Genomic DNA, 137,826 nt, shown 5'->3' on the forward strand with positions numbered 1-137,826 from the left:
GTGCTTTTGTGCTCACATTTGTAGACAGGTGTATACACTCAAAACACACATTCTGATCTGATTGTTTTCAGATCTTCCTGACCACCAACGGATGTAGTCAGGCAAGCACTGTTTCTGGATATCTCACAGGTGTCGACAGATCTGGACAGTAAAACCATTTAAAGCATCATTATCCTTCCTTCTAAAATCATTGACAGCTGGCACCATGGACTTATGACATCAATATGTGTCTTAAAATAAATAAATATTATTTTGGAAGAATATCTGTCTAATAATTTGCATACAGGGAGGGACCAGGAAATCAGGTCACAATCCAAACACAGAGGGATAAGAGACACACTTTACTACCATGTGTAGAGGCATATCTGAAAACGTGGGCACAATCAGAATGTGGACAAGATCAGGACCAAGGATGCATGTTAGCGTCAGGTATTAACGAGTCTATTCAGACAGCGAGAGATTCTCCAGGAGATTCCCGTTCTTTTGGTTGATCTGAGGAGATTGTGTAAAAGCATGGCTGTATTCTTAACGCACAGAAAATGGCTACCCCTGGTGGAGAATCTCCTGTTTTTGTCCCTGATTCACCATGGATTCTTACTCCGACCAGTCTAAACTGCAGTACTGAACACCTGCGGTGCATTCCAGCTGGCTTCACACTTACAGTACTGCCTTTCATTGAGTAAAGCCTCCACATTTTTGCCAGTTAAGTGGTCTAAACCTCTAGGTAGTGATATGGTGTCAAACTGTCTTTGTTGAAATTAATAAACTGTCAAATGGAGTGCGAGAGCAGCTTTGTGCATCTCAAACAGTGTTGAGTCAGAAGCTCAATGCTATGGGAAGCACTAATCACCTTTTATCTGGGGGTGAAGATGCTTGGCACCTCAACATCAAACTGAGTGCATCCACCCAGACATAGTAAACAGAAGCAGCGTGTGGTTTCAGCCAGAGGGGAACCAATACGGCCTCTCTGGGCAACTCAGTTTGGTTCCAAACTATTAATACAGCAGTTATTCTGCTTGTTTTATACCAGTACCTTTGAGAACTGTACCTATAAGAGAAATCATAGGGTAACCTACTTTAACCAATGTATACAAAACAATATCAATATTTATGTGTTCCTAATGTTTGGTATAGTCAGTGTATATAAGCACACGAATACTCTCAGAGTAACCCACTGTGGCCTGTGTAGTCCAGCAGTTAAAGCCTCTGACCTCGGCACACATGTATGTCAGCATAGGTTAGAATCCGGCCCACTGCCCTTTGACCCCCACCCAGTCTTTACTATCTCTTCAATAAAGCAAAACAATTACAAAAATGTACCTTAAAAAAAGTAAAGAACCCACTGACCTATAATATAGATTTTTGAAGAAAGAGCCTATGCGGCAATAAGACACAACGAGGAGGAAAATCTAACTCTTTCAGGTCAATTTATTTATAAAAGATCCACTGAAGATGTGTTTAAACATACAGTGCATTTTCTAAATGACATTGTGTTTCAGGCGAGAACAAGCCGTCTATGAAGTTGAACAGCCATACATAGATGGTGAAGACCGGTTTCTCGGAATAAAGAGTAATCAGAAATACTTGGCAAATACTTTGGCATAGTTAGCGACAGTGTGTAAAAGACATTTAGCTATATATCAAAACCTCTCAGGGACCCCGCAATGTATGGCGATGACAGCTCAGCCACTACACACTCCCAGCCAGATAGATAGTGACACGAGACGACTGGAGAGTCAGCAAGCTTGGCCGAGTTAGGATGAGAAGCCGCTGGAAGTTTACTTGGCCTGCAATGACAAGAGAGATAGTTCAGTTCAATACATCTTTATTGTCCCCAAAGGGCAATTTAAGTGCAGCATAAAAGTCAGACACTAAGTTTATGCGGAGAAAATACAGTACAATATTGCTGGAGTAAAATGATAAACAGCTGTCACCTATGACAATAATTTTCCTTCTGTGGTAGCAACCTCACACTCATTCCACATGGAGGGCATCCCACCCATCCTTCTTATCCTGAGAGAGAAAAGTGTGGAAAATCATTGTCTATGGTGACATAATCAGGGAGAACAACTACAGCACACTTTTCAAGAATGCTAACATTACCCCTCTCTCTAATAAAGCCATTTGGATGTACAGGCTGGATTTAATCTCTCCCACCATAGGAATGTTTATGTAGTATTTTAAAGTAGTATATGTAACTGCAATGTGCGTTAGATTAAATTGAGCCCTATGTGTATAAACAAGGTGCATATTTCCCACCTCTGACATGACTGGCAGGTTGCCATGAGGGTGGAGCCACATGGTCCTATGTGCTTTGGTCCTCTGTCTCTGGAGCAGCTTCCTCAGTAACCTCTTGACCCTTCTATCTCTGGGGTCAGCACACTTCACCGCCTTCTTGGTGTACAGTCTGCAGCCACAACAGATAAAGAACATTCACCAAGCCAACTTTTCAAAGGAAACATACAGAACACACTATAGATATGGAGCATGGTTTCAAGAAAGCCTTCTCTGAACCAAAGCTTCAACAAAGTTGGCTAGTGAGGCATCTTTTCTTTATAGGTCTTGTTATCCTCACATCCCTGGCAATTATAGTAGAATCTGAGCCATAACAACATGACCTGGATAGATGACAATGCCTCACATCTCTGAGAGAAATATTTTCTATGTCTGCAGGTTGCTTGGAGATAGTTGGAATACTTGCATGATGGCTTGTATGCTGCAGTCTGGCCCCTCCGTCTGCACTTCAAACCTCAGCACGTCTTTGGTGCGCACATTCCCCTGGGAGTACTGCATACAGCACTGAACGTCTCTCTGCATCTGTACCCCATCACCTGAGAGAGGGAGGAAGTGAGGGGGAGAGAGACATACCCTTATGTCAGACTCGTCAAAGCACACTTACAGTATATGAAGGCTGATTGCTATTGGCTCATAAGGAGGGTTGTTATGATAGATATGAGTTCAAATAGCAAATATTTTTGTAGGAATGCAATACATTTCATTGCACTGTTCTATACAGTATAGTTGGACTATGCAAGGTTAATATGTAATGGTTGCTCTTGTTGACAGGATATGTAATATTGTCAGGAGTATTGCACACCCCCTATACACACAAGAATGCCAGAGGAATTAGCTAGATCATCCCATGTTCCCCAACAATGTACTGTTATGGCAGTGGCACTGTGACTACATGACAAACCTTTTCATTCAATCAGAGTGAGTGAACACAGTAACATTAGCCGAGATAACAGTTACCATATGCATGTCATATAAAAGCTGCTCTGAACCTTGTCATATATTATCATTGACATCATCGATCACTTTTTCCCATGAAAGTCTGAGGTATTCAGTTAGCTTGTTATTAGCATTCAAGGTTGATGTGAAATCATTGTCTTCCTGCATTCTAGCACTCTGTTTACATCCATGGCTCTCCCTGCTGCTGCTCCAGTATTGGCTCTATTCCCCTCTCCTCCCTCTCTCCTCTATCTTCATCTCCTTCGCCATCACTTCCCTGCTAAACTGGCTCCCAGCAGGGTGCATACTGCTGACGGTCTAGTGTAGGTGTTATTGTGTCTTACCTTCCACTGCGTCCAGGAGAACGACAGTCAGAGAAATAACAGTCACAGTCTGCAGCAGAAACATGGTGAGCCTGACAGGGAAGTTCTCCTCTGTATTACCTTCCCCTCTATTGCCGTGTCTCTTATATTCCTCCCTCCCTCCTGCTCACACTCACACTCTCCCTCAAACACACACACTCTCCCCCTCCCTCTCTCTCCCCTCCCTCATCCTCCAGTGCCCCACTCACTGTGTTCATTTCTGTCTTTCCCACTCTTCAAAAGGTGCTTTCCAAAGCTCTTAAAATAATTCAGATTTATGGCATTCTCTAATGCAGTCATGAAAAGTGATCTACCTTGTTGTAGGTGTGACCCACTGCTAGAGCACAATACATCAGTGGGGGCTGCTGAGGGGAGGATGGCTCATAATAATGTCTGGAACGGAGCTAATGGAATGGTATCAAACACCTGGAAACCATGTGTTTGATGTGTTGATACCATTCCACCTAATCCACTCATTACCACGAGCCCCTCCTCCCCAATTAAGGTGCCACCAAACTCCTGTGCAATACAGGGAACACCACACAGCCTGTGATACACTACTTATAAGACAAATGTTACAGTGTACTGCACAGGAGGTTGGTGGCTCCTTAATTGGGGAGGAGGGCTCGTGGTAGTGGCTGGAACAGAACAGAATCATATCAAACACAAACACATGGTTTCCATGTGTTATCTGCCATTCCATTTGTGACGTTCCAGCCATTATTATGAGCCGTCCTCCCCTCATCAGCCTCCACTGGTGTCCTGTAATACATTCATGTGGTTTTTATCCATGCAAATGACTAAGGCATCAGTAATACCGACATGGTTCAAAATACAAGAAAGTTACATGCAGCCTGCTTCCAAGACCAACCACCACCGTACGCTTGAAGGCTTTAGCTTATCTGTTGTTCAAGCATCAACAATTCACATTATTAAAGAGTGAGTTGAACCAACAGCAGCAGGGTGTGATTATCAGGAGAAAACACAAGTATTAGGTGTGTCTGCTCCTGTTATGATTTTCATTTAAACTAAATATGTTAAAAACAGATGTCAATAGTCAGACGATGACATAAAATGGCAACCAGCTCTCTACCATTAGACAGATCACAAGATTATGAGAAATATTGAAAACAGGAGCTGATCTGCCAGACGAATGTACATTATAGCTTTGATATTTCAGTCTCAACTGTGATAGACTTTGTATAGAAGCGATTCTAACATTCTCAATACAACACCTAACAACCTTGTCAAGAGGTTTGGACCTCTCTTGGTTTAATGGAAAAGGTCTTGGACTGACAAATGCAAGTCCCAGGAGGCTAACCCATGAATTTACAACCTTTGGTGTCAGAAATGGGCATCCAAAGTGTAATAGAAAAAGTTGGCAAGTGCATTACTTAATTGCCTTTAGGACCAGAGTGGGACAAGCCCCCAAATTCACAACTATAACTAAATAATAAAATGTCAAATATAAAATGGCTTATGTTAGAGGAAATGGATACAAAGTTAACGCCGGTTGGCGTTTGAGGATTGAATGACCTGGAGACCCAGAGTGGTGGCTTTGGGAAGAGACCGTTTGCTTTGGCAGGTTGGGTGTCATTAGAACCCAGCTGATGCTCCCTACGATGTCAGAAACCTCCCTTCTAACAAAGCAATGAAACTATTGCAGAATTACAGCATGTTCTCTAATGCCTTTGGTATTCAATTAAATAAACGAGGTTGAAAAAGGAAGTGGAAGGAATGCTATAAAAATATTTTATACATAAAATATACACAAAGTTAAAACTGAACAAATGAAATAAAACCCTTGTCTGAAAAACAAACAAAAAACTGGAGAAAAACAACTTTTGGACAAGAAAACCCAAATAACCTTTTGGACTGGAAAACCCAAATAACATTATTCTTTTCGTTTTGAGACCGAATACCTACTGTTTAATGTACCTTAGAATAAATGCTTCCAGTGAATACAAGGAAGTGTAAAGCTATTAACTACTGTAACGTTAAGACACTTCATATCTTGTTTTGTATTTTACAGCAGTAGCTACTGGAAATGTATTGTTCTATATAATTATGTAGTTGTACAAAGGAATAATACACACCTGGAGAGAATTCCAAATTCAATGAAGGGTCAACGTGGTAAAACACACCACCAATGAATACAGGACAAATGATGCTTTAAATCCCTGCTGAATGATGGGATTTAGGTAGTGGCATTTATTAAGATGACAAGGCCACAGTGTAATCCCTACTGTGTGCATACCTGAGCCCTGGAAGTGAAACTATGCAGTCTGTTGAGGGGTGTGGAGGGGGCAAGAATTCAACCCTTAAGAAATCAGGTTTGGAATCTTTCAGCTGCAAAAACATACCTTCCCCATTACTCCAGTCTGCTCCTGAGCCAACACACATTTTATGCATATCTTTGGGGCGATTAATAGATCATTGTAAAAGTATTCAGAAGACCACAAGTGACTGTAAATCCACCTATGAAGTCATGGACTAAACCAGTGTTCCTCTGAGGAGGTAGAGAGCCGGAGGAGGGATAAGTATGTCCTGGGGGATGTTGTAGGGCAAGGATAACTATACCTGTGGTCCAGGCCAGGGCTGTTTAACCCAAAAGAGTGTTATTAACTAGGCAAGTCAGTTAAGAACAAATTCTTATTTACAATGGCGCCTAGGAACATTGGGTTAACTGCCTTGTTCAGGGGCAGAAGGACAGATTTTGACCTTGTCAGCTCGGGGACTCGATCTAGTGTTAAGTTATGTTTCAGGGGGCATATCTTTGTCCAATTTTGAGATGCATAATTTATCAAGCACATAACATTTGGTATGGAATGTCTGGAACTGTGTGAATAAATAGGTGATTATAGTCCATTTTAGGACATGGTCTTCTCTACAACTTCCTGAAGATTGATCAGCTTTATGTCCTAATTTAATTTAAAAGGTGTTTCACAGTTCTTTATGTTCTGATCTTGTGAAAAATCCCCCAAAAGTTGGGGATGTTTTAACTTAGGGAATAGTAAACTTTAGAAAAGATAAATCAAGTCACATTCTATATATGCTCATGTGTCATTTAAAATGGGTGTAAAACACTTCTTCATGGTTACATAATGAATGATTGAATGTTCATATCTTGACATAAGTCTAGGTGGAACCATCTTACTTTATATGAGAATTTCCTTATTTATTGTGGCAAATAAAATGACATCCATCCATGCAACATGTGATGATATTTTATTATAGCCAGGGCACTAGATGTTCTATGCTGCCTGGCATTCTTCCGGTGGGAGTAGACTGGAACCCTTTGAGGCAGTCCTCAAACTAACATCTATGGGTCACACAGGATTGTATTTATATACTGTAACACTAAACCTGAACGTGTTTGGTTAAACATAGAAATCAATTATTTAAAATTATTGCAACACTCAATGGTCTTGACAGTGCTCATGTGGGGAAACAGAACACTTTTCCAAAACGGATGTGTCCATCAAAAACTGCAAAAATAAAAACATGTCAAAATGAGAAGGTAGGGGACCTTGTAATAAATAATCCTCCCAATTTTACTGGTGCTAGGAAATAAATTACAATGACATTAAATGACTGAAAGTTCTCAGAAATACTGAAAAGTAACCAAGGGATGAGTTACACCCATCAGATTTGATATATGTTTAATGAAGTGTGTAATTGTTCATTAGAAATCATTTGGGAATTAAAGATATTGTTCTGCAGCAATATAATTCATGGCAGGTGGGCTAAACTGCACTCAACCCACTATTCTGTTGATACACTAAAGCAGAACCTATTCAGGAATGCACAAGGAGCACCTAAGATGTTGTGTATTCTTTTGTCCAGCCTTGATTTCCTCCAGATACATTTAATTTGCCATAGCTCCAGACCACCAGCACAGCCACTTTCCCCGGCATGTGCGTCTGTCCTGGCGTGAGCCATCGTAATCTTCAGAAAAGCTCATATTATGCTTTTTTGATTATGGACCTGTCCTGCAGCTCAAGTCCCTCTCTCTGGCCCGATAGTTTATAGAAACAGCAAAACAAACAGGATATAATGGTATGATACGTAAATATAGTCTCTAAGCTTGGAACCTGCAGACAGAGTAATAGATATTAGGAAAGGAAATGCCCAACGTCTTACCCCTTAGTCCGCAAAATATAGACCTGGTCATTTCCTAGACCCCCTGTAAAGCATTGTGTCTGCTAGAGGTTTTAAATGATTTTAGCTGGATAGAATTTGATGTATCGTACTTTCCATTTTATTAAAATGTTAAGTCTATATTTTCCTCACATTGGAAACTGGCACAGTGTAGTTGTTGCCTAAACAGCTAGACACTACGGAACACTAAATGAAGATGGATGCATTTCTTTTGAAAATAAATTACACTTCCCAATAAAGCTTTCTTGATTAAAACGACAATTTTTAGATTTACAAACATTTGTATGATTTATTTCAACACACCTCACATTACTTACAACAAGAAAAGTCAGATTCCTTGCATACAAGACTAATTGAAGGAGGATCATCAATGATGTCAGCATATACTGTACATGTTCAGGAAGGGAACTCCTTGCAACCAGTACCAAAACCTTCTCAAATATGTAATTACCAACTCAGTGATGTCACTTCAAAAGCAAGACCGGTCTGAAACCAAGTCTGGTTTCCAAATGCCTCTGATCTTTGAACTGCCGTCTTTCTTCAGAGAGTGTCTAGGCATCTAGAGTACCTTTAAAGAGAACATAGAAAAACAAAATGTTGTCAACCATACTATACAAATCTATTATAAATATACACTACCGTTCAAAAGTTTGGGGTCACTTAGAAATGTCCTTGTTTTTGAAAGAAAAGCTTTTTTTTACCATTAAAATAACATCAAATTGATCAGAAATACAGTGTAGACATTGTTCATGTTGTAAATGACTATTGTAGCTGGAAACGGCTGATTTTTTATAGAATATCTACATAGGCGTACGGAGTTCCATTATCAGCAACCATCACTCCTGTGTTCCAATGGCAAGTTGTGTTAGCTAATCCAAGTTTATCATTTTAAAATGCTAATTGATCATCAGAAAACCCTTTTGCAATTATGTTAGCACAGCTGAAAACTGTTGTCCTGATTAAAGATGCAATAAAACTGGCCTTCTTCAGACTAGTTGAGTATCTGGAGCATCAGCATTTGTGGGTTCGATTACAGGCTCAAAACGGCCAGAAACAAAGAACTTCCTTCTGAAACTCGTCAGTCTATTCTTGTTCTGAGAAATGAAGGCTATTCCATGCTAGAAATCACAAAGAAACTGAAGATCTCGTACAATGCTCTGTACTACTCCCTTCACAGAACAGCACAAACTATCTGTAACCAGAATAAATAAAAAAACAGATGCCTCACAAGTCCTCAACTGGCAGCTTCATTAAATAGTACCCGCAAAACACCAGTCTCAACGTCAACAGTGAAGATGCGACTCCGGGATGTTGGTCTTATAGGCAGAGTTGCAAAGAAAAAGCCATATCTCAGACTGGCCAATAAACAGAAAAGATTAAGATGGGCAAAAGAACACAGACATTCGTGAGATGCAGAAAAAATGAAAAGATGCTGGAGGAGTGCTTGACACCATCTGTCAAGCATGGTGGAGGCAATGTGATGGTCTGGGTGTGCTTTGGTGGTGGTAAAGTGGGAGATTTGTACAGGGTAAATGGGATCCTGAAGAAGGAAGGCTATAACTACATTTTGCAACGCCATGGCACACCCTGTGGACGGCGCTTAATTGGAGCCAATTTCCTCCTACTTTATTATAATTTTTTTCTTTCACCTTAATTTAACCCGGTGGGCCAGTTGAGAACAAGTTCTCATTTACAACTGCGACCTGGCCAAGATAAAGCAAAGCAACAACAACAGAGTTAAACAAACGCACAGTCAATAACACAATATAGAAATCTATGTAGTGTGAACAAATGTAGAAGATTAGGGAGGTAAGGCAATAAATAGGCCATTGAGGAGATATAACTACAATTTAGCATTAACACCAGAGTGTTAGATGTGCAGATGATGATGTGCAAGTAGAGATACTGGAGTGCAAAAGAGCAAAAAGATAAATAACAATATGGGGTATATGAGGTAGTTGGGTGTGCTATTTACAGATTTACTGTAAATAGCACGCCTGTAAGCTGCTCTGACAGCTGATGCTTAAAGTTAGTGAGGGAGATATGTCTCCAGCTTCAGTGATTTTTGCAATTCGTTCCAGTCATTGGCAGCAGAGAACTGAAAGGAAAGGCAGCCAAAGGGGGTGTTGGCTTTGGGGATGACCAGTGAAATATACAGCAATCGGTTGAAGAGCATGCATTTAGTTTTACTAGGATTTAAAAGCAGTTGGAGGCCACGGAAGGAGTGTTGTATGGCATTGAAGCTCGTTTGGAGGTTTGTTAACAGTGTCCAAAGTGCCAGATGTATACAGAATTGTGTCATCTGCGTAGAGGTGGATCAGAGAATCACCAGCAGCAAGAGCAACATCATTGATATATACAGAGAAAAGAGTCTGCCCGAGAATTGAACCCTGTAGCACCCCCATAGAGACTGCCAGAGGTCCGGACAACAGGCCCTCCGATTTGACACACTGAACTCTGAGAAGTAGTTGGTGAACCAGGCGAGGCAGTCATTTGAGAAACCAAGGCTATTGAGCCTGCCGATAAGAATGCAGTGATTGACAGAGTTGAAAGCCTTGGCCAGGTCAATGAAAGCGTCTGCACAGTACTGCCTTTTATCGATGGCGGTTATGATATCGTTTAGGACCTTGACCAGCTCGGAAACCAGATTGCATAGTGGAGAAGGTACAGTGGGATTCGAAATGGTTGGTGATCTGTTTGTTAACTTGGCTTTCGAAAATTTTAGAAAGGCAGGGCAGGATGGATATAGGTCTATAACAGTGTGGGTCTAGAGCGTCTCCCCCTTTAAAGAGGGGGATGACCGCGGTAGCGTTCCAATTTTTGGGGATCTCGGATGATACGAAATAGGTTGAACAGGGGTTGCAACCATTTCGGCAGATAATTTTAGAAAGAGAGGGTCCAGATTGTCTAGCCCAGCTGATTTGTAGAGATCCAGATTTTGCAGCAGGACAATGACCCAAAGCACCGCTTCAAACTATGCAAGAACTATTTAATTTCATTGTTCTTTTCTCAACCATCTACACACAATACCCCATAATGTAACACAATATCAGGAAGGCATTCCTAATGTTTTGTACACAGTGTGATAGATACCGTCTGTGTGTGTGTGTCTATCACACCGTGTACAAAACATTGGGAACACATGCTCTTTCCATGACAAAGACTGACCAGGTGAAACCTATGATCCTTTATTGTAGATGAAGATGATGATTTAGCCTTGAGACATGAATTGTGTATGTGTGCCATTCGGAGGGTGAATGGACAAGACAAAGGTTTAGGTGCCTTTGAACAGGGTACGGTATTAGGTGCCAGGCACACTGGTTTGAGTGCTTCAAGAACTGCAACGCTGCTGGGTTTTTCACACTCAACAGCTTCCCGTGTGTATCAAGAATGGTTCACCACCCAATGACATCCAGCCAACTTGACAACTGTGGGAAGCATTGGCATCAACATGGGCCAGCATCCCTGTGGAATACTTTCAACACCTTGTAGAGTCCATGCCCTGACGAATTGAGTTTGTTCTGAGGGCAAAAGGGGGTGCAACTCAATATTAAAGTATTCCAAATGTTTTATACACTCAGTGTAATATATATATATATATAACTATATATTCACTTTGGATTGTTATTTCTTGATTTTATTATGTGTATTGTATTTGCAAGATATTCTACTGCACCTTTGGAGCTAGTAGCATAAGTATTTTGCTGCACCTGCTACAACACCTGCAAATATGTATACGTGACCCATAAACTTTTATTTGATTCATTACTGATTCAGTACAGCCAATGAATCAGGCAAATGCATCACAGCAGGATCATCCGATTACAACAAAAATCTATTAGCAATTTTATGAGGAAAAAACATGGTAGAGGTTTAGTAAAGCATGCTTGGAAGAGAACTTACCTTCCAGAAAAGCAAACTCATCTATGGCCTCGATTGCATTGTCTGTTAGTGGAAAAAACAAAAACAATAGTTAGGAACAACTAGTCAAAGGCTAGCCCAGGGGTAGGCAACCCTGTTCCTGGAGTGCCGCTGGTACTTTGATCAGTTTGGCGACTGCCTAAATTCAACACACCTGGTCTTCTAGGTCGGTTAAATCAAAAACTAGGGTTGCCTTCCCCTGGTCTAGCCTAAGTGGCCACCATTCCTGGTCCTGTAGAGTTAGGCCTATACCTGATTTAACTTACCAAGGTCTTAGTGGTGAGGAAGAACAAAAGCCTGCACACCAACTCAAATACAGTTTTTCTGTACACACGTTTGCTGTAGCCCCAGATAAACACCTGATTCCTCTTGTCAATGAATCATCAAGCCCTCAATGAGATGAGGTGTGTGTCCTACAATAAAAGTGTTTATTGTTGGTGTGCAGGCTTTTGTTCTACCTCAACACGAAGACCTCGATCAGTTGAAGCAGGTATAGGCCTAATACGTGTTTAGTACTGGGATGGAACTAAAGTCTGCAAACCCTGTGGCTCTCCAGAACCAGGGGTTGGTGACCATTACACTAAGCATATGGTATATAGGATCAATGTTTGGTCTACAACATGTCCACTTGACATTACTAACCTAAATCTTTCCTCTGCAAAGTTTTCCTCTTTCCTTGCTGGGCATACACCAGGGCATCTTTGGCAATCATCTCAACAAAGAGTTCCTGGAAGACATGAACTCAAGTTTAGTATACAGTGAGTAACATCCAGGGATGTAGTGCTGCCGGGAGCGCAAAGGAGTGGCGCTCCCCCAGTTTTCAATTTTAGAATACATGGAGGTGGTAAAACTACTTCTGGAAAATTCATTCTAATGCTTTCTAAATCAAATCATATTTAATTAGCACTAAAATTCCATGAAAAATTATAGGATGACAAACCAAATAAATATGTATAGCAGCCTAGAGGTAAATGGTGGTTTCTTCCCTGTCTTACAGTGCCTTGCGAAAGTATTCGGCCCCCTTGAACTTTGCGACCTTTTGCCACATTTCAGGCTTCAAACATAAAGATATAAAACTGTATTTTTTTGTGAAGAATCAAAAACAAGTGGGACACAATCATGAAGTGGAACGACATTTATTGGATATTTCAAACTTTTTTAACAAATCAAAAACGGAAAAATTGGGCGTGCAAAATTATTCAGCCCCCTTAAGTTGATACTTAGCGCCAACTTTTGCTGCGATTACAGCTGTAAGTCGCTTGGGGTATGTCTATCAGTTTTGCACATCGAGAGACTGAAATTTTTTCCCATTCCTCCTTGCAAAACAGCTCGAGCTCAGTGAGGTTGGATGGTGAGCATTTGTGAACAGCAGTTTTCAGTTCTTTCCACAGATTCGATTGGATTCAGGTCTTGACTTTGACTTGGCCATTCTAACACCTGGATATGTTTATTTTTGAACCATTCCATTGTAGATTTTGCTTTATGTTTTGGATCATTGTCTTGTTGGAAGACAAATCTCCGTCCCAGTCTCAGGTCTTTTGCAGACTCCATCAGGTTTTCTTCCAGAATGGTTCTGTATTTGGCTCCATCCATCTTCCCATCAATTTTAACCATCTTCCCTGTCACTGCTGAAGAAAAGCAGGCCCAAACCATGATGCTGCCACCACCATGTTTGACAGTGGGGATAGGGTGAGTTCAGGGTGATGAGCTGTGTTACTTTTACGCCAAACATAACGTTTTGCATTGTTGCCAAAAAGTTCAATTTTGGTTTCATCTGACCAGAGCACCTTCTTCCACATGTTTGGTGTGTCTCCCAGGTGGCTTGTGGCAAACTTTAAACAACACTTTTTATGGATATCTTTAAGAAATGGCTTTCTTCTTGCCACTCTTCCATAAAGGCCAGATTTGTGCAATATACGACTGATTGTTGTCCTATGGACAGAGTCTCCCACCTCAGCTGTAGATCTCTGCAGTTCATCCAGAGTGATCATGGGCCTCTTGGCTGCATCTCTGATCAGTCTTCTCCTTGTATGAGCTGAAAGTTTAGAGGGACGGCCAGGTCTTGGTAGATTTCCATTTCAATATTAATCGCTTGCACAGTGCTCCTTGGGATGTTTAAAGCTTGGGAAATCTTTTTGTATCCAAATCCGGCTTTAAACTTCTTCACAACAGTATCTCGGACCTGCCTGGTGTGTTCCTTGTTCTTCATGATGCTCTCTGCACTTTTAACGGACCTCTGAGACTATCCCAGTGCAGGTGCATTTATACGGAGACTTGATTACACACAGGTGGATTGTATTTATCATCATTAGTCATTTAGGTCAACATTGGATCATTCAGAGATCCTCACTGAACTTCTGGAGAGAGTTTGCTGCACTGAAAGTAAAGGGGCTGAATAATTTTGCACGCCCAATTTTTCAGTTTTTGATTTGTTAAAAAAGTTTGAAATATCCAATAAATGTCGTTCCACTTCATGATTGTGTCCCACTTGTTGTTGATTCTTCACAAAAAAATACAGTTTTATATCTTTATGTTTGAAGCCTGAAATGTGGCAAAAGGTCGCAAAGTTCAAGGGGGCCGAATACTTTCGCAAGGCACTGTATCTCTGGCAGTGGCTAGAATGATTAACTATAGGCTGTGTGTGTGCACTGCGGAGACCTGTAGGAGGCTTGACCACTTTGGCCAATTAGAACTCTGAAAAAAAGTCAAGTCACTGTGCGTCTGCCTTGATGTTCATAAAACTCCACGAACCCCCTCTTGTGCAGTGGAACCCAGAACAATGTGTTATCACTTGTTTACAGAGACAGCGTCCTGCCGAGGACACCCAAACCAGTAGCCACCGCAAAGCTCAAGGAGCCTGACCCTCTCTGGAAGTTGCTGAATAATTGCTTGGCTATTGGTTGAGACGTTGGTATGGTAGCTGGTATGGTATGGTAGCTTGGTATGTCAAGATGGGCAATTGGAAATGTGAATTGGGCCAAGTTGGAGGAAATAATGCAGTTACAGAAATACAGGGGTTGGAGATCGGGGTGCCTTGTGAGAATTGGGGGGTGTGAACAACGTCTAGTATTAAGGAAGTCTCAAGGTATTGCTCGCCTGAGGTAGAGTATCTCATGATAAGCTGTAGACCACACTTCTACCGAGAGTTTTCATCTATATTATTCATAGCTGTCTATTTACCACCTCAAAACGATGCTGGCACTAAGACTGCACTCAACAAGCTGTAGAAGGCCATAAGCAAACAAGAAAATGCTCATGCAGAAGCGGCGCTCCTATTGGCCGGGGACTTTAATGCAGGGAAACTTAAATCCGTTTTACGTCATTTCCATCAGCATGTCACATGTGCAACCAGAGGGGAGAAGGGAAAAAAGATTCTAGACCACCTTTACTCCACACACACACAGAGATGTATACAAAGCTCTCCCTCGCCCTCCATTTGGCAAATCTGACCATAATTCATAATTCCTGCTTAGGAGCAAAAAACTAAAGCAGGAAGTACCATATGTATACTTATTTTCCACCATAATTTGCAAATAAATTCATTAAAAAATCCTACAATGTGATTTTCTGGATTTTTCCCCCTCATTTTGTCTGTCATAGTTGAAGTGTACCTATGATGAAAATTACAGGCCTCTCATCTTTTTAAGTGGGAGAACTTGCACAATTGGTGGCTGACTAAATACTTTTTTGCCCCACTGTATATACTAGGCAGTGTCAGAGAAAGGCCCAAACTTGCATTTCACACTAAGGTGAATATCTTATATTCAGCACGTGACAAATAAAATTTGATTTGAAGTAGACAAGGATGGGAAAAGGGTGAGGAATCCTGGGAGGATTCCAGGGAGTAGTTGATTTGTGCCAGCACATAGTGATAGGCCAACAAGTAATTTATGCATTAGTAAGGTTGGCTTCTTAGCGTTCATAGCAATAGTTATCAACTGTACCGCAGTTATTGAATGTAAATCACAGAAAATAGATGTGGTGGCAGCTGGAGACATGTATTTGGGTATAAGAGATTTGACATCAAAATAGTTACAAGGTTTGTTGAGAGGTGGTGTTCCATCCTCCCAGGATCTTAGCATGGTGCAGGAGCAGATGGGGTCAAAGTAGTGGAATTGGATAGTGTATATTTAATGAGTAAAGGTGGTGTTGTCTAGGGCTATATTTCACATTCTTAGAGGAACAGGACAAATGAAGAGAATTTAATGTAGGTAGGTCGTGACTGGCCTCACACTCCAGTACAATAGGTGGCGGTGTATGCACCTAAAAGTTGAATGCGATCCACCATCCAAATCCCAAAGAAGGACTGACTTCAGCACCCAAAGACTAGCCCGATATTACTGTCGGCTATAGAGCCCCACAGTGGAGGGGTTGGGTTAATGCAGAAGACACATTTCAGTTGTACAACTGACTAGCTGTCCCCTTTTCATAATACCAATAAAACCATGCAGTCCACCATTTTTCCCATAGGGGATTTTAGAAACACTTCAAATAAGGGCTGTGTTTCATGACCAGCTGGCTAGAGCGTTTACAGACAGAGGTCGACCGATTGTGAATTTTCAACTCCGATACCGATTATTGGAAGACCAAAAAAAGGCGATACCGATTAATCGGGGGATTAAATTTTTTACAATTTGTAATAATGACAATTACAACAATACTGAATTAACACTTATTTTAACTTAATTTAATACATTAATAAAATCAATTTATCCTCAAATAAATAATGAAACGTGTTCAATTTGGTTTAAATAATGCAAAAACAAAGTGTTGGAGAAGAAAGTAAAAGTGCAATATGTGCCATGTAAGAAAGCTAACGTTTAAGTAAGTTCCTTGCTCAGATCATGAGAACATATGAAAGCTGGTCGTTCCTTTTAACATGAGTCTTCAATATTCCCAGGTAAAGAAGTTTTAGGTTGTAGTTATTATAGGAATTATAGGACTATTTCTCTATACCATTTGTATTTCATTAACCTTTGACTATTGGATGTTCTTATAGGCACTTTAGTATTGCCAGTGTAACAGTATAGCTTCCGTCTCTCTCCTCACTCCTACCTGGGCTCTAACCAGGAACACAACGACAACAGCCACCCTCGAAGCAGCGTTACCATGCAGAGCAAGGGGAACAACCACTCCAAGTCTCAGAGCGAGTGACGTTTCAAAACGCCATTAGCGCGCACCCCGCTAACTAGCTAGCCATTTCACATCAAGTTACACCAGCCTAATCTCGGGAGTTGATAGGCTTGAAGTCATAAACAGCTGCTGGCAAACGCACGAAAGTGCTGTTTGAATGAATGCTTACGAGCCTGCTGCTGCCTACCACCGCTCAGTCAGACTGCTCTATCAAATGATAGACTTAGTTATAACATGATAACCCACAGAAATACAAGCCTTAGGTCATTAATATGGTCGAATCCGGAAACGATCATCTCGAAAACAAGACGTTTATTCTTTCAGTGAAATATCGAACTGGTCCATATTTTATCTAACGGGTGGCATCCATAAGTGTAAATATTCCTGTTACATTGCACAACCTTCAATGTTATGTCATAATTACGTAAAATTCTGGCAAATTAGGCGGCCCAAACTGTTGCATATACACTGCCTCTGAGTGCAATGAACGCAAGAGAAGTGACAATTTCACCTGGTTAATATTGCCTGCTAACCTGGATTTCTTTTAGCTAAATATGCAGGTTTAAAAATATTTACTTCTGTGTATTGATTTTAAGAAAAGGCATTGATGTTTATGGTTAGGTACATATTGGAGCAACGATACGCACCGCATCGATTATATGCAACGCAGGACACGCTAGATAAACTAGTAATATCATCAACCACTTGTAGTTAACTAGTGATTATGATTGATTGATTGTTTTTTAAAAGACAAGTTTAATGCTAGCTAGCAACTTACCTTGGCTTACTGCATTCGTGTAACAGGCAGTCTCCTCGTGGAGTGCAATGAGAGGCAGGTGGTTAGAGCGTTGGACTAGTTAACTGTAAGGTTGCAAGATTGAATCCCCCGAGCTGACAAGGTAAAAATCTGTCGTTCTGCCCCTGAACGAGGCAGTTAACCCACCGTTACTAGGCCGTCATTGAAAATAAGAACGTGTTCTTAACTGACTTGCCTAGTTAAATAAAAAATAAATAAAAGGTGTTAAAAATACATTTAAAAAAAGGTAAAAAATAATAGGCCAAATCGGTGTCCAAAAATACGGCCATTCCGATTAATCGGTCGACCTCTAACCGACATATTCAATCTCTCCCTATCCCAGTCTGCTGTCCCCACTTGCTTCAAGATGTCCACTAGTGTTCCTGTACCCAAGAAAGCAAAGGTAAATATAAGGGTGTTCTTGAGCGGCTAAATGTTCTTCACCATTCGGCCATCAGATTTGCCACCAATGCTCCTTATAGGACACATCACTGCACTCTATACTCCTCTGTAAACTGGTCATCTCTGTATACCCGTCACAAGGCCCACTGGTTGATGCTTGTTTATAAAACCCTCTTAGGCCTCACTCCCCCCTATCTGAGATATCTACTGCAGCCCTCATCCTCCACATACTTGACCCGTTCTGCCAGTCACATTCTGTTAAAGGTCCCCAAAGCACACACATCCCTGGGTCGCTCCCCTTTTCGGTTCGCTGCAGCTAGTGACTGGAACAACCTGCAACAAATACTTAAACTGGACAGTATTCTCAATCTCTTCATTCAAAGACACTCTTACTGACAGTTGTGGCGGCTTTGCGTGATGTATTGTTGTCTCTCCCTTCTTGCCCTTTGTGCTGTTGTCTGTGCCCAATAATGTTTGTACCATGTTTTGTGCTGCTACCATGTTGTGTTGCTACCATGCTGTGATGCTACCATGCTGTGTTGTCATGTGTTGCTGCCTTGCTATGTTGTCGTCTTAGGTCTGTCTTTATGTAGTGTTGTCATGTGTGTTTTGTCCTATATTTATCTTTTATTTTTAATCCCAGCCCCCGTAGGAGGCCTTTTGGTAGACCGTCATTGTAAATAAGAATTTGTTCTTAACGGACTTGCCTAGTTAAATAAAAAAATGAACTAAATCACTATCGACACATAGCACCCACTTCTGTAATCATGAAGTGCTTTGAGAGGCTAGTTAAGTATAATATCACCTCCACCCACTTGAATTTACATACTGTCCCAATAGATCCAGACTACGCAATAGACATCACACTGAACACTGCCCTAAGAGGAATGTCTATGTAAGAATAATGTAATTGACTACAGCCCAGCCTTCAACACCATAGTACCTTCAAATCTCATCATTAAGCTCGGAACCCTGGGTCTGAACACCGCCCTGTGCAACTGGGTCCTGGACTTCCTGACGAGCCGCCCCCAGGTGGTGAAGGTAGGAAACAACACCTCTACTACGCTGATCCTCAACACAGGGGCCCCACAAGGGTGCATGCTCAGCCCCCTCCTATACTCCCTGTTCACCCATGACTATGTGGCCATGCACGCCTCCAATTCAATCATTAAGTTTGCAGATGACAACAGTAGTAGGCCTGATTAACAACAACGACGAGACAGCCTACAGGGAGAGGTGAAGGCCCTGGTGGAGTGGTGCCAGAAAAATTACCTCTCCCTCAATAAAACAAAGGAGCTGATGGTGGATTCAGGAGACCGCAGAGGGAGCACGCTCCCATCCACGAGACCACAGTAAAGAAGGTGAAAAGCTTCAAGTTCCTTGGCGTATACGTCAATGACAATCTGAAATGGTCCACCCACACAGACAGTGTAGTGAAGAAATTTGCCTTGGTCCCTAAGACCCTCAAACTTTCACAGATGCACCATTGAGCACAGCCTGCAAACGCTGGGCTCTCCAGATGGTGGTGCGGTCTGCCCAACATATCACCAGGGGCACACTGCCTGCCGTCCAGGACACCTGCAGCACCTGATGTCACAGTAAGGCCAAAAAGATCAAGGACATCAACCACCTGCCTGCCCACCCTGCTATCATCCAGAAATAGAGGTTAGTAAAGGTGCATCAAAGCTGCGACTGAGAGACTGAAAACAGCTTCTATCTCAAGGCCATCAGACGGTTAAATAGCCATCACTAGCAGGCCTCCACCCAGTATCCTGCACTGAACTTAATCACTGTCACTAGCCGGCTACCACCCAGTTACTCAACCCTGCACCTTAGAGGCTGCTGCACTAAGTACATAGACATGGAATCACTGGTCACTTGAATAATGTTTACATACCGTTTTACTAATTTAATATGTATATACTGTTTTCTAGTCAATGCCAATCCGACATTGCTCACCCTAATATTTTAATATTTCTTATTTCCATTATTTTCCTTTAATGTGTGTGTATTGTTGTGAATTGTTAGATACTACTACACTGTTGGAGCCATGTACAAAGAATCATTTCGCTACACTCGCAATAACAACTGCTAAATACAGTGGGGCAAAAAAGTATTTAGTCAGCCACCAATTGTGCAAGTTCTCCCACTTAAAAAGATGAGAGAGGCCTGTAATTTATCATAGGTACACTTCAACTATGACAGACAAAATGAGAAAAAAAATCCTGAAAATCACATTGTAGGATTTTTAATGAATTTATTTGCAAATGGTGGAAAATAAGTATTTGGTCAATAACAAAAGTTTCTCAATACTTTGTTATATACCCTTTGTTGGCAATGACAGAGGTCAAACGTTTTCTGTAAGTCTTCACAAGGTTTTCACACACTGTTGCTGGTATTTTGGCCCATTCCTCCATGCATATCTCCTCTAGAGCAGTGATGTTTTGGGGCTGTTGCTGGGCAACACGGACTTTCAACTCCTTCCAAAGATTTTCTATGGGGTTGAGATCTGGAGACTGGCTAGGCCACTCCAGGACCTTGAAATGCTTCTTACGAAGCCACTCCTTCGTTGCCCGGGCGGTGTGTTTGGGATCATTGTCATGCTGAAAGACCCAGTCACGTTTCATCTTCAATGCCCTTGCTGATGGTAGGCTTTGTTACTTTGGTCCCAACTCTCTGCAGGTCATTCACTAGGTCCCCCCGTGTGGTTCTGGGATTTTTGCTCACCGTTCTTGTGATCATTTTGACCCCACGGGGTGAGATCTTGCGTGGAGCCCCATATCAAGAGAGATTATCAATGGTCTTGTATGTCTTTCCTTTCCTAATAATTGCTCCCACAGTTGATTTCTTCAAACCAAGCTGCTTACCTATTGCAGATTCAGTCTTCCCAGCCTGTTGCAGGTCTACAATTTTGTTTCTGGTGTCCTTTGACAGCTCTTTGGTCTTGGCCATAGTGGAGTTTGGAGTGTGACTGTTTGAGGTTGTGGACAGGTGTCTTTTATACTGATAACAAGTTCAAACAGGTGCCATTAATACAGGTAACAAGTGGAGGACAGAGGAGCATCTTAAAGAAGAAGTTACAGGTCTGTGTGTTCCTGAAATCTTGCTTGTTTGTAGGTGACCAAATACTTATTTTCCACCATAATTTGCAAATAAATTCATTAAAAATCATACAATGTGATTTTCTGGATTTTTTCTCTCTCATTTTGTCTGTCATAGTTGAAGTGTACCTATGATGAAAATTACAGGGCTCTCATCTTTTTAAGTAGGAGAACTTGCACAATTGGTGGCTGACTAAATATTTTTTTTGCCCCACTGTATATGTATGTATGTGACCAATAAAATTGGATTTGATCTAGGCTTACCCTGGCGTGACATTTTGATAACTATGTAAATCTCTCTTGGACAAGGTGACGTATCAATATATTCGGCTCTATTAACGCTCAGATTCAAAATTGCTAATTAGTATCAAAATAGACATCATGCAAAACTACAAATCCATGCAAGCTCCACCACGTCATCGCTAACTGATCCCTTTGCTAACAGGTATTGTGTCAATTAAAAAACAAATGTGCAGAAGACAGTTCACAGAATTTTCCATTTAAAGAAATGTTGCATATCTATTCCTACATCTAGCTAAGATTATAGTTAATCCAGAGAATCTTAGTTTTACCTCAATTTGGCAGTCTTGTCCAAATTAACATTGCAGTTGTAGTTCCTTATGATAGCCACATTAGCAGCCAATTAGCATTTCATTTTTGTGAGGGTAAATACATGCAAATATATTTGTTAGGAGAGATTTACACAGCTATGAAAACGTCGCGCCAGGGTAAGCCTCCACGAAACACAGCCCATATTTTAAGTGTTTCCAAAATCCCCTATGAGAAAAATGAAAGGTGGAAAAACGATAGGAACCATTTCCCCGTTTGACCTCTAGGTTTTATGGGTATTGTGACATCCTGTGGTACTCAATTAACTAACTACAACAACAAGGTCCATAAATCAGCTGGCTAGCCAGTAGACGTTATATGGCATTAGTTCATGTTGACTGTAGGCTACCAAATATGAAAACAAACTTATCATACTGGTAGCTACTCCACGTAATAGTTTTAACTTACTGTGGCTTTAGCTATGATAAACACAGACTCTTGACTGGCGAGGGACACGTCTGGGTCGGCTTTCATCAATGCCTTGATGCGGGATAGCGGTAACTTCGCGAGACGGTTCTGGGGAGCTCCTGCAACAGGCCCAGTTTGTTGGTTGTTCTCTCCAGCCTCGTTCCCCCGTACCTCTTCCTCGCCTTCACATCGCTCTGGGTCCGACTCTGTGGGTCCCAAGGGGGCGACAGAGACTGCAACACTTTCCGCCATTCTCTTGTAGCCACATACAGTTCGTAGCTAGCATGTGCTACTTTCCTAACGTAGAAAACGTGTTCGAATTCGAGAATCACACATTCGAATGTCCCTCCCCTTTCACTCCCGCCAACTATTCCTTGTGTGTGATTGGAGAAATGGCCGACTTCACGAGGCGACGATTGCCTCGAACGGAAGCCAAACAAATTGTTCACAACTCCTCAGCGCTCCTAAACGTTGTGAAACATTGACTACAGAACGCCCACGATGCTGAATAGAAAACATGACAGATCATGACACTAATTAAGAACTCTATCATATCTGTTACATTCAATTGCCATCTCCATTTCTCTATTGCTGTAGAAATGTGAGCAAGTATTAATTGTTTGTAGCTAGACCTGTCATAAATATTGAATTTGATTGGCCTACCTTTCAATAAAATGTTCCATGTTTATCATTACATTAGATTCACGTGATATAGAAAAGTGCTCCAGCTGCGTGTCCAGAGATTTAGTGCTGCCTTGTCTATATCAGGCTCTAATGGATATTAATACACGGTGATAATAGGATTGGCAGGGTGATGCCCTGAGGTTTAGTGATGGTGAGCCACTCCATTCACACACACTGTATCATTTCTACTGCTGGACTTGAAGGATGAGGGATCCGCAACTACCAGGTAACACTTCAAACTATTATTTTGTGAGCAGTTAGTTATATGCGAAAGAGCATATAAAGTGCATATAAATAACTTTTTGGCTATTTTGTTTATTTTAGATGCAAATGTGTTCATTACGAAAATATGGGTTAACATCTAGTCTAATTGCATGTAGTCTACTTAATTAGGCCTTTAATTTGGTCCCAACAAATTTAGATAAAATACATAACATTTTCTATGAGATCAATAAGACAAAAACAGTCATTTATTATGCCCCAAAACAATATGTGTTGCCATTTCTATAGGCGTTATGAAATGGTGTATGTTACTGCAATAGTAGAATAGAATCAAACAAATTAATCCAAATGGTGGTTTTAAATTGGAATTCTGTGCAAACCTCATTGCTTTTTAGCTGGAAACTCCTGTTATTACATTAATTTCTGAATCAATGTACTGTATACGGCAACTGCAAGCACAAAACAGACAGCTAGGCAAAAATAATGGCATGTATTTGATATTAGTGTATGTTTAAAAACATTACAGGTTACAGAGAAACTATAAGGAATTGCATTGCATCAGAATATATTATCACATAAAGTTCAGGGGCACCGATCCAGTTGTAACTGATCATTGTGTTGTGTAACAGTTCAACCAGATAGCTTCAGGTAGCACAGCGAGAGAGTACAGTACTGTACTAGTGACAAAATTGGTTGAAAAATGTATTTTGATCGTTTTTTAAACCAAAAATTAATATTTTCAACGTCTTGTGCTCTCCCTATACTGAGTGTTATCTATTGCGTTTTCAGTTGTATTTTCAGAACAGAACTAACATCCTAAACTGAGCTCTGTCTAATCCTGACCTGCATTGGGAGTGTTTCCAAAGGGGAAAGCAACATCTTTGATGTGTCAGCAACCATTAAATATAAACCAGATTGAGATGACAAATATATAGAGATGAGCTAAAGCTAAATGTATAATTATATACCCTTATCACTTTTAAAATGGTTCTGTGCTCATAAAGGGATAGTTCACCCAAATTACAAAATGACACATTGGTTTCCTTACCCTGTAAGCAGTCTATAGACAAGGTATGACAGCAATCCATGTTTTGGTTTTGTTTCCTTTTCATGTTGGCCTACCAATATCAGCATTTTTCGCACATCATGTCCAAATAATCCGAAAGTATATGAAATTGATTGTGAATGGGATTTGTGACAGGGAAATTAAACCAAAGCATGGATTGGTGTCATACCTTGTCCATAGACTGATTACAGGGTAAGGAAACCAATATGTAATTCAGTAATTTGGGTGAACATTTCCTTTAAGCCTGACTTGCCTAGTTAAATAAAGATTAAATACAAATAAAAAAGCCTGATGCACCTGTTGTCTTGGGGCGTCATGACTTTAATAGTATTTTCCAGTCTATTATTTGAAGGCTACATTGGTTCATACTGTAGGCTACATTACAGAACCATGGGATTCAGTCCCATCCTATTTTTACATTTAATTCACATATTCATACTCTTTACAAGAGCAATGTCTAGGGATATCATGGATTTAACATTGTTTTAAAAAAGTGCTTCCATGCCCAATTATTACTTTTGATTCAGTTTATTTCTCAAAGCAGTGTAGGAATGCACAATACAGTTATACTGTACATAAGATTTTGTATAACGCTATAATGGCCTGCCCAGGCCCAAAATTAGATTCTCTGCTCTGACCTCATTAGACCAAGGCCTCATTGGCCAATCCTACCAACTATTATAGATGTTGGTTCTGACCTCACTGTCATATATCTCCATGACCCAACCTGACCTTATCTGTGCCCACAAAATAAATAATGTAGTGATGCTGTGTGTAAGGTCAATCCCCAACACTTTTTATGCTTGGAGCTGATGATCTTCAGTTCAAGTACAAGGCCACATATAATTTAGGGGATAGTGCTTGATGTGCCATATATTGTAATCAGCAGCATGCACACATGCCAATCACTGCCTTTTCTCCTCTTACTAGACAGTTTAGTTTATTAATACAACCGTTTTAAAAAATAAGCACACATAAAACTTGAAAAGCCATACATGCACATGAGTAAAATCCTTGAGGATAACACAATAAAGTCTGGGACTTATTTCCATTGTTAAATGCATTGCTCTTTATGTAGTTTTCCTTTCGATTTGTAAATGGTTCATTATTGATTGATTTACTGTATCTGAGGGACTAAATGATTTGTTTCGCTGGGATAAAAAAAAAACGAAACAGATCCATATATTTGACCATGGGGAGTTCTTAGAGTCAATACTGCTGTGCTATTTCCAAGTGTCGCTGTCTCCAATATGCACTAGTAAGAATAGTCAATGTCACTTAAAGCTGTTAAGATGATTATTTAGCTGGCCGGACATTCCGTTCAAGTCAACAGGAGTCTCCTGCATGGAGATTAGTGTGAGCCAATCTCATTATGACTGTCCTGCAGACTGCACATTTACCCAGAGGTAATGGTGGAGCTCCACGTCTGCAATTAAATCACCTTTTGTAACGATGACCTAAAAGAAATATTGACGGCTATTATGAATCCTTAAGGCCAGTCAGAGCATCAGCAGAGCTGTGCCCCAAGCCTCTAACAAAGAATGCCAGATAGAGAGAGTTATAATATGTGACAGTTTGAATTGATGCTCCTTTGTATCAATGCTCAATTATCAATTTTGTCCTATAGGAGCTAACAGGAATAAGAAAGACAGGTAAGTAATTTGTATCAATGCATGATAGAAGGGAGCGGTAGGATATTTAAGAAGTTGTGTGATGTTATTTTATGTGAATAGAGCTAACTGGCGAGGCCATAGAACATCTACTCACAATAGTCCCAAATCGGAATCCCTGCCATTGAACACAGGGAACCTCACCCAAATTAAAATCTCACCTGTAATTCATTTTTTTCCTTTGTGCCTTTTAGGACTCAAATCCAGACTAGCATGGCCGAAACGCAAGGACAAGGAGGATAAGAAAGCCAAGCCAAGTGAGACGAGTGTAACGCCATTGGACAAAACACCGAAAGTCCTTTCAACCCGTCCTATTATACCAGAACTGACCCCAGAACAGAGGATGAGGCAGACACCATTTGAGAGGGTGCTTTATGACATGAACCATGACCAGAGGGTAGTCAACGACCTTATACTGGGCCGGAGGATCTCCTTCTACGAGCTCAGGGGGGAAATAGGGTGTGGGAACTTCTCCCACGTTAGATTGGGTATCCATGCCCTGACTAAAGGTAAGGAGGGATTTATTTGTTTGTCATCTTTTCAGTAGTTGGTTAAATTATTAATTGGTTAATTCATTAATCTAGTAAAGCCTGACTGGTACAGTAACCAGAGTGAGAGTTGAGCAATACACTGTACCTTGTCTCCAATGATATAATCATGTGTTCCATCCATTCAGTACACCAACTGATGCCACTTTGGAAAATGTAACAAAATGGACATTACAGTTCCTACTCAATGGTTGGGACCTGGCAGTATGAAGATATAGCTCTCTAACACATTCCTACTGACTGGTTCCATCTGAGCTGACCCTGTCTCTATCCTCCCCTGCCTGCCACACAGACTCTGTCTCCAGGGGGGTATTATAACAGGGTGAATACTGATGCCAGAGGACAAGGGGTGGTCACCTGAACTAAGCATCTCCTGATCGCCTCAGATCCCCCCTCACCCCCTGTGGTGAATTCATGCTTTATACAGCTCTGTTTCATTTCTGTAGCGGGCAGTTAGAGATCCCTGCAGGGAAATAACACAGGAGAGATGGCGAGATGGGGGTGGGGAAAAGGAGAGGTCTTCATTTATCCTCACATTCTCCTCTCAGGCACATGTTTCACTGGACGTTATATAATTTGGTGAAGCTTCAAATTAAATTACACCAGTTGCCCTGTCTCATCACTCTTCCTTCTCTCCTATCATTTCTGTATTGGTTTCTCCCTCTCCCCCCCTTCTCTCTCTGGGTCTTTCTCACTCCCTCCCTCAGAGAGGGTCGCAATCAAGATTTTGGATAAGCTTCGGCTGGACAAGAAGTCTCAGTCCCTGTTTGCCACAGAGATCAGCTGTATGGAGAAGCTGTCCCACCCTAACATTGTTCGTCTCTATGAGGTGATTGAGACCACCAAGCGCCTGTACCTGGTGATGGAGTATGGTAGTGGAGGAGACCTCTACTCACGTATCACCAACCGGGGGCGTCTGTCTGACCTGGAGACCAAGCTCATCTTTGCCCAGATCATCTCTGCCATCAAACACATGGTGAGCTATAGCCAGTCAAAGCATTGAACAGTAGACGGGCACAGATGTCAATTCCACTCTGTGATTAAGGCAGCTTCCTAACTTGAGGATTGGATGCATAACTTTTGCATAAATCATGCATTGTCTATGGCTAGGATATGCCAGAATGTACCAATTATTGTAGGCTATTCTTGCTTGATTGATTCAGGGAGCACATCGTAATTTTGTAGCAACATCCAACTAACGTACCCCCACCCTACCCCTCTTTGTTATAATTTCAGCATGACAACAACATCGTCCACCGAGACCTGAAAGCAGAGAACATCTTTTACACCACCAGCTACTGCATCAAGGTGGGAGACCTTGGCTTCAGTATCGTGAGTGCTCCATCTGAAGTCCTCACCACGTTTTGTGGCTCCCCACCCTACGCCGCTCCAGAGCTCTTCAAAGACAAAGGCTACGTGGGTCGTTACGTGGACATCTGGGCCTTGGGAATCCTGCTCTACTTCATGGTCACCGCCACCATGCCTTTCCACGCCGACAACCTTGGCCGTTTGAAGCGCTGTATCATGCAGGGAGCTTACGCCTTCCCTGACTATGTACCCAACCCCTGCCAACTGGTCATAAAAGGCATGCTGAGGTCCGTGCCCGCTGACCGTGACCCCATCTCCCGGATAATGACCAGCACGTGGCTGAAGAGCATTGATTACCCTCGGGCATACGCCCCCCTGCCCCAGACACCCTTTCACCTGGCTGAAACCTCCCAGGTCCTGTGTGTGGAGGAGCAGGAGGTGAAGTCGGCCCTGTCTGATCTGGGCATCAAGGGAGTCCACCTGCAGAACAACACCTATACAGACAATCGCAGCCCCCTGACGGGGACGTACCGTATCCTCCTCCACCGTGTCCAGAAGAGGAGGTCTGTGGAGGCAGTGGGATATGCAGCCCTTTACCCTGAGGACTTTGGCAGTAAGAACGGCAGGACGACCACTGCTGTTATGGACAAGCACAACCCTACCAGTGTCTGTGTTATCCTATAGACCAGGGATTTTGCAACAGTTTTTGAACCAGGGACTGGAAAATTATGGATCTTCTCTTTGGATTAAAACAAACAATTTTGGTGGGCCACTTATAATGATATTGAACACTTCAGAAGTTAAGTTCTCCCATAACTATGAACTATCTGAGGGACCTGTCAGCAACATCTCAGGAACCAGTGCTGCTCCATGGACCTCCATGGAGGTTGAGAAATAATGCTACAGAGTCTGGCCTCCTGTATAGCCAGGCTCCACCAGAAGAGAATCACAAGACAAACACACACCACACACGCACACACACATACACACACTACACTCACGGATTTGTTGTCGCGTATTCATCGCAGTACAGATGATAGATAGATAAATAGCACCATCTTGTGCTCACATCAATTATTACATTTCAGTACTCCTAAGAAATCTGTGACAGAAAGATACAATGGTGAAAAGGTTAAGATTTCAGGGTTGTACTGTAAAGTACATTCATTATATTGCAGCTTTATGTACTAACAAGGCTACAGTAATTGACTTCAGCTTGTTGCGACGTTACATCACTCAATAGGTCTATGTTTTGTACAATTGGCTTACAGTGAGAGACGAAGGATTAATAATACTATCAGCATCTTCCAAGCCTACTTAGTCCTGTGCTTCGTCAAAATATAACTGGGGTCATGCTCGTGGAAGGACATGGCTAATTTGTCTTAGCTGTGATACAGGAAAAGTGCTTTGTTCAGATAGCAATTGTAAGGGAGTCAGGCACGAAGCACTGGCCAATGCTCTGATATTTGGATTACAATACTTAGGTTTATCCTCAAAGACTTGTATGCCTTCAACATCAATGTAAATATAACAAATATAATCTTTAGGTAAATTCACAAGCTCTATTCACAAGTACATTGAAAAATTTGTAAAACATAGATGTTTTGTGCACAGTTCTTTATTTTGGCTATTCAGTGGCTTGGAAGTGCAATGTTTTGTCTGAAGATGAATATCTTTATTATGATATAATGTAATTAAAATGCAGTAACACATTGCTTATGTAGATATTTTTGTACAGTCATTTTATAAATGCTTTACTGATATATTTTATGTGGATTAAGTATATCAGTAAAGTATTTATAAAATGTTAATAAATATTATTTGCCATTGGATGTACCCATTAATGCTCAAGATAAATGTCATTTGAATATATGCCTGAGATGAGTAAAAAAAAAAATCTTGCATTGTGTATTGCTATACCATTTAAATAATTAAAAATAAATAAAACATACACATGAAGACAAATTCATTAAAAAAATTATAATAATCAATCACCTCTTGTGAGTTCAGGGGGCATCCCTGGTGCTAGTAACAGTGGAAAGGTCTTTAGGGAAGACTGACAAGTTTATATTGTGAGTATCCCCTAAGTGCAAATCTGAGCAGCATTTGAATATCATCTGTGTACTTGAAGCACATATTTGTTAATTTTTTACATCATGGACATCACAGAACCTCAACATCTTACAGAAAATAGATACTAGAGAGTATGTTGTTCTATTATCAGTCAAAGTCAATAAAAGTATAAAACTTCCAAAGCCTTTTTAGAGGTTTTGCAGGTTCTTATGAGGTCACTCATAACGCAACCTACGCTCTCATAAAAATCAGGACGGTTGGATTGTATAAACATTAGCAGTTTCTCTGCCCCCCTTACTCAACATACATTTCCCCTGAAGCTATTACCACCTCTATGATCCAAGCAGTGATAAAACCTGTCAGCACTTTACCTTTTCTCTCATTATTGTGTGCCAGGTTCTTACAGTTTGTACATGTACCTGTTCTGTTCCTCTCCATTGATTGGCAGTCTGGCAGGGCAATATATTTTGCAATAATGAGATGAACCCCAGTCATGCCTTTGTCAATAAGGATCCGCACCTTTAAAAAAAAAAAAATTGTTGACATTTTTGCCTAAAATCACATACCCAAATCAAACTGCCTGTAGCTCAGGACCTGAAGCAAGGATATACATATGCTTGATACCATTTGAAAGGAAATACTTTGAAGTTTGTGGAAATGTTAAATTAATGTAGGAGAATATAACACATTAGATCTGGTAAAAGATAATTCAAAGAAAAAAATGTGTTTTTTTTGTAAAAAGAATGTAACCATCATCTTTGTAATGCAAGATAAAGGCCATAATGTATTATTCCAGCCCAGGCAGAATTGAGATTTTGGCCACTAGATGACAGCAGTTTATTTGCAAAGTTTTAGACTGATGCAATGAACCATTGCATTTATTTTAAAAATTTTGTATCAAGACTTCCCAAATGTACCTAATCGGTTTATTAATACATTTTGAAGTTCATAACTGTGCACTCTCCTCAAACAATAGCATGCTATTATTTCACTGTAATAGCTACTGTAAATTGGGCAGTGCAGTTAGATTAACAAGAATTTAAGCTTTCTGCCAATATCAAATATGTCTATGTCCTGGGAAGTGTTCTTGTTACTTACAACCTCATGCTAATCACATTAGCCTATGTTAGCTCAACCGTCACGCGGGGGACACACCGATCCTGTAGAGGTTTTAAGACAATCATGTGAGTACAAATTGATGGAGAGACAAACTATCAAATTATCTCCAAGCTAGTGCCTAAGTGGAGTCCTGACTTAATCACTTTGAATGAATTTTTTTTTTAGGCTATTGCTAAATATCTCTGAAACATTGCTTTGACTCTTTTCCTTTTGCTAATTCTTTAAAATGATAGGACAATAATAAATCATGTTTCTGACTGGAGCATTTTGGTGATAAGGGGTAACTAATCACATCCATTATCCAGTGTGATGTTTGGAATGGTCTGTTTGTTGTGGTTCTGGGTAGCTTTATGTCTTAGCTGAGTCAATAACCAACCTGAAGTGATGCCAAAGGTTGTTGTGTGTGTGGTTGTTACTTTAATGTATTGTCTTTCAATGAATGACACATGATTATTTCTACAGTTGAACAGTTCACTCCACTGAATATCATAATGAAGTTTTGAAAGCCTGTACTGAAGGTTTGTGGAACTTTGTGTCTACTGTGCACACTTAATTTCACAATTCCCAATTAATTTCCGCTTTACCTCAAAAGTTCTGATTGGAATGAGAGTTCGGTGTCTGCAAAAACATGTTGAGTGGATAATAATTTGAGCAAGAATGTAATAAGAAGCTAATTCTCTCTGCTTACACATAGATCATTTTCTTAGTATTTCATTCCCCCATGCACCTTTGAAAAAAAAAAACCTTCTATGTACTGAGTCACTAGTGAATATCTGCTCAAATTCAAATGTTGACCTGTTTCCTTTTGAATTGCAACAGCATACTTTCAGATGAATCACTTGTTATTCTCTTCCTCTCAAGTGAGACTGTTGAGAAATATGAGGTATGGGCCAAAAACAAGTTTATAGAAAGTTTATAGTCTCACAGTGCTCCTGGCAAATACAAAGGAGTCAGTGTTCTGGAACATGTCCATGTTCATATTGCATTGTATTGACAGTTGTATGCCTTGTTCACTGGAAGTTGGGTATGTGGTTTATAGTTCAGAAGTAGCCATTCAGATGTCTGAGATTGATTGAATACATTACTCTTGAACCCTGATAGAACATCTTTGAGTGTAATTTCGTTGTAGTAGTTCAATGGCTGTATAGCAATAGTGTTAAATCAACATTAATAAGAGGAATAGGCCACTAGTAGCGATGAAAGAGATACTGTGTGTGTCCTTGGAAAGAAAGAGGCAAACCAATTAGACAAGGTTGGATGTATGTCTCATTGTGTAGTCTCAGAGATCTTCTCATGGGAACCTTGTCCTCTGCAGCATATTGGAGCCTCCCTGTCACACTCCACTGAGGGCAGGGACAGATAGGACAGGGACAGATAGGGCAGGGACAGATGATACATAGAGATTTCTCCTGGGGCATCACACTTGCCTTAAAATGGTGACTGTAGCAAGAATGAACATGTATAAACTGCGATTGATTCTCTGCCCATCATACTGTATCACATTTCAGGTAGATATGTGGCATTACAAGTGATAAGCTTCAGAGAGCTGAAGTTCTGTGTCGGTAAATGCTGAAGGCAATGAGAGGAGTGTAAAGCTTTTTTTCAAATGAAACGTGTGCAGTATAAAGAGTTAATGTATAGATAGAGTGTAATGAGCTGGCCTTGGAATCATACAATTAAAAAGGATGAATATGTTGACAACTGTGGGAAAGACGGTTATTATGGACATCATGAAAATATATATTTCTATTAATATATATTCTTAATTAGCTTGATGTATTCCCTATTGACATATCCATTGATATTTCTGAGATGTATCAACATTTTGTACTTTATTACATTTTTTTTACAAATGGGAACTTATACAAATAATGTTTTGACATAGTAGTGATTGAAATCAAAATAGAAATTGTAGCTTTATATAAAAGTTTAGTGGTCGGGGGCCCTACAGTCAGCATGTAGTCTGCGTATAGGCAGAGGCAGCACAGCACACACACAATAATGCTAAGCTGCCAAGTGGCTCATTACTAGCAGGCACCAATCATGGTTAGTCATCTAATGCTAACAGTGAATACAGTAATACAGTATAGTTGTCTTGCTATGCTACTGGATTGCCACCTTAACAATGGAACCTCAGGTATTCTCCCAAAAGCATGTGATATAAACTCATTAAGCCAAACTATAATATAATGAGTAATATAATGATGAAGCTCACATTCTACTTACAGGATGATATGTCATATATTTGCCCACACATTTCACTTGACATATGGAAATTGGCATACACTGGTTAAAACACTCTCCAACGAAGCAGCAGCTCAACTACATCCCCTCATTCTCTTTTCTCAGGAAGCTATCGATACAAAAAGGCCATAATTAGATACTGTAAACTTGTCAAACGCAGAAGCATTTCTTAAAGGATTAGTTAAGAGTGAGAGTTGTACCTAGTTGCTTTGCTGCTTATCGACAACAGTCATCAGATTCTGTACCCACTTCTGGCTGGGATTGGCACAAACAGTCTTCCGTTTCTTCAGCATGAACCTACAGATATGAGACACGTGGTGGGATAAAAAGTGTTTGTTTTCCGTTAGACACTCAGACTCAGTATTGTTTTTTAGATTCACATTCTATGAGGAGAAAAAAAGGAAATCAAAATATGTAGAAAAATACCAGATTTCTCTGTCAAAAAGCCTTCTTGGCATCCATTGCAGGCAACTGGAGGATTTGTTCTACCTTACCAGTGTCCCAATGATAGACTGACTGTGTAGCTTTGTTGTTGTTTGGGGAGTGAGGACTTAGGGACAGAAGGTGAGGAGGTGTTCTAACACACTCACACAACAGCCTTGATGTTGCAGTCACCATCTGTTTCCTGTATCCTGTAGCTCATCACGTTCCTCTTGGTGTTCTTTTTCAGGCCAGCAACGTGCTTCAGACAGCAGTTCCCATAAGAGCCTGACAACAATCAGGGGGAAAAGGAAATGGTTGCTATTATACTCCTTTTGTGCTTACATTTCAATGTAATAAATTATAATGTAATAACATCACAGGAGGTTGGTGGCACTTTAATTGGGGAGGACAGGCTCGTGGTAGTGGCTGGTGCGGAATGAGTGGAATGGTATCAAATACATCAAACACATGGTTTGATGCCATTACATTTACTCCATTCCAGCTATTACAATGAGTTGTCCTCTCCTCAGGCGCCTCCACTGACTGACATTTCAGTTACACAGAGTTTGAAATGTGCAGTTGAAGTTGCGAAATATTACAGTGTGATAATTTTCTACGAATATTTTTTTGAGTAAATGTATTGCAGATGTGTGCAAGAGAAAACATCACCAGGACTATTCATATTCACAATTTCTAATAATGCAAACATGAGAACTACCTGTAAGTGCAGCATAAGCCATGTATATAACTATTGAAACGGTTGTGAAATCTAGTGCCAGGTGTTTCGAAACAATGTTTTGAAAGGAGCGGATCACAGAGACAAACATCAGTCTGTGTAAAATTTTCTGGTAAAAAAGATATTTGGTGCCGACAGATCTTTCTCTTCTTGACATAGTATGGACCAGTTGAAGCTTGTAAAAAAAATAAACATTATATTGAAATAACTGACTTTGTGCAGAATAATGGTCTCCATTACGAGAGGTTAATACTCAATCTGCAACAAGTTATTAGTGTACAGAATGTGGAGTGGCTATAAGTACAGTTGATTTTTCAACAATACCTTCATTACAAGAACAAATCAGGCTTTAGACTATTACATCAATTACAGGGGACATAAGCTTCATAATAATTAGTCTATAGAATGTACAATACAGTAGATTTAATGGTGCCTACCTTGAGCCATGCTGAGGTACATGCATGCCAGGAGCAGGAGAAAGAACAGAGCCTGGAACTTCATGGTGTCACTGCTTCTATGGTCCACTGTAAGAACAGGACAGGATGTAAAGCCTGAGAAACGTTCTCTTTTTAATACCACCACACTGTCAGCGGGATGTTTTCCTGACAGGGCCACCCCATTTACAATACTGGTATGTTTGTTTTCCAGACCCCAATCCTGACCTCTTGATTTCAAACACTTGGATGCGTGGAGCTGTTTTGTGCAGCTATGTTGGGTTTGGCAGAAGCTCTGATTATGTTTTAATAAAAGTTAGCATGCATTCATCAGATGAACCATAACCTCTGTCTCTTAAAACAGCTGCATCAACTTGTTTATTTTACCACTTAGAAATGCAAAAATACAGAATGCTTACAGCATAGGCTAAAAGTTAGTAAAATATGAATTAAGAGTCAGACAAGCATATAAACAAGCAATAGGTCAGCATATAAACACACAAGCCTACCAACAAAGCAGAACATGTCACAAATAACCTTCTCAAAACACAAAATCTCCTTGCAGAAATGACCTGTCTTCTCTGTCTTGTTGAGTTCCCTACTGCTTTATACAGTAGCTGCCATTTGATACCTTCTTCACCCCTCCACCAACCCTGTTATCTTAATCAGCCACACCTCCTCTCGCATGACAACTAGTAAGTACAGTATGTTTTACAATTGCTGGGAAGAGGTAGAATTTGAACAATTTGAGCATCACAATCAAATGCCACTGCAATGCTTTCCTTGGCTTAAGTCCAGTGAAAAGATGAGTGACAAACTGTTGAAGACCCTCACAAACTTCTAAAGATGCACCATTGAGAGCATGCTGTCGGGCTGTATCACCGCCTGTTACGGTAATTGAACCGTCCGCAACTGTAGGGCTCTCCAGAGGGTGGTGCGGTCATCGCAATGATTCACCAGGGGCACACTGCCTGCCCCCCAGGACATCTACAGCACCCAGTTTCACAGGAAGGCCAAGAAGATCATCAAGGACTTCAGACACCCGAGCCACAGCCTGTTCACCCCACTACCATCTAGATGGTGACAACAGTACAGATGCATCAAAGTTGGGAACAAAAGAGTGATACACAGCTTCTATCTCCAGGCCAACAGAATGTTTAATAGTCACCACTAGCCGGCCTCTGACTAGTATCCTGCCCTGAACCTTAGTCAGTATTACTAGCCAGCATCCTTGTGGAATGCTTTCGACACCTTGTAGAGTCCATGCCCCGACAAATTGAGGCTGTTTTGAGGGCAAAAGACCAGTAAATATTAGGAAGTTTGTACACTCAGTGTATACATTTACATTCCGGATTCTGACATTGCTCGTTCTGATATTTCTTGATGTCTGTCTTTTTATTTTGGGGATTTGTGTGTATTGTTTTGTAGTGTTAGGTATTACTGCACTGTTGGAGCTAGAAACATAAGCATATAGCTGCATCTGTGATAACATCTACAAAATATCTGTACTCAACCATCATCTTTATTTTTTATGTTATTATGTTTTTCAGGAGGGCTTACATTTCCCTGAGGCCCCTCATTGCTATTGGAGAAGGATCTAAGGTCCAAGGAGCCAGGCCAGCAATCAGTGCACAGGAACATAGTTTATTTTAGTAATTTATTAACTGTAAAATCAACTACATCCTTAGAATTAAGAAAATATGGACCACACGCAGAGTCCTTAATATCTTTTGTATAACAACAATGAAAACACTGTCTGGAAACCCACTGTCTGGAAACCCACTGTCTGCAAACCAACTGTCTGGAAACCCACTGTCTGCAAACCCATTGTCTGCAAACCCACTGTCTGGAAACCCACTGTCTGGAAACCCACTGTCTGCAAACCCACTGTCTGGAATCCCACTGTCTGCAAACCCACTGTCTGGAAACCGACTGTCTGGAAACCCACTGTCTGGAAACCCACTGTCTGGAAACCCACTGTCTGCAAACCCACTGTCTGGAAACCCACTGTCTGCAAACCCACTGTCTGGAAACCCACTGTCTGCAAACCCACTGTCTGGAAACCCACTGTCTGGAAACCTACTGTCTGCAAACCCACTGTCTGGAATCTCACTGTCTGCAAACCCACTGTCTGGAAACCCACTGTCTGGAAGCCCACTGTCTGCAAAACCACTGTCTGGAAACCCACTGTCTGGAAACCCACTGTCTGCAAACTCACTGTCTGGAAACCCACTGTCTGTAAACCCACTGTCTGGAAACCCACTGTCTGGAAACCCACTGTCTGGAATCCCACTGTCTGCAAACTCACTGTCTGGAAACCCACTGTCTGGAAACCCACTGTCTGCAATTGATTGAATATCAGCCTGTGAGTTTATGTAAGATTCAATACCTGGTTTTGACACAAGCAATTATGTTAAAAGTAGCATCCATTATTGTTGAAGCTATAAGAGGACGGGCTAATTTTAATTGCTGGAATAGAATACATGGAATGGAATCAAACATGTGTTTTCCATATGTTTTATGAGTTTGATACCATTCCATTAATTATATTCCAGCCATTACAATGAGCCCACCAGCCTCCTCTGATTTAACAATCCATAAGGACTGAGACAAGAAAATAATATTTAGTATGTCTTGGGTGGCAGTTGTTTTGTTGTGTTGGTCATTGCTTAGGAAGATTAATGTGCTAGGTACTTGCAAAGACATGCATAATGTTCTGAAATGTAAATGTCCCATCAGTCTGAATTTAAATGATTGCACCCTTTTAGTTTTGAGACCATTTTCCTTGTAAAAAGAAAACTCTTGCTATACTAGCCACTATGTGACATATCAGATTTGTATAGCATCCCCAAAGTCAATTGGGCAGTTGGGAAAATACTTGTACCTCCCATTTGGCAAAGTGTTATTGAGACCAGATGGTATCAGTCAACATAATACAAGTGTAAATATCTTCAAATCAACTTGAAAATGTGACTTACTTTGATACTTGTAAGATCTAATTCTCCCAGGCTTTATATCTACTTATCCTCAACTATTTGATTCTATCATCCATTTGCATCCATTGAAAAGTTAACACTTTACATATTTTGAAAGTAATGACAGATATCAAACAAACAATCATCACACTGGGAAGGAAATATGTCCTCATCCAATAATGTTGTTGGCATCCTTTGGCCAAAACATTATGCCCTAATGGCCCTTGAAACTTTAAAAGTTATGCAATATACAATTATGTAAAATGAGAGAAAAGAGATGCCCATAAATAACTAACTTCCATTTGACATATTACTCAACAGTGTTTTATGAAGAACGTTTCCAAAAGCATGGAACATGGTGTATTATTCTTTTACCCCATCTCAAACTGGCAGTAACTGGAGGCGTATGAGTTTCTGTTTATTGTGAAACCAAATGTTATGTAAAAAACTGCCAAAGAAATGATGTTGAAAATGTTGAGATAAAACGTAACGTGATTTTGTTACGCTTTTACAATAAAATATTAAATCGTCTTGACAAAACTAAAGGGGTCACAATCAAGAAAAAAAATGCCTTTACAGTCACGATTGATAGAATTCCCTGTAAGATGTACTGTACTTTAGAAGCATCAATTATTTTTCTTCTTTCACAGCAGGATAAGATATATTTAGAAATTAAGCCAGTATAGGCTACTTTTCACTTACGTGGTTGTGACCATAGAAATAAGAATGACCTTGTGTTTATTCTAAACATTTTAAACATGACAGCTGTACACAAAAATACATGTATATGTCCATTGCTTGGATAAAAAGCACATAATCATCCTGTGAAGGCTGATGAGGACTAGCCTGACAGACACGACTCGTAGCAGGATGACTTCGAGTTAGGTCGAGGAGGACAGGCCTAGGTTAGAATAATATCCTTATAGCATAGCCTAGTATTAGCCCAACCAGCCGAAAGATGGCGCTATTGCTCCTTTTACGTCGTTTCTCGTTTTACGTCAGACTTTATTAACGTATTCAACTGGTAATTTACTAGTGTCCCTAGTGGACCGTCTCGTAAATAAAACATCATCCATGCAAGCTGCAAAGGCGTCAGTTTCCTCTCTAACTCGATCTAATGGCTCGTCGGTGGGAAAAAACGGGGGAAATATGTTTACTACTGTCTTAATGAAACAACAAAAAAAGCACTATTATCAAGCACACTTGGCTCTTGTAATGATGTTTAGGCTACTGATGTTTTCGTCATTTGACCATGCATTTTGCTGACCGTGCGGCTTGGTTGGGTATTTATTTAAATGTTGTCGTTATAAAAAATTATATTATACCGGGTTTCATGACCAATGCTTTCTGTTTTATAGTTATAACAAATGCACTCCACGAATACAATTTATTCAACACTTATATATGTTTTATTTTACACATATAACCAAATAAGAGGTCCCGTGACCAAAACGTGCCCCACGCCATGGAAATCAAATGCCCGTGCATATGGGTTCATTCTGGGCGCCTGCTCTGAAGCAAATCAGCAATCTGTTCGCAAGCTAACCTGACCTGTGTTGATTTACAGTTTGCTGGTCCAATCAGAGGCCCTGGTCTGCATTTGAACGCGGCACGTGTATAACTACAATCAATTAGCAAATCGGACGTTTCCTAGTTTCGACTAATTCATCAACTGTGCCACAAAATGAGTGACAAAACCTGGCCAGATATTTTCAAGTCATAAGTCAAAGTAGAGTCACCAGGCTCCAAGTCAATGTGCTAGTTGGAACTAGGAATCTCTTAAATGTCCGATTTACTAACTGGTTGTAGTTATAGGCTACAAACGCCGTGTTCAACAATTCAGAAAGTTACAAATTTTCCAATGTTCTAGTTCCAACTATAATGTGAACTCGGCACAAGTCAAAAAGTCTCTATATCACAACCGGCCGTGATTGTGAATCCCATAGGGCGGAGCACAATTGGCTCAACGTCATCCAGATTTGGCCGGTGTAGGCCATCATTGTAAAGAAGAATGTGTTCTTATTAACTGACTTGCCTAGTTAAATAAAGGTTCAATTAAAAAAAAGAAACATCCCACAACATTGAAAGTCTTGAACGCGCCCAAGACAGCGCGTCATACAAGTCAGATGAGCCAAGTCATATGACCTATGCCAGCTAACGGAAGCAGAGGAAAACAAAGCACCACTCAGCTGCGGTAGCGTATAACGTTAATTTCATGATTAGTTAGTTGAACTAACTATTGTTAAGACGCAGCAATGTAGCAAGCTGATTTACCGTAAATTAATATGGCACATTGCTGTTGTAAGTCTGACTTTATATGGCAGCATATGTTACCTAGCTAATGCAGATGATTTGGTCAGCAGTGCTCCTCATCTGTTCCTCTTTTGCACGTTTAGAGTTCAGCAAGGCCCGTGCCCTGAAGATGGCAGATAATACATTTCTTTCAGTCTTGGTCATAACACTCTGTGTACAGTCAGTACATGTGGTGAGTTTGCCCTTGTTCAACCAACAAGCTGATTTTAATAGGTGATCATCTTGCCGCGTTCAAAATAACTGGGAAATCGGGAAGAATCGGTCATCCAACTCGGGAACTCATGCTGCGTTCGCATGTTGATCAGAACTAGGAACCTCGGAAATGTAGTTGAACGCTGCAGGTGTATAACTACAACCAGTTAGCAAGTTGGACATTTCCGAGTTTCCTAGTTCCGACAAGACGTAAGCGCTGTAAAACAACTTAACTCAAGGTCAAATCATGACGTCAGTAATCTTCAAATCGGAAAGTCGATTTGTAATTCTGATTTGTATGACCGTTCAAATAGATTATTCCCAGTCGGAGCTAGTTTTTTTTCCGAGTTCCCAGTTGTTTTGAACACGGCATGAGGCTTCTTTCTACAGCTCCAACCTGGAGATCAATGACGTAATGATTTGATCTTGTATTTTTCAAAGTTCCCAGTTTTCTTGAAGGCACCATCTGAACCAGTATCTCGGCTTGAGAAGAAGAAAAATAGGACAAAATCTCCTCTGGCGCCCAGGATCTTGCAATTCAAAATGACATTAACCAGCTCTGCAAACGTTATAGTCAAATTGTAATTCTCATTATTGCCGAATAGCTTACAACAGTTGTTAACTTTATCGTGAAATTCTTACTTGCGAGCCCTTCAACAACAATGCAGGGTTAAAAGTAAGAAAAGATGAGCAAATAACAAAAGGGAAACTGTAATAAAATAACCATAACAAGGCTATAAAAAGAGTACCGGTACTGAGTCAATATGCAGGGGTACGAGGTAATATGTACATGTATGTAGGTGTAAAAGTCACGAGGCAATCAGGAAAAGGTCTAAATAAAATCAATGATCTTTCGGGATACTGTGCTGCTGGATCAGCCAGCCTGTGAGTGGCAGTAATGAGTGAATTTATTGGAGGTGCTGAAGGTGTATTTGGCGCATGCGTACTTGGTCAAAAAACATTTTTATTTATACCTTTTTTGGATGTGCATACTGTGTGTACCGTGTGCAACGGCAGTAATGGCTATAGTTGTTTTGTGAAACTCAATATTTTGGTGAGTACCATTATGACGTTTGCAAAACTTGTTAATGGGACTTTTGCCGCATTCAAAACAACTGGGAACTTGGAATTCTACAACCTCAAGACAACTTGGAAGTGGGAAAAATAGTTTTGAACAGTCATTCAACTCGGAATTCCAAGTCGGGAACTCGGGCCTCTTTCTAGAGCGCCAACCTGAAGATCACTGATGTCATGATTTGACAGTTTTTTTTAACGAATTCCCAGTTGTCTTGAAAGCACCATCAGTATTGAAGGACCCTGGTCGTCAGAGGAGATCTAGTCATATTCATCGTCTCCTCAAGCCCAAGTACTGTTTTAGGAATAATCAATTTTGCTAAACAGCCCTATCTGAAAACTGCAATATCATATTCCTTCAACAGATGGGAGTGTATCCCTGTCTGCTCCAGCCACTGTAAATCTGGAGGTCAAAGGTTCAGCCAATATCACCATAACACCTAGGTAACCTTTCTTATATCTGGGCATCTATTGCCAGTTTGTATCAGTATTCTATGTATGTCTATTTGTTGTGATGTGTTATAATGTTATAATGCAGTGTTTATTTATTTTTGCAGCTCTCCTCTTAATGTGTCCGCACTTATTTCTTTTAACTTCACTGACTCCTCTGCAAATGTTACCTCGATACTTCAACTGCCTCAGCAGGTATGCTTTTTATACCACTCAAACTCACTGAAAAGTATGACCAAAACACCATGTAATTGATTATTAATGCAATCTGAGATCTGAATCTATCATATTTCAATGAACTACAGTAGCCACAGTGTGTAAAACATCAATACTCTGTTATAGGCATAACTGTTTTATAGATGATTTATATGTGCTGTGTTTCTGATTTCCAGGTACAATTGCCTGCAAACGCCATATTAGGCACATTTGAGGTTCGTGCAGAGCATGTGGGTCAGGTGACCGCCTATTTATACAGTAACAACAATGACATTGCAAGGTGAGTTGTTCGCAGTTTCTGTCTTTTAGTGAATTTCAACTAACTCTATGAGAATTTCCCACGTCACATTTCAGACAGATTTTAAGCCAACACAATGTACTAAGAGTCTCTTTATGTTTTCCAGCTTTAAGACCAGAATCCGTTTCTTGGTCATTAGAAGCAACATAATCGATATCATTAACCAATTAATTGGTTGGATTTACTTCCTTGCATGGTCTATCTCATTCTACCCTCAAGTATATGAGAACTGGAGAAGAAAAAGGTAGTGCCTCAAACTGTCATATATTTTTTAAACAATTTAATCTCAGCCTTAAATGATTTAGAGTTAAAGGGCATCTGGATTTGATTTCTGACTTTATCTATTTGACAGTGTGGTGGGGTTGAACTTTGATTTCCTGGCACTCAACTTGACAGGCTTCATTGCGTACAGTGTCTTCAATGTAGGCCTCTTCTGGGTTCCGTACATGAAGGTAAGAGCTCTGCATGCCCTCACTAAGAGTGTAACAAATTAGGACAAATCCTAATTTGAGTTCTACACGCACAACTCGGATTTCTGTGTCATTCATGCATTGACACCAATAGGGATTTGTTCAAATATTTTGGTCTTCTATGGACCTATTGACTTGGTTTTTACTCCATATAGTTGTTATATTTTAAATATTTTTTTAGGAAGAGTTTGTGAAGAAAAATCCAAACGGTGTGAACCCAGTGGATGCCAATGATGTGTTTTTTAGTCTCCATGCAGTTGTGCTGACAGTTGTGTATATCTGTCAGTGTGCCATCTACGAGGTGAGTAACAGAAGACTAGTAAAATAACTTCCTAGATGTCCCTCTTTGGTTATAGGCCGGAGACAGATGTTGGCTGGACAAATAATGATCAGCTTATGTTTTGATTGTTGTCAGAAAGATACTGTATGTCTGATCCTTTGAAAGGAAAGCATTGTTGTCAAGGCCTCAAATGAACATTGACAGGTAAACACTTGTTGAAAGTAATGACTGTGTTCCTGTGTGTCTGTGGTAAAGAGAGGAGGGCAGAAGTTGTCCAAGATCGCTATTGGCCTTCTGGTGATTGGATGGACATTTGCCCTTGTCACCCTCTTTGTTGCTGTGGCCAATAAGATCACCTGGCTGGAATATCTCTATTATTTCTCCTACATTAAGTTAGGTGTCACCCTCGTCAAATACATCCCACAGGTATGGATTTCACAATATTTGACTGCATATTGAATGGTTTTACCTTATACACAATTATCATTTGTTACAGTAGATATGGTTGCTTTTCATGATCACCACTACATTGTCTATCATCAATACACTGTCTGTGTGTGTCCTCAGGCCTACATGAACTACCAAAGACAAAGCACGGAAGGGTGGAGCATTGGCAATGTGTTGCTGGACTTCACAGGAGGCAGCTTCAGTCTCATTCAGATGATTCTTCAGTCGTATAACAACAGTAAGGCTGCTCACGCCTACCATAGATCACCAATGTGCAGACACTTCAGTAAAACATAATTAGTCAAAGTGAAAACCACAGTCAAAGGACAGTCCCAACAATTGAACATTTGTCTTCAATTGCAGTCATTCATTGTTTATATAGCTTCCATGGGTTTTTCTTAACTTAATTTATTATTTTTTTATATATATTTTTTACAATTATTCCTTTACATTAACATAAGAGACAGTGGCACAATTATGTAGAAGAATTTCCTGTTCATGCCCACCCACGCACAAGCCCGCCCACCAAATCACCATCTCTTTCCCTGTGGCTGGGAGAAGAGCAGACAAATCATAAGAAAAAAAGTCATCAACATAAAGAATAACAACAACAAAACCATAAAGAAAGGGGAAAATAAAATGGTTTAAATAATGGTATTAAACATGTTATAATAGTACATTGAAATAGTGATACATTTTGATGTTGTTTTTCAGATTAGTTCCATCAGTCACACATTCTGCCTTACTACATCACATGCTGAATTATTTAATGGTTTATGTCAGGGTTTCATAGAATGTTTCTATTGTTTCCTAGATAAATGGAAGCTCATCTTTGGCGACCCCACAAAGGCTGGACTTGGTTTGTTATCCATATTCTTCGATGTGGTGTTCATCATTCAGCACTACTGTCTATACCGGCATAAAACACATTACGAGCCTATGGGTGACCAGAAATAGGCTAATAACCTCTCACAATCTACCTCTGCCAGTGAAACTGGGGCCAAATGACTTCCTATAGGGATTTATTCTATGCAGTGTTCACAGCCATTGAATGAAAAGCTATTTCAACACAGGGCCTTTGCTTAAAAAGTACTTTTTTTCTCCAAATGATTGTTTAGGATAATAGGGATTTCTTTTTGTTCCATAATTTGTGAAGAAATGATTAGTTATGGTTTGATACCACTAAGGGAGGGACTCTGTAATCTTTTTAAAAACTGACTGTTTAGGCCTATCACTTTTACATCTGTCAAAGCAATAGTTCATTTTATACAATACAATTGTTTATTTTGAAATGTGTTCTTTAATTGAAAGGTAATTTCTATTTTGAAATGTAACTAGAATATCATGCTTTATTGTCAAATTAGTAAAATGTTTTCCACGAATTAAGATTAGTGTGATGTTTCATTATGCTTAAACTTATTTTATGATGGACTACAGAGCACAGCACAAAATTGGCGGTGGGGACTATTTCTGTTTTGTTGCACAAACGTGTAAACATGACTCCCCCTAGAGGTAGTAACATTTATTTGTCCAGCCATAACGCGCATGTCTACCGCTGAGTATTGTGGGTGTCAGTAAGGAAGTAAAATGGCGGACCTGGCAAACGAAGGTAAGGAATCGCTCAGGGAGAAAGATAAACAAATCTAATGAATGAACCACAATAGCGAGTGAATGTTGCCCAGACAGCTTCGGGACTGTCAGCAGATGTGCAGGGAATGCTCCGTTGTGTTTGCAGCTCGATGTGGAGGCAGCAGTTTGACTAAACATTAGCTTACGTTAGATCCCCGGCCTTTGCTGGCTATATTTGACAGGGATGTGGAGTGGGGGGCGGCGGTCCGAACCGTGTGGCACAACCGGGGGAGGGGAGGGGCAGTTAACTTTTTGAAAATATCACATTTTTACAGAACTAGCTAACAAGCTACCTACCAATATATCAGCATGTTTTTGTAGTTAGTTAACTAGACAAGAGAAGCAAACTAATTAAATACTCACGAACAATAGAAATCACATGTGGGAAACACCGGGTGGAATTTGTCTCCTCGAATAGCCTTTTAAAACCTCCCACCATCTCCATGTTGCTTGATCTACTATGTTCAGAAACTTAGCTAATGGCAAACGCAGGCAACAATGGCTTTGCCCGACCGTAGCTAGTGTTTTGCATGGCGGTGCTGCTTACAGATAGAAGTTCAGAACTAGGTTCTTGCTCATTGCCGGAGGTTACAAGTCACAGGTGTCTGACCCATTGTAACGTTAGGCCCTACAGACTACATGTTCCAAATTCAAAGCGTAAGAAATGTACTGTACTAGCCTAGTGACATAACAGGATTAGCAACGTGCTACACTAGCTATATGGATTTGAATGACTTTGATATATAGGATCAAGTCAATCCATTTTATGTAGCTAACAATGCAACCCTGTCTCAGAGCATTTCGTATTATTCTGTACATATCTCAGAGCGTTTAGTATATGTTACGTTTTGCTTGGTATGTATTAATTTATGGATGTGTATCACCCATTCGTATGAAATGAATTACAAATTGTGTTATGTTATGAATTACAAATCTTATATGTTAAGAATTTGCAAAATGTATGATATGTTATGAATTACATTTACATTTTTTCATTTGAATCGTTTAGCAGACACTTATCCAGTGCGACTTACAGTAGTGAGTGCAATAATTTTCATATTTGTTCGTACTAGGTGGCTAACGTTAGCTGGGTTCGGTTATCTAAAAGTGTTACGGTTAGGGGAAGGGTTAGCTAAATGCTAAGTAGATGCTAAAAGTAGTTCAAGTTGCTAAAATGCTAATGTTGTCTGTGGTGAGATTCGAACTCGCAACCTAGACATTCGCGTCATACGCCCGCTCCACACCCAACTTTCGTTCTTGCCTTAAGTAACCGTCTGTCTTAACCGTAACCGTCTGTCTTGCCTTAAGTAACCGTCTGTAACTGTACCAAACGTAACATATCATACTAATTTGAGCGTCTTTGATTTACATTTACTATGTTACATCTAGTCTGAGACCAGGCTGAGCGATGATGCCAAATTTGAACAATTATCCCAATGTGAATAGATATCTTGTTGAGCAGGGCCAGTATTGAACAGTATCTATCGCTTGAATGTGCAATCTACTCAGCTGCACATAATGCCTCGATCAGACGAACAGTGTCATTGCGTTTTGGTACACCAGCAGTACATTCATTTCCAATGGAACGCTGCGTTTGCCTTGCAGCATTGTGTTGCAAAAGCAGTGCATTTTGTGTGTCGTTTGCATAAAACTGTAAGTGTAGACTTGACAGAAATGGTAGCAAAAGGTGATTGTTGAATTTTGTTGCACACAAATCCAGTAATAATTTTGGACTACATGGATGAGCTAGACACTGCAAAATGTATTACTCGGCATTGATGCCATGACACTGTCGGTCTTTATTATACATTTTATCTGAATTGTTTTGCACTGACAGCCTTGCACTGTCTCTATGCACACTCACACATACTACACTGACACTCCAACACACTCCTTACACTCACACACACAAAATACACGTGCGTGTTGACCCCACACACACTCAAACAGGGTGTTTCTCAAAATGCATAGTACCATGCTCCGAGCATGAGAGGGTGGGAGTATGAGTCCAAATCAAAGTATGCGAAATGGAGCACGGAGGGCACTTCTCAAATGCGTACTCCGTTTGTACATATTCTGAAGATTGAATCGATGCAACCTTCAATGGAAATTATGCAAAGAAATATGACACAACCATGTAAAAATGACCAACATTTTCTTGAAATCAATGGCAGCCATTATTTCAGCTGAAGCGAGAGAAAATACACACTGACTTCGGAATGGAATTCTGCCTATTCACATCTAAATGTTGCCTGACTACAATATTGTATCTTAATATGTTAATAAATCCATGCTGTGTTAATTTTGGCATGGTTACCTGCCTACAATACCCACTGTAGTGTGCGTAGGTCGTAAACCAACATTAAGTCAATAGAGCTAACTATTGCCAGATAGCCACGTATAATTGTTAGCTAGCTAACCAAAAATGGACATCTACCTTTGATAACATTGGTTTTTAGGTCATTATTGACTAGCTAGCTAGATTACGACTTCCATACAGTAACAGTCAAAAGTTTGGACACCAACTCATTCCAGGGTTTTTCTTTATTTGTACTATTTTCTAAATTGTAGAATAAAAGTGAACACATAAACTATGAAATAACACATGGAATCATATAGTAACAAAAAAAGTGTTAAACAAATCAAAATATATGCTATAGATTCTTCAAAGTAGCCACCCTTTGCCTTGATGACAGCTTTGTACACTCTTGGCATTCTCTCAACCAGCTTCACCTGCAATGCCTTTCCAACAGTCTTGAAGGAGTTCCCACATATGCTGAGCACTTGTTGGCTGCTTTTCCTTTACTCTGCAATCGAACTCATCCCAAACCATCTCATTTGGGTTGAGGTCAGGTGATTGTGGAGGCCAGGTCATCTGATGCAGCACTCCATCACTCTCCTTGATCAAATAGCCCTTACACAGCCTGGGGGTGTGTATTGGGAACCACATATGCGGAGATCATCCATTCACCTACACAAAGACACAATGATTGGAACCAAAAATATAAAGTTTCGACTCATCAGACCAAAGGACAGATTTCCACCGGTCTAATCTCTCTTCTTTATTATTGGTGTCCTTTAGTCGTGGTGCAGCAATTCGACCGTGAAGGCCTGATTCACGCTTTCCCCTCTGAACAGTTGATGTTGAGATATGTCTGTTATTTGAACTCTGAAGCATTTATTTGGGCTGCAAGCTGAGGCTGGTAACTCTAATGAACTTATCCTCTGCAGCAGTGGTAACTCTAGGTCTTCCTTTCCTGTGGTGGTCCTCATGAGAGCCAGTTTCATCATTGTACTTGATGGTTTTTGCGACTGCACTTGAAGAAACTTTCAAAGTTCCTGAAATTGTCCGCATTGACTGACCTTCATGTGTTTCTCTTTGCTTATTTGAGCTGTTCTTGCCATAATATGGACTTAGCGCTATTTGGTAAAAGACCATCTTCTGTATACTACCCCTAACTTGTCACAACACAACTGATTGTCGCAACGGCTCAAATGCATTAAGAAGGAAAGAAATTCCACAAATTAACATTCCACCTCATGAAGCTGGTTGAGTGTAGAGGTCGACCGATTAATCGGAATAGCCGACTAATTAGGGCCGATTTCAAGTTTTCATAACAATTGGAAATCGGTATGTTTGGGCACCGATTTGACCTTTTATTTAACTAGGCAAGTCAGTTTAAGAACACATTCTTATTTTCAATGACGGCCTAGGAACAGTGGGTTAACTGCCTTGTTCAGGGGCAGAACGACAGATTTTCACCTCGTCCGCTCGGGGGATCCAATCTTGCAACCTTACAGCTAACTAGTCCAACGCTCTAACCACCTGCCTCTCATTGCACTCCACGAGGAGCCTGCCTGTTACGCGAATGCCGTAGAAGCCAATGTAAGTTGCTCGCTAGCATTAAACTTATCTTATAAAAAGCAATCAATCAATCATAATCACTGGTTATAACTACACATGGTTGATGATATTACTAGTTTATCTAGCGTGTCCTGCATTGCATTTAATCAATGCAACGCTGGGGGATGATTTAACAAAAGCGTATTTGCGAAAAAAGCACAATCGTTGGACGACTGTACCTAACCATAAACACCAATGCCTTTCTTAAAATCAATACACAGAAGTATATATTTTTAAACCTGCATATTTAGCTAAAAGAAATCCAGTTTAGGAGGCAATATTAACCAGGTGAAATTGTGTAATTTCTCTTGCATTCATTGCATGCAGAGTCAGTGTATATGCAACAGTTTGGGCAGCCTGGCTCATTGCTAACTAATTTGCCTGAATTTTACATAATTATGACACAGCATTGAAGGTTGTGCAATGTAACAAGAATATTTAGACTTCGGGATGCCATCCATTAGATAAAATACCGAACGGTTCCGTATTTCACTGAAATAATAAACATTTTGTTTTCAAAATTATATTTTCCGGATTCGACCATATTAATGACCAAAGGCTCATATTTCTGTGTGTTATTATGTTATAATTAAGTCTATGATTTGATAGAGCAGTCTGACTGAGCGATGGTAGGCAGCAGCAGGCTCGTAAGCATTCATTCAAACAGCACTTTCGTGCGTTTTGCCAGCAGCTCTTCGCAAGCACAGCGCTGTTTATGACTTCAAGTCTATCAGCCTAATGGCTGGTGTAACTGATGTGAAATGGTTAGCTGGGTGTGCGCTAATAGCGTTTCAAACGTCACTCTCTCTGAGACTTGGAGTAGTTATTCCCCTTGCTCTGCAAGGGCTGCGGCTTTTGTGGAGCGATGGGTAACGTTGCTTCTTGTGTGGCTGTTGTCAATGTGTTCCTGGTTCGAGCCCAGGTAAGGGGGAGGAGAGGGACGGAAGCTTTACTGTTACACTGGCAATACTATAGTGCCTATAAGAACATCCAATAGTCAAAGGTATATGAAATACAAATGGTATAGAGAGAAATAGTCCTATAAATACTATATTAACTACAACCTAAAACCTCTTACCTTGGAATATTGAAGTCTCATGTTAAAAGGAACCATCAACTTTCATATGTTCTCATGTTCTGAGCAAGGAACTGAAACGTAAACTTTTTTACATGGCACATATTGCACGTATACTTCTCCAACACTTAGTTTTTGCATTATTTAAACCAAATTGAACATGTTTCATTATTTATTTGAGGCTAAATTGATTTTATTGATGTATTATATTAAGTTAAAATAAGTGTTCATTCACTATTGTTGTTTATTGTCATTATTACAAATATATATATTTTTTAAATCGGACGATTAATCGGTATAGGCCTTTTTTGGGCCTCCAATAATCGGTATCGGCGTTGAAAAATCATAATCAGTCGACCTCTAGTTGAGAGAATGCCAAGAGTGTGCAAAGCTGTCATCAAGGCAAAGGTTGGCTACTTTGAAGAATCTCACATTTTAAATATATTTAGATGTAACACTTTTTTGTGTTATTTCATAGTTTTGATGTCTTCACTATTATTCTACAATGTAGTAAATAGTAAAAATAAAGAAAAACCCTTGAACGTGTGCTGGTACTGTATATCTAGCTGATAATTATGAGGTAAAACATTTGCTTTGTGTATATTTTGTTTTGTCTCTATTGTGGCATTGTCCTGGCTGGAAGAAGGTTCAGTGAATGTGGAGATACAGCGTGAGGTAATACATTTGAGAAGCACTTCCACTACTGTAATGTTTTATGCGTTCTTCACACTCTCGTCCTCACAAAAACGTACCCGAGAATGTCCTCGGAGTATGCACTTGGAGCATGAGTGTGGAGTACGGTAGTATCATATTGAGAAACACCCATAGACACACGTTCACACTTCACATATGCTGCTGCTACTCTGTTTATTATATGTCCTGATTGCCTAGTGACTTGTACCCCTACCCACATGTACATACTGTACTACCTCTACTACCTCGTACCCCTGCACATTGACTTGGTACTCCTTTTCTCTTGCCTCATTATTGTTTTTGTGTCACAATTACATTTTTTCTTTCGAAATATTTGTCTTATTCTTTTAACCTTGCATTGTTGAGAAAAGGCTTGTAAGTAAGCATTGCACTGTAAAGTCTACACCTGTTGTATTCGGCACATGTGACCAATACAAATCTATTTTTATTTGATCTAGGCATAAGAGCACAGCCACCGGAAGTCCAAACTTTCAACTGGCTCTCTACTCTGTATTTCTTTCTGATTTCACCATCAAAAAAATACTACGGCTTGTTTTAACACTTCTCTTCAGTGCATGCTCGTTCATTCAAATGTGTGAGATTTAAGATGTGAAATTGAAGGTCGTATGGCTAGGTTCAAAATAAGAGGCTTAGACAGTAGGCCCTATGTGAATAGCTAGAAGACTAATGAGATTAATACCTATAGCCACTCTTTGCTCCAGAATGTCACTGTGTTTCTCTGGAGTTAGTCTATTTGACAGCTGCTCCATTGACAGACACTGGAACTCCCATTCCATTTTGTGAAACCCTCTCACTTCTCTTCTGTGGCCTGGATTCCTTTCTCATTTCGTCAGATGCACGAGGTCATAGGAGACGTGTTTGCTATTTGAATCTGCGACAGTCATTGGACGAAGCCTATCACACACATCATTCATTTCTATCCGTTTCTAATTTCAATCAAATGAGAAGAATTATCAGGTGTTTTGGTCTCGACAACTTGTTCCCCTTGCTGAAACTCATCTTATTTTCCTTCTGTTCTTAGCAGGAAGAATGTGAGATGTTCAGTTTGTGATGGTTAGAGCCAGAGGTAGGGATCAAAATTGACAGCATGGACAAGGACAAGGGTGAGTGGAGATGGGTGAGGCCTTTATGCTCAGTGGGTAGGGGACCCAGAAGCAAAACCAGGTTGCACTCGATCTTACTTTAATAAGATTTAATGAGAATGTTTTGGTCCGAGGTGGATCTTTGTACGTTTTTTCCAAATAATTTTGCCTTGTTAAAGATAGTTTGGGTGCAATATTGTGCAGGCCTTTTATCTGTCCAACACCTGAGTTCCGGTGATGTGAGCAAGTGTCACCTCACTGATTTCTAGATAAGTTATTCTCTCATGGTAAAGAGCTGAGGCTATATGCTGCATGAAGTAGATTAGGTTATACTGAACAAAAATATAAACGCAACAATTTTATTTATTTTACTGTGTTAGAGTTCATATGAGGAATTCAGTCAATTGAAATAAATTCATTAGGCCACAAAATATGGCTTTAACATGACTGGGAATACAGATATGCATCTGTTGGTCACAGATACCTTAAAAAAATGGGCCTCAGGATCTCGTCACAGTATTTTTGTGGTTTGAAATTTCCATCAATAAAATGCAATTGTGTTCGTTGTCCTTAGCTTATGCCTGCTCATACCATAACCCCACTGCCACCATGGGGCAGGTATACACGTGGTCTGCGGTTGTGATGCCATTTGGGCATACTGCCAAATTCTCAAAAACTATGTTTTAGGCGGCTTATGGTATTGAAATTAACATTCAATTCTCTGGCAACAGATCTGGTGGACATTCCTGCTTGAGACATCTGTGGCATTGTGTTGTGTGACAAAGCTGCACATTTTAGAGTGGCCTTTTATTGTCCCCAGCACACGGTGCACCTGTGTAGTGATCATGCAGTTTAATCAGCTTCTTTATATGCCACGCCTGTCAGATGGATTGATTATCTTGGAAAAGGAGAAATGCTCACTAACAGGGATGTGCACAACATTTGAGAGAAATAAGCTTTTTGTGCATATGGAACATTTCTGGGATCTTTTTTTTCTGCTCATGAAACATGGGACCAACACTTTACACGTTGTGTTTATATTTTAGTTCAGTGTACAGTACGTTGTATTTTAACAACAGACATTCATATGAAGACACTGAAATAACTAGCCTAGTCAGAAAGGCTATAGAGTACATTTCACCAGGCTAAATATAGACTAGAGTGTGAAGGATATATCAAGTTTAACCCAGCATTGTGACACATTTTTTTAAATCAAGGATGTGCAGTTTGTTTTATCCACTTCATTAATATGATCAAGTAAAAATGCCATCAAGTTTATTTTATGACGAAGCAAATCCATTGTGTCCTTTTGGTTTTCATAAAAAGGGGAATGTTTCATTGCCATATCACAGATAATAGCACTAGTGTGGTTGGAGCCCTCAATGTAATTATGCAAAAGTTCTCGTCAAAGGCCTTGCAGTGTGCATCCACCATGCATGTTTCACACCTGGAGGGCAAATGAGCAATGCCAAGCCATCACAAAGCCTTTTGCCTCAGCCGGGGACGAATAACCACACAAACCAGCAAGCTAAAACACACACACACACACACAAACATGCATATTGATGCCACACACAGACACACTTTCACATTCTTCATACACACAGTTGCTATTCTGTGTATTTTCTTTTTTGGGGTTGGAACCAAAAATCTCAAATTTGGACTCATCAGACCAAAGGACAGATTTCCACTGGTCTAATGTCCATTGCTCGTGTTTCATGGCCTAAGCAAGTCTCATCTTCTTATTGGTTTCCTTTAGTAGTGGTTTCTTTGCAGAAAATTGACCATGAAGGCCTGATTCACACAGTCTCCTATGAACGGTTGAAGTTGAGATGTGTCTGTTACTTGAACTCTTTGAAGCATTTATTTGGGCTGCAATTTCTGAGGCTGGTAACTCTAATGAACTTATCCTCTACAACAGAGGTAACTCTGGGTCTTCCTTTCCTGTGGCGGTCCTCATGAGAGCCAGTTTCATCAAAGCACTTGATGGGTTTTGCGACTGCACTTGAAGAAACTTTCAAAGTTCTTGACATTTGCTGGATTGACTGTCCTTCATGTCTTAAAGTAATGATGGAATGTTGTTTCTTTTTGCTTATTTGAGCTGTTCTTTCCATAATATGGACTTGTTTGGTAAAATGACCATATTCTGACTGGTACTGTATCTGCTTAATATCATCTTTTACTGTTCAGAGTCAGTAGCTAGGCACATCTGCCTTCTCAGCCTTCTAAATCAGGCTTTGCTGCCCTTTCTGTTATGCATTTTCACGTACGGTGACCATCTCACCTTCACCATAGTTCAACAGCTTTCTTTCTGTCATTTTATTGTCTTTAAAATGGGTGCTTTCCTCCTTTATACACATTACTGATTTATCATTTCAACAAAATGACATTGAACCGCTATGGAATAGACATTGAATTGTCGTCTGCCCGGTGGGTAGAGCCTCCTCAATTAAGTTATGACTTGAGTTCTAATTATAGCTTAGGGAAAAGATTTACTAGGTCCTGGCTGAGGTTCTATCAAAAGCTTTGTGGGCACTGACCTTGACAGGGGAGTCCACTTACACTGACTTGGATGCCTGAGCCCTGAGGTGTATTGTGTTATGGGGAAGGTGAAGTAAGTGCACAGTTGAACAAAACTTGTCATGGTTTCACTTTGGCCTAACCTGCATGTCTTTGTCAGCTCTGTAGAATTCTACTGGTAATATTTGTAGTCTAGAAATGCAGACAAGGCTCATAGTAGGAGAGGTGTTTTTATAGACAAAGTGAAGAGACATCCATCATAAAGCTTTTGCCCAAAGATGTGCAAAATGAGATCTCCAACAGTGACACATCTGATTTCTCTTACAGAGAAGCATGCCATAGCCCCACCAGTGTTTGTGTTCCAGAAAGATAAAGCTCAGAAGGTGAGAAACACTCTTCATACCTCTTCCGAAAATGTAAACAGTGTGACGGCATGCTGTTGCTCTTGCCAGCGGACTTGCCTTCACACTGGCTGGATAATTTCCTCGGTTTCCTCTGTCTGAATTTCTGTTATGTTCTTCCTATCTTTCTTCCTCTATCTCCATCTTTCTCTGTCAAACCCTTAACAGAGATCAGTAGAAGGGTCCAGTGCGGAGGATGGAGAAGGTAAGGATGAGGAGGGTAACCAAGCAGGTTCTGGTACTTGAAAATGTCTGTCTTATATTTTGCACTGAACAAAAATATAAACGCATCAATTTCAAACATTTTACTGCGTTACAGTTCATATAATGAAATCAGTCAATTGAAATTAATTAATTAAGATCTAATCTATGGATTTCACATGACAGGGAATACAGATATGCGTCTGTTGGTCACAGATACTTTAAAAAAAGGTAGGGGTGTGGATCAGAAAACCAGTCAGTATCTGGTGTGACCACCATCTGCCTTATGCAGCGTTACACATCTCCTTCACATAGAGTTGATAAGACTGTTGATTGTGGCCTGTGGAATGTTGTCCCACTCCTCTTCAATGGCTGTGCGAAGTTGCTGGACATTGATGGGAATTGGAACATGCTGTCATACACATTGATCCAGAGCATCTCTAACATGCTCAATGGGTGACTGTCTGGTGAGTATGTAGGCAATGGAAGAAATGGGAAATATTCATCTTCCAGGAATTGCGTACAGATCCTTGCGACATGGGGCCGTGCATTATCATGCGGTGATGGCGGCGGATGAATGGCGCCGGAATGGGCCTCAGGATCTCATCACGGTGCATTTAAATTGCAATCGATTAAATGCAATTGTGTTCGTTGTCTGTTGCTCTTGCCTGCCCATACCATAACCCCACCACCACCACGGGGCACTCTGTTCACAACGTTGACATCAGCAAACAGCTCGCCTACACAACGCCATACACGCTGCCTGCCATCTGCCCGGTATAGTTGATACCGTGATTCATCTGTGTGAGGAGCGTACTTCTCCAGCGTGCCAGTAACCCACAGAAGTCGGTTACAATGCTGAAAGGCAGTCAGGTCTAGACCTTGGCGAGGATGACGAGCACGCAGATGAGTTTCCCTGAGATGCTTTCTGACAGTTTGTGCAGAAATTCTTCAGTTGTGCAAAACAATAGTTTCATCAGCTGTTAGGGTAGCTGGTCTCAGATGATCCCTCAGTTGAAGAAGTCGGATGTGGAGGTCCTGGGCTGGTGGGGTTACACGTGGTCTGGGGTTCTGAGGCCGGTTGGACGTACTGCCAAATTCTCTAAAACAACATTGTGGTAGAGAATTGAACATTATATTTTCTGGCAACCGCTCTGGTGGACATTCATGCAGTCAGCATGCCAATTGCACGCTCCCTCAACGTCAGACATCTGTGGCAGTGTGGTGTGATGACTGCACATTTTGAGTGGCCTTTTTCCCCCAGTACAAGGTGCACCTGTGTAATGATCATGCTGTTTTATCAGCTTCTTGTTATACCGCACCTGTCAGGTGGATGGAATATATTGGCAAAGTAGAAATGCTCACTAATAGGAATGTAAACAGTTGGTGACTAAAATGTGTATATTTCAATGTGTATAGATCAATATTTGCGTGCGTATGGAACATTTCTGGGATCTTTTATTTCAGCTCATAAAACAAGGGACCAACACTTTACAGTTTAAGTCGGAAGTTTACATACACTTAGGTGTATGGGCAGCAGCAGAGTAGCCTTCTGCAGCAGGTCTAGTAACCGGAAGGTTGCAAGTTCAAACCCCCGAGCTGACAAGGTACAAATCTGTTTTTCTGCCCCTGAACAGGCAGTTAACCCACTGTTCCTAGGCCGACATTGAAAATAAGAATTTGTTCTTAACTGACTTGCCTGGTAAAATAAAGGTAAAAAATGACACAAGTAATTTGTCCAACAATTGTTTACAGACAGATTATTTCACTTATAATTCACTATATCACAATTCCAGTTGGTCAGAAGTTTACATACACTTAAGTTGACTGTAACACAAAACAGCATGGAAAATTCCATAAAATAATGTCTTGGCTTTAGAAGCTTCTGATAGGCTAATTGACATAATTGTAGTCAATTGGAGGTGTACCTGTGGATTAGAGGTCGACCGATTATGATTTTTCAACGCTGATACCGATACAGATCACCAATTAATCGGCCGATTTAATAAAAATAAAAAAACATTTTTTTATTTTTAATAAATAAATAAATATATATATATATCAATAAATTCAATTTATCCTCAAATAAATAATGAAATATGTTCAATTTGGTTTTAATAATGCATCAACAAAGTGTTGGAGAAGAAAATAAAAGTGCAATATGTGCCATGTAAGAAAGCTAACGTTTAAATTCCTTGCTCAGAAAATGAGAACATATGAAAGCTGGTGGTTCCTTTGAACATGAGTCTTCAATATTCCCAGGTAAGAAGTTTTAGATTGTAGTGGGCTCGAACCAGGAACACAACGACAACAGCCACCCTCGAAAGCAGCATTACCCATGCAGAGCAAGGGGAACAACCACTCCAAGTCTCAGAGCGAGTGACGTTTGAAACGCTATTAGCACCCGACTAACTAGCTAGCCATTTCACATCGGTTACACCAGCCTCATCTCGGGAGTTGATAGGTTTGAAGTCATAAACAGCGCAATGCTTGAAGCACAGCAAAGAGCTGCTGGCAAAACGCACGGAAGTGTTGTTTGAATGAATGCTTACGAACCTGCTGCTGCCTACCACCGCCCAGTCAGATTCTTGTGTGCTTGTATGCTCAGTCAGATTATATGCAACGCAGGACATGCTAGATAAACTAGTAATATCATCAACCATATGTAGTTAACTAGTGATTATGATCGATTGATTTATTGTTTTTTATAAGTTAAATGCTAGCTAGCAACTTACCTTGGCTTACTGCATTCGCGTAACAGGCAGTCTCCTTGTGGAGTGCAAGGAGAGGCAGGTGGTTATAGCGTTGGACTACTTAACTGTAAGGTTGCAAGATTGTATCGTCCGAACTTACAAGGTGAACATCTGCCGTTCTGCCCTGAACGAGGCAGTTAACCCACTGTTCCTAGGGGTGGGGGTACTTTGCTGCAGGAGGAACTGGCGCACTTCACAAAATAGATGGTTCATGAGGAGGGAAATTATGTGGATATATTGAAGCAACATCTCAAGACATCAGTCAAGTTAAAGCTTGGTCGCAAATGGGTCTTCGAAATGGACAACGACCCCAAGCATACTTCCAAAGTTGTGGGAAAATGGTTTAAAAGGACAACAACGTCAAGGTATTGGAGTGGCCATCACAAAGCCCTGACCTCAATCCCATAGAAAATTTGGGGGCAGAACTGAAAAAGCATGTGCGAGCAAGAAGGCTACCCGTAACGTTTGACCCAAGTTAAACAATTTAAAGGAAATGCTACCAAATACTAATTGAGTGTATGTAAACTTCTGACCCACTGGGACTGTAATGAAAGAAATAAAAGCTGAAAGAAATCATTCTCTCTGCTATTATTCTGACATTTCACATTCTTAAAATAAAGTAGTGATCCTAACTGACCAAAGACAGGGAATTTTTACTAGGATTAAATGTCAGGAATTGTGAAAAAGTGAGTTTAAATGTATTTGGCTGTGCTGTATGTAAACTTCCTATGTCGACTGTACATGTTGAGTATATTTTTGTTCAGTATAGTTACTTTGCTAATCTTTGCTCGTTCTGTCTCCTCCAGACTCTGATAAAGATGAGAGTAGTTACTGTCCCCCGGCCAAGAGGGAAAGGACATCGTCACTAACACAGTTCCCACCCGCACATTCAGGTAATGGTACATTTTGTTTAATTAAATGACTTTCCATAGTTTGTGGAGAAAGGGTTTGTACTCATGTTATTTATCTTTGTCTTATGCAGTTTCTAAGAACAATGTGTTCATGCCATCCAGTTTCTGTCAGTCCCCGACAGGAAATAATAATTCAGATTCAGAACCTGGTGAGTTATCTTAAGATCTCCTTTTCAACCTAGTTGATATTTGCATGATAAGGAAAACTACCCTTGAAGAATCCAATTTTTTATAAACAAATTTCTGGCTTAGCTTCTAGCTATCTCACGTTCCCTCTCTCTTTCTCCTTCTTTCTCTGTTCTCATGTCAACAGAGGAGAAAACGGTTGGGTTTCGCCTGAAGCCTCCCACCCTGATCCATGGACAGGCTCCTAGTGCAGGTGGGTGCCCTCTCTCGAGTCAATGTCATGTTAGTTCCTAAGGCTTTATTGTCCATTTAAGGGACAAAGAAAATGGGTTTTGGGGGTCTAGTATACAGGCTCCATAACAGGCATAAACACAATGTACAAAACATCACAATAAGAGTGCAAAAAGATGGCCCTTCTTTGTCTGGCTTTGGTCTGTCCAGAGCCTTATATTTAGTCCAAGTATAATGTGTTGCAGGTGTCCCGAGCCAGAAACCCAAGGAGCAGCAGCGCAGTGTACTACGACCAGCAGTACTGCAGGCCCCTCTGGCCACCAAATCACTAACCCAGACCGGTAAGCACACTTTCAGGACGGATTAACCTTAGTCTTCAGATCCTCTCAAGCAAACAGCTGTACTACTTTGTTCTGTTCTGCGATGGCCATTCTCCTTCAGCTTCCTTTCATCTCAATGTGCTTCGACAAAACATTTGTTGAAGGTGAAAGAAATCCAACCAGTCTCTTCTTGTGGTCCTGATAGGGTTGAACAGTGGTACAAATGGAGTGGACAGGTCATCAGAGGGTCTACCAGTTACCCAGAACAACACAGAGAAGTGTGATGACACGACCACGCCACAGGTAGGCTGAGAGGTGAAAGGGCGTCAAAAGTTTGGACACACCTACTCATTCAAGGTTTTTTTACTATTTTCTACATTGTAGAATAATAGTGAAGACATGAAAACTGAAATAACACATATGGAATCATGTAGTAACCAAAAAAGTGTTAAACAAATGTTAGATTCTTCAAAGTAGTCAGCCTTTGCCTCGATGACAGCTTTGCACACTCTTGGCATCTCTCTCACCTGGAATGCTTTTCCAACAGTCTTGAAGGGGTTCCCACATATGCTGAGCACTTGTTGGCTACTTTTCCTTCACTCTGCGGTCCAAATCATCCCAAACCATCTCATTTTAGGTTGAGGTCGGATGATTGTGGAGGCCAGGTCATTTGATGCAGCACTCCATCACTCACCTTCTTGGTGAAATAGCCCTTACACAGCCATGAAAAATAAATGATAGTCCCACCAAGCACAAACCAGATGGCATGGCATATCGCTGCAGTATGCTGTGGTAGCCATGCTGGTTAAGTGTGTCTTGAAAGCTAAATAAATCACTTATAGTGTCACCATTACTCGTGTCTCTTGGCCCAAGCAAGTCTTCTTATTATTGGTGTCCTTTAGTAGCAGCAAATCGACCACGAAGGCCTTATTCAAGCAGTCTCATCTGAACAGTTGATGTTGAGATGTGTCTGTTACTTGCGATGTTACTTGCGAATAAACTTTCAAAGTTCTTGAAATTTGCTGTATTGACTGACCTTCATGTCTTAAAGTAATGATGGACTGTCATTTCTCTTTGCTTATTTGAGCTGTTCTTGCCATAACATGGAATTGGTATTTTACCAAATAGGGCTATCTTCTGTATACCACCCCTACCTTGTCACAACACAACTGATTGGCTCAAATGCATTAAGAAGGAAATTAAACCCACAAATTCACAAGACACACCTGTTAATTGTAATGCATTCCAGGTGACTGCTTATGAAGCTGGTTGAGAGAATGCCAAGAGTGTGCAAAGCTTTCATCAAGGCAAAGAGTGGCTACTTTGAAGAATCTATAGCATATATTTTGATTTGTTTAATACTTTTTTTGGTTACTACATAATTCCATATGTGTTATTTCATAGTTTTCATGTCTTCACTATTACTCTACAATGTAGAAAATAGTACAAATAAAGATAAATCTTTGAGTAGGTCTGTCCAAACTTTTGACAAGTACTGTATATAGTTATCAAGCGAGTTCATAACATCAAAAAACACAACAGGACAAGACACAAAGGCAGGTTTTATGCTTGAACATTCATTTTGGAATTTTCATGACTGTCTCTCGCTGCTTTAATCTTCTTTCAAGGAGAAGAAAAGCGAGAGGGTTGAGAGCAGGACAGAAGGAGGGAAAACTGATCCTCCTGTGGAATACACAGTTGTATTTGGCCAGAATGTCAGAGCCAAGCTGACCTTGAATAGTTAACTAAAGTGCATGTCATATGGAATACTTTTCAAAGATGTTGTGAAGTGCTCTGGGCTTTGTCTCATACCTGACAAAAGCCCACTGGGTGTGTGGGTAAATCACAATATAGCAGCCTCTTGTGGCCTTGCAAGCTTTGTTACATTCTTTTGATCCTTTTTTGTTATGCGTCTGATCCTTACCCTTTTCTACATCGGTCTAGGTTGAGCAAAGCAGTGAACAGAAAGGCTCTACATCAGCAGAATCAGGGGAAACCAATTATTTCCTACAATACAGAAGCACTCCCAGGTTAGCCGTTTATGGATTCTGTCTACAATGGATATGATCTGTCATCTGTTTTATTAGGCTACTCTTTCATCTCCCCTATCTAAAATCCCTTCTCCTGTATGTTTCCCACCCAGCTTACAGAAGGCTGAGAACAAGGCTGATGACGGGGATAAGTTTGTGTTTGGACAGAACATGTCGGATCGTGTCCTGGTAAGACTTGCTCTTTGTGAGGCTAATCTAGTCATCTTTTATCACAGTTTTTTTTCCTACCATTTGTCCCTCTTCCAACTAATGATGGCATCCACAAAGTTGTGTTAAAGCATGTTGTATAACATTCTTGTTTTGCAGAGTCCGTTGAAATGTGAACAAGCAGCCGAGGGTAGCAGAGATTCCCCCACCGCCCCGCCCTGTGAGCTCCCGTCAAAAGACAGCAGCCCTGATAAAGGTGAGTAAATAAAGACCACACTGGATATGAAATGAATGTTAAGAGGCTTATGTAATGGCAATGCAATGAAGGAAACACCTGGCTTTTTTCAGGCCCCTACTATGTGACAGTGTTTGAATGCGGTTTTGGTTCTCTTGTTTACAGATAACAATGTGACAGAGTCTTTGGAGGAGTCGGCGGCGGCCTACACCAAAGCCACAGCCAAGAGGTGTTTGTTAGAGAAAGTAGAGGTCAGAACTGGAGAGGAGTCGGAGAGTAACGTTCTTCAGGTATGCAAGAGGTTTTCTACGTGTTTGGTGTTTAATTGCTTGATTTCAATGTCAGAGAATGTTTGTAGTTCACCATGAAATTGAGCAATTGTTGATTGATAGTTTTGTGTTTACATTTCTCCCAAAACAGTTGGAAATAGGCTGAAATGGTCCGTGGTCATTCTCTGACAGTGGCATGTTTTTTTGTCACCTTAGGTCCAGTGCAAGTTATTTGTGTTTGACAAAGCTTCCCAGTCTTGGGTTGAGAGAGGCAGAGGACTGCTAAGGCTCAATGATATGGCTTCCACAGAGGAGGGATCGTTACAGTCCAGGCTGGGTACAGTCATTAATCATGAATTAATCATTAGTCATGAATCAAATCATATCAACAATTTAATTAATTTAAAAATCTCAATACACTTTACTGTCATGCCACACTGCCCTGGATTGTATCGTATGATTCTATGGAGTTGTTTTTGTACATCTGTCAAAATGCAACTCCCATTTGAAGGTATTACATTGGTTATTCTATACATTGTTTTCTGTGCTGTAGTGATGAGGACCCAGGGCAGTTTGCGTCTGATCCTCAACACCAAACTGTGGCCTCAAATGCAGACGGACAAGGCCAGCGAGAAGAGTGTCCGCATCACAGCCATGGACACTGAGGACCAGGGGGTCAAGGTCTTCCTCATATCGGTATGAGAAAGACCACATTAGTTATTACTAGAGATATATATTTAAGAGTGTTTGACCAACTTTTAGAATGTTTAATATTGTTATAATGCTTTCAGTTACAAAGAATAGTTTAAATATTCCCCATGTAATGTTAATGGGGAACTAACATGGCTGCCATAGAATGTTGAAGTGTCATGTAAATATATCAAAACGCAGAAACCGCATTGGCCCAACTCTCTAAATACATGGCTCTGGTTATTACATAGTAATGGCACTGACAGTGGTAATAGATGTTGAGTATATCCAACATTTCCAGAACATCCAGTTTAGTGCTGATGTGTCATTTCTGTTCCAGGCAAGCTCTAAGGACACAGGGCAGCTGTACGCAGCGCTGCACCATCGTATTCTGGCCCTGCGGAGCCGCTCAGACCAAGAGCCAGAGCCCAGGGTCCCCATCCCAGATGGCCACATCCCTCATCCCCAGTCTAACGGGGAGGATAGTGATGAGGACGAACCGCTCACACCCACTGCCAACACTACAGGTAAACTATATAACCCCTTAGCCTAGCTGTTAACCCAACTGTTCCAATCACCACAAACTGATCTGAAGAGCTCTTACTGTGATTGTTCAAAAAAGTGATCAAATGATATCCTGGATACAAACTAATGGTCCAAAACTGTTATCTGGAAGTGATCTGGGAAAAATTGGCTGGTGGTCCAAGAATGTTATCTGGACATTCCCCCTAACAGTCCAACAAACATTTGAAGGTCCAAGTAAGTGACCTTCGACACCCTCGCTGATGGTTCTTGGAAGTGATCTGGGGGGTTCAAGGAAGTGATCTGGGTGTCTTTGAATAGGACCCTTGCACTGTTTCCTTGGATGTTGTGAAGTGTCTTGGATTTCCCTTATTTCATGCAAGCAAAACATATCTGTCCCATTCAAAAAGCCCAAGAATGTAATTTAAAACACTATTTGATTGGACTGCCCTAGTCTATCACTCACCATGCCTGTCTCTCCTCTCCCCAGAGGGTCCAGAGGCCCAGTCCTGCGGGACTGGCAGTGGGAGTGGGTCTTCATAGCACCTGCCCCCCTTCATCGGCTCACGCACTGCAGTCAGGACCACCTTACAGACCCCTCCATGGACACCTCAGGCCAGCATCTCCCCAGTGGTCTGAGGTCACAGTGGAGCGCCAGGAAGGATCCTATGCAGGTGTTACTAAGTTAACTCTGCAGTTCACACTCTGGATTCACAGTTTATCTGGGATAGATGGTCTTTTTTCTTTAGTATTTGTCTTCTTTTTTTACCTCTAGAACTGGATTTTGGGGGGAGTGGGGGGGTGTTGTGAATTGGATGCTCATCATATTGATGAGTCTGAGGGAACGAGAAAGCAGTTTTCTTCTCTAGCTGATATAAGTACATTCTAAATAGTTTGCTGTTAAAAGTGGGACTTTAGCCACCTTGCAAAAGAACAGACCTCAGGCACTTCAGTGGGGCTTGTATTTTGTTCAGCGAGCTAAAGATTGAGTTGCCTAGCAAATATTTGTTTATAAAGTCTTTTTTTTATTTCACGGAGTTTTGTCATTGAAGAGTGTCTGAACTCTTACTTCAAGTTGTATTTTTCTATGGCAAAATGCTTGCACACACTCTAGCTAGGATTAGTCCGTCAATACCACCTCTGGCCACTGTTAGTTTTTAGTCTGTCGTCCACATTGTCATTTATTTTTTTACCACAAATCGGTTGAATTTAAAATCCCTTGTGCAAACACCTGCTTTGATGTTCGTAGCCATAAAATATTTAATTAAATAGTGGGATTTACCTGTGTTCATGATTATTATTATTACTGGTACATTACGTTTTTATTGATAGTTAATATTATCGACTTTGCTTTTGTAATTCATGCGAAAATGAACTAATTCTGTAAATAAGAAAGCTTGTTGGATTTGATCATTTTACAACAGGTTTGCACCATGACCCCAAAGTTTACCCTGAATATAGCCGTTAGATTTGTTTGTTTCAAATATATAAACATTTTTTAGATAGATCAGATAAATATATATGTTCTCAAATATATATATATATGGAAGAAACCCTTTCTATGTTTGAGTGGTTTACAATTATGTAATTAGTTTTAAATAAGTTCCAATCACAAGGCTTTGTGTATAACATCCACGATCTCAGAATCATATAAGACCATTGCAACAACAACAAAATCCCTATTTTTTCCATGCGATCAGAAAGGCCCATATAATCACTTTTAGGTTAGGGTGTTGGCATTTGGTGTATCTAGCATGTCATTATTTGCATCTGTCCTAAACTTGTTTGACATCAAAACCCTACAAAATGCACATATACTCTCAGAACAGCGAATGCTGCCATTTTATTCAAAGAGCTATAGACATTGGAACAGGTGGTACTACACACACAGGGTACAGTATTTTTCACCAATAGTCTGGTGCTGAGCCCTCTATTTATTCCTTTGTTAAATAGATGGCCTCTGGTCTGGTGTATTTAAAACAAACAGCCCTTAAAGAGACGTAGATGAATAATGTAATATTTTCTTCAGTGAAGTGTAGTTCCTCTTGTTTTAAGCCCTTTTCTTCCTCATTGTTGGAATGAGTAATATTTCTAAGTTGTATTATAGCGTTCTACTTTTTCATTTACTACAAGCCTTTGATGTGAAAACAATGTATTTTAACTAACAAAAAGTATACTAAGAAAAGTTTGAAACAAAAGAAAACAGGCAAGTAGACATATTATTGGTTAAAATGTATATATCCTGTAATGTATATTATTGAATAAGCAGCCTTTAAACGAATAATCCACTCAAACTTTATTTTGGTCATTGTCATTTCACTGTTGATAATGAAACAAATTCCAAAATATAGTTTTTGAGTAGATTACTCCTTTTAAGTGTAAAAAAAGGACAACTCCTTATTTAGTACTCTTCTTCACTGCAGTCTATAGAAACCTCACCGTGTAATGTGCTCCGTAAAATTGTGTTCTCTCCATTTTTCACATTCTGCTTGTGTAGCTACAAACAGGACTATTCCTAATGGCCCAGTTTTTAAAAAGTTATCTGGGTTTCGCCTATCAGATAAGAATAGAATGAATAGAACGGAAGTCCCCATTCAAGTCAATGTTTTGTCCATTCTATTCATTATATTTCTATGCATTTAATCCTATCCGATAGGTCAAATCTAGATAACTTAAAAAGAAACTGGGCCCTGGACATGAATGTAGGGCAACTTGTCTCTATATAAAGGGCCATGGGCCGACGTTCTTCAGCACTTTTCCTTCTCTGTGATATTTCTCCCATCAATATGAATTGTTTTAATGGTCGTAAATGCACATGAACTGGGGCTGTCCATTGATTAATTGGCAAAGGTGGTTGATAATGAAGTGTTGAATGTTGTTTACATTGGGGTCGTTGATGGTTATTTGTTGGGGAGTGACTGTAAGACCAATATACACTTTTGTTCATGTTATATTTTTGTTGCTGAAATTTCTGTCATGTCTGCTATAGTTCCCTTAAAACATCTACCTGTTTTTTTTTTGTTTTTTTTTTGTTATGCCTAGCTGTTGTTGTTCCATAACCTGGTGCTATTTTGTTGCATTTCCTATCACTATACAAGTCAATGTTGATATTCTGTTAGATCGAGATCAAAACAGTCCATCTTTGAATGGAAGTCTAGTGAAGAGGATGTTATGAACCCTAGTTGACATGGATGCGCCCTTGCTGCTATTGTACAAGAGCATCTGTCTCATACTGTATCTGTGACTGGAATATGTTTTCATAGGAACATGTCATCTGCATTGGCCTGTCATTAACTTCAATATATTAGGTGATAGTTTACAGCAGTGGCATTGCTGCTTGTTGTGATTGATCCAATACAACGCAGGTGTGTTCATAGAGTAGCTATGCCAGAGATACTCAAGGGATCGGGAGTGTTGCATTAATAGTCGTTGGAATTGTCCGAAAAAAAGCAGATTCATTTCAAACAGGCCCACTTATGAGGGAAAGGCTTGCTTACCACCTATCCTCTCTTTCCAATGGAGACATCTAGAGAGGAACCACACCTATCAGGATAAAGATGCTTGTCATTGAGGAGCACTAGAATAGCTACATGTCTCCTTTCAACAATGCCCTCCTTAACCAGTCATTTTGATATCAATCGCCCAATATGTGTGAAATAAGGACAAAGAGGCTACAAAGTCATAGCAAATGTCCATTCAGGCAACACACAGGAGGAGATACTGTACCATTCACCCCTGTTGGTGTGTGTATCACAGAAAGACTACTTGTATGGCTGTCAGAGCATCTACTAGCTGTAGTATATTATTTACCAATCTCTAATGCGTTCACTCAATGGAACGCCTCCTCTTTCTAATAACCCTAGTAGAGTGCCGTCAAATGTCGTTGACAGATTTGAGTCTTTTGGTCTAGGTTTTTCTTTGTTTTTTTTCCCCTTAAAAGGCTTTAAGGATATTAAAGAAGAAGGCAGTACATCTCCCCCTCCCCTCCACCACCCTATAGATGTATAAGAGATGAGGGACCATGATATGACTATGCTTAGATTGCTGATGGATTGAGCTGTAAACATTGGGCTGGAGAACCACAGCATTGCAGTGAGTCATTCTAGCGGTCTGGGCCTACTCAAGGGAGGTAAGGGAGCTTGTGGCATGGATTTCTGTTTATAACACTGCTGTCTGTCAGCAAACCATAGAGGTCTGTCCATCCGTCCAAACAAACCACAGGGATACTTGGGGATCTGGGTCAGGACTCTCTTCCCCCAGTCCTAGGGATGGGCATCTTGGGACCTGGAGCGCTGCAGGGAGTGCAGGCTTTAGTGCCGTTTAGTTAATTCACGCATAATGATTTACAATAAAATAGAAGAAAGATTGGAATAAGCCCTGAAGGCTGGTGAAACAAAGGCCTGCACAGCTCTCCATGAACAGAGTTGCCCACCCATGTCTCAGTCCCTTCATCTGAAATTCATTGTTGAGTCTACTGTTTTGACAGGTGAAACAATCATGTTATTTTTTGCTTTGAGCTTTAGTATAAAATGACTAGAAAAAAAGGCAAAAACATAAACAAAAAAACTAACATTAAAAAAAATTACTTGTGTTATAAAAAATGTTTATGTAAAATTGTCATATCAAATGTATTTCAAAATTACATTAAAACTTTTAACAGAAAGCAAAGCTTGTTTTGTTGTTTTCAGGGTTTAATCAAATAGCTTTGATCGTATGGTTTCACTTGCATTTTAGGTGAACTAGAGTAAGTCGTTTCGAAGTACAATAGCTAATCCTGCAAGCTCAAACTGTCTCAGCGTAGTGAGTGTTGCTCTCTCGCCACAGGAGGGTGCTCTTGGCCTGAAGATGGTTCACTATCAACAGGAGGGTGCTCTTGGCCTGAAGATGGGTCACTATCAACAGGAGGGTGCTCTTGGCCTGAAGATGGTTCACTATCAACAGGAGGGTGCTCTTGGCCTGAAGATGGGTCACTATCAACAGGAGGGTGCTCTTTGCCTGAAGATGGGTCACTATCAACAGGAGGGTGATCTTGGCCTGAAGATGGGTCACTATCAACAGGAGGGTGCTCTTGGCCTGAAGATGGGTCACTATCAACAGGAGGGTGCTCTTGGCCTGAAGATGGGTCACTATCAACAGGAGGGTGATCTTGGCCTGAAGATGGGTCACTATCAACAGGAGGGTGCTCTTGGCCTGAAGATGGGTCACTATCAACAGGAGGGTGCTCTTGGCCTGAAGATGGATCACTATCAACAGGAGGGTGATCTTGGCCTGAAGATGGATCACTATCAACAGGAGGGTGCTCTTGGCCTGAAGATGGATCACTATCAACAGGAGGGTGCTCTTGGACTGAAGATAATGAACTGTCTCTGTTGATAGTGAACTATTTATCTTGGTAGCCGTACCAAATCCTCAAATTGGAGTAAAAAATGTGAAATGTGAATTTTTCCGACATTATTATCATTTTAAGATGATACCTCTGAATCCACCAGCGGTACCCTTTTAATGGTTGTAAACTGCTTATTACAGTGGGCTCCAAAAGTATTGGCACCCCTGCCTGACTGGAAATGTACAAACAATACTTTTAAAAATATAAACAGTATATTTAATTATCTCAAAATACCAACATGTGAGAAATACTGTACTTTAATAATGTTTCAATGGAACCCACCAAAATCATTTATTGATTTAATTAAAAATCAATGTCCTCTAAATCAAGGTTTCACAATTAATGGCACCCTTAAAGATTATTGTAAATAACATCTACCAAAATTAAACCAGGAATTAAATCGCACTTATTTAAGTTTATCTAAGTCTTAAGGATCTATATTGAGCCTTTAGATCACTTCCTTTTTCACTAGGGTATAAAAAAATAGGTAACACACATGCAATATCCCTTTGTCATCCAACACCATGAAGAAAACAAAATTACTGGCAGTTCAAAAGAGACATATGGTCGTAGACCTTCATAAATCTGGTAATGGCTACAAGAAGATCCACAAACGATTGAATATACCACTGAGCACTGTCAGGGCAATTGTAAAAGCAACAAAATCCCAAGAATCCCCGTGAAATAAGTGCAGGCCTTGGGGACGTCTTGGGGTCACCAGGTTTTAAAAAGCAACACGAGACCCCACCTCCACAACCACAGGCTCTTTGGAAGGGCTGCCAGAAGAAAGTCCTTTCTGACCCCAAGACACAGACGCAAACACATTCAGTTTGCAAATGTCATTTAAATTATGACTGGAAGAAGGTGCTCTGGTCAGATGAGACCAAAATTGAACGTTTTTGTCAGATACAGCATCGGCATGTTTGGCGGAGAAACAGAGATGCATACAAGGAGAGGCACCTCATACTCACGGTGAAATATGGTGGTGTTTTGGGGCTGTTTTAATTCCAGAGGTCCAGGGGCACTGGTTAAGATTGATGGCATAATGAACTCCACCAACTATCAGGCAATTTTGGCTGACAATCTCGTTGCCTCTGCCAGAAGGCTGGGGCTTAGCCGTAGGTGGACTTTCCAACAAGAAAATGACCCAAAACATACCTCAAGATCCATACAGAAATGGTTCTGTGACAACAAAATCAATGTTCTGCCATGGCCATCTCAGTCGCCGGACCTCAATCCAATCCAAAACCTGTGGGCTGAGTGGAAGAGGGCAGTTGATAAGCGCAAACCCAAGAATGTGAAGGACCTTGAAAGGATCTGCATAGAGGAATGGTCCAAAATCCCTCCAAATGTGTACTGTTTGTGCATTGTCAGTGCCAGTAATATTGGAGCCCACTGTATATGTATTTATCTAATTAGACTATTTATGCAGTTCCTGCTGAATTTAATAGTTGCTGTGGATACGATGTCGCCAATGCACTTGCTAATGAACTCGCTCACCAAATCAGTGTATTCGTCAATGTTGTTGTTCGACGTAATGCGGAACATATCCCAATCCACGTGACAGAAGCAATCTTGAAGCGTGGAATCAGATTGGTCGGACCAGCGTTGAACAGACCTGAGAGCGGGAGCTTCCTGTTTTAGTTTCTGTCTATATGCTGCAAGCAACAAAAGGGAGTCGTGGTCAGCTTTTCCAAAAGGAGGGCGGGGGAGGGCCTTATATGCGTCGCAGAAGTTAGAATAACAATGATCCAGGGTTTTACCAACTCTGGTAGCACAACCGATATGCTGATAGAATTTAGGGAGTCTTGTTTTCAGATTAGCCTTGTTAAAATCCCCAGCTACAATAAATGCAGCCTCAGGTTTCCAGTTTACATAGAGTCAAATAAAGTTCAATTTGGGCCATCGATGTGTCTGTTTGGGGGGGAATATATGCGGCTGTGATTATAATCGAAGAGAATTCTCTTGGTAGATAATGCGATCGACATTTGATTGTGAGGAATTCTAAGTCAGGTGTACAGAAGGACTTCCAGTATGTTGTTATGATCACACCATGTCTCGTTAATCATAAGGCATACCCCCCCCCGCCCCTCTTCTTACCAGAAAGATGTTTGCCCCCCATCATTTCAAATCATATTTAGAGGCACATCATGCAGCCGTATTAACAATCGAAATATGGATTTATAAACTTTTTCAAATGTAGATATTCCAAAGGTCTGCATCAGTGGATTGAACCAGCTTTTTTGTTGCTTTAAGATAATTTATTGAATTGTGTCTTCTATGCAGAATGATGATAATATAGGCTTAAACTCTCTCTCTCTCTCTCATAATAACAGTACCACTGAGTGCTGATATTTGGCCAGTGATCCGGGTGTATCTGTAATAAAGGCTTGTAATGGGTTACACCTGCAGAGTGTTGGATGGCAGTGAGGCTTCAGGGTTTATCAGAGACATCTTAATCCCTGTAATAAGTCAGAGGGATTCAGATACTTCTCTACCACAGCCATGGTTCACCTAACACTCCTCTGTAGCGCTGCCCAATTTATATACAGTATCCAGCTGCAGCACGGAATAGGCACGCTCAAGTCTCACAAATACAGACTACGTCTCAGACACTGGTGTCCTGTTTGGGTAGAGTTAGTGTTGATGTAGGAGTTATTAGGGATGGGGTTAAGAACTGGACCATGTTATTTTGGCATCCCAGTGCCTGGGAGTGAGAGTGACTGGGTTAGCTGAATCCTGTACCTTTGTCAACTAGCTGTTCCTGTTGGGGTTTTGTCAGAAGTTTAATATTTAGATGGATTGTTTCCTGAGCATGAAATTATCACACATGAGTTACAGGCCTATCTTTCGTGTCAGAAAACACAGCTAAAGAAGTCACTGAAACCCTTAATAAGGAGTTTAGTTTTGGAATGGGTGGCTAGTAATAAACTTGTCCTGGACATCTCTAAAACTAAGAGCATTGTATTTTCTACAAATCATTCCCTAAGCTCTAGACCTCAGCCGAATCTGGTAATGAATGATGTGGCTGTTGAACAAGTTGAGGAGACTAAATTACTTGGTGTTACCTTAGATTGTAAACTGTCATGGTCAAAACATACAGATTCAATGGTTGTAAGGATGGGGAGAGGTCTGTCCGTAATAAAGAGATGCCCTGCTTTTTTGACACCACACTCCAAAAAGCAAGTCATGCAAGCTGTAGTTTTTTCTTATCTTGATTATTGTCCAGTCGTGGTCAAGTGCTGCAAATAAAGACCTAGTTAAGCTGCAGCTGGCCCAAAATCGAGTGGCACATGTTGCTTTTCATTGTAATCAGAGGGCTAATATAAATACAATGCATGCCAGTCTCTCTTAGCTAAAAGTTGAAGAGAGACTGACTGCCTCATTTCTTATTTTTAAAAGAAAGATTGTGTGGGTAATTCGCATTTGTTTGCATTGTCAACTTACACAAAGCTCTGACACACACACACTTACCCCACCAAACCTGCCACCAGGGGTATTTTCACAGTCCCCAAATCCAGAGCAAATTCAAGAAAGCGTAGAGTACTACATAGAGTTGTACTGCGCCGTTGTTTGCATGTTTGTGGCCCGCCTTTTAGCTTGAACGATTCTTGCCATTCTCCTTCGACCTCTCATCAAGGAGCTGTTTTCGCCCATAGGACTGTCGCTGACTGGATGTTTTTTTGTTGTACCATCCTCGGTAAACCCTAGACACTTTTGATTGTGAACTCTCTTCCATCTCATATTGCTCAAATGAACAGCAAACCTGGTTTAAAAAAACAGATAAAGCAACACCTCACGGCATAATCCCTCTCCCGTTTTTGACCTAAACATTGATATGTAGGCTGTGTGTGCCGTTTTTAAATGTATGTAGTTCTGTCCTTGAGCTGTTCTTGTCTATTAATTTTTCATATATTAAAAAATATATATATTTAATCTTTATTTAACCAGCTAGGCCAGTTGAGAACAAGTTCTCATTTACAACTGCGACCTGGCCAAGATTAAGCAAAGCAGTGCGAAATAACAACACAGAGTTACACATGGGATTAACAAACGTACAGTCAATAACACAATAGAAAATCTGTATACAGTGTGTGCAAATGAAGTAAGGAGGTAAGACAAAAAATAGGCCATAGTGGCGAAGTAATTACAATTGAGCAATTAACACTGGAGTGATAGATGTGCAGATGAGGATGTGCAAGTAGAAATACTGATGTGCAAAAGAGCAGGAAAAAAATATGGGGATGATGTAGGTAGTTGGTTGGATGGGCTATTTACAGATGGGCTGTGTACAGCAGCAGCAATCGGTAAGCTGCTCTGACAGCCGATGCCTGAAGTTAGTGAGGGAGATATAAGTCTCCAACTTCAGTGATTTTTGCAATTCCAGTCATTGGCAGCAAAGAACTGGAAGATAAGGCGGCCAAAGTAGATGTTGGTTTTGGGGATGACCAGTGAGACGTACTACGGGTGGGTGGGTGTTGCTATGGTGACCAGTGAGCTGAGATAAGGCGGAGCTTTACCTAGCAAAGACTTGTAGATGACCTGGAGCCAGTGGGTTTGGCGATGAATATGTAGCGAGGACCAGCCAACGAGAACGTACAGGACGCAATGGTGGGTAGTACAGTATATGGGGCTTTGGTAATGGTAATGTTCTATATTTTGTCATGTTTCATGTTTTGTGTGGACCCCAGGAAGAGTAGCTGTTGCTTTCGCAACAACTAATGGGGATCGTAATAAAATACCAAATAACAAACCATGTGATACATCAATTATGTTCACATCATATTGGTACTGTGCATTATGTCTGTCGACTATATTCAATGATCCAAAAATCCCCCCTGAGAAGTATAATAAAGCATTTCTTTATGCACAATAAAATTGTATGTTAAGATAATCACTAACTTTCTAAAACATTTTCCGCTGTAACGTTGTGTAACAGCTGTCATAAGGATGTTGAAATATGAACGCAGTCTCCCTACTGTTTGTTTAGTAAACCACAACCACACTGATCAGAATCTGACATGCCTCTAACCACTTTAATTTCACTTGTGGCTAAATCTAAACAAATATTGTGTGTGAATGGAGAGCATTTGTTCCTTGTTTGCCATATTAAATCAATCTCATGGTGATATGGTTACTGTTAAAATGTTTACAATTTAAAAATATATATTTTATATAATGAAAATTGGCAAAGAATAGCAAAAAAGAAAGATGGTTTTCACGGTTTAATATATATATTTTTTAAACACATAAACATGTCCAATTAGTCTATGTGAAAAGCTTTAAGAAACGCCAGTCACATCTTATGCCAATAGGGAAATGAAATTCTAACTCCAACTGTGTCAATGCAACTCACAATTATTAAGACCATATTTCTTTGGGGAAAATAAGTGTTACTAGATATTAATCAGAAAACTTCTGAAAGTTGTCTTGATATACATTTTCACAGCTTAGCTTATTGTGTCTCTGCATCATAAACGCAAGTATTAGCTTCCATATTTTTCTGCAAGAATTCTTTTTATTTCTTGGGCAAATTCTTAAATGCTTCACTATTTATACCCTACTGTCTTACCCTGCCAGCCAGGTAGTCATTTCATCAGTGCTCCCCTGGGAGAGGTTTGTCAGTCAATTTATTGTAATTCTTTGTACTGTGTATTTAATCCTGACATTAAGGTCAGACAAATCATTCATTAAAACAAGGATCATGATGTTTTAAGGTCCAATGCACCCATTTTTATCTTGATATCAAATTATATCTGGGTAACAATTAAGTACCTTACTGTGAATGTTTTCAATTAATGTGATCAAAAAGAAACAAAAATAGCTTATTTGCAAAGATCAATTTCTCAAGCAAGAATATTGCTAGGAATGTCTGGGAGTGGCCTGAGTGGGGAGGGGAAAACTGTTATTGGGAGAGAGGTTTGGAACTCTCTTATTGGTCTATTAACTCATTCACGGCCTGGTGATGTCACCAGAAAGGCCAAAACTCCATCCCACCAAAACAGGCTGAAATTTGAGGCGGTCTTGTCAAACAACTCTTACACTAAAAGGGCACTTTTATAATTTTCACAATTTCACAGTATTATTCCAATCTCATAGTGTGAAAGTATATATAAAATGCAGGAAAATCATGTTTTTGACTGTACTGGGTCTTTACAGAAAAGAGAGCAATGAAAGTTGGCTACAACATAGAAAATGTTCATGTTCCTCTACCATTTGTTCTTCTACCGTTACTCAGTTTCCACCTGCTTTCATTTGTTCTTTCTGTCTACTCTTTTTTTACTGACTCTTTTTGTGACAGCGTAAACATTTTACATGGTACAACCTTGTTTGTTTAAACAAGAAATCCAAGTAATGTGCCAGGCTTAGAGACAATTAACCCAGGCAGGCCATGTGCTCAGTCTGGCATTTTGACTGGTATTAATGCTTACTGGAGTGTGTGTTTGTGGCAGAGCCAGATGTGTTATTTTCAGGAAGAGATCAGGGAGGAGTTTGAAGTTTTAACCTCCCTTGATCTTGAAGGCTGCATGATCTCTGTAAAGTCCTAGATTCCCAGCTTGATGAGGAGGTGGTGTACCTCCAGGAACTCCACAGAGCTTCTCTCCCAGACTCTGTTTACACCAAGGGGGTGTCTAGTACCAGATTTTACATGAGATGGGACGCCTCAATACCAAAACATTCTCCACCATACCATGTATTCCGTTTCCCTACCTACGGGGTGTGTAGGCTTTTCTAAATGGAGTGTCATTTGTGACATGTCATTTGCATACTTGGTTGTTTGTGGCACTCTATTTGTTGTTTTGTATTGGTGACATTGACACAGTAAGAGATTCCCCCACATTCTGGTAAGACCATTTAAATCGGTGTTATTAAACATTTCTCAGTTGCTCCCATATTCATGTCCAAAATTGTAACATTTATTGGGACATTTGTTTTTAGAAAATCAACATATGGGTTTGTGTGAGAGTTGTCCAATTAGCTGTTTGAAAGTAATTCTGATAAATGTAATTGAACTGCATAATATAGTACAAATTATTGTTGTCATGGCATGGGTCCTCAAATCCTCAAAAGCTTCTACAGCTGCACCATCGAGAGCATGACTGGTTGCATTACTGCCTGGTGTGGCAACTGCTCAGCCAAATAAAATTGGATTTGATTTAGTCACATATAGTCACATTTAGTCACATATCTACCTCAAATACCTTGTACTGGTACCCCGTATTGGTACCCATGTATAGCCAAGTTATCGTTACTCATACTATTTTGTTCTTGTGTTGTTGTTTTTGTTGCATTGTTGGGAAGGGCCCGTAAGAATTTCACTGTTAGTCTACACATTTTGTTTACGAAACATAAGACAAATAACATTTGATTAGAATAATCCAGACTAATTTAATGTGCTCAACGTCATTAGCTGACATTGAGGCTGCTTTAAGTGTGGGTTTGGTACCTTCCTGTCAGAATCAGTTCCACTGATTGAGGACCTAGTATTGCCACTGTCCTGGTGGAGTGTTCAGCCACTGGTATTCAGACATGGGTTCAATTAGAGAGCCCTAGGGTGAGACTCCCTGTAATAGGATTTCACACTCGTAACGCTACACAATGCTGGGTTTACTAAAGGGGAAAAATGTGACCTACGCACTGAACACCGTTCCCAAAATATGCTCTATATTTACATCTGCAACGGAAAAAAGATGGAGAGTATTTACACTGAGATCAACTCTGCACTGTGTCAGTTTCTCTGGGAAAAGATGTGTTTTCTAAACACAGCCATGGCCACTTGAAACTGCTTGAGCTACAGCTATAATGGCAGACTTTTGAGGCCTAGACAAAGAAAAATAATTCCTTTACTAAAAAGAGATTTCGGCTTTGCTTCTTGCTATTCACTCGCCCATGAGTGTGGACTTATGTGGGATGATGATCAACAACTAAGTGGAACTTTCTAGATTCCTGCCTTTTCGGGCGAAGGTGCCCATAAGAGTTCAGAGCTTTCCATGCACACTCCTATAACACCCCTGTGTTTACGACTTAGGCCAATCAGAGAGCTGGAGGAATGGAGACGCATGGAAAAGATCTTTACAGGATTTGGGATTTTGTACCTCTCTTGGCCAAAGAATTAATTTTTAGACATGTTATTAGCACTGTTCTGATAAATGACATCAATTGATTGGACAAGTTGGGTTTCAACACATGATGGACTTTCCGTTTATGAAAGCGCTGCTTTGGTGTCCTGGAACATTCCCCCCACTCGTAGTAAAAATCAAGGTCTGTATATAGTTCCAGTGAATCAACCTACATATTTTTTTTTACTGAAGGTGCATACTATCTTTCAAGACTGAATTAGGAATGCTCTGCAGCCCCCATGGTTGTTCCTCTCACAGAACCATTGGGTTAGGTATGATTGAAGTAATAGGGATTATAGTGGGTGTTTATGATGATCCCTCTATCCTGTTCTAACCCAAGCCAGGCTCTTCTACACCTGGTCTCCATTGATCGTAGGGCACGGCAGGTCACAATGGGAGAAAATTTTTGATATTAAATCAAATCAAATGTTATTAGTCACATGCACAGAATACAACAGTAGACTTTACAGTGAAATTATTACTTACAAGCCCCTAACCAACAATGCAGTTAAAAAAATACTAACAAGTATTAGAAATAAAAGGAACAAGTCATTAAAGAGCAGCAGTAAAATAACAATAGCGAGGCTATATACAGGGGGTACCAGTACAGAGTCAATGTGTGGGGGCACCAGTTAGTCGAGGTAATTGAGGTAATGTGTACATGTAGGTAGAGTTATTAAAGTGACTATGCATAGATGATAACAGAGAGTAGCAGCAGTGTAAAAGGGGGGCAATGCAAATAGTCTGGGTAGCCATTTGATTAAATGTTCAGGAGTCTTTAGAAGCCTTTTGGACCTAGAAATGGCACTCCAGTACCGCTTGCTGTGTGATAGCAGAGAGAACAATCTATGACCAGGGTAGCTGGAGACTTTGACAATTTGGCAATGTCCTGCAGGAAGCTTGGCCCCAGTTATGTACTGGGCCGTACGCACTACCCTCTGTAGCTCCTTACGGTCGGATGCCAAGCAGTTGCCATACCAGGGTGGTGATGCAACCGGTCAGGATGCTCTGTAGAACTTTTTGATCTGGGAACACGTGACAAATCTTTTCAACCTCCTGAGGGGGAAAAGCGTTGTCGTGCCCTCGTCACAAATTTCTTGGTGTGTTTGGACCATGGTTGTATTTTGGTGATGTGGACACCAAGGAACTTGAAACTCTCGACCGCTCCACTACAGCCTTGTCGATGTGAATGGGGGCATGTTCGCCCTCCTTTTCCTGTAGTCCACGTTCATCTCCTTTATCTTGCTCACGTTGAAGGAGAAGTTGTTGTCCTGGCACCTGTCGGTGATCAGGCCTACCACCATTGTGTCGTCAGCAAACTTAATGATGGTGTTGGAGTCGTGCTTGGCCACACAGTCGTGGGTGAACAGAGAGTACAGGAGGGGACTAAGCACAGACCCCTGAGGGGCCCCTGTTTTGAAGATCAGTGTGGCAGATGTGTTGTTGCCTACCCTTACCACCTGGGGGCGACCTGTCAGGAAGTCCAGAATTCAGTTGCAGAGGGAGGTGTTTAGTCCCAGGGTCCTTAGCTTAATGATGAGCTTTGTGGGAACTATGGTGTTGAACGCTGAGCTGTAAACAATGAACAGCATTCTCACATAGGTGTTCCTTTTGTCCAGGTGGGAAAGGGCAGTGTGGCAAGTTACCTTCGCTTTCTTGGGCACAGGCACTATGATGGTCTGCTTGAAACATGTAGGTATTAGGGACTCGGTCAGGGAGAGGTTGAAAATGTCAGCGAAGACACTTGCCAGCTGGTCCACTCATGCTCTGAGTACACATCCTGGTACTCCATCTGGCCCCACAGCCTTGTGAATGTTGACCTGTTTAAAGTTCTGGCTCACATCGGATATAGAGAGTGTAGCAACAGCATAGGTAATAAACCGTATCAGCAGCGTATGTGATGTTGTGACTTTAACATTCATCTGAAGACTGTTACTTATCTAATACCTAATTATGTTTAATTGTTACCCGATTAAATTAATCATGTAACAATTAACTCATTAGGATCTGGGGCACCACGAGAGCGGTTCTTTAAAGAGTTACCATCTCTCCTATCACATCCTTAAACAGTCAACTTATTAATCATAACCTTGTATCATATAATCATTCTGAACAGTCAAAACCTTACATCTGCAAAAACCTGAGCCTTTCTTATGATTCAGTACTACACAAATTGGTTTAATTATTTATTTACGAGCTAATTAAATGGGAACACAAGATAAACATACACACTTTGCATTGGTTATTGACTGGAGACTTAATACACTAAAACAGGTCCCTAGCGGAATGACAACAACATGGCTAACTTGTTAAAGAAAAGATGGAGTGGGAGAGAGAGAGGGACAGAGCCACTTAACATTGGTAAATTCAGAAACTATTCTCACTTACAGTAACCATATACTTTGCACATGACCCCCGCCCTCTTTGAGTAAGAAATAATTAATGTATTTACGTGAAATGCCCGGGTTAGCCAGGGTCTCTCGGTGAACAGGGCAACCTTGGAAAGGGATTTTTGCTTTTTCGCGGCACGCTTGTAAGGCCTTGATTGTCCAAAATGGTTCCGACGAGTCTTCTATTGTTGTCCTTCTCTGTAGTTGTCTGGTATCACTTGACTTGTCGTGGTCCTGAACAGAACTACAGAGCTGACTTTCCTTCAATTCACTCTTGAAGTGTTTTCTCTAAAGGTAGGTTAGCCAGCTGTGTCGATGGTTTCCCAGTGGGGTGATGAGAGTAGCGTAATACGATGGTTTGAGCAGAGTAAAAGAATGGTCCTAATTAAATTTGCTTTCGAAGATACTTTACTTAGGACAGCTAATCAGTCGTGCCAGTGGTTGTCCGGGAGGTGAGTTTATCGTCTCTACCTTGTGTTGAGATTCAAAGTTCAAACCACAGCTGTAGCTTCACGTATTTCTGGTCTGGTATGTTATTTGTTTAACCCATCATTTATACTGTTTGCAGAAAAGGGGCTTTTCCAGCAGGCTGACATGTTCTCTGACCTCACTCAGGGGCGGTGAGTACTTACTGTGCAGTTATAAAAAAAAATATAATCTCTTATAGCTTCTCAAATTACATCCCTCTCTTAACAAAAACATAATTGTTCATATTACATGAACAATGCATAGCATGGAAAGTGGGTATACTTTTCAAGTTACAGTATTTCCTTTATAAATGTTTTAATGACATCACAAAATAACAAACAAAATGACATTAGTGTTCCATAGATTGCCTCGAACCATACCCCACGTGCTATGTTAGAAACATTGTTCCAGTATTCACTTTTGAACGTGTTAGAGTTTCAGCGGGAAAAGTTTGTTGAAACAAAGAACATTCCTTTGGTGAATGTTGGAGAGGGGGACCTGATCCCCCCCCCCCCGCCCGATTGAAGTTATTCTTTGTAAACCTGATCTAACCTATTTGGATTCTCGTGGACAGTCATGACAGTGATGAGTCAAAATAGTTTGTGCAAAAAGGGTCAATGCAGATTTTCCGGGTAGCTATTGGTTAACTATTTCACTAACTATTTATCGGTCTTATGGATTGGGGTAGAAGCTGTTCAGGGTCCTGTTGGTTTCAAACTTGGTGCATCAGTACTGCTTGCTGTGCGGTAGTAGAGAGAACAGTCTATGGCTGGAGTCTGACCATTTTTAAGGCCTTCCTCTGATACTGCCTGGTCCTGGATGGCAGGAAGCTCCCTCCCAGTGATGTACTTCGCTGTACACACTACCCTCTGAAGCGCTTTGCCATCGGATGACCAAGCAGTTGCAATACCAGGCGGTGAGGCAGCCAGTCAAAATGCTCTCAATGGTGCAGCTGTAGAACTTTTTGAGGATCTGAGCACCAATGACTAATCTTTTCAGCCTCCTGAGGTGAAAGCTGTAGACAATGAGGAACTTGAAGCTCTAGACCCGCTCTACTACAGCCTTGTCGATGCGGATGGGGGCGTGCTCTACCCTCTGTTTTTTGTAGTCCACAATCAGCTGCTTTGTCTTGTTGAGGTTGTTATCACACTGCCAGGTCTCTGACCCCCTTCTCATCATCACATTGGTGTGGCCCCAATTAGTCATGTGGTATGGCCCCACTCAATTTTTTTAATTTCTCAATGCACCTTGTCAACTGTAAATTATTTAAAAGTGGCCCAGTCTGGACTGATTTGGTAGTTTGGATTTTTTTCAAATCATTTATATGTTTTGCTAAGGAATTTCAATGACTTCTCACCAAATGGTTTATACAAAAAAGCAAGTATGGCAAAAAAGGAAAACAAATGCATTGTCTGGCTGTGGTTACCAAAATGAAAACAAATCAGAGAAGTGTCAGTATTGGAGTAGAAGAGATGGGTCATTCCGCCAATTCAGTGCCTTTTGAGAAAAGTAATCTTTTGATGTCACCTAATTGTAACATTCTGCCATTAAGAGCACATGTTCAACTTTTGCACATGTTCAACACATTTTCCCATCTCAATAAGTTAAATAGAAAAAAAGACTATGAAGTACCAAATAAAGTAACCGGGTTGACCCTAACATTATCAGCCCTGAATTGTTTTTGTGTTATTACAGCCGGGAGGAACTTTTGGATATCGGATCCTTTGTTCCTACCCTCCAAGGCAATTATTTACTTTTATCCCTTTTTCTCCCCAATTTTGTGTTATCCAATTGGTAGTTACAGTCATTTCTCATTGCTGCAACTCTTGTACTGACTCAGGAGAGGCGAAGGTCAAGAACCATGCATCCTCCGAAACACGACCCAACCATGCCACACTGCTTCTTGACACAATGCCCGCTGAACCCGGAAGCTAGCCACACCCAATGTGTCACAGGAAACACTGTGCACCTGGCGACCATGTCAGCGTGCATGCGCCTGGCCCGCCAAAGGAGTTTCTAGAGCAAAATGGGACAAGGACTTCCCTGCCGGCCAAACACTCCCCTTACCTGGATGACGCTGGGCCACGCCGCCCCATGAGTCTCCCGGTCGCGTCCGGCTGCAACAGAGCCTGGACTCAAACCAGGGCAATTGAACAATCCAGAGGCTGACCCAAAACACCACCGGCGGAGGAGAGGTACTCAGAGTGGACGTCTATTCCAACTCAGAAGGCGCGCACACCACAGGATGTGGTGGAGTATATTACTCGTTAATGTTCAGTCTCTGAATAATAAAGTTGATGACCTCAGGGTGAGGATTTCCTTCCAGGGAGACATCAGGGATTGTAACATACTCTATTTCACAGAAACATGGCTCTCTCGGGATATACTGTCCATACAGTTGGGTTCTCAGTTCATCGTGCAGACAAGAATTCATATCGCTCCAGGAAGAAGAAGGACAGGGGTGTATGTTTCATGATTAACTATTCATGGTGTGATTGTGATAACATACAGGAACTCAAGTCCTTTTGTTCACCCGACCTAGAATACCTCACAATCAAATGCCGACTGTATTACCTCCCAAGATAATTATCTTCGGTTATAGTCACAGCCGTTTATATTCCCCCTCAAGCCGATACCACAACAGCCCTCAAAGAACTTCACTGGACTTTATGCAAACAGTTATTGTAGCTGGGGATTTTAACAAAGCAAATTTGAGAAAAATGCTACCAAAGTTCTATCAACACATTGGCTGTAGTACTCACACTGCTAAAACACTCGACCATTGCTACTCCAACTTCTGGGATGCCTACAACGCCCTCCCCCACCCTCCCTTCGGCAAATCTGATCACAACTTCCATTTTTCTCCTCTCTTCCTATTGGCAGAAACTCAAAAAGGAAGTACCTGTGCTAAGGACTATTCAACGCTGGTCTGACCAATCGGAATCCACGCTTCAAGATTGTTTTGATCACGCGGACTGGGATAAGTTTCCGGGTAGCCTCCGAGAATAACATTGATGAATACACTGACACGGTGACTGAGTTCATCAGGAAGTGTATAGGAGATGTTGTACCCACTGTGACTATTACCCTAACCAGAAACAAAGTAGCGTAGAGTCTCAATTTAACGTCTCAGACATGAGACGTATGTGGGTCTACAGACAATCATGAACTACAAAGGGAAAACCAGCCACGTTGCGGACACCGATGTCTTGCTTCCAAACAAGCTAAACACTTTCTTTGCCCGCTTTGAGGATAACACAGTGCCACCAACGTGGCCCGCTACCAAGGACTGTAGACTCTCCTTCTCCATGGCTGACGTGAGTAAGACAATTAAGCGTGTTGACACTCGCAAGGCTGCCGGCCCAGTCAGCATCCCTAGCCGCGTCCTCAGAGCACGCGCAGACAAAAGGAACACCTATGTAAGAAAGCTGTTCATTGACTATAGCTCAGCATTCAACACCATAGTACCCTCCAAGCTCATCATTAAGCTTGAGGCCCTGGGTCTGAACCCCGCCCCGTGCAATTGGGTCCTAGACTTCCTGACGAGCCGCACCCAGGTGGTGAAGGTAGGAAACAACACCTCCACTTCGCTGATCCTCAACACTGCACCCACAAGGATGTGTGCACAGCCTCCTCCTGTACTCCCTGTTCACCTATGACTGGTTGGCCACGCATGCCTCCAACTCAAACTATATCAAGTTTGCAGACGACACAACAGTAGTAGACCTGATTACCAACAATGACGAGTCAAGCATACAGGGAGGAGGTGAGGGCCCTGGGAGTGTGGTGCCAGGAAAATAACCTCTCACCCAACGTCAACAAAACAAAGGAACTGATCGTGGACTTCAGGAAACAGCAGAGGGAGCACCCCCCTATCCACATCGATGGGACCGCAGTGGAGAAGATGGAAAGCTTCAAGTCCCTCGGTGTACACATCACTGACAAACTGAAATGGTACACCCACACAGACACTGTGGTGAAGAGGGCACAACAGCGTCTCTTCATCCTCAGGAGGCTGAAGAAATATGGCAAGGCACCTAAAACCCTCACTAACTTTTACAGGTGCACAATTGAGAGCATCCTGTCCGTCTGTATCACCGCCTGGTACGGCAACTGCACAGCCAGCAACCGCATGGCTCGCTCTCCAGAGGGTGGTGCGGTCTGCCCAACGCATCACCGTGAGCAAACTACCTGCCCTCCAGGACACCATCAGCACTCGATGTCACAGGAAGGCCAAAAAGATCATCAAGGACAACAACCACCCAAGACACTGCCTGTTCACCCCGCTGTCATCCAGAAGGTGAGGTCTGTACAGGTGCATCAAAGCTGGGACCGAGAGACTGAAAAACAGTTTCTATCTCAAGCCATCAGACTGTTAAATCACTAGCACATTAGAGACTGCTGCCCTATATACATAGATTGGAAATAACTGGCCACTTTAATTGAACACTAGTCACTTTAATGTTTACATATTTTGCATTAATCATCTCATATGTATATACTATATCTATCCTAATCTACTGTATCTTAATCTATGCAGCTCTGAAATTGCTCGCCCAAATATTTATATATTCTTAATTCCATTCCTTTCCTTTACTTTAGATGTGTGTGTATTGTGTGTATTGTTGTTAAATTGTTAGATTTTACTCGTTAGATTTTACTCGTTAGATTTTACTGCACTGTTGGAGCTAGAAACACAAGCATTTCCCTACACCTGCAATAACATCTGCTAAACATGTGTATGTGACAAATGAAATTAGATTTGAACAGGGTTAACAACTTCATCTTAAATCAGCGATAAATCAGGGAGTGGCAATTGAATGCAAGCTTCACCCAAAACATTTTTTTGCTAAAACATTTCTAACCTGTCTATCTATATTATCTATGCTCGACCTGTTCAGATTTCACAAAACAACAGAAAATGGCCAAAAAGTGTAGAACCATCTCACTTGTTTTAACATTATGATTTGACTATAAGATGTTCAATGTTTCTTTGAATATATATATTTTTTAAGGAATAGTTTCACCATATTAAAATGAGAGTTCGGTTCACTTAACAGGATTGACCTTAAAATGAGGGACAGATGTAAATGAATCACTAATCACATGAAATAAATATGAATCTTCAGAAATCACTTCGTCAAAGCAACAAAATAACTACAGTAAAGACAATGATCACAATGATGGTGAAACTTGGAAAGATGTTGGATGAAGTGGGTTGAAATATTCCTAGTAGTGACATAAGATTGACGGAGTGACATGTCAAAATAAAGAATTCTGGCACTTTAGCAATCCTTTATTCATTTTATAATGTAAGATTTGTTGAATTATCCATGTGCTCTATATTAAAGGGAGCTTTGTTTAATATAACATGCTTTTAAAATTCAATATTGGTGCATAAATTCTACTTAAAATATCAAAGGGAAGCAAAAGTTTTCGTGGAACAACCCAGAGTCACAGCAACATCCACAGACTCCATGATAAGGCTTTTATTTATTTATCCCACCCTCTCTAATTATGCCTTTAGGACTTACAAGTGAACCTCTCTGTGTCTCTCTAACTCCCTCCTCGTCTCTCTCTTTCCCCATCCCTTAACGTTTCACTATATTATAAAATAACATATGGCATAGTAGGAGGTTGTTTAAAAATACATTCTTCAAGTTTTATTTCAATGCAGTCAATTACCAATGCAGTCAATTACCAATGCAGTCAATTACCAATGCACTAATGAAGTTTGAATGCATTATTTCATATTGGACTCATGAAGTGGTGCAGCTGTGTGCCTGTCTGTAAATGTCTTAACAGCACACATGATCAAATCAAAATCAAAGCTAATTGTATTGGTCACATACACATGGTTAGGAGATGTTAATGCAAGTGTTGCGAAATGCTTGTGCTTCTAGTTCCAACAGTGCAGTAATATCTAACAAGTAATCTAACAATTCTTTAAGATGAAATTAATATACCTATTATAAGGGTGTGTGCAAATGCAGATGTTGGGTCCATGTAGTCATAATGCAAGGTGATGACACCTATCTTCTAGAACTTAATGAGACTTTCACACTTTCACATGACACAAAGTGGGAATCTACAGATTCAAACTAGTACATACTTACAGTTCCTTGCTCTCCTATTATGAGAAACCGATGAGGCATTCATTGTGTAAATTAGTGACAGTACTTTCCTTGGTAAACAAACAAACAGACTTGCTAGTTTAGCTAACCAAACCATCAGTCCAAGCTTGCTATTATGAAAATTGAATTCAACAATGCCAATAAGGTTTTCAATTCGACTTTTGTTTTCAAAACCAGTTAGTAGAAGAAATAGAAGAAGTAAGAATAAACTATAGCCAATGAATTCTACTGTGTAAATATACCGTGCGTTATGGGGAAATAATGCCCTTCAAGCCAATCAGAAATGAGTATCCAACAATGTCATGGTATAAACTGTACTAAATAATGTTGCAAGAATATTGTTCTGATATTACATCCAAACCCTTTCAATCATCAATTGTCCATCAACAGTTATACAGTGCTTTAATTAATTTATTATTTATTTACCTTTATTTAACCAGGTAGGCAAGTTGAGAACAAGTTCTCATTTACAATTGCGACCTGGCCAAGATAAAGCAAAGCAGTTCGACAGATAAAACGACACAGAGTTACACATGGAGTAAAAAACAAACATACAGTCAATAATGCAGTATAAACAAGTCTATATACAATGTGAGCAAATGAGGTGAGAAGGGAGGTAAAGGCAAAAAAGGCCATGATGGCAAAGTAAATACAATATAGCAAGTAAAATACTGGAATGGTAGTTTAGCAATGGAAGAATGAGCAAAGTAGAAATAAAAAAATAATGGGGTGCAAAGGAGCAAAATAAATAAATAAATTAAAATTAAATACAGTTGGGAAAGAGGTAGTTGTTTGGGCTAAATTATAGGTGGGCTATGTACAGGTGCAGTAATCTGTGAGCTGCTCTGACAGTTGGTGCTTAAAGCTAGTGAGGGAGATAAGTGTTTCCAGTTTCAGAGATTTTTGTAGTTCGTTCCAGTCATTGGCAGCAGAGAACTGGAAGGAGAGGCGGCCAAAGAAAGAATTGGTTTTGGGGGTGACTAGAGAGATATACCTGCTGGAGCGTGTGCTACAGGTGGGAGATGCTATGGTGACCAGCGAGCTGAGATAAGGGGGGACTTTACCTAGCAGGGTCTTGTAGATGACATGGAGCCAGTGGGTTTGGCGACGAGTATGAAGCGAGGGCCAGCCAACGAGAGCGTACAGGTCGCAATGGTGGGTAGTATATGGGGCTTTGGTGATAAAACGGATTGCACTGTGATAGACTGCATCCAATTTGTTGAGTAGGGTATTGGAGGCTATTTTGTAAATGACATCGCCAAAGTCGAGGATTGGTAGGATGGTCAGTTTTACAAGGGTATGTTTGGCAGCATGAGTGAAGGATGCTTTGTTGCGAAATAGGAAGCCAATTCTAGATTTAACTTTGGATTGGAGATGTTTGATATGGGTCTGGAAGGAGAGTTTACAATCTAACCAGACACCTAAGTATTTGTAGTTGTCCACGTATTCTAAGTCAGAGCCGTCCAGAGTAGTGATGTTGGACAGGCGGGTAGGTGCAGGTAGCGATCGGTTGAAGAGCATGCATTTAGTTTTACTTGTATTTAAGAGCAATTGGAGGCCACGGAAGGAGAGTTGTATGGCATTGAAGCTTGCCTGGAGGGTTGTTAACACAGTGTCCAAAGAAGGGCCGGAAGTATACAGAATGGTGTCGTCTGCGTAGAGGTGGATCAGGGACTCACCAGCAGCAAGAGCGACCTCATTGATGTATACAGAGAAGAGAGTCGGTCCAAGAATTGAACCCTGTGGCACCCCCATAGAGACTGCCAGAGGTCCGGACAGCAGACCCTCCGATTTGACACACTGAACTCTATCAGAGAAGTAGTTGGTGAACCAGGCGAGGCAATCATTTGAGAAACCAAGGCTGTCGAGTCTGCCGATGAGGATATGGTGATTGACAGAGTCGAAAGCCTTGGCCAGATCAATGAATACGGCTGCACAGTAATGTTTCTTATCGATGGCGGTTAAGATATCGTTTAGGACCTTGAGCGTGGCTGAGGTGCACCCATGACCAGCTCTGAAACCAGATTGCATAGCAGAGAAGGTATGGTGAGATTCGAAATGGTCGGTAATCTGTTTGTTGACTTGGCTTTCGAAGACCTTAGAAAGGCACGGTAGGAAAGATATAGGTCTGTAGCAGTTTGGGTCAAGAGTGTCCCCCCCTTTGAAGAGGGGGATGACCACAGCTGCTTTCCAATCTTTGGGAATCTCAGACGACACGAAAGAGAGGTTGAACAGGCTAGTAATAGGGGTGGCAACAATTTCGGCAGATAATTTTAGAAAGAAAGGGTCCAGATTGTCTAGCCCGGCTGATTTGTAGGGGTCCAGATTTTGCAGCTCTTTCAGAACATCAGCTGAATGGATTTGGGAGAAGGAGAAATGGGGAAGGCTTGGGCGAGTTGCTGTTGGGTGTGCAGTGCTGTTGTCCGGGGTAGGAGTAGCCAGGTGGAAAGCATGGCCAGCCGTAGAAAAATGCTTATTGAAATTCTCAATTATGGTGGATTTATCAGTGGTGACAGTGTTTCCTATCTTCAGTGCAGTGGGCAGCTGGGAGGAGGTGTTCTTATTCTCCATGGACTTTACAGTGTCCCAGAACTTTTTTGAGTTAGTGTTGCAGGAAGCAAATTTCTGCTTGAAAAAGCTAGCCTTGGCTTTTCTAACTGCCTGTGTATAATGATTTCTAGCTTCCCTGAACAGCTGCATATCACGGGGGCTGTTCGATGCTAATGCAGAACGCCATATGATGTTTTTGTGTTGGTTAAGGGCAGTCAGGTCTGGGGAGAACCAAGGGCTATATCTGTTCCTGGTTCTAAATTTCTTGAATGGGGCATGTTTATTTAGGATGGTTAGGAAGGCATTTTTAAAAAATATCCAGGCATCCTCTACTGACGGGATGAGATCAATATCCTTCCAGGATACCCCGGCCAGGTCGATTAGAAAGGCCTGCTCGCAGAAGTGTTTCAGGGAGCGTTTTACAGTGATGAGTGGAGGTCGTTTGACCGCTGACCCATTACGGATGCAGGCAATGAGGCAGTGATCGCTGAGATCTTGGTTGAAGACAGCCGAGGTGTATTTAGAGGGGAAGTTGGTTAGGATGATATCTATGAGGGTGCCCGTGTTTAAGGTTTTGGGGAGGTACCTGGTAGGTTAATTGATAATTTGTGTGAGATTGAGGGCATCAAGTTTAGATTGTAGGATGGCTGGGGTGTTAAGCATGTTCCAGTTTAGGTCGCCTAGCAGCACGAACTCTGAAGATAGATGGGGGGCAATCAGTTCACATATGGTGTCCAGAGCACAGCTGGGGGCAGAGGGTGGTCTATAGCAGGCGGCAACGGTGAGAGACTTGTTTTTAGAGAGGTGGATTTTTAAAAGTAGAAGTTCAAATTGTTTGGGTACAGACCTGGATAGTAGGACAGAACTCTGCAGGCTATCTTTGCAGTAGATTGCAACACCGCCCCCTTTGGCAGTTCTATCTTGTCTGAAAATGTTGTAGTTTGGAATTAAAATGTCTGAGTTTTTGGTGGTCTTCCTAAGCCAGGATTCAGACACAGCTAGAACATCCGGGTTGGCAGAGTGTGCTAAAGCAGTGAATAGAACAAACTTAGGGAGGAGGCTTCTAATGTTAACATGCATGAAACCAAGGCTATTACGGTTACAGAAGTCGTCAAAAGAGAGCGCCTGGGGAATAGGAGTGGAGCCAGGCACTGCAGGGCCTGGATTCACCTCTACATCGCCAGAGGAACATAGGAGGAGTAGAATAAGGGTACGGCTAAAAGCTATGAGAATTGGTCGTCTAGAACGTCTGGAACATAGAGTAAAAGGAGGTTTCTGGGGGCGATAAAATAGCATCAAGGTATAATGTACGGACAAATGTATGGTAGGATGTGAATACAGTGGAGGTAAACCTAGGTATTGAGTGATGAAGAGAGAGATATTGTCTCTAGAAACATCGTTGAAACCAGGAGATGTCATTGCATGTGTGGGTGGTGGAACTAATAGGTTGGATAAGGTATAGTGAGCAGGACTAGAGGCTCTACAGTGAAATAAGCCAATAAACACTAACCAGAACAGAAATGGACAAGACATATTGACATTAAGGAGAGGCATGCTTAGTCGAGTGATCAAAAGGGTCCGGTGAGTGGAGAGGTTGGTTGGTGATTTAGACAGCTAGCCAGGGCATCGGTAGCAAGCTAGCATAGGATGGAGGTCTGTTGTTAGCTACCTCTTGCGTTCCGTCAGTAGATTAGTGGGGTTCCGTGTGGTAGAGGGGATTAATCCAAATCACACAACAACAACAAAAATAAAAACAATAGATATAGTTATAGAGGCCCAAGAAGAAAACATAATAATAATAATATTTTAAAAAATAAAAATAAAAAAAAATTAAAAATTGTCCGATTGTCTATTCAGATAGCAGCCGGTAAGACAGCTAACGGTTAGCAGGCCGCAGATGGGCGTTCAGGTAACGTCGCGACGGAGGAGCCAGCCGAATAACTCCTTCGGGTAGATAACGTCGGCAGTCCAGTTGTGAAGGCCCGGTGGGGCTCCGCGAAGGCAGTAAAACGGGTCCGGATAGGTGACTGCAGCCCAGGTGTGATTGATGGAACTCAGGAGTGATTGACGGAGCTTGCTAGCTCCGGAATAATTGATGTTTGCTCCGGAATCGACGAAGGCCGATAGTCACACGGATAGCAGCTAGCTAGCTGTGAGATCCGGGTTTGAATTTCCAGAGAGCAGTCGAAATCCAGGGACATGGAGAGAAAAATTGGTCCGGTATGTTCCGTTCCGAGCCGCGCTGCGCCGTACAGAACTGGCGATAGATTTTCGAGCTAAAGGATAGCTGATGACCACAAACCGTGGTTAGCTGAATACTAACGATTTGCCAGACAACAACATTGGCCTTAAGACAATGACAACAACATTGGCCTTCTGGAAACAAAGGTGCAAACTTTGGAAACTTTGGAAACTTTGGAAGAGGAACTGGATCAGCTAGAAAATAGACAGAGAAAAAATGATATGAGAATATTGTCCCTAATGGAAGACAAGGAAAAACGGGGCCTTTCCAGCTATGTGATCAAGCTAATATCGGAGGAGCTTGGAGTATCATCGGAGGAACTGGAGTGATGCCATCAGATCAGCGTGAAGCAGAACAATGCTAAATACCCTCGCATTATCATATTTAAACTGGAACTCTCAGACCAAAGTCAACATTATGAGGGCAGGGGGGAAAAGAGATCAGGGTCAGTCCATTCGATTCATCCAGGAATTGTCTGCTAGGCTAAGGAAAAAATGCAAGAAATTCATTCCGATCAGTCACTGGAGGTTTCTATTCCGATTCCCGGCAGTACTGTGGGTATGGAAGGGATCACTGAGAATGGAGTTCAGATACACCGTTGAAGCCCTGAACGGGCTGCAGGAAACCTTTCCAGTTGATAGAGAGCCCAGTGCCCTGAGGAGAGGAAGAAGCAGAAAAAAACAGATATGCACAGTAGGCTACATACAGTGATGCCCAAGTTGAGACAATATTTCTTCGCCCTCCCTCCAATACAAACTAGACTCTATTGTCCCCAAGTAACTGTTCTTCTTTAGTAAGTAACAATATAATTATCTCTTGCCAATGAGATACATAGACACTGAAAAGACAATATAATTATCTCTTGCCAATGAGATACATAGACACTGAAAAGACAATATAAAGAGGAAATGTAGGATGTTTGTCAATAATTGTTATATGGATGTATGTGTGTGGGCGAGAGGGTGTGAGTGGGTGTATGGGAGGGCATATGTGGCTGTGCATATGAGTGGGAGAGTGAAGCAGAGTGAATATGAATATGTGTAGGAGGGCAGGAGAGAATGGGTGTGTGGACGCATAGGGTATATGTAGTGTGTGAAGAAGAATGGATGAGTAGTTAGATGTATAGAGGGGTGTAAATGTATTTGACAAGAAGGGGGGGGGGGAGACCGAGGGTGGGATAAACTTGGCCTGGGTGGGTAAGGGAGGTGGTGTTAAGATTGGCTTGGAAGGGCAAGGGTGGGTACGGATGGGAGGGTGGCACAAGCTTGGCTTGGGTGGGGTAAAGGTGGAGAACAGGGAGGGGTGGTGGAGAGGGATGGATTTGGTTTGGGAGAGAGAGAGAGAAGGAAGGAAGGACTTAATTATACTACAATGTAATTGTATTTTTTTATGACTTGTGAACTTGTTGAATAAGAGTTCTGGACAGATTAGGACAGAATGTTGAATTATTATTATTATTCCTAGTTATTCATTACAACTAACATTTAATGGTGCTTATTGGTGAGAATGGAGAGGGGCTATACAGTGGGGCAAAAAAGTATTTAGTCAGCCACCAATTGTTCAAGTTCTCCCACTTAAAAAGATGAGAGAGGCCTGCCTGTAATTTTCATCATAGGTACACTTCAACTATGACAGACAAAATGAGAAAAAAAATTCCAGAAAATCACATTGTAGGATTTTTTATGAATTTATTTGCAAATTATGGTGGAAAATAAGAATTTGGTCAATAACAAAAGTTTATCTCAATACTTTGTTATATACCCTTTGTGGGCAATGACAGAGGTCAAATGTTTTCTGTAAGTCTTCACAAGGTTTTCACACACTGTTGCTGGTATTTTGGCCCATTCCTCCATGCAGATCTCCTCTAGAGCAGTGATGTTTTGGGGCTGTTGCTGGGCAACACAGACTTTCAACTCCCTCCAAAGATTTTCTATGGGGTTGAGATCTGGAGACTGGCTAGGCCACTCCAGGACCTTGAAATGCTTCTTACGAAGACACTCCTTCGTTGCCCGGGCGGTGTGTTTGAGATCATTGTCATGCTGAAAGACCTAGCCACGTTTCATCTTCAATGCCCTTGCTGATGGAAGGAGGTTTTCACTCAAAATCTCACGATACATGGCCCCATTCATTCTTTCCTTTACACGGATCAGTCATCCTGGTCCCTTTGTAGAAAAACAGCCCCAAAGCATGATGTTTCCACCCCCATGCTTCACAGTAGGTATGGTGTTCTTTGGATGCAACTCAGCATTTTTTGTCCTCCAAACACAACGAGTTGAGTTTTTACCAAAAAGTTATATTTTGGTTTCATCTGACCATATGACATTCTCCCAATCTTCTTCTGGATCATCCAAATGCTCTCTAGCAAACTTCAGATGGGCCTGGACATGTACTGGCTTAAGCAGGGGGACACGTCTGGCACTGCAGGATTTGAGTCCCTGGTGGCGTAGTGTGTTACTGATGGTAGGCTTTGTTACTTTGGTCCCCGCTCTCTGCAGGTCATTCACTAGGTCCCCCGTGTGGTTCTGGGATTTTTGTTCACTGTTCTTGTGATCATTTTGATCCCACAGGGTGAGATCTTGCGTGGAGCCCCAGATCGAGGGAGATTATCAGTGGTCTTGTATGTCTTCCATTTCATAATAATTGCTCCCACAGTTGATTTCTTCAAACCAAGCTTCTTACCTATTGCAGATTCAGTCTTCCAAGCCTGATGCAGGTCTACAATTTTGTTTCTGGTGTCCTTTGACAGCTCTTTGGTCTTGGCCATAGTGGAGTTTGGTGTGTGACTGTTTGAGGTTGTTGACAGGTGTCTTTTATACTGATAACAAGTTCAAACAGGTGCCATTAATACAGGTAACGAGTGGAGGACAGAGGAGCCTCTTAAAGAAGAAGTTACAGGTCTGTAAGAGACAGAAATCTTGCTTGTTTGTAGGTGACCGAATACTTATTTTCCACCATAATTTGCAAATAAATTAGTTAAAAATCCTACAATGTGATTTTCTGGATTTTCTTTCTAATTTTCTCATAGTTGAAGTGTACCTATGATGAAAAGTTACAGGCCTCTCTCATCTTTTTAAGTGGGAGAACTTGCACAATTGGTGGCTGACTAAATACTTTTTTGCCCCACTGTATCTGAGGGATTGGGATGGAGTGACTGTGAGGGTATCAAACACTTCTCTGAGGTGTGTGTGGGCCCTCCACTCATCCCATTTCAGTCTGTCGGAGGACCCACTCACCCCAAGTAGACCCCCACCAGACACCATACTTTAATTTAATTTATAAGATAATACAAACATTGATTTCTTTTATTTTTGTGCTTTTCTAATAACCAATTTGAATGAGTTCATGCAAGTGACTGTTTGATCGTGCCTGGAAGGAATCCTCACGATCAGTATAAGCAATTTGGCAGTACACCGCCCAGAACATTGTTTTAAGAATGGAAATGGATATCTTAGTTTCTAATCTCAGCTTGGAGTGAAGAAGCCTTGTGAGGTATTGGTCGGTCACATGCATGAACCAAAAGTGATTGATGAATTGATGATGAACAATGAATAAGGTAAATCATGCAATTAGAACTTGTCTGTGTAAGCAGTATATAAGAAAACTATTGCGGTAATTCTAACCAAAAGGAGAGAGACTGTTCTTCAAAACAACTTTATTATAAGATTTGCAAAAATTAAGCACTCAATAACAACCACTCAACAGTGCATCGTTAGGAAAGCTGTCAGGCCCTGACCTTAAAGAGCCATTTTATTTCTCTATTTGGTTAGGTCAGGGTGTGATGTGGGGTGGGCATTCTATGTTTTGTTTTCTATGTTTCTTTATTCCTATGTTTTGGCCGGGTATGGTTCCCAATCAGGTACAGCTGTCTATTGTTGTCTCTGATTGGGAATCATACTTAGGTAGCCCTTTTTCCCTCCTTTCAGTATGGATAGTTGACTTTGTTAGAGGCATTATAGCCGAAGTTAAGGTTCACGGTCGTTTTGTATTGTTTGTTGTTTTGTTGGCTACATTTTCTATAAATAAAAGGAATATGTACGCTCACTACGCTGCACTTTGGTCCACTTCTTACGACGCACGTGACAGAACTACCCACCACCAAAGGACCAAGAAGCGTGGTCAGGAGGAGAGGACACGATGGAAACCTGAGAGGCAGCCCCAGATGACATGGGCGTCGGTGCTGAGGAGTGAGTCCGAGACCGAGGAGGTATTCTTGGACCGTTTGAGGGTGGTTGGCAGTGGAGAGGGATGAAAGAGTTTGGAGGGGTTGGAGTCTGGAGCAAGACAGTTGCTTTGAGAAGCATGTGACCCTTCAGGCACCATACTTTGCGGTTACACGTACTGTGTCGCCGGTACACATCCACAGCCCAGTGCGTACTGTGCCAGCGCCCCGCAGTTGCCGGGCTAGGGTGAGCATCCAGCCAGGATGGGTTGTGCCAGCTCTGCGCTCCAGACCTCTGGTGCGTCTCCACGGCCCAGTATATCCTGTGCCAGCTCCACGCACCCGGTCTCCTGTACGTCTGCACAGCCCGGTAAGCCCTGTGCCAGCTCTACGCACTAGGCCTCTAGGGCGTCTCCCTAGCCGGGTAAGCCCTGTGCCAGCTCTACGCACCCAGCCTCCAGTGATGATCCATGGCACGAAGCCTCCAGTGATGATCCATGGCAAGAAGCCTCCAGTGATGATCCATGGCACGAAGCCTCTAGTGATGATCCATGGCAAGAAGCCTCCAGTGATGATCCATGGCACGAAGCCTCCATTGAGGAGTCATGGCAGGAAGCCTCCAACGGCGGTCTCCAGTCCGGAGCCTCCAGCAAGGGTTCCCAGTCCGGGGCCCGCAACGAGGGTTCCCAGTCCGGGGCCCGCAACGAGGGTTCCCATTCTGGGGCCCGCAACGAGGGTTCCCATTCTGGGGCCCGCAACGAGGGTTCCCATTCTGGGGCCCGCAACGAGGGTTCCCAGTCTGGGGCCCGCAACGAGGGTTCCCAGTCTGGGGCCCGCAACGAGGGTGCCCAGTCCGGGGCCCGCAGCGAAGGTGCCCAGTCCGCTCAACACGCTGCACTTTGGTCCACTTCTTACGACGTCCGTGACAAAAGCCCAAAGAACAGAGTTGTCTCTCTCCTCTTTGTCTGTGGCAGTTTAGCAGATGGGTGGAAACAGGGATGGAACATAGTGTGTAAAAGCTGATTTAGCTTGTCTGTGCAGATTAAGATAACTGATATTTCGACCATTGTCTGTTCCTTCCTGCATCTTTCCACATATCTAAATTCCTGTAGAATTTAAAAACAGGATGTCACATACTGCAGTCCACCCACAAGACAAGCCTGTATCAGCAAAATACTAACATATAATAATGGACAATTCCATAGTATGTCTAATTAAACAACATAGAACAGAACTAATGGGACTTCCCCGAGAGCGCTCACTTCAGACCAATACTTTATGAATCTAAGTTTGACTGTGATCTCTTGTCAAATATATTTAAAATAAAAAACAGTATTCAGACCATTGTTATGAGACTCGAAATTGAGCTCTTATCTGTCGGATAGATTGTCCTCTGATGAATCAACTGTAAGTGTTGGTGTTCCTCAAGATTCCGTTTTAGAACCACTATTGTTTTCACTATATATTTAACCTCTTGGTGTTGTCATTCGGAAACATAATGTTAACTTTCACTGCTACGCGGACGATACACAGCTGTACATTTCAATGAAACATGGTGAATACCCAATTGTTTTTACTTTTAAACTCGGACAAAACAGAGATGCTAGTTCTAGGTCCCAAGAAACAAAGAGATCTTCTGTTGGATCTGACAATTAATCTTGATGGTTGTACAGTCGTCGCAAATAAAACTGTGAAGGACCTTGGCGTTACTCTGGACACTGATCTCTCTTTTGACAAACATATCAAGACTGATTCAAGGACGCTTTTTCCATTTTCGTAACATTGCAAAAATCAGAAACTTTCTGTCCAAAAATGATGCAGAAAAGTTCATCCATGCTTTTGTCACTTCTAGATTAGAATACTGCAATGCTCTACTTTCCGGCTACCTGGATAAAGCACTAAATAAACTTCAGTTTGTGATAAACACGGCTGCTAGAATCTTGACTAGAACCAAAAAATTTGATCATATTACTCCAGTGCTAGCCTCTCTACACTGGCTTCCTGTAAAGGTGAGGGCTGATTTCATGGTTTTACTGCTAACCTACAAAGCATTACATGGGCTTGCTCCTACCTATCTCTCCGATTTGGTCCTGCCGTACATACCTACACGTAAGCTACAGACACAAGACGCAGGCCTCTTTATTGTCCCTAGAATTTCAAAGCAAACAGCTGGAAGGCAGGGCTTTAAAGCTCAATTTTTATGGAATGGTCTGCCTATCCATGTGAGAGACGCAGACTCAGTATCAACCTTTAAGTGTATATATATGACTCATCTCTTCAGTAGTTTCTATGATTGAGTGTAGTCTTCCCCAGGGGTGTGAAGGTGAACGGAAAGGCACTGGAGCAATGAACTGCCCTTGCTGTCTCTGCCTGGCCGGTTCCCCTCTCTCCACTGGGATTCTCTGCCTCTAACCCTATTACGGGGGCTGAGTCACTGGCTTATTAGTGCTCTTCCATCCCGTCCCTAGGAGGGGTGCGTCACTTGAGTGGGTTGAGTCACTGATGTGATCTTCCTGTCCGGGTTTGGTGCATCCCTCGGGTTCGTGCTGTGGGGGAGATCTTTGTGGGCTATACTCAGCCTTGTCTCAGGGTAGTAAGTTGGTGGTTTGAAGCTCACTGGTCACCATAGCAACACCCACCCATAGCACGGGCTCCAGCAGGTATATTTCACTGGTCATCCCCAAAGCCAACACTTCCTTTGGCTGCCTTTTCTTCCAATTCGCTGCTGCCAATGACTGGAACGAATTGTAAAAATCACTGAAGCTGAAGACTCATATCTCCCTCGCTATTTTTAAGCATCAGCTGTCAGAGCATCTAACCGATCATTGCACCTGTACATAGCCCATCTGTAAATAGCCCACCCAACTACCTCATTCCCATATTATTTCTTACCATCTCGCTCTTTTCCACTCCAGTATCTCTACTTGCACATCATCTTCTGCACATCTATCACTCCAGTGTCAATTGCTAAATTGTAATTATTTCCCACTATGGCCTATTTATTGCCTTACCTCCCTAATCTTACTACATTTGCACACACTGTATATAGACTTTTCTATTGTGTTATTGACTGTACGTTTGTTTATCCCATGTGTAACTCTGTGTTGTTTGTGTCGCACTGCTTTGCATTATCTTGACCAGTTTGCAGTTGTAAATGAGAACTTGTTCTCAACTGGCCTACCTGGTTAAATAAAGGTGAAATAATAACTTTTTTTAAATCCTAGACTATCTCAAACTCAAAGCAGTAACCTCTCAACGTGGACTTCAAAGTCTGATAAAATCTCTCGAAAGCACCTTAATTTGTGACTAGGGGGCAGTATTTTCAATTTTGGAAAAATAACGTTCCCGTAGTAAACGGGATATTTTGTCAGGACAAGTTGCTAGAATATGCATATAATTGACAGTGTAGGATAGAAAACACTCTAAAGTTTCCAAAACTGTAAAAATATTGTCTGTGAGTATAACAGAACTGATATTGCAGGTGAAAGCCTGAGAAAAATCCAATCCGGAAGTGCCTCATGTTTTGAAAGCGCTGCGTTCCTATGCGTCCCTATTGAGCAGTGAATGGGCTATCAACCAGATTACTTTTTCTCCGTATTCCCCAAGGTGTCTACAGCATTGTGACGTAGTTTTACGCATTTATGTGGAAGAATACCCGTAAGCTGCTACATTGCGCAAGTGGTCACCTGATGCTCTCAGAGTGATTCTCGCGTAAAATACAGAGGTAGCCATTATTCCAATCAGTCCTACTGAAAAAACAATTGTCCCAGTGGATATATTATCGAATAGATATTTGAAAAACACCTTGAGGATTCATTATAAACAACGTTTGCCATGTTTCTGTCGATATTATGGAGCTAATTTGGAATATTTTTCGGCGTTTTCGTGACTGCAATTTCCGGGATTTCTCAGCCAAACGTGAAGAACAAACGGAGCTATTTTGCCAACAAAAATTATATTTTTGGAAAAAAGGAACATTGGCTATCTAACTGGGAGTCTCGTGAGTGAAAACATCCGAAGCTCATCAAAGGTAAACGATTTAATTTGATTGCTTTTCTGATTTCCGTGACCAAGTTACCTGCTGCTAGCTGGACAAAATGCTATGCTAGGCTATCGATAAACTTACACAAATGCTTGTCTAGCTTTGGCTGTAAAGCATATTTTGAAAATCTGATATGACAGGGTGATTAACAAAAGGCTAAGCTGTGTCTCGAAGTATTTCACTTGTGACTTTCATGAATAGGAATATTTTCTAGGAATATTTATGTCCGTTGCGTTATGCTAATTATTGTCAGTCGATGATTTCGCTCCCTCATGCGGGATGGGGAGTCACTAAAGGATAACCTCTACTTTATGCAATTTCCGCCTGAAGACATACCCAAATCTAACAGCCTGTAGCTCAGGCACAGAACCAAGTATATGCGTATTCTTGGTAACATTTGAAAGAAAACACTCTGAAGTTTGTGTAAATGTGAATTGAATGTAGGAGAATATAACACAATAGATCTGGTTTAGATAATACAATGAAAAAAAAATGCTTTTCTTTTTCTTTTTGTATCATCATCTTTAAAATGAACAAGATAAAACAAACATTCAGATAGGATGATGTGGACAATTTCAGTGAAAAATACAAGAGGGCAACAGTAAGTTTCAGAATGATAACTTCCAAAATGAGTGTGCTACCTGACATTTATCATGAAGTCACCCAGGTGTCCCACACAAGTAGCCCAAATGTACCCAAGTGGCCAAATTGGTGAAGGTATACATTTTGAAACAAATAACTATATACAAAATACCAAAATGGTATTCTAACACACCCCTCCCCAAAGAGTTGAGAAAAAATAATGGAAAAAAGGGGGAAAAAATTATAGAAAAAAAATATATATATACATTTACAAAATAACATGGATAACTATTTACACACTTTCAATATTTGGAAGACCCTCAGTCCTCTATCAAATCAAATCAATTTATATAGCCCCAGCCTAAAACCCCAAACAGCAATCAATGCAGGTGTAGAAGCACAGTGGCTAGGAAAAACTCCCTAGAAAGGCAAAAACCCAGGAACAAACCTAGAGAGGAACCAGGCTATGAGGGGTGGCCAGTCTTCTTCTGGCTGTGCCGGGTGGAGATCACAGTGGTTGTAGAGGGTGCAACAGGACATCACCTAAAGAGTAAAAATGAACAGTTTAGGGTTCCATAGCCGCAGGCAGAACAGTTGAAACTGGAACAGCAGCAAGGCCGGGTGGACTGGGGACAGCAAGGAGTCATCATGGCAGGTAGTCCTGGCGCATGGTCCAAGGGGTCAGGTCCTCTGAGAGAAAGAAGGAGAGAAAGAGAGAGCAGACTTAAATTCATACAAGACACCGGATAAGACAGGAAAAGTACTCCAGATATAACATACTGACCCTTTTGGCCCTTAGGCACATCCATGTCTGCACAAATATATTTGGGCAGATGAACACTTGTGGAAGGAGCAGAAGGGACAGGGCATGGTGCAGTGGTGCTGTAGCCAGCAAGCTCCCTGATGAGCTGCTCTCTGAAGGCTTTCTGTGAGAGGAAGGGCTTTCCACAGCTCTTTGCCATTTCCTTGTGTAGGATGAATGCATTCACCACAGCAATGTCGATGAAATGATAGAAGAAGGTCTTGTACATTCCATTGTCTTATGTAGAACATTGTAATAGCCTATCAGCGCATCTGACAGGTCCACACCTCCCATGCTCTTGTTGTAGTCCTTTACTGCAGTTGGAATGGGGACATTTTTGGTGGTCCATACCCCGGCACCGTCCTTCACACGTCTGACAACATGATCCCCATTGAAGGACTTGTGGATTGTTGTGCACATCACCACCTCTCTGGTATCCATCCACTTTACAAAAAGCCGGCCATCTTCACGGATCCATCGCATGGTCCCCCGCTCAGCCCGCTTAGGCAAGTCGTTCACCTTCGTCTTCGGAAAGCCCACCCTGTTGGTACGAATGGTGCCACAAACCCACACATCCAGCTTCCTTAGGTCTGTAAACACGGTAGGGCTTGTGTAGAAGTTATCCACAAACAGTATGTAGCCCTTCCCTAGCAGTTGAAAATCCAATAACTCCATTACAGAGTCATAGCTAAGTCCCTTACCGGTAGCAAAACTGTTCTTCCCCTCATAGACAAAGAACAGAATCAGCCAACACAAACAACTTGTAACCCCACTTGGTTGGTTTGTTTCTCATGTATTGTTTGAGGCCAATTCTGGTCTTTGAGGCTACCATCCTCTCATCGATTGACACGTTCTGGGCTGGCTGAAAGTACGTCTTGCAGGCCTCAACAATGCTGTGGTAGAGAGTTTTGATTTTGCACAGTCTATCAAATGTTGCTGTGCCTCTTCTCATTCTCTTCATCAACCTTTGGGTCACTGATATGAAGCGCCTGTGAGAGAACCAGAAACCTTTTGCAGGACATAACAGTCATGGGGAAAGACAGTTGGTAGAGAGATTACATTTCCAGTAGTCCTTCAGCCTCACCAGCCCCATGTAGATGACCAGTGAAAGGTAGCAGAAAAAGTCTGACATGGATATAGGCTTCCATGCTACCTTTTTGCCTGCTTGCTTCCTCTCCCCATACTTATTCATGTTAGACACGAGCGAATCTACAACAGATTGTGTGAAAAACAGCTGAAAAATCTGAAGGGGGGTGTAAGTTGTGGTTGGGTTCACCCGAGGTCCTGGCTTCCTTTTCGGCCTAAAAGTTGGTTGGGGTGGCTCCACATCATCTTCTAGGACGGTGTGCCAACGCCCTTCTGTCCCTCTGTTAGCGGGTGGCACACTTCCCCTCCTCCGCTTCTTTGTCAGTGCCTTCACACCTCTATATGGCCCGGGAGGTGTGGAGCCAGAGACAGCAGGGGTACAGCTGGATGAACCAGCTTCAGAGGGGGATGGACGAGTTGGCAATGGGGGCTCCCAGTCGGAGTCAGTGCCACTGTGAAAGAACATTTTCAGTTAGAATAGTTTCACATATGAGCCCTGTATCCACAGGTATAATAAACATACAGTGCCTTGCGAAAGTATTCGGACCCTTTGAACTTTGCGACCTTTTGCCACATTTCAGGCTTCAAACATAAAGATATAAAACTGTATTTTTTTGTGTAGAATCAACAACAAGTGGGACACAATCATGAAGTGGAACGACATTTATTGGATATTTCAAACTTTTTTAACAAATCAAAAACTGAAAAATTGGGCGTGCAAAATTATTCAGACCCCTTAAGTGAATACTTTGTAGCGCCACCTGTTGCTGCGAATACAGCTGTAAGTCGCTTGGGGTATGTCTCTATCAGTTTTGCACATCGAGAGACTGACATTTTTTCCCATTCCTCCTTGCAAAACAGCTCGAGCTCAGTGAGGTTGGATGGAGAGCATTTGTGAACAGCAGTTTTCAGTTCTTTCCACAGATTCTCGATTGGATCAAGGTCTGGACTTTGACTTGGCCATTCTAACACCTGGATATGTTTATTTTTGAACCATTCCATTGTAGATTTTGCTTTATGTTTTGGATCATTGTCTTGTTGGAAGACAAATCTCCGTCCCAGTCTCAGGTCTTTTGCAGACTCCATCAGGTTTTCTTCCAGAATGGTCCTGTATTTGGCTCCATCCATCTTCTCATCAATTTTAACCATCTTCCCTGTCCCTGCTGAAGAAAAGCAGGCCCAAACCATGATGCTGCCACCACCATGTTTGACAGTGGGGATGGTGTGTTCAGGGTGATGAGCTGTGTTGCTTTTACGCCAAACATAACGTTTTGCATTGTTGCCAAAAAGTTCAATTTTGGTTTCAACTGACCAGAGCACCTTCTTCCACATGTTTGGTGTGTCTCCCAGGTGGCTTGTGGCAAACTTTAAACAACACTTTTTATGGATATCTTTAAGAAATGGCTTTCTTCTTGCCACTCTTCCATAAAGGCCAGATTTGTACAATATACGACTGATTGTTGTCCTATGGACAGAGTCTCCCACCTCAGCTGTAGATCTCTGCAGTTCATCCAGAGTGATCATGGGTCTCTTGGCTGCATCTCTGATCAGTCTTCTCCTTGTATGATCTGAAAGTTTAGAGGGACGGCCAGGTCTTGGTAGATTTGCAGTGGTCTGATACTCCTTCCATTTCAATATTATCGCTTGCACAGTGCTCCTTGGGATGTTTAAAGCTTGGGAAATCTTTTTGTATCCAAATCCGGCTTTAAACTTCTTCACAACAGTATCTCGGACCTGCCTGGTGTGTTCCTTGTTCTTCATGATGCTCTCTGCGCTTTTAACGGACCTCTGAGACTATCACAGTGCAGGAGCATTTATACGGAGACTTGATTACACACAGGTGGATTGTATTTATCATCATTAGTCATTTAGGTCAACATTGGATCATTCAGAGATCCTCACTGAACTTCTGGAGAGAGTTTGCTGCACTGAAAGTAAAGGGGCTGAATAATTTTGCACGCCCAATTTTTCAGTTTTTGATTTGTTAAAAAAGTTTGAAATATCCAATAAATGTCGTTCCACTTCATGATTGTGTCCCACTTGTTGTTGATTCTTCACAAAAAAATACAGTTTTATATCTTTATGTTTGAAGCCTGAAATGTGGCAAAAGGTCGCAAAGTTCAAGGGGGCCGAATACTTTCGCAAGGCACTGTATATATATAGAGTACAGTGAACATAAAGTGCTGTTTCATTTCACTTTGGCCATTGTTGTGGGCCTGCCTCAAATAGCAGCAGCTGGTAGACCATGCTCCCTCTAATGTAGACTGATTGGAGGAAGCATGCTGGCTGTGTTGAGATGTATGGGTTTGCTTACATTCTACACCATACCATATATACATATATATATATATATATATGTGTGTGTGAACGACCCATAGTTTATGTTTGTGTGTATGTATGTGAACGACCCATAGCCTATGTTTGTGTGTGTGTGTATATATATATATATATATATATATATATATATATATATATATATACACACACACACACACACACACACACACACACACACACACACACACACACACACACACACACACACACACACACACACACACACACACACACACACACACACACAGGCTATGGGTCGTTCACATACATACACACAAACATAAGCTATGGGTCGTTCACATACAAACAAACATACCCTCACTTTACCCATTTCATTACATCTTTATATTTTGCAAATAAAATGTAAAAACAATCACAAATAATATTTTATATTAATTTCAAACAACGGCATTAGCATGAGAGCAACTTACCAGTCCAAAACAATGTCCTCTCCGTTCAAAAAACATGCCTCAGTTTCAGAATCATAGCTATGGGAGTTAATGGAGTCCTCCAAAAGCAGATCTGTCTCACTTTCACGTTCAATTTCCTCTAAAATTGTTTCTACATTCGTATATCTAGTATTAGAATTTGCTTTCCTTGACTTATTCGCCATGATGTTGGATAAATAAACAGCTGAAGATGCAAGTCACCGAAATACTGCTGTGCGTAATAAGCGTCGCTCCTTCACGGTAGAATTGGCAATGGCGAAAGAAAGCTCCTTACGCTAGCGTTCAATATATAGGTTTGTCTTACAACAAAGAACCATGGGATATTGCCATTTACCTCTGCTCATTGGCTATCTACCCAGCCAGATTTCAAGACGATCAGTGGTCATTGGGTTAAAATACAGTCAATCAACGAGACAGTGGTCATATAATTGGTGCACAATGGGCTCGTCACTTGTTCAATACGTCCCGCAAAATGACCCATCAAGTTTGATTGTGTTACAAACAAACAGTTGATTGCAAGGAAACCAAACATGACGGGATAAAGTCAGGCAAAGTCTGTGTATTTACGTTGGATGTTACGTCGAAAATTGAATGACACGAAATTCAACGAGATAAGCTTTCACAAAATGTTTTGTGTTAGGCTATATAAAATGGATTTAACCGAACAAAAGACCATTCATTGTGTAACAATGAGCCTTGGGATTGCAACCAGAGCAAGATCTTCAAAGGTAAACGATTAATTTCAATGCAAGCTGTGATTTTGCTACGCAAGTGCTGGTTAAATAAGTAGTTTGATATGGGGGTCTGTGCTCAGATAATTGCAGCGTATTCTTTCGCAATAAATCATTTTTAAATATGACAACGCAGTTGGATTAGCAAGATTCCAGGCTTTTGAAGCATGGGAGACACTTGTATTTTCAGGAATGTTTAATATGACTATTTGTGGCGAACACCGTATGTTGTCGATTTCAAACCCGTATCCGGAATGGGTAGACGTTGCTACATAAGACCGAATCAAGGCAGTCAGTCACATATTTAGTATAGTTTTATCTAAAAAGGATAACTTTTCAAATATTTCACTATTTCTACGGTCCACCCCTTCCTCCTCTGAGGAGGCTCCACTGCTATACATCCACATAGGGAATGCAAGCAGACATGTTTACCTGTTAACATAGATATGCTTTTACAAATATCTCAAGAAAAAAAAAATGAAAGTGTAATAGGTTTCACATTCTCCACGCATTCAACCTGTCCAGCTTTGCATCAACATTGATCTCTATTTGAGTTGTTTTGTTTTTTCTGTCCTGCCCCTTATCAATGTGTGTTTGGTTTTCACTGGAAGAGGCTGATAGAGAGATGGTATCTACAACCAATGCCAGAGCCTTTACTTGGCAGTCAATTCTCTGGAAACCGCAGCAGCCAAGCCAGAAAAACAAGCCATATTACAACCTATGTGTTGTGATAATTGAGTTGTTTGCCCTATAACTTGTTAGTTCATATGCCTTGCAACCGTGATATATAGGCCTAAGGACAAGACAAAAAAAGGCACAGTGGCAGAATAATTTCAACCGCACCTTTGTTTTATCACAAAACCAGAGAGCAACCTCAAACAGTTACAGTTGAAGTCAGAAGTTTACATACAGTAAGGTTGGAGTCATTAAAACTAGTTTTTCAACCACTCCATAATGTTCTTGTTAACAAACTATAGTTTTGGCAAGTCGGTTAGGACATCTACTTTTTTCCAACAGTTGTTTACAGACAGATTATTTCACTTATAATTCACTGTATCACAATTCCAGTGGGTCAGACGTTTATATACACTATGTTGACTGCGTTGAAACAGCTTGGAAAATTCCAGAAAATTATGTCATGAAAATGAGTCATGGCTTTAGAAGCTTCTGATAATGTAATTGACATCATTTGAGACAATTGGAGGTGTACCTGTGGATGTATTTCAAGGCCATACCTTCAAACTCAGTGCCTCTTTGATTGACATCATGGAAAAATCCAAATAAATCAGCAAAGACCTCAGAAACAAAAATGGTAGACTTCCACAAGTCTGGTTCATCCTTGGGAGCAATTTACAAATGCCTGAAGGTACCACGTTCATCTGTACAATCAATAGTACGCAAGCATAAACACCATAGGACCACGCAGCCATCATACCGCTCAGGAAGGAGACACGTTCTGTCTCCTAGAGATGAACGTACTTTGGTGCAAAATGTGCAAATCAATCCCAGAACAACAGCAAAGGACCTTGTGAAGATGCTGGGGGAAACAGGTACAAAAATATCTATATCCACAGTGAAACGAGTCCTATATCAACGTAACCTGAAAGGCCGGTCAGCAAGGAAGAAGCCACTGCTCCAAAACCGCCATAAAAAAGCCAGACTACGGTTTGCAACTGCACATGGGGACAAAGATTGTGCTTTTTGGAGGAATGTCCTCTGGTCTGATTAAACACAAATAGAACGTTTTGGCCATAATGACAATCGTTATTTTTGGAGGGAAAAGGGGTAGGCTTGCAAGTCGAAGAACACCATCCCAACCGTGAAGCACAGGGTGGCAGCATCATGTTGTGGGGGTGCTTTGCTGCAGGAGGGACTGGTGCACTTCACAAAATAGATGGCATCACGAGGAAGGAAAATTATGTGGATATGTTGAAGCAACATCTCAAGACATCAGTCAGGAAGTTAAAGCTTGGTTGCAAATGGGACTTCGAAATGGACAATGACCACAAGCATACTTACAAAGTTGTGGCAAAATGGCTTAAGCAGAACAAAGTCAAGGTATTGGAGTGGCTATCACAAAGCCCTGACCTCAATCCTATGGAACATTTGTGGGCAGAACTGAAAAAAATGTGTGTGAGCAAGGAGGCCTACAAACTGACTCAGTTACACCAGCTCTGTCAGGAGGAATGGGACAAAATTCACACAACTTATTGTGGGAAGCTTGTGGAAGGCTACCCGAAAAGTTTAATCCAAGTTAAACAATTTAAAGGCAATGCTACCAAATACTAATTGAGTGTATGTAAACTTCTGACCCACTGGGAATGTGATTAAATAAATCACTCTTTACTATTATTCTGACATTATTCTCACATTCTTCAAATAAAGTGGTGATCCTAAATGACCTAAGACGGGGAATTTTTTACTAGGATTAAATGTCAAGAATTGTGAAAAACTAAGTTAAAATGTATTTGGCTAAGGTGTATGTAAGCTTCCGACTTCGACTGTACATGACTTACAGCATGTTCAAGCAAGTGTGTGTGTGTGTTTGTGTGTGCGCGCTCGTGCAAGTAGCAGAAACATGTTGACTCACCCTACTTGTAGAGAAACGCCAATGCCATCATCCTGTCTTTCATGTTGATGAAACAGTTCATGACTCTGTTATAAAGTACACAACTTATATCATTTTGTTCCTAGCTAAAATGCTTGCTCATGGGCAATGAGATGGAACCACACAACGAGATGCAACAATTCAAGTTGTTTCTGTCAATGCCGTATTGCTCTCTATGTGATGTGATTGGAGTGAAGCCAAATCCAAACTGTCTTCCCTTGCCACTTTTTGTTGGGGTGAGCCAGGACCATTCACAGTTGAGCTCACTAAGATTAGCACAATGCTGATGGGCTAATATTTTATTTAAAAAATGATCGAGGGAGGCAAAATGCTCACTGGCTATCCCTTGCATTCAATGCTACGGTGGCAACAATAGCACACTCTTTTTTTTTACCAGACAGATGGGCTATTTTTATTGATTTAATTAGGCAAGTCAGTTAAGAAGAAGAAACGTGCGGTTTCGCTCTCTCGGATGCTTTTTCCAATGAGAAACATTCAGCCTCTTGCGAATTGAAGGAAAATTAGGAAGCACAGTGATACAAAAGATACATTATTTAGTGTTTTTCTTTTCTTATTTCTTGGTCAATTTCTTGGGGAAGCCCGGGTTTTCTTGGCATCCATGAATACATGCCACTGAACTGCATATGAATCTCTGATAATACTTTCAGGGAAGGATGTTATTATTACTCATGTACCATTAAAACCTGTAAGAAATACAGTGCACTCGAAACTATTCAGATATTCTATTCAGATATTCAAAAAATGTATTCAATAGTTTTTCCCCCTCAACAATCTACACACAATACCCCATAATAACAAAGGAACAACTGTATTTTAGAAATGTTTGCAAAATATCACATTTGCACAAGTATTCAGACCCTTTACTCAGTACTTTGTTGAAGCACCTTTGGCAGGGATTACAGCCTTGAGTCGTCTTGGGTATGATGCTACAAGCTTGACACACCTGTATTTGCAAAAAAATCTCTAAACCTTTTTTCACTTTGTCGTTATGGGTATTGCGTGTAGATTAATGAGGATTTGTATTTATTTAATCCATTTTGAAATAAGGCTGTAATGTAACAAAATGTGGAAAAAGTGAAGGGTCTGAAAACGTTTCGAATGCACTGTAGCTCTGCATCTCTTATTTGGATAAGATATCTGAACGTGATGACAGACTATCATTGACAAGCTGTCATCTGCTAACATGTTGTTATTTCAAGGGTGTTCTTCAGTAACCGAATTGGTCTACCTGTTTCACAAAGTATTGTGAGGAGCGATGTTTTTTGTTGTTGCCCAAAGACATTTGTGAAAGGTTGAAGGTGAATGACATAGGCTTTGTTGTACCCTTATTCTATGCACTTGTTCTAGGCCAACTGATAAGGCTTGAACTTTCAACCTACAGGTGTTGCATTAAACATTTTGAGTAGTGCGTACATGTGAATTTTATGTTTCTGTATTTCTGTATTTATGTTCCTACATATACAGTACCAGTTACCCACTCTGGGGCGGCAGGGTAGCCTAGTGGTTAGAGCGTTGGACTAGTAAGCGGAAGGTTGCAAGTTCAAACCCCCGAGCTGACAAGGTACAAATCTGTCATTCTGCCCCTGAACAGGCAGTTAACCCACTGTTCCTAGGCCATCATTGAAAATAAGAATTTGTTCTTAACTGACTTGCCTGGTTAAATGTTCTTTTTTTTCTTCTTTTTGTTTCTTTCTTTTTTTCACCTTTATTTAACCAGGTAGGCTAGTTGAGAACAAGTTCTCATTTGCAACTACGACCTGGCCAAGATAAAGCATAGCAGTGTGAACAGACAACAACACAGAGTTACACATGGAGTAAACAATTAACAAGTCAATAACACAGTAGAAAAAAAGAGAGTCTATATATATTGTGTGAAAAGGCATGAAGGTAAAATTTTAAAAATCAATGGTTTTTCTTTACTTTTACTATTTTCTACATTGTAGAATAATAATAAAGACATCAAAACTATGATATAACACATGGAATCATGTAGTAACCAAAAAAGTGTTAAACAAATCAAAATATATTTTATATTTTATATTAACAGAGCCCTCTGTTGCACACATGTTTGTGTATATTAATTTTCCTGAGTTTCCCAGGATTCCCAGCATAAGGCGCTTGTAGATTCAGGCGCAGCTGGGAACTTTATTGTCAGATCATTTGCCCATAGTTTAGGGATCCCTATTGTTCCAGTGGATATGCCCTTCCCAGTTCACGCCCTAGATAGTCGACCATTGGGGTCGGGGCTAATTAGGGAGGCCACCGCTCCACTGGGCATGGTGACACGGGAGGATCACAAGAAAATCAGTTTTTCCCCTTATTGATTCTCCTGCGTTTCCCGTGGTGCTGGGTATACCGTGGTTGGCCTGTAATGACCCCACTATTTCGTGGCAACAGAGGGCTCTCAAAGGGTGGTTGCAAGAGTGCTCGGGGAGGTGTTTAGGGGTTTCCGTCGGTGTGACTATGGTGGAAAGTCCAGACCAGGTCTCCATCCTCCTTGTGCTCTTCAATTACCACCCCATCGACTGGGGGATTGTGCGATAAATCTCCTGGTAGACGCAGCACTTCCCAGGAGTCACGTGTATTCCCTGTCACAAGAGGAGACGGCGGCTATGGAAACATATGTCTCCAAATCCCTGGAGCAGGGGTACATTCGGCCCTCCCCTTCACCTGCCTCCTCAAGTTTATTTTTTGTGAAGAAGAAGGATGGAGGTCTGCGCACGTGTATTGACTATTGAGGCATCCAGATCACGGTGAGGTACAGTTACCCCCTACCTCTCATAGCCAGGCCGATTGAGTCAGTGCACAGGGCGTGCTTCTTCACAAAATTGGATCTCAGGAGCGCTTACAACCTGCTGCGTATCCGGGAGGGGGACGAGTGGAAGATGGCATTCAGTACCACCTCAGGGCACTATGAGTACCTCGTTATGCCGTACGGGTTGATGAATGCTCCATCAGTCTTCCAGGCTTTTGTAGACGAGTGTGTGAGGGTGTAGTGGTGCATATCGATGACATTCTGATGTACTCCGCTACACGCGCCGAGCATGTATCCCTGGTGCGCAGGGTGCTTGGTCAACTGTTGGATCATGACCTGTACGTCAAGGCTGAGAAATGCCTGTTCTTTCAGCAGTCAGTCTTCTTCCTAGGGTACCGCATTTCAACTTCAGAGGTGGAGAGGGAGAGTGACCGCATTACAGCCGTGCGTAATTGGCCGACTCCCACCACGGTAAAGGAAGCGCAGCGGTTTCTAGGGTTTGCCAACTACTACCGGAGGTTTATCTGGGGCTTTGGTCAGGTAGTGGCTCCCTTTACCTCACTGCTGAAAGGGGGACCGGTGCGTTTGCAGTGGTCAGCTGAGGGCTATGTTTACCTCGGCTCCCGTGCTGGCTCAACCGGATCCCTCTTTGGTGTTCATAGTGGAGGTAGAGCCATGGGAGCCATGCTCTCTCAGCGCTCGGGTACGCCACCAAAGTCACAAACCCTCACGTCCGGGCTGAGATTCTTCGAGAAGAAGGCACAGGGGCGGAGCGAAACTATGACGTGGGGGACCGGGAGTTGTTGGCTGTCGTCAAGGCTTTGAAGGTGTGGAGACATTGGCTTGAGGGGGCTAAACACCCTTTTCTCATCAGAATTTACCACCGCAATCTGGAGTACATCCGGGCAGTGATGAGACTGAATCCTTGCCAGGCACGGTTGGCCATGTTTTTAACCCGTTTTGTTTTCACCCTATCCTACAGACCAGGTTCCCAGATCGCGAAGGCAGATGCACTGTACCGGATGTATGACACAGAGGAGCGGCCCATGGAACCCTCTCCCATCCCCCCGTCTCTTTCCTGGTGGCACCGGTAGTGTGGGAGCTGGACTCGGACATCGAGCGGGCGTTACGTACAGAGCCCACTCCCCTCCAATGTTCAGCTGGGCGTCTGTACGTTCCGTCTGCTGTCCACAACCGTTTGATCTATTGGGACCATACGTCACTTTCCTCTGGTCATCCAGCATCGGGCGGACAGTGCACTGTCTTAGTACACCGTCTTAGTGGGAAGTACTGGTGGTCCACTTCAGGACGTGAGGGAAGTTACAACCCTTACCCGTTCCACAATGGCCGTGGTCGCACCTGTTGGTGGATTTCCTAACGAATCTTCCTCCATCACAGGGTAACACCACGATCCTGGTCGTTGTGGATCGGTTTTCTAAGTCCTGTCGTCTCCTCCCTTTGCCCGGTCTCCCTACGGCGCTACAGACTGCGGAGGCCCTGTTTACACACGTCTTCCGGCACTACGAGGTGCCTGAGGACATAGTATCTGATCGAGGTCCCCAGTTCATATCAAGGGTCTGGAGAGCGTGCATGGAATGTCTGGGGGTCTCGGTTAGCCTTACCTCGGGTTTTCACCCCGAGAAAAATGGGCAGGTGGAGAGAGTGAACCAGAATGTGGGGAGGTTTCTGCGGTCCTATTGCCAGGACAGGCCGGGGGAGTGGGCGGCGTACATGCCCTGGGCAGAGATGACCCAGAACTCGCTCCGCGACTCTTCCACTATCCTCTCCCCCTTCCAGTGCGTACTGGGGTACCAGCCGGTCCTGGCGCCTTGGCATCAGAGCCAGATCGAGGCTCCTGCAGTGGATGACTGGTTTAGTCACTGAGGAAACATGGAACGCCGTTCATGTGCACCTTCAGCGGGCCGAGGCGCCAGAAAACCTGCGCAGATTGCCACCGCAGTGAGGCCCCGTTGTTTGCACCGGGTGACCGGGTTTGGCTCTCGACCTGAAACCTGCCCCTGCGCCTGCCCTTCCGGAAGCTGTGCCCGCGGTTTGTGGGGCCAGTCAAAGTCCTGAGGAGACTGAACGAGGTATGTTACAGGTTACAGCTTCCCCCCGATTATCGAATTAACCCCTCGTTCCATGTGTCTCTCCTGAGGCCGGTGGTGGCTGGTCCACTCCAGGAGTCTGAGGTGCGAGAGTTTCCTCCGTCCCCTCTGGACATCGACGGAGCCCCGGCGTATGCAGTTCGATCCATACTGGATTTGAGGTGTTGGGCAGGGGCCTTCAGTACCTCGTGGAGTGGAATTGCGTGGAATTGCGTGGTACGGTCCAGAGGATAGATATTGGGTGCCGGTGGAGGGCGTGTTAGACCCATCGATACTGCGGGAGTTCCACCGTCTCCATCCGGATCGCCCTGCGCCTCGCCCTCCGGGTCGCACCCGAGGCCGGTGTTGGCACGCTGCTGGAGCCGTGCGCCAAGGGGAGGTACAGTCACGACTTCCGCTGAGGTCGGTCTCCTTGTACGGGCGGCGTTCGGCGGTCAAAGTCACCAGTCTTCTAGCCATCACTGATCCATCTTTCATTTTCCATTGGTTTTGTCTTTATTTTCTATACACCTGGTTTTTATTATCCAATTACATGTTCATGTATTTAACCCTCTGTTTGTTTAACCCTCTGTTTGTTGTGCGTGATTATTTCATTGTTCAGTTTGGTTCATTATGGCTGTTTTTTCGATGGGTGCTGTGTTCACCCGTGCATAATATTTACCATTGGTTTTTTGGTCAAGTGTATTTGTTTACCTTGGGCCTTTATTTTTTGAGTAAAGTACGTTGCTCACTCATTTTGCTCTCCTGCGCCTGACTTCATGCACCAGCTACATTCACCTTCTGACAATATTTGAGATTCTTCAAAGTAGCCACCTTTTGCCTTGATGACAGGTTTGCACCCTCTTGACATTCTCTCAACCAGCTTCATGAGGTAGTCACCTGGAATGCATTTCAATTAACAGGTGTGCCTTGTTAAAAGTTAATTTGTGGAATTTCTTTCCTTCTTAACACGTTTGAGCAAATCAGCTGTGTTGTGACCGCTGAACACAGCTGTGTTTTTCTCCCGGTGTTTTGCGGGTACTATTTAATGAAGCTGCCAGTTGAGGACTTGTGAGGCGCCTGTTTCTCAAACACTCTAACTCTAATGTACTTGTCCTCTTGCTCAGTTGTGCACCAGGGCCTTCCCCTCCTTTCTATTCTGTTTAGAGCAGGTTTGCGCTGTTCTGTGAAGGGAGTAGTACACAGTGTTGTACCAGATCTTCAGTTTCTTGGCAATTTCTCGCATGGAATAGCCTTCATTTCTCAGAACAAGAATAGACTGCCGAGTTTCAGAAGAAAGTTATTTGTTTCTGGCCATTGTGAGCCTGTAATCGATCCCACAAATGCTGATGCTCCAGATACTCAACTAGTCTAAAGAAGGACAGTTTTATTGCTTCTTTAATCAGGACAACAGTTTTCAGCTGTGCTAACATAATTGTAAAATGGTTTTCTAATGATCAATCAGCCTTTTATGGCTGATAAACTTGGATTAGCTAACACAACGTGCCATTGGAACACAGGAGTGATGGTTGCTGATAATGGGCCTCTGTACGCCTATGTAGATATTCCGTAAAAAATCGGATGTTTCCAGCTACAATAGTCATTTACAAAATTAACCATGTCTACACTGTAATTCTGATCAATTTTATGTTATTTTAATGGACAAAAAATGTGCTTTTCTTTCAAAAACAAGAACATTTCTAAGTGACCCCAAACTTTTGAACGGTAGTGGATATATATTTGTTTAACACTTTTTTGTTACTACATGATTCCATAGGTGTTTTTTCATAGTTTTGATGTCTTCACTATTATTCTACAATGTAGAAAATAATTGTAAAAAATCTAAAAACTCTTGAATGAGTAGGTGTATCCAAACCTTTGACTGGTACTGTAAATAGCTAGCTAGCTAACTTTTTGACTATGCTGGCTAGTATAAATAGCTAGCTAACTTTTTGTTTGTGAGACACTAATAGGCCTAGTCTCTTTTGTTCACTACAATAACAATATGAACAAAAGCATTTCATCAGGCAAAAATAAAAACCCAGTTCAGGTAAGCAAACATAACTCAACAACATTAGCTTGCAAGCTCTGGCAGATGATAGCAATAGCAACCAACTTACCAAGTTAAGGACTTTGCTGGTGGAATCTCTATCTTCTGCATATTTGACTAGGAAAGGGTATCTCCATACAACCACTAGATTGTAGGCCTACACCAGAAAAGTAAAGTTAAGTAATGCTATGGACACATAGCTTTCCTGTAGGCTATTAGGCTACCACAGGCCATTTCCTTTGCCTCTGTCATTGGAGCAGCACATAATCACAGAGGGGCAACGCTCTGTTTCCCCTGTTTTCCACTAATCACCTAGCGCACACTTGACCAAGTGTGAACTGAACACAGCACCCAGAGACCCAACTGCCCATTTCACCCCAATTTGAGGAAAAAACAACATGCAGTTCACCTCCCACTCCATTCAAGAGTATTGTGTGAAGTGTGTCCCTCACTTCATTGTGAGAGTAGGCATATTTTTCCCCATTCATACTGCTTGGTGTTGAAAATGATGTATTGATGAATATGACCTATGTACTGTACTACTTAAATTCAGATAGCTGTTTGTTCATGTGTGTATCATGGATTACAATGTAATTTACAAGTTAAATAGACACATTCGGTAAAACCTTTCAGGATATCATACAGCCTTAATAATAGACCATGCATAGGGTCCTATATTTTGGACAATCATGTCACACATAGCCATGGGAAGTAGGGGTGCTGCAGAACCCCCTGAAAACTCAGAATTAACAATATATATATATATGTATACTTTTTTCACAAAAGTAGTGCACTGGGCCTTTACTAGTCCTGTATTAGCGGACCGATATAGACATGTGTAGCGTGGGAAAAACATTTTTTTCAGCATCTCCGTTTTGGCAAAAAAGGTAGTTGTATATTTAAGAACAGTATCTTGCAGGTGAAAAAAATCACAGCAACTCCACCCCCACTTCCCGAGCTATGATATAACATGACCTGGATTTTAACCGTTACCTTAAGCTTTTTCATCAAACGGTCTAATTTTCTTTTCATGTCAGATGGTCCAGCACCATCCTCAGATAATTGCTTGAATCTTTTGCGTAATTCTCATTTCTGGAAAATACTTACAAATATAGCTGCGAGCAGCAATAAATGGGGTTCACAGGATGACATACCTCCATTTTAGAAATTAAGAGGAAATCCAACATCGCAGACTCCCGTTTGTACTGAGATCTGACGCCTTGCCCTTACACTGAACCTCCTGGTAAACAGGCCCTTTGTCCTCATGACAGTCAGACAACTCTCTATGGAGTATGGATACAAGGGGATTGATGGCAAATCACTTTGATGTGCATCTGTATTATGTTTTCTTTAGTCAGAAGCATCATCAATCATGGTACCCCAGCCATGTTTGTTTTTCCTGTGTACTCAATATGTGGATGAGGTATGAATATCATTGGGCTCAGAGAGGTGTGTGTGTGTGTATGTGTGTGTGTGTGTGTTTGTGTGTGTCACAGCATCCGAATCAATCATAGACACACACACAGACAAAATACTTCTGGGGAAATCATTCTAGAGAAGATGCCTGTCTGCATAGATATCAGATACTACTCTGTTGAAAGGCTGGACTTGAGTAATGTACAAAATATGTCACTATCTTAACCCTGATCAAACTACAGTAAAGAGTTCCACGGAAAGTATATGACTGGAATATAAAAAACGAGCAAATGTTGAACACGGCACTTGCCTCGCCTCTCCTCTCCTCTCTTCTCCTCAGTGTAAAACATGCTGCCTCTATTCCTGAGAATAATAATAATAGTTATCTAGCAGGTGCAGAGCAGGAAGAAAAGAGCATTTCTCAGAAAATAGTTTACGGTCAGGAATAGGGTGAAGTGTCTTTCCACATAACTTCAAGCACAGTAATAACCCCACACATTTTCCTGTACTGTCTTTAACAAAGGTACACCATCCAAGGGCGTTTAATTCCAGGAGGAACAACAGTTTTTCATATTCTCTTTGGTCAAAAAATAGTACAACATACATAGGCTCCTGGTTTTCCCAAAATCCCGGTTGGAGGATTCCCGGAATCAGTAGGGAATTAACAGGAAATCCGAAATACTCCAACCAGGACTGTTGGACTGACAGGGAATTTATTGAAATTCCCGGAATTTTGCAACTCTAGCGGTTGCCCATGTTTATTAAAGCATGAGTGTGTTCTGAGCCGGGGCCAACCAATCAACACGCTATGTACAAGTACAGTACTGTATACTATACATGTTTAGACAAGAACTCTCAGCCCCTCAGACTGTATGAGGGATTCATTCATAACATTGTGGTGTCAACAAACAACAGTTATAGAATGGACATGATAGAGACATACACTACCAGTCAAAAGTTTTAGAACACCTACTCATTCAAGGGTTTTTCTTTATTTTTTACTATTTTCTACATTGTAGAACAATAGTAAAGACATCAAAACTATGAAATAACACATATGGAATCATGTAGTAAACAAAAAAGTGTTAAAAAAAAAATATATATATAATATAATATAATATACAAAATATTTGAGATTTTAGATTCTTCAAATAACCATCCTTTGCCTTGATGACAGCTTTGCACACTCTTGGCATTCTCTCAACCAGCTTCATGAGTTAGTCACCTGGAATGCATTTCAATTAACAGGTGTGCCTTGTTAAATGTTAATTTGTGGAATTTCTTTCCTTCTTAATGGGTTTGAGCCAATCAGTTGTGTTGTGACAAGGTAGGGGGGTATACAGAAGATAGCCCTATTTGGTAAAAGACCAAGTCCATATTATGGCAAGAACAGCTCAAATAAGCAAAGAGAAATGACAGTCCATCATTACTTTAAGACATGAAGATAAGTCAAGGAAAATTTCAAGAACTTTGAAAGTTTCTTCAAGTGCAGTCGCAAAAACCATCAAGCGCTATGATGAAACTGGCTCTCATGAGGACTCCTACGGGAATGGAAGACCCAGAGTTACTTCTACTGCAGAGGATAAGTTCATTAGAGTTACCAGCCTCAGAAATTGCAGCCCAAATAAGTGCTTCACAGAGTTCAAGTAACAGACACTTCGCAACATCAACTGTTGAGAGGAGACTGTGTGAATCAGGCCTTCATGGTCGAATTGCTGCAAAGAAACCACTACTAAAGGACACCAATACTTAGAAGAGACTTGTTAGGGCCAAGAAACACGAGCAATCAACATTAGACAGCTGGAAATTTGTCCTTTGGTCTGGAGTCCAAATTGGAGATTTTTGGTTCCAACCGCTGTGTCTTTATGAGATGTGGTGTGGGTGAACGGATGATCTCTGCATGTGTATTTCCCACCGTAAAGCATGGAGGAGGATGTGTGATGGTGTGGGGGTGCTTTGCTGGTGACACTGTGTGTGATTTATATAGAATTCAAAGAACACTTAACCAGCATGGCTACCACAGCATTCCACAGCGATAAGCCATCCCATCTGGTTTGGGCTTAGTGGGACTATAATTTGTTTTTCAACAGGACAATGACCCAACACACCTCCAGGCTGTGTGAGGGCTATTTTACCAAGAAGGAGAGTGATGGAGTGCTGCATCAGATGACCTGGCCTCCACAATTACCCGACCTCAACCAAATTCAGATGGTTTAAATATAAAATATATATTTTTTTACCACTTTTTTGGTTACTACATGATTCCATATGTGTTTTTTCCTAGTATTTATGTCTTCACTATTATTCTACAATGTAGAAAATAGTAAAAATAAAGAAAAACCCTTGAATGAGTAGGTGTTCTAAAAGTTTTGACCAGTAGTGTACTTGTCATACTTCAGAAAGTATAGATCTTGAAGCACTCCAGTCAGGCCATCCTGCAGCCTCAACAGAGTTTGATCTTTGTCGGTACAGCCGACTTGTACCGCCTTTCAACGAAAAGGAGGAGGATGTATATTTCACTCTGTTTGAGCGGATTGACACATCTCTAAAATGGCTGTGAGACCAATCATTGCTGCTCCTACCAAAGTGTTCTTGTGGGAAAAGCTCAGAAAGTGTACGCCACTTTATTTGTTAACCAGAGTTCAGATTATGACACTGTTAAAGCTGCTATCCTTCGGGCTTACAAGTTGGTCCCAGAGGCTTACAGAACACAGTTCTGTAAATTCCGAAAGACAGAATCACAAAGTCATGTTGAGTTCACAAAGGAACAAGCATGTCCTTTTGATTGGTGGTGTGGTTTTCAAGAGGTCAAGGATCTTGAGGATTTAAAGACACTCATACTTCTCGAGCAGTTCAAGAATTGCCTGCACGAAAGGGTTGCTACCTACATTTATGAGCACAAGGATCTCACTCTTGAGAAAGCTGCAGTTCTGGCAGATGAGTTTGTGTTGACACATAAAACTACCGTCCAGAGAAATCCAGAGAAGTCACATACTACTGTGAGGTTCCAGTCCATTTCTACAGAGTCCAAAGATAAAGATTGGCAGAAAACTGGTTCTTCGTATCCACCAGTTTGTCATTACATTGTCTCTCAGAAAAATGAGAGAGAGAAAAAGCTGTTTTTTCTTGTGGGAGAATTCGAGCCCATTAAGTCTCTGGTTGGGACTAGTGTATCTCATAAACAAAATGTTGGATCAGATGTGTATGAACCCTTTAGATGGGTTCGTGTCTCTGCAGAGTGGCGATTCTGTTAAGCAGACAGTGAAGATACTGCAAGACACTGGGGCAGCCCTTCATTTTGGAGGGTGTTTTACCTGTGTCTGACACTTCAGAAATGTTTTACATTGTGTTAGTACAAGGCATGGAGATGGGTTGCATGGAAGTTCCTTTGCATAATGTGGAACTCAAGTCTGATCTTATTTCTGGCTCTGTTGTCATTGGAGTGAGGACTAGACTATCGGTGATGGGGGTCTCATTCATTTTGGGAAACAATTTAGCTGGAGGGAAGATTTTGGGAAGGTTGTCCTAAATACTGTCGTTTGTAAGGAACCCAGAGTAGAGGAACCTGATGGGTTATCCGAAAAGTACCCTAGCGTGTTCCCAGCGTGTTCCCAGCATGTGCCGTTACACGTGCTATGTCTAAGAAAGTCACCGGAGGCAAGTCTCGTGTTGAGGAGAACATCAGAGATCTCACCATGGTTCGTCTATCCGAGACGTTTATGGGTGATCCTGATTTCGCTAAGGAGTTGACCTCTCCTTTGAAAACCACAAAGGTGAGCGAGTTTGTAGGATCGCTGAAGGAAGAGGGTCCCTACTTTTGACACTTTGATGTCTAGGAAGTAGCTGATTTCCTCTCCCCTCTTTTTGCTGTGATACATCCAGAGGAGGAATTTGATGAGGTTTGTGTGGGTTACTTTGACAGACATGTTCTAATGAGGAAATGGCATCCCAGTGTATCTCAAAGTGTCATTCCAGTTACACTTTGACATTATATACTGAGGTTGGCTCACGATGATAGTATGGCAGGCCATATTGGGGTCAACAAGACATATGACCATATCTTGCGTAAATTCTTCTTGCCTAGTCTGAAACAGGATGTTGTGTCTTACTGTAAATCCTGTCGCTTTTTGCTAGGGGACACCGAACCAAGCTGTACCGGTTGCACCTTTGCAGCCTATTCCTGCTTTTGACGAACCTTTCAGCAGGGCTCTGGTGGGCTGTGTTGGTCGTTTGCCCAAAGCCAAGAGTTGTAACTAGTATCTCTTGACCATTATGTGTGCTGCCACTAGTTTTCCTGATGCCATTCTACTGAGGAAAATCATGGCTTCCAGTATTGTTAAGGCCCTGGTGAAATTATTTTCAACATTTGGACTTCTGCAGGTAGTGCAGTTGGACCAAGGTTAGAATTTCATGTCAAAGGTCTTCCAGCAAGTGCTACAATAGTTGGGTGTAACCCATTGCCCCTCTAGTGCCTAGCACCCAGTCTTAATGAGCAAACAACTCAATTATCACAACACATAGGTTGTAATATGGCTTGTTTTTCTGGCTTGGCTTCCCAAGTGATTTTATCCACACTACTGCTGCGGTTTCCAGAGAATTGACTGCCAAGTAAAGGCTCTGGCATTGGTTGTAGATACCATCTCTCTATCAGCCTCTTCCAGTGAAAACCATACACACATTGATAAGGGGCAGGACAGAAAAAACAAAACAACTCAAATAGAGATCAATGTTGATGCAAAGCTGGACAGGTTGAATGCGTGGAGAATGTGAAACCTATTACACTTTCATTTTTTTATTTTATTCTTGAGATATTTGTAAAAGCATATCTATGTTAACAGGTAAACATGTCTGCTTGCATTCCCTATGTGGATGTATAGCAGTGGAGCCTCCTCAGAGGAGGAAGGGGTGGACCGTAGAAATAGTGAAATATTTGAAAAGTTATCCTTTAGATAAAACTATACTAAATATGTGACTGACTGCCTTGATTCGGTCTTATGTAGCAACATTTGAAGTGATGTTTTTACGTTGGATAAAAGCAGAGACACAGAGCTACAAAATTGTATATTATACACTGCATTTGAGGAACAATTGGAAAGTAATTCTGCTTCAAAAGTTGATCAATTGTAACCTCACTTTTGAGAAAATGGCCATTGAATGTTTTGGTATCTACTGGAGAGCTCTGCTTTGTCTACACCCATTCAACATCGCTCACACCCCCTTAAGCTTTAGCTCCACCAACATCTTAAAGGGTTGATCGGAGCATTCTGTGCTAACAACAGCAGTCAAGCACCCAAGCTAACTAGCTAACATTTGTCGCAGTGACATTCTGTTAAAATGGACACTTGCATCGTGGAGTCATTTGTTAAGACATGTAGCTAGCTACTTGCTAAACAATGAACCATAATCACAACTCATGACATTACTACCCTGCATGAATCTACAGGTAGCTAACCAAACAGGTTCTATGTTAACTAGCCTATAACAAGTAAAGCAAACGGCTCTGAGATATTAATAATAAGATAATACACGTAACGTTAGCTAGCGAGCCAGCCAGCTAACGTTAGCTAGCTAGCGAACAGTACACTTTAACTTTAAATGAAAATACCCCCCCCCCCACCTTTGTTCAGGGAGACATTATTCCATTTCTGTTAGTCACGTGTCTGTGGAACTTGTTCAGTTTATGTCTCAGATGTTGAATCTTGTTGTCTTCATAAAAATATTTACACATGTTAAGTTTGCTGACAATTAACGCAGTTGACAGTGAGAGGAAGTTTATTTTTTGTTGAGTTTATGTAGGCTACATTTGTCCTAGCGCTAACTTTTATAACTCTCGGCTGACATAAACTACAATATGAATTAGCTAATAGCAATTACTATTATAATTAATCACATCACGGGTGAGCTCACCATTTAACGAAATAATTGAGTAAAACACTTTCTAGAAATTTAAAGTGATTCGACGATGGGTAGGTTCTGCGCACCGCCATGCTTTTTTCTCTCTCACAGAAACCAAAGATAATAAGAGAAGACAAGATGAGTTTGGTCTGTTTGTAGTATGCATGTTGAAGGGGGTGTGTCGTCTACCATCGTTCACATCCCACCATTCACTTCCGGAAGTTGAGTGAACCCTTACTCACCTCATATCATCTTTGGTCCGACAGACGATTACGTGACACCCAGAATGCATTGTATGTCAACAAACATGGCTCCACACATAGCTGGAATTAGTTTAGGTCATCATAATCAGTACAACCTTCAAATAATTTTTTTACATACATAATTTGTGCCCATTACAATCTATGCAAGAATTGGAATGCATGATTTGTCAATAGTACTTGAACATGTGAATAAAACAGTAAGTATATAAATTATTACCACACAAAACATTTTCTGATAGTGATTTATTGATACAATTTGCTCATGCAAGCAGTCTATCACGTAACCTCTCACTCCCACTCTGAGCCATTTGGTGTTGTTGTTTATGTATGTGTATGTATGTAGCTAGTGAGATAAGCTGTAGCATTAGCAATGTCTTCCAAAAGGAGACAGCTCACAAATTTGGAAATTCTGGAGATTTTTAAAATTCTGACAATGAGTCTGAGTACGAAAGTCAGGAATCGGATTCTGATATTGAGGAGCTGCCCCCAACCTTGCAGCCATTGAATTTGAGGACTCCTTGTCCACTAACGAAGTCCCAGGTCCCTTTGAAGATGCTGGTGGTGATGGAGGCAGACTGACTGGATGAAGTACAGGAGTTCTGTGGTAGCTGGAAGGCCGCCGGCCATTTCACCCCTCCTGGCCCTGCTGTTTGCTTTGATGAGTCCCAGTCTGGAGTGCAACGCCCTTACCATTTCCATCTGAGGCAGAGTGCTTCAAGTTGTTTCTTACAGAGGAGCTGGTGGGAGACATGGTAGAGGAGACCAATCGCTATGCCTTGGAGCTACAGCAGAAGAGAGAGACAGGAGTTAGGGGGAAACTCTCTAAATGGGTGACAACCACAATTAGTGAAATGTATACCATCCTGGTGACAGTCCTTCTCATGGGGATAGTAAAGAAGAACTCCCTAAGAGAAGACTGGAGCACAGACCCTATGTTTGCAACTCCCTTCTTTTCCACCCTCTTTTCCCAAGACCGCTTCCTAGTTCTGCTGCAATGCCTGCATTTCGTCAACAATGCTACTGCCATCCTAAATGACCTGTTATACAAAATAAGAAATATTCTTACCTGCCTGACATCAGCATTTGGTCGGGTCTTTGTGTCATACAAGGACCTATGCATTGATGAGTCCCTGATGTTATGGAAAGGTAGGCTGGCGTTCCGTCAATATATTCCCTCCAAAAGAAACAAGTTTGTGGTCAAGTTCTTTGTCATGTGCGACGTGAAGACAGGATTTGTCCAGAACATTATAGTTTACACAGAGTCCATCACTGACATCCAACATTATGAGGGGCTTGGGGTGTCCGGGTCCGTGGTGATGACCATGCTGGCTCCTCATCTCAGCAAGAGACACACTTTGTATGTGGACAATTGTTACAGCAGTTCCACACTCTTCCAGCATCTGCTCTCCAACGTCACAGTGGCCTGTGGCACAGTCAGGTCGAACAGGAAGGGGATGCCAGCATTCGGATGCAGGAAGATGCAGAGAGGGGACGTGGAGTTCAAGGAGAACGGTCAACAGCTAGCAGTAAAGTGGCATGACAAACGAGACGTCCATGTCCTCTCCACTGTCCATACAGCAACCATGTCCGCCACAGGGAAGGTGGACCACCTGACGGGAGAGAGAAAAATCAAACCAGACTGTGTGCTTGACTATAACCTCAAAATGGGGGCAGTGGATAAGGCGGACATGATAAACAGCTTTGTGGAATGCACTCAGAAAACGACCAAGTGGTATAAGAATATATTTTTCCATCTGATCAACACTGCTGCCTTCAATGGCCACATAGTTCACCGCCAACTAATTACTGAACAAGGTATTTTTTGTAACTGGACGTACAGTTCACATACAGAAACTATTATAACGTACTTACTTTGATAGAAATGCAGCCTGGATTTGAACCAGGGGATCTGTAGGGACACCACTAGCACTGAGATGCAGTGTCTTAGACCTCTGCGCCATTTGGGAGTCATAAGGCCAGGGTAGCTTCAAAATACAAGACAAGCTAATACTTCTCTGACGCAAGTAGCATTGTTGTACAGAGCTAATAGAGGAATGTAGCTAGCTACCTAAGCATTGAATATAACACCATAAAGGTTTAGAAAATGAGTAACATTACCTCGCGTGTCCGCGGATATAAGGAATATAGACAAATATATTATGCTCCATACATACAGTGAGCTACAGTAGAAACGACATAACACGACATACAGACACTATTTTAACGTAATAAGGCACTTACTTTGATAGAAACGCATACATTTCCAAAGTTATTATTGGTAATGAAAACAACAATGACTGCGATGGGGGTAACAGACGGAAAATGTGAACATGTGTGTGCAGATACTGTTCTGATGGGAGATGCGAAAATGTCTGCAGACTTGAACTGCACAAACAATTGGGAAGTGCTTGGGGAATTTTGTCCAGGTCAGAAATGTGTAAAAAAGTAAAATAGGACTACTTTTATGTGAATGAATGAGGAGGCGGAACACACCTCAATTCAAACTGTTCTTAGAAAATAAAAACTTGTTAGAAAATCATTGGAAATGGACAAGTTGAAAACAGCCTATAAATAAAAACAGGCTGCGTGCCTTGGTTCGAGGGCAGCACAGATTAAATGTACTGTTGTGTAACAATCACATTCTGGAATGGAGAGAACATTATAACATCACGTGCATAAAAAAACTCATGCTGGGGACAACCGTTAGAGATAATTGGAACTCACATATGAAAAGGTTAAGGAACATGAAAGTTCACATGTTCAATGTTCATTGTTCAAATGACTCTCGTGTGAAGTAGCGACCCGCGACATAAACCTAGTTTCCTGAAACGGGTCACCAAATAATTTATTCAAACACACTGTTTTGGCCTCCCGGGTGGCGCATTGGTATAGGGCACTGCATCGCAGCGACCAGGAGGTCCGTGGGGCGATGCACAATTGGCCTAGCGTCGTCCGAGTGCGCGGTGTTTCCTCCGACACATTGGTGTGGCTGGCTTCCGGGTTGGATGCGTGCCTTGTTAAGAAGCAGTGCGGCTTGGTTGAGTTGTATTTCGGAGGACGCATGGCTTTCGACCTTCGTCTCTCCTGAGCCCGTACGGGAGTTGTAGCGATGAGACAAGATAGTAATTACTAACAATTGGATACCACGAAAAAGGGGGTAAAAAAATAATAAATAATAAATAAAAACAAGAAAAAAATAAAAACATTTTTGAAAGGTCTACAGTAGCTTCAACAGCACTCTGCAGGGTAGCACCATGGTGTAGCCGGAGGACAGCTAGTTTCCATCCTCCTCTGGGTACATTGACTTCAATAGAAAACCTAGGAGGCTCGTGGTACTCACCCCCTTCCATAGACTTACACAGTAATTATGACAACTTCCAGAGGCCTCTTCCAACCTAACTGAGCTCTTGCAGCATGGGCTGACATGCTACTCAATCAAAGGATCAGATAATTAATCTAATACTGAACTCATAAGCTACAGCTAGCTAGCACTGCAGTGCATGAAATGTGGTGAGTAGTTGACTCGAAGAGAGAGAAAGACAATAGTTGAATTAATTTCAACTATTAATTAATTTTCTTCAAAAATGAAGGGGAAGCAAGTGAGAGAGAGACCTATCTATATTTAGTTGTATTTGTGTTTCACTTACTTAGCTAGCCAATGCAGCTTGCTAGTTTAGCCTACGCAATGACCTGGCTCAAGCAGAAAGGGATGCTATGTTAGCTTGGTGGCCATGACTATCCAACACTGGAACTTTTCCTAGTCAAGCTTTTGGTTTTATATATTTTTGCGACTGGGGCCCGCTGGTGTAACTGATAAACTGCTTGTTGACTGTACTCTGTACTGCATGATTGTAGCGGGTTTACTAACGCGTTAGTTATAGTAGCTATGTTAATTATGAATATGTAGTGGTTATATGAAATGTTGGCTTCAAAGGTTTTTTCGCCTGGTCACAGACAGCCGATAATTTTGCACGCCCAATTTTTCAGTTTTTTCAGTTTTTGATTTATTAAAAAAGTTTGAAATATCCAATAAATGTCGTTCCACTTCATGATTGTGTCCCACTTGTTGTTGATTCTTCACAAAAAAATACAGTTTTATATCTTTATGTTTGAAGCCTGAAATGTGGCAAAAGGTCGCAAAGTTCAAGGGGACCGAATACTTTCGCAAGGCACTGTAAATTGTTCACATTACGATGATAAATTAACATTCAAGAATATGTCATATTTAATAAGTACATTATTCGCATTAAAAATTAACACCAAAACATTTGAATAAGCTAAATATGAGGAACAATATGTTAGAAATCAAACTTCAGCTGCAGAAAATAATGCTTGGTAATATGACATTTTTGGCACACGTTTTTGAAAGTATACTTTAAATATAATTTGTGGACATTTAAGTTAAATGCAGTTTTTGAAAGTATACTTAAGTATGTTTTCTTGAAAAACATTTTTTATGAAAAAGTATACTCTCAGGAAGCACGTTCCTCAGCTCTGCATGTGTCCTTATGTGGAATAAATAATCGTTATCATTGTCAACTGTCTCTGCACTCTTTTGAACAGGAACTCATTATTTTGCGTTGCAAAAGTATTCATACCCCTTGGATTTCTTCACATTTTATTGTTACAAAGTGGGATTAAAATGAATTTAATTGCAATTTTTGTTCAAGAATATACACAAAATACTCTGTAATGTTAAAGTGTAACACTTTTTTGGGTTTGGATTGAGAGAACTTAAATAACTAAAACATAGTCGTTGCGTAATACATGTTGAGTCAGGGAGGCAGCAATTACCACAGTGCCCTCAAAGCTCATCACTAAGCTAAGGACCCTTGGACTGAACACCTCCCTCTGCAACTGGATCCTGGACTTCCTGACGGGCCGCCCCCAGGTGGTAAAGGTTAGCAACACGTCTGCCACGCTGATCCTCAACACGTGCGTGCTCCTGTACTCCATGTTCACCCATGACTGCATGGCCAAGCACGTCTCCAACATCATCATTAAGTTTGCCGACGACACAACAGCGGTAGGCCTGATCACCGACAACGATGAGACAGCCTATAGCGAGGAGGTCAGAGACCTGGCAGTGTGGTGCTGGAATAACAACCTCTCCCTCAATGTGATCAAGACAAAGGAGATGATTATTTGTGTCACCGCCTGATATGGCAACTACTCTGCCTCCGACCACAAGGCACTAAAGAGGAGAGTGCGTATGGCCCAGTACATCACTTGGGCCAAGCTTCCTGCCATCCAGGACCTCTATACCAGGCAGTGTCAAAGGAAGACCATAAAAATTGCCAAAGACTCCAGCCACCCTAGCCATAGACTGTTCTCTTTGCTACCGAATGGCAAGCGGTACCGGAGCGCCAAGGTCCAAAAGGCTTCTTAACAGCTTATTCCCCCAAGCCATGAGACTCCTATTTTTACGCTGCTGCTACTCTCTGTTTATTATCTATGCATAGTCACTTTACCTCTATCTACATGTACATATTACTTCAACTACCTCGACTAACCTGTGCCCCAGCACGTTGACTCTGTATCGGTACCCCCTGTATATAGCCTCGCTACTGTTATACTATTGTTGATCTTTAGTTAATTATTATTTTTCTATTTATTTTTTTACTTCTGTTTATTTTAGTAAATACTTTCTTAACACTTATTTTTCTTAAAACTGCATTTTTGGTTAAGGGCTTGTAAGCATTTCACTGTAATGCTGTTGTATTTGGCGCATGTGACAAATACAAATTTGATTTGAGTCTTCTTGGGTAAGTCTTTAAGAGCTTTACATACCCGGATTGTGCATTATTAGCCCATTATTATTTTCACTATTCATCAAGCTGTCAAGATTTTGGTTATCATGGCCAGACAAAAATGTTCAAGTCTTGCCATAGATTTTCAAGCAAATTTAAGTCAAAACTGTAACTTGGCCATTCAAGAACATTCACTATATTCTTGGTAAGCAACCAGTGTAGCTTTGGCCTTGTGTTGTAGGTTATTGTTCTGCTGAAAGGTGAATTCCTCTCCCAGAATTTTGCCTGTGCTTAGCTCCATCCTGTTTCTTTTTATCCTGAAAAACTCCCCAATAGTTGCCGATGTTAAGCATACCCATACCCTGATGCAGCCACCACCATGTTTGAAAATAAGGAGGCAGTTAATCTGTGATGTGCTGTGTTGGATTTGTCCGAAACATAAAGCTTTGAATTTAGGTCAAAAAGTGTATTCCTTTGCAATGTTTTTTGTTGTTGCAGAATTATTTTAGTGCATTGTTGCATACAAGATGCATGTTTTGGAATATTTTTATTTTGTATATTTTTATTTTTATTTTCACTCTGTAATTTAAGTCACTACAATGTTGTTGATCCATCCTCAGTTTTCTTCCATCACAGCCACTGTCACCAATGGCCTCATGGTAACATCCCTGAGCAGTTTCATTCCTTTTCTGCAGCTCAGTTCAGAAGGTAGTGTATACATAATCGACAGCATAAATATTAACTTGACCATACTTAAAGAGATATTCAATGTCTGATTTGATATTGTTACCCAACCAACAATCAATGCCCTTCTTTTTTAGGCTTTTTAAAACATTCCCTGGTTTTTGTAGTTGAATCAGTGCATGAAATTCTATATTTGACTGAGGGACCTTACAGATGTTGTATGCATGTGGAACAGAGGAAGGGTTAGCCATTTAAAATCATGCTAACCCCAACTATTTCACACAGTGAGCATTTAACATATTATGTCATTTGTTAAGCCAAATTGTACTTCTAATTTAGGGTTGCCTAACCAAATGGGCTGAAAACTTATGCAATTACTATATTTTAGTTATGTAATTGTACTAATACAAAAAAAAGTTGTATACTAGAGACATTATAGTATTTTGAGTAAATTGTAGAAAAAAATTACAATGAAATCAAATTTAACCCCACTTTGTAACACAATAAAAATTTGAAGAAATTACCTCTACTACAAATAACATTTAGTATAATTTTACTTGAAATGCAGACAATTAGATCTGTTCATGTTACCTGATGAAATTGCTGTACAATATGATCTTGTTGCCATCTGATGCACATTCACATGTCATAAATCAGCACTGCAGAGCTCTCCCTGTACTATGCCGTGCCTTGATTGTATTATTGTCGATGATATCTGGAAATGTGCATGTACACCCTAGCCCACCTACCGTTGCTAGCCCCAATTCTGACTTAATGCTATGATTTCTGCTTCATTGTTTTCTGCTCCCGTAAAAGCCTGGGTTTTCTGCACGTTAACACAAGAAGCTTATTACCTAAATGGATCAATTGGAAGTGTGGGTTCAGAGCTACAAAGCAGATGTGTTGGTCATTACTGAGATGTGGTTAAGGAAGAATGTTTTGAATACTGATGTTAACCTTTCTGGTTATAACCTTTTTTGGCAAGACAGATCCTCCAAAGGTGGGGTAGTGGCAATCTTTACCAAGTATCACCTTCAGTGCTCGGTTGTCTCCATCAAGTCTGTCCCCAAACAATTTGATTTGCTGGTTTTAAGGATTCAACTTTCAAATAGCTCTTTGTTGACTGTTGCTGGGTGCTATCGTCCTCCATCAGCACCGGCCTGTACCCTATCTGCCCTAAGCTCTTTCCTGGCCCCTTACACCAAGTCTGAATTTGTCCTGCTTTGTGACCTAAACTGGGACATACTTAAACCACCTGGCCAAGTCCTAACGCAATGCGACTCCCTACATCTTTCTCAGATTATTCCCAATCCCACTATGTATGACTCCAAACCCCCAGAAAAGGCTACTCTTCTTGATGTTATCCTCACAAATAATCCTGATAGGTATCAGTCTGGTGTTTTCTGTAATGACCTTAGTGATCACTGCTTTACAGCCTGTGTTCGTAATGGCTGGTCAGTGAAACAACTTGTCATAGACGCTTGGTAAAAAAGTTTAATGAGCAAGCCTTCCTTCATGATCTGGCCTCTGTAAAATGGTATAGAATCAGCTTGATCCCCTCTGTCGAAGACGCTTGGACCTTATTTTTTTATATTTTCAGTGGTATTGTTAACAAACACCCCATAAAGAAAATAAGAATTAAAAACAGGTTCAACCCCTGGTTCGACCGTGATCTTGCAGAGTTACTCCACCTCAAGAATTGCATTTGGCGAAAGGCTCGGCACACGCATACTCAGGCTGACTGGCTATCGTTCAGGAAAATGAGAAATAAGTGCACTCAGGCTATCCGGAAGGCCAAAGTTAGTTACTTTAAGGAGCAGTTCTCTCTCTGTGCGTCTAACCCCAAGAAGTTCTGGAAAATGGTTAAAGACCTGGAGAATAAACCCTCCTACTCACAGCTGCCCATGTCCCTTAAAGTTGATGATGTGGTTGTTACTGACAAGAAGCACATGTCTGAGCTCTTTAATCACCACTTCATTAAGTCAGGATTCCTATTTGTCTCAGCCATGACTCCTTGCCCGTCCAACATTTCCTCATCTCCCACCCCTTTTAATGCGACTGTCTCCCATGCTTCTCCCTTTTTTTCCCTGCCCCGCTACAGAGTTTCTCCCTGCAGACAGTCACTGACTCCAAGGTGCTAGAGGAGCTCCTGAAACTTGACCTAAAAAAAACATCTGGGTCAGATGTTAGACCCTTTCTTCTTTAAGGTTGCTGCCCCTATCATTGCCAAGCCTATCTCTGACCTTTTTAACCTGTCTCTCCTTTCTGGGGAGGTTCCCAGTGCTTGGAAGGCAGCCATGGTTTGTCCTTTATTTAAAGGGAGAGATCAAGCTGATCCTAACTGTTACAGGCCTATTTCTATTTTGCCCTGTCAAAAGTGTTGGAAAAACTTATCAATAATCAACTGACTGGTTTTCTTGATGTCTATAGTATTCTCTCTGCTATGCAATCTGGTTTGCGCTCAGGTTATGGATGTGTCACTGCAACCTTAAAGGTCCTCAATGATGTCACCATTGCCCTTGATTCTAAGCAATGTTGTGCTGCTATTTTTATTGACTTGGCCAATGCTTTTGATATGGTAGACCATTCCATTCTTGTGGTCCAGCTAAGGAATATTGGTGTCGCCTGGTTTGCTAACTACCTTTGTCAAAGAGTGCAGTGTATAAAGTCAGAAAACCTGCTGTCTCAGCCACTGCCTGTCACCAAGGGAGTACCCCAAGGCGCAATCCTAGGCCCCACGCTCTTCTCAATTTACATCAACAACATAGCTCAGGCAGTAGGAGACTCTCTCATCCATTTATATGCAGATGATACAGTCTTATACACAGCTGGCCCCTCCCCGGAGTTTGTGTTAAATGCTCTACAACAAAGCTTTCTTTGTGTCCAACAAGCTTTCTCTACCCTTAACTTCCTATGGCTGCAATCCCGTTAACGGGAGCGATTTGACAACAGCCAGTTGTCAACAGCCAGGACGCCATTTTGAAAACATCAAACATCTCATAATGAACATTCCTCAAACATACATGTGTCTCATACCATTTTAAAGCTATTCTCGTTGTTAATCCCACCAAAGTGTCCGATTTCAAATATGCTTTTCAGCAAAAGCACTACCATCGATTATGTTAGGTCTCCACCAAACCACAATAAGCACAGCCATTTTCCAGCGAAATATAGCATTCACAAAAAGCAGAAATAGAGATAAAATGAATCACTAACCTTGAATTATCTTCATCAGATGACACTCATAGGACTTCATGTTACACAATACATGTATGTTTTGTTTGATAGTTCATATTTATATAAAAAAATCGGAGTTTACATTGGCTTGTTAGATTCACTAGTTCCAAAAACATCAAGTGATTTTGCATAGCCACATCGTTTCAACAGAAATACTCATCATAAATGTAGATGATAATACAAGTTATACACATGGAATTATAGATATACCTCTCCTTAATGCAACTGGTGCCAGATTTCAAAAAAGGTTTATGGAAAAGCAACCCATGCAATAATCTGAGACAGAGCTCAGTACAGAAGCCAAATTAGCTGCCATATTGGAGTCAACAGAAACCAGAAAATACATGATAAATGTTTCCTTACCTTTGATGAACTTCATCAGAATGCAGTCCTAGGAATCCCAGGTCCACAATAAATGACATAATTCAAACAGTTTTAGAAACTTCAGTGTTTTCTATCCAATACTAATAATAATATGCATATATTAGCAACTGAGACTGAGGAGCTGGCCGTTTACAATGGGCATCTTTTCATCCAAGCTACTCAATACTGCCCCTTCAGCCATAAAAAGTTTACCTTGTTCTCAACACCTCCAAAACAAAGGTCATGTGGTTTGGTAAGAAGAATTCCCCTCTCCCCACAGGTGTGATTACTACCTCTGAGGGTTTAGAGCTTAAGGTAGTCACCTCATACAAGTACTTCGGAGTATAGCTAGACGGTACACTGTCCTTCTCTCAGCACATATCAAAGCTGCAGGCTAAAGTTAAATCTAGACTTGGTTTCCTCTATCGTAATCGCTCCTCTTTCACCCCAGCTGCCAATCTAACCCTGATTCAGATGATCATCCTACCCATGCTAGATTACAGAGAAATCATTTATAGATCAGCAAGTAAGGGTGCTCTCGAGCAGCTAGATGTTCTTTACCATTTTTTGCCATCAGATTTGCAACAATGCTCCATATAGGACACATCACTGCACTCTATACTCCTCTGTAAACTGGTCATCTCGTCGCAAGACGGGTTGATGCTTGTTTATAAAACCCTTGTTTATAAAAACTGCAGCTCTCATCCTCCACATACAACACCCATTCTGCCAGTCACATTCTGTTAAAGGTCCCCAAAGCACACACATCCCTGGGTCACTCGTCTTTTCAGTTCGCTGCAGCTAGCGACTGGAACGAGCTGCAACAAACACTCAAACTGGACAGTTTTGTCTCAATCTCTTCATTCAAAGACTCAATCATGGACACTCTTACTGACAGTTGTGGCTGCTTTGCATGATGTATTGTTGTCTCTACCTTCTTGCCCTTTGTGCTGTTGCCTGTGCCCAATAATGTTTGTGCCATATTTTGTGCTGCTTCCATGTTGTGTTGCTACCATGTTGTTGTCATGTTGTGTTGCTACCATGCTGTGTTGTCATGTGTTGCTACCTTGCTATGTTGTTGTCTTAGGTCTCTCTTTTTTCTACCTATCTCTCTGATTTGGTCCTGCCGTACATACCTACACGTACGCTACGGTCACAAGACGCAGGCCTCCTAATTGTCCCTAGAATTTCTAAGCAAACAGCTGGAGGCAGGGCTTTCTCCTATAGAGCTCCATTTTTATGGAACGGTCTGCCTACCCATGTCAGAGACGCAAACTCGGTCTCAACCTTTAAGTCTTTACTGAAGACTCATCTCTTCAGTGGGTCATATGATTGAGTGTAGTCTGGCCCAGGAGTGGGAAGGTGAACGGAAAGGCTCTGGAGCAACGAACCGCCCTTGCTGTCTCTGCCTGGCCGGTTCCCCTCTTTCCACTGGGATTCTCTGCCTCTAACCCTATTACAGGGGCTGAGTCACTGGCTTGCTGGGGCTCTCTCATGCCGTCCCTGGAGGGGGTGCGTCACCTGAGTGGGTTGATTCACTGTTGTGGTCATCCTGTCTGGGTTGGCGCCCCCCCCTTGGGTTGTGCCGTGGCGGAGATCTTTGTGGGCTATACTCAGCCTTGTCTCAGGATGGTAAGTTGGTGGTTGAAGATATCCCTCTAGTGGTGTGGGGGCTGTGCTTTGGCAAAGTGGGTGGGGTTATATCCTTCCTGTTTGGCCCTGTCCGGGGGTGTCCTCGGATGGGGCCACAGTGTCTCCTGACCCCTCCTGTCTCAGCCTCCAGTATTTATGCTGCAGTAGTTTATGTGTCGGGGGGCTGGGGTCAGTTTGTTATATCTGGAGTACTTCTCCTGTCCTATTCGGTGTCCTGTGTGAATCTAAGTGTGCGTTCTCTAATTCTCTTCTTCTCTCTTTCTTTCTCTCTCTCGGAGGACCTGAGCCCTAGGACCATGCCCCAGGACTACCTGACATGATGACTCCTTGCTGTCCCCAGTCCACCTGGCCATGCTGCTGTTCCAGTTTCAACTGACCTGAGCCCTAGGACCATGCCCCAGGACTACCTGACATGATGACTCCTTGCTGTCCCCAGTCCACGCTGCTGCTCCAGTTTCAACTTCCACCTGACTGTGCTGCTGCTCCAGTTTCAACTGTTCTGCCTTATTATTATTCGACCATGCTGGTCATTTATGAACATTTGAACATCTTGGCCATGTTCTGTTATAATCTCCACCCGGCACAGCCAGAAGAGGACTGGCCACCCCACATAGCCTGGTTACTCTCTAGGTTTCTTCCTAGGTATTGGCCTTTCTAGGGAGTTTTTCCTAGCCACCGTGCTTCTACACCTGCATTGCTTGCTGTTTGGGGTTTTAGGCTGGGTTTCTGTACAGCACTTTGAGATATCAGCTGATGTACGAAGGGCTATATAAATACATTTGATTTGATTTGATTTAGATTTATGTAGTGTTGGCTCTCGTGTCGTGATGTGTGCTATGTCCTATATTTATATGTAATTTTTATATATTTTTTTTATCAATTTCTTTTTTTAAATCAATTATACAGACGTATTAGAAGATTCATGATGGTCATTGGCAATTGTTATGTAATTTCCTTCACCTCAATCACATTGAAGAGAGGTCTGAAAATCGACTCCTTAAAGAGCTTGAACAGGATCTTAAGCACTTACACGTTTGTAGGATATTGTATGACTGCTTTTATCTTTTCTTAAATGTTAAAAAAAAAACTATTGTAGGATGTAACATATCATACAAAGTAGTTTACTTTTTACAGAATTGTGCACAATTTTCAGGGAACCGTTTTGGCTCATGAGCGCTACTTTCAAAACTACTGGATGAAATTATACAAAATGTCTGTAACATCACTTTAAGGGATGTGTGTGCCATTGTACATGGGAGTTTTTCAAAGAGAAGAACATACAATGTTATATTTTTAAGCAGATTAAGTTTATTCAACAGTTAGAATATTTAGAGTATTGGCACCAATAGTTCAATAAATAAACATGTTCCTCTTTTTTTAGGATTCTATCTAAATAAATAAACCATAACTTAAGCTCCAATAAATATACATTATCTATAATACAGATGCATTGCATCAACTTTACTGCAGTTGGTCAATGTAGTCCAACAATGCCAGAGCTGTAGGTTGTCGTTTGTCATTTCCCAAACATTATCTTCTTATTTTGAGAGAGCATTCTAGGTAGGCCAAGAGAGGAAACAAAGGAATCCTTATGGAATTTCAACCCATAGATATATTTTACCGCTGCGTAGTCTTAGTAAATTGTGATGGCAAATATAGGGGTTATGAAAATATATAATGACAAATACATATCATCAACATTAAGACAACAATTTGTTTTCTAGTTGCTCTTTTCTCTTAAATTGTCAACCATTTGAACAGGCAAAACTAAATTGCATGTCTTCTTAAAAAATGCATTATTTGATTGAGATGTCCTCAACAACGTAGAGCATTTGTAACATGCCAGAGATATGCTCATTTCTATACATGCAAGGTGGCATTAAAAGCCCGTTCATTTTAGTGCACAAACCTAGTAATGGTTCTCACTATATAGCATCATGTCACCTCAAGCTTGAAGAGCTCTAGGCATAATTATCCTCTCACTAGCAGCAGCTACAGCTAACCTGCATAGTGACTGTCTGTGTACTGATTGTTCAGAGAGTGTGGAATCCTTTGGTTTTTAAGCACATTTAGTCTTGAGGCTATTTTGGTCCCTGGCTGGGGAGGCCTGTTTTCTTGGCTTAACGCCAGCATGGGCCTTTAATTACCTGTCTGCTCTAATTATTTGATTGGTCTTAACTTAAAGAGCGACTGCCTTTCAAAAGCAATGAACCCCTTTTAAAATGGCCTATGTTGCATCGATATGAGTCAGAAACAGTTATTCTACTGCCAAAATTGACTGCAAAGTGTAAATAGGGTAATTTTGGTCATGAAGTCAGTCTCGTCTAAAACGGGTAAATGAAGGTTGAATTTTGATTTGACAATGTACATTTTCCCACTAACATGGGGTGAACAGCTGTGGTGATTGCTCTCTATCCAATATAATAGACAGTGAGACAGACCTGCCCAGCAGCTCCGACTGTGTTTACATAAGACAACACGTCACACATCTTTTTAACTTGAGAAATACTGCACCAAACACACTTAGTTAAATTGCACAACTAAAATATCCTCGACAAAAACGTAAAAATTAATGACAGATTCCTTGAGTTATCTTAGATACATTCTGGCGATTTGAAGAAGTAAAATAGGCGTTCCTGTCTACAGTCTCTCATGGGGGACAAACATCATTAAACAAATGCAGAATCGGTCAGAAAACACCGATTCACCACTGAACACCGAGAAAACACAGACTGAAATCTCATTGAGCAACAGAAAAACATACTTGCCAATCAGCGTGTTCAGTGGCTCTTGAAGAGATACTCCCACTGGCTTCAGACTATTCCATTTAAACCTAACTGTACCTCACACTACATTGTAGATGCTCAGGTAAAATCTATCATTTCGATACAGCACTCTATAATTATTTGTTTACAGTTTTCAAGATTGAGAGATATTTTCTGAACTCATGTCATTCGAGTACATTTTTTGGAATTGCTCTTGAACTTTTCGAAGGTGTGTTATTTTAATCTTATTATAAATATATTTGGCCACAATTAATCTAATGAATGATTTCCATTTGGATTTCAGAAAATAATTCTGTTTGATGAAACACATAATAACACGTATTGCTGCTCAAACCTGTTCTGGTAACATTTACAGTGCCTTGCGAAAGTATTCGGCCCCCTTGAACTTTGTGACCTTTTGCCACATTTCAGGCTTCAAACAAAAATATAAAACTGTATTTTTTGTGAAGAATCAACAACAAGTGGGACACAATCATGAAGTGGAACGACATTTATTGGATATTTCAAACTTTTTAACAAATCAAAAACTGAAAAATTGGGCGTGCAAAATGATTCAGCCCCTTTACTTTCAGTGCAGCAAACTCTCTCCAGAAGTTCAGTGAGGATCTCTGAATGATCCAATGTTGACATAAATGACTAATGATGATAAATACAATCCACCTGTGTGTAATCAAGTCTCCGTATAAATGCACCTGCACTGTGATAGTCTGTTAAGGTCCGTTAAAAGTGCAGAGAGCATCATGAAGAACAAGGAACACACCAGGCAGGTCCGAGATACTGTTGTGAAGAAGTTTAAAGCCGGATTTGGACTTTAAACATCCCAAGGAGCACTGTGCAAGCGATAATATTGAAATGGAAGGAGTATCAGACCACTGCAAATCTACCAAGACCTGGCCGTCCCTCTAAACTTTCAGCTCATACAAGGAGAAGACTGATCAGAGATGCAGCCAAGAGGCCCATGATCACTCTGGATGAACTGCAGAGATCTACAGCTGAGGTGGGAGACTCTGTCCATATGACAACAATCAGTCGTATATTGCACAAATCTGGCCTTTATGGAAGAGTGGCAAGAAGAAAGCCATTTCTTAAAGATATCCATAAAAAGTGTTGTTTAATGTTTGCCACAAGCCACCTGGGAGACACACCAAACATGTGGAAGAAGGTGCTCTGGTCAGATGAAACCAAAATTGAACTTTTTGGCAACAATGCAAAACGTTATGTTTGGCGTAAAAGCAACACAGCTCATCACCCTGAACACACCATCCCCACTGTCAAACATGGTGGTGGCAGCATCATGGTTTGGGCCTGCTTTTCTTCAGCAGGGACAGGGAAGATGGTTAAAATTGATGGGAAGATGGATGGAGTCAAATACAGGACCATTCTGGAAGAAAACCTGATGGAGTCTGCAAAAGACCTGAGACTGGGACGGAGATTTGTCTTCCAACAAGACAATGATCCAAAACATAAAGCAAAATCTACAATGGAATGGTTCAAAAATAAACATATCCAGGTGTTAGAATGGCCAAGTCAAAGTCCAGACCTGAATCCAATCGAGAATCTGTGGAAAGAACTGAAAACTGCTGTTCACAAATGCTCTCCATCCAACCTCACTGAGCTCGAGCTGTTTTGCAAG

General features: G+C 41.3%; 6 protein-coding genes across 10 annotated transcripts; 3 read left to right on the top strand and 3 right to left on the bottom strand.

Moving 5' to 3' along the window:
- Positions 1-1,410: 1,410 nt before the first annotated feature.
- ccl44 (chemokine (C-C motif) ligand 44) lies at positions 1,411-4,015 on the bottom strand. 2 transcript variants are annotated; one of them, XM_020480439.2, is made up of 5 exons: positions 3,576-4,000; positions 2,702-2,831; positions 2,260-2,407; positions 1,935-2,013; positions 1,411-1,787 (listed from the first exon to the last, which is right to left on the bottom strand). In XM_020480439.2, exons 1-4 carry the CDS (start codon positions 3,637-3,639, stop codon positions 1,975-1,977), a joined length of 381 nt encoding a protein of 126 aa, XP_020336028.1. In that variant the 5' UTR covers positions 3,640-4,000; the 3' UTR covers positions 1,411-1,787; positions 1,935-1,974. The 2 variants fall into 2 exon arrangements, with proteins under 2 accessions (XP_020336028.1, XP_031678449.1); XM_031822589.1 differs by lacking the exon at positions 1,935-2,013 and having other exon boundaries at positions 3,576-4,015.
- A 4,000-nt stretch (positions 4,016-8,015) lies between these two features.
- pole4 (polymerase (DNA-directed), epsilon 4, accessory subunit) lies at positions 8,016-22,885 on the bottom strand. The gene is made up of 4 exons (XM_020480440.2): positions 22,125-22,885; positions 12,318-12,402; positions 11,658-11,699; positions 8,016-8,322 (listed from the first exon to the last, which is right to left on the bottom strand). Exons 1-4 carry the CDS (start codon positions 22,374-22,376, stop codon positions 8,306-8,308), a joined length of 396 nt encoding a protein of 131 aa, XP_020336029.1. The 5' UTR covers positions 22,377-22,885; the 3' UTR covers positions 8,016-8,305.
- Positions 22,011-29,573, top strand: LOC109888615 (serine/threonine-protein kinase NIM1). Of its 2 annotated transcripts, XM_020479775.2 has the most exons (4): positions 22,011-23,034; positions 25,961-26,275; positions 27,022-27,290; positions 27,551-29,573. In XM_020479775.2, exons 1-4 carry the CDS (start codon positions 23,013-23,015, stop codon positions 28,304-28,306), a joined length of 1,362 nt encoding a protein of 453 aa, XP_020335364.1. In that variant the 5' UTR covers positions 22,011-23,012; the 3' UTR covers positions 28,307-29,573. The 2 variants fall into 2 exon arrangements, with proteins under 2 accessions (XP_020335364.1, XP_031678451.1); XM_031822591.1 differs by lacking the exon at positions 22,011-23,034 and having other exon boundaries at positions 24,439-26,275.
- Positions 29,574-32,627: 3,054 nt separating this feature from the next.
- On the bottom strand, positions 32,628-35,284 carry ccl25b (chemokine (C-C motif) ligand 25b). 3 transcript variants are annotated; one of them, XM_020480441.2, is made up of 5 exons: positions 35,161-35,284; positions 34,655-34,741; positions 33,649-33,766; positions 33,259-33,355; positions 32,628-33,167 (listed from the first exon to the last, which is right to left on the bottom strand). In XM_020480441.2, the coding sequence occupies exons 1-4, from the start codon at positions 35,174-35,176 to the stop codon at positions 33,259-33,261; spliced, it is 318 nt and encodes a 105-aa protein (XP_020336030.1). In that variant the 5' UTR covers positions 35,177-35,284; the 3' UTR covers positions 32,628-33,167. The 3 variants fall into 3 exon arrangements, with proteins under 3 accessions (XP_020336030.1, XP_020336033.1, XP_020336032.1); XM_020480444.2 differs by having other exon boundaries at positions 35,224-35,277; XM_020480443.2 differs by having other exon boundaries at positions 35,189-35,246.
- A 4,787-nt stretch (positions 35,285-40,071) lies between these two features.
- On the top strand, positions 40,072-44,752 carry LOC109888543 (cystinosin; the record flags this gene model as incomplete). The annotated part of the gene is made up of 10 exons (XM_031822237.1): positions 40,072-40,111; positions 41,571-41,649; positions 41,763-41,850; positions 42,048-42,151; positions 42,276-42,413; positions 42,522-42,621; positions 42,821-42,940; positions 43,175-43,345; positions 43,487-43,604; positions 44,181-44,752. Coding segments are annotated over 10 exons (1,101 nt in total), but the record flags the coding sequence as incomplete, so codon positions are not given.
- A 136-nt stretch (positions 44,753-44,888) lies between these two features.
- LOC109889198 (ran-binding protein 3) lies at positions 44,889-67,810 on the top strand. Its single transcript, XM_020480445.2, has 16 exons — positions 44,889-44,975; positions 54,618-54,673; positions 54,860-54,896; positions 58,452-58,538; positions 58,628-58,705; positions 58,870-58,935; positions 59,159-59,254; positions 59,439-59,536; positions 61,178-61,263; positions 61,377-61,452; positions 61,591-61,687; positions 61,832-61,956; positions 62,152-62,272; positions 62,489-62,631; positions 62,966-63,152; positions 63,638-67,810. The coding sequence occupies exons 1-16, from the start codon at positions 44,954-44,956 to the stop codon at positions 63,688-63,690; spliced, it is 1,428 nt and encodes a 475-aa protein (XP_020336034.1). The 5' UTR covers positions 44,889-44,953; the 3' UTR covers positions 63,691-67,810.
- Positions 67,811-137,826: the final 70,016 nt, after the last annotated feature.

Source organism: Oncorhynchus kisutch, linkage group LG4 (assembly GCF_002021735.2).
Source record: "Oncorhynchus kisutch isolate 150728-3 linkage group LG4, Okis_V2, whole genome shotgun sequence".
Taxonomy (NCBI): domain Eukaryota; kingdom Metazoa; phylum Chordata; class Actinopteri; order Salmoniformes; family Salmonidae; genus Oncorhynchus; species Oncorhynchus kisutch.

Coding starts and splice junctions, on each gene's coding strand:
- ccl44 (XM_020480439.2), bottom strand. CDS start 3,639: ATGTTTCTGCTGCAGACTGTGACTGTTATTTCTCTGACTGTCGTTCTC. Junction 2,832..3,575: donor TCTCCTGGACGCAGTGGAAG/GTAAGACACAAT, acceptor TCCCTCTCTCAG/GTGATGGGGTACAGATGCAG. Junction 2,408..2,701: donor TGCAGCATACAAGCCATCAT/GCAAGTATTCCA, acceptor TTGTGGCTGCAG/ACTGTACACCAAGAAGGCGG.
- pole4 (XM_020480440.2), bottom strand. CDS start 22,376: ATGGCGGAAAGTGTTGCAGTCTCTGTCGCCCCCTTGGGACCCACAGAG. Junction 12,403..22,124: donor TTATCATAGCTAAAGCCACA/GTAAGTTAAAAC, acceptor CATGTCTTCCAG/GAACTCTTTGTTGAGATGAT. Junction 11,700..12,317: donor TTTGCAGAGGAAAGATTTAG/GTTAGTAATGTC, acceptor TTCCACTAACAG/ACAATGCAATCGAGGCCATA.
- LOC109888615 (XM_031822591.1), top strand. CDS start 25,810: ATGTTATTTTATGTGAATAGAGCTAACTGGCGAGGCCATAGAACATCT. Junction 26,276..27,021: donor TATCCATGCCCTGACTAAAG/GTAAGGAGGGAT, acceptor TCCCTCCCTCAG/AGAGGGTCGCAATCAAGATT. Junction 27,291..27,550: donor TCTCTGCCATCAAACACATG/GTGAGCTATAGC, acceptor TTATAATTTCAG/CATGACAACAACATCGTCCA.
- ccl25b (XM_020480441.2), bottom strand. Junction 33,767..34,654: donor GTACCTCAGCATGGCTCAAG/GTAGGCACCATT, acceptor GATTGTTGTCAG/GCTCTTATGGGAACTGCTGT. Junction 33,356..33,648: donor TGCAACATCAAGGCTGTTGT/GTGAGTGTGTTA, acceptor TCATATCTGTAG/GTTCATGCTGAAGAAACGGA.
- LOC109889198 (XM_020480445.2), top strand. CDS start 44,954: ATGGCGGACCTGGCAAACGAAG. Junction 59,255..59,438: donor CAAATCACTAACCCAGACCG/GTAAGCACACTT, acceptor TGGTCCTGATAG/GGTTGAACAGTGGTACAAAT. Junction 62,632..62,965: donor TCAAGGTCTTCCTCATATCG/GTATGAGAAAGA, acceptor TTTCTGTTCCAG/GCAAGCTCTAAGGACACAGG.